Below are 144,179 nucleotides of genomic sequence, written 5' to 3' on the forward strand. Positions count from 1 at the left end.
CTGAACAGAGTCTATAGTTGATCCCATGACAATACACTCCAAGGGCGGAGAAACCCCATATCTCTTAGGCCAAGTGAATTCCTTTTTGAATGACCCCAATATTTACTGTGCCAGGGCAGGAGGGAAAAAAACAAAAAGCACAAAACATTATTTATTTTATATATTATTTTATTTTCATTTATTATTATTATTATTTTTATTTACCTATCTATTTTTGGTCAATTTCTCTGTTTGGGTATAATTATTGAAGTTGTCCCCAGTTATACTTATTCTTTCTCTTCCTTTCTGTTCTTTCTTTATATGCTATGCCATGTTTCTTATATCAAGATCATGGCGGGGTTTTTTTGTTTTTTTGTTTGTTTGTTTTGTTTTGTGTTTTTTTTTTTGTTTCTGTTTGTGTGTGTGTGTGTGTTTTTTTTTTTTTGGTGCTTGTCGTTATTGTTGGAGTACTCACTGGATTTTTTTTTTATTTAAACACCTTGATTACATACATGATTGTGTTTGGGTTTCAGTCATAAAAGGAACACCACCCATCACCAGTGCAACATTCCCATCACCCATGTCCCAAATCTCCCTCCTCCCCACCCAACCCCCGCCTGTACTCTAAACAGGCTCTACATTTCCCTCATACATTCTCAATATTAGGACAGTTCAAAATGTAGTTATTTCTCTAACTAAACTCATCACTCTTTGTGGTGAGCTTCCTGAGGTGAGCTGGAACTTCCAACTCTTTTCTCTTTTGTGTCTGAAATTTATTATTGCAAGAATGTCTTTCATTTTTCTTAAAACCCATAGATGAGTGAGACCATTCTGCGTTTTTCTCTCTCTCTCTCTGACTTATTTCACTCAGCATAATAGATTCTGTGTACATCCATGTATAGGAAAATTTCATGACTTCATCTCTCCTGACAGCTGCATAATATTCCATTGTGTATATGTACCACAGTTTCTTTAGCCATTCGTCTGTTGAAGGGCATCTTGGTTGTTTCCAGAGTCTTGCTATGGTAAATAGTGCTGCAATGAATATAGGTGTAAGGAAGGGATTCTTGTATTGTATTTTTGTGTTCTTAGGGTATATTCCTAGGAGTGGTATAGCTCACTGGATTTTTGACACTTCTTTTTGTACTGGTGGAATGTTTCACCTTTTTTCTCTCCTTCGTTTCTCAAACCGATGATGAGAGCCTCTAGAAGAATTCCGCTTATTTTCGGCATATTAGACTTTTACCTCAGTTTATTACTTTTCTCTCCTTCAAGCAAAACCACGTAACTTGAACTAGCTAGTCCTGCCCCCCCAGTTAGAGGGGGAAATAAGGGAGGCACCAGGACCAAACAGGTGCAAGACTACTAAGCAATAGGCTAGATACAGAGGAGACCACATATTCTAGCAACCCTGGGGGTGAGGGAAGAGGATATGGGAAGTAGGACAAAAACGGAGGTGTAGGGAGGACAATTTGGTGATGGGAATTCCCCCTGATTTTATGTAAATATGTACCTAAAATATTATTGTCAACAATATGTAAGCCACTATGATCAAAATAAAAATTATATTAAAAAATTTTGGCTGGGTAATTTGTCCAGTGGTCAAGGGCACATTCCACATGTTGGAGATCTAATTTCAATCCTGGCACTGCAAACAACATTTTATATGTATATGTGTTATATATACAGATATAATTGTTCTTCAGCACCTCATATGGTCTCCTGAGCACTGCTAGAGGTGCCTGGTGAATCCCCAGCACCACCAAATATAGCACTACATTCTGGGAACTGAATCCTCAGGCCTCCTCAACACCACTTTAGTGACTATTTTTATTTGTTTGTTTTGAGGGGCCACATTGATGGCATTCAGGAGTTACTTCTGGCTCTGAGCTTAGAAATCACTTCAAACTCAGGGGACCATATAGTATGCCAGGGATCAAACTTGAGTCAGTTTCCTGCAAGGCAAATGCCTTTCCCACTGTGCTATTGCTTAAGCCCCTATTTTGGAGACATTTTTCCCCAAAATGAAGTCAGTGAGATTTTGATCTGTGGAACTTTATTGATCAATATGAGATAAATATTATGGAAATACATTAGCTGATTAACCCTTCTTTTACTTTTTTATTTTTAACTTTCCATAAAAGTAATTTAGACTCCTTAAACTTAGTTGCAAGTCTTATTACTTATTGACAGTGATTTATGAAGCCATCCTCTTTGTCACTCTCTTCATCATGCTAAGAATAGAAGAAATACACAGGATTAGAAGAAACCTGCTCTCAAAGCACAGATATTTACCTAAGCTTCTTTGATGTTAAGACTGTAGATTCTTAAAACAAAAAGATTGTAGATTCTAGAAATTGCCTGCTCTCTTACTGGAAAATTATTTAATTGCCTTATAATGTGGTTTCCCCATGTTTAGCTCATGTTTAATTTGCATACGGTATTAAATTAAATGATAAATGTAACCAGCTTAGTGGGTTGCCCAGACCACTATGAATGTTTACTGAATGAGGTTGATTTCTCTGAAGTTTCTGGGTAATTTCTAAGGATTCTTTTTTTTGCAGGCTATAGAAAAAATAAGCAAATAATAACAATAATAAGCAAGCAATTAATAATAAGCAGGCTGATGGACAAAATGTGTCTCTAATCAAAGAGGTAAAACGAGGGCACCAGGAAGCAGAAGTGGCCATCAGGGCAGCTGAGTAGAGCTAGAGTCTTTTCAAACAAAGACAGGGAGCAGAAAATAAATATGAGCCTGAGAATCCCATTTCAGAGGCCCCAGAACTGCAAATAGCAGCTGCAGCTGCAGCCTCAGGGCTGGCCTTTACATGTCCACAATATGGAAGGACTCCTGGTGACACACTGATCTTTTCTGTCACACCCACAGAGTTAGAAATCTCACACAGGCGGACACAGGCTATGAGCCACTGTCATTCAAAGAGTGGATTCATTAATCACTCTGAGGCAGAGGAAGCAGACTTGGTGAATGTGGTTGTTCTAATCATGTTTTTATATATGTCATGAATGAATCTAAACCATGTACCTATATTTCTAGGTTAGACTGAGAACCCATTCTATCTGCAGAACACTTATCATGTACAGACACTACCAATGACATATTGGACTCATTTATTCTTCTCACACCTCTATGAGGCAGAGATGATTGATTTTTTCATATTAGAGCTTGAAAGAGTGCCAGAAAAAGATAAGGGAACTACAGAAGGTGAATTAATTAATCTCATGTGAAGAAAATCAATGTGCAGAACCAAAAGGTAAAACCAATGCTGACTCCAGCATCCCAGCTGTCTCTTTGCTGTGCTGATTTTAAATTACCATGATAATTTGTTAATAAATTGTTTCATGTGATGATTTCTTGTTATCCCAGATAGTTCTGTATGGGAGTGGGATGGGGTACCACACCTGTTCAGTTTGTATCTTTATACTTTCAACACATACTAGAAGGTGGGATACTTGTTGATAGGTCTACCAAGATGTCAAAAGATGAAATAAAAAAAAAGGACAAAGTAGTTAGATCCAATTGTCAGAATCTCAGGGCTATTATAAACAAAACAAAAACAAATCTTCCCTCTCAACCAAATATATTTATTTTTACTCAACTACAAAGTACTAAGTGCCTGTTGCATAATGAAAAAGATAATTAAGAGCCAGCGTGATGGTACATCTCTTGCCTTACTTGATCTGGGTATGGCTGATTTGGGTTTGATCTCCAGTATTTCATATGATACCCCACGCCCACCAGAAGTGATCCCTGAGCATAGAGCTTGGAGTAAGTTCTGAGCATTCCTGGGAGTGTCCCCAAAACAAAACAAAACCAATGAATGATTAAGATGGAATCTTTCCTCAAGAACATTGTAGTCCAGACACTGTAAACTAAATTCCCTTGCGGATCAGGATGTTGGCACAAATGACTGAAAAGGCCAAGAAAGGGGCCGTGTATTCTTAAAGCTCCAGCTTTAATGCTTCCACCTGGGGAAGTATTTATCAGAATTTCATATTTTCTATGATTTATTTATTTATTTATTAGGATTGCTCCACATCCAGCCAGTGTTCAGGGAATAATCTTGACTCTGTGCTTAGGAGTGATTGCTGGCAGTGCTCAGAGGACTATATGTGTTGCCAGGGAAGGAAATGGGGCTGGCCATATGCAAGGCAAGAACCATATTCTTTTTTTTTGAGCAGGTTCTGCAGTCAGGAATTACTCCTGGCAGGCTCCAGGGACAATATGAGATGCCAGGGATCAAACCTGAGTCGGCAGCGTGCAAGGCAAAATACCTTACCCATTGTCCTATTGCTCCAATCCCAGCAAGACCATATCCTTGTACTGTGTCTCCAGACCTATGTTTTTTTTGGGGGGGAGGGGAGGGCCACACCCAGTGATCTCAGGGGTTACTCTTAGCTATGCACTCTGAAATCATTCCTGGCTTTGGGACTCTGGACATTAAACCCAGATCCATCCTGGGTAAGCCATATGCAAGGCAAATGCCCTACCACTGCGCTATCCCTCCAGGCCCAGTCCTATGATTTCTTTTTTATAAAATAACCATTGGACCAAGCAAAAAATTCACCTGCAAAGTGGAGTCAACTCATAAGCTACCATGTTGAAGTCCCTGGTTTAAAAATCAAACACACAGGCTCCAGTATCACAGCTGAAGATGGTTGACATGCAGGTTTTGTGTGCGCTTGCACCTGAGTTTGAATCTTATACCATATGGCACCTTAACACCACCAGTGGAGGTTTGAGGGCCCCAGCTCATTGGGTGGCCTTGGTATCCCAGCACTGTAAAGCTAGAACAGTTTTACATTCTCATACCTTAATATTGATTCATTTGTCCTGTTTGGCTAAATATCAACAGAAATTACCTCTAGGCCTCATGAGAACTGCTTGGAATTTGTTTACAAATTGTTTCATATGATGATTTCTTGTTATCCCAGATAGCCCTGTATGGGAGAGGGGCTTCCTCAAAATAAATAAATAAATAAATAAATAAATAAATAAATAAAGGCACATACTTAAGGGCAGTTGGAATTAGAAAAAACTACAGTGGCTTTATAAGTGTGTGTATGGGCTAGGAGAATTTTAGTTACAGTAAAAAATTCTAAGGAATTATTTATGGCTCTGTGCTCAGGAGTTGCCCTTTGGAGAAGTTTGAAGGACCATATGATGTGTCTACGATCAAATTAGGTCAGGAACATTGCAAGGTAAGGTCCTTCCCCTTATACTGTCTCTCTGGTTGCAAACATAAATATAAAATATAGGGCCCGGAGAGATAGCACAGCGGTGTTTGCCTTGCAAGCAGCCGATCCAGGACCAAAGGTGGTTGGTTCAAATCCCGGTATCCCATATGGTCCCCCGTGCCAGCCAGGAGCTATTTCTGAGCAGACAGCCAGGAGTAACCCCTGAGCACTGCCGGGTGTGACCCAAAAACAAAAACAAAAACAAAACAAAACAAAACAAATCAAATATAAAGTATTCCGAGAGGTCAGAGATAATTTCCAGCTGAATCATTATAATATATAAGTATTACATATTCTATGTAAAATATAAATAAATAAAAGTATTTTGATGGTGACTAGCTTCATACATGCAAAACATGCTTTCAATCACTGAGCTATATCTCTGGCCCCACAATGAACATTAGAAGGTTTCATAGAGAAAGATTCTCTTCGATTGGCTTCTAATTTTGAAGCCATTATATTCAAAAGAAAAACTGTAGCAATGGCAGGAAATAGTAGGACCAAAGCCACGAGGCTGAGAAACAATGCATGCATCAAGGTCAGGATCTCAGAATTATACTCCATTTTTTGTTTTGTTTTGTTTTGGGGGCACTCTTGGTGGTGATCAGAGCTTTCTCCTGGTTTTGTGCTAAGGAATCATTCCTGGAGATGCTTAGGAAATGATATGTGTTGTCAGGAATTAAACCCGGATCTGTTGTGTGTAAGACAAGTGCCTAGCCTGCACTACTATATTTCTGACCTGTCCACTTTATTTTTTGTTTGATTTAGTTTTTTCTTACTGAGACATACTTTCCTTGTAATTTTCAGTAATCAGAATTAGATTTTTCCCCCCAAATGAAATAAAGAACAGATTTGCAGATTAGAGTCTGAAATGGTTAGAGACCATAACTGAGGAAATTTGAAGGCCAAGGGACTATCACTGCTTTCAGCCTAGTGTATGGTTTGTGGTAGGACATGAAGCTTAAAAGAACATCCAAGTCTTGGAATGGATCCAGCAGAGGCAACAGGACTAATTTGGGAGATGAAGGGTATGTCTTATGAGGAGAGGCTTAGAGGGCTTAACATACTTCTGCTTTAAAATAAGGCGGGTGAGCAGAGTTCTAATGATAGCCTGCAAGGCTTCCAGTATGAACTTGTACTTGCTGTGACATAAAATTCAAAGACATACTCACGAATGACAATAAAGCAGGTTCCTTTCTTTCTCATTCAAGAATGATGAGTTCAGGACCATTTTGTGCAATAAACAAATTTCTACAGGGATTAGATTCAATTTTATCACTATATATTCATAGAATTACTAAACTGAAAATAAATTATTCCTAATATAAATATATATTTATATATTTATTTATTTGTACATGCAGAGATCGCTTCAGGCTGGGCTCAGGTGACCATATAGGGTGATTAGGATCAAACTCAGGATGGCTAAGGGCAAAGCAAGCACCCTATCAGCAGATTTAACACTCCAGCCTTTGGAGTTTTGGTTTTACCTTTGTCGAAGAATTGAATCCCCAGCACTGCTCCATTTCACTAAGAGTGATTCCCAGTGCTGAAACAAGTGATGATCTCTGACACACAACTAAGTGTATGATCTCCAGATATCACACAATAACAGCTACAGTGAAAAGGAAGGAAGGAAGAATAAAATCATAGAAAATACCTCCCAATAATAAAGACATAAGGAAGTCTTTTTAGCCAATGAAAAATAGCATGATTGCTTGTCTCCTTGAGTAAATATTATTATATTTACCCTTAACAGAATTCTATTTTCATCAGTACAGATTCTTGCCATGAAAGTTTTAAAATATTTTATCTTATATTTATCTATCTTAAAAAGTTAAATTTAAAAAAATAGAAACTTGAAAAATATTTATGTATATGTGTGACCACAACATTTTAAGGGTTGAGAATTAATTTGGAATTAGAGTTATTGCTAGAAGAATTCATTGTATATAATTGATTAGAGTAAGAGAAAAGATATTACTAGCAGGGGCCAGAGAGATAGCACAGTGGTAGGGCGTTTGCCTTGCATGCATCCAACACAGGACAGACCCTGGTTCAATTCCCAGTATCCCATTTGGTCCCCTGAGACTCCCAGGAGCAATTTAGGAGTGCAGAGTCAGGGGTAACTTATGAGTGCAACCGGTGTAACCCCCCCCCAAAAAAAAGATATTACTAACAAATAATTACCAAAGGTGATGTTTTTGGAAATTCATCTGTTAGGAAGAAAATGCTTTTCTTTATATTAGTCATGGCTGAGTACTATTTACTGTCAAAAAGGGACAAGGAATGAGAAAGATCCTTGAAAGTGGAAAACCCTCCAATACCAATGCACCAGCCCAATCTTTTTTTAACTTATTTTTTACAGGATTTACTTATTTTTCTTTTCTCTTCTCTCTTATCTTTTGTTTCCCCTCTTTTCTCTCCTAATCCATATATCAGCCAATTACTTATCTTTTCTTAACTCAATTATTTCTTAAGAGCTCAGACCCAACCTATGAGGGTCAGGCCTTCAACAACAACCTAGGAATAGATTACTAATGTTTGTCTTTATGTGGGTATGAGTTTGTAGACAGTGGACTCCTCTCTCATTGCCAAAACTAAAATGTAAATAAACAATCCATGCCCTTTAGAGGGATCACATTAAATCTGTACAATGCTTTGGGAAGTATTGCCATTTTAATGTTGTTAATTCTGCCAATCCATGAGCAGGGTATGTGTTTCCATTTCCGTGTGTCCTCTCTTATTTCTTGAAGCAGGGTTTTATAGTTTTCTTTGTATAAGGTCCTTTCATGTCTTTAGTCAAGTTGACTCCAAGATATTTGAGTTTGTGTGGCACTAATGTTGAATGGGGTTATTTTCTTTCGTTTCTTTTCTTTTCTTTGTTTTGGTTTTGGGTCACAACCCGGCAGTGCTCAGGGTTTACTCCTGGCTCTATGCGGTCAGAAATCACTCCTGGCAGCTCATGGGGACCATATGGGATGCCGGGATTCAAACCAATAGACCTTCTGCATGAAAAGGCAAATGCCTTACCTCCATGCTATCTCTCCAGCCCCAAGGGATCGTTTTCTTAATGTCCATTTCTTCCCTACCATTATTGGTATATAAAAAGGCCATTGATTTGTGGTGTGTTAATTTTGGTAGCCTGCCACATTGCTATATTCATCTATTGTTTTTTAGAAGCTTTTTGGTAGAGTCTTTAGGGTTTTTCTAAGTAGAGTATCTAATGTCATCTGCAAACAAGTGAGAGCTTGACTTCTTTCTTTCCTATCTGGATTCCCTTGATATCCTTTTCTTGCCTATCGCTATATGCAAGTTACTTCCAGTGCTATGTTGAATAGGAGTGGTGAGAGAGGACAGTCTTGACTTGTGCCAGAATTTAGAGGAAAGGCTTTTAGTTTTTCTCCATTGAGAATAATATTTTCCATTGGCTTGTGGTAGATGGCCTTAACCATATTGAGAAAGGTTCCTTTCATTCCCATCTTGCTGAGAATTTTGATCAAGAATGCTTTCTCTGCATCTATTGATATGATCATGTGATTTTTATTTTTCCAGTTGTTGATGTTGTGTATTATATTGTGGTTCTTCTTCTCACCCTCCCAAATGTAAACTGTTGCAAGCTACTGTTTCAGATCCAGAAGGATCCCCAGCCCAAGGACACAACCTGATCCCTTATGGCTGCAAATCACTTCTCAAACTCAACAAAACCACAATATATGGTGAAAATGTGCCATGGATATGTGCAGTGTGCATAGGAATTTGTTCATAGTTTTTGTTTTGGGTGGGGGGGAATCACACCTGGCTGCACTCAGCGGTTACTCCTGGCTCTGCGCTCCAAATTTGCTCTTGGCAGGCTCAGGGGACTATATGGGATTTTGGGAATCAAACTAGGTTCCAACCAGTATTGGCTGAGTGAAAGGCAAATGCTTTATCTCTGTGCTATTGCTCCAGCCCCATATATATATATATATACATACATACACACACACATATATATGTGTGTGTATATATGTATATATTTGGGTTTTGGGTCACACCTGGTGATGCTCAGGGGTTACTCCTGGCTTTGCACTCAGAAGTCACTCCTGGCTGGGGGACCATATGGGACGCCAGGGGATTGAACCGTGGTTTGTCCTAGGCTAGCACTGGCAAGGCAGACACCTTACCTCTAGCGCCACCATGCCAGCCCCCCATATTTTTTTTAACTATAGTCCTGCCCTCCAAAGGTCTGAGAAACAGTGAACTGACCCCCTATTTAAAGAGTTTGAAGACACTGGTTTAAAGTATGCTTATTTAACATTAAAGTCTCCTTATTCTCTTTGAGAACAGGATCCTAGTACCACTTGTAATATTATATTTCCTAGTCTTTTGTAGACAGAGCCATGTAATCAAATCTTAGCTAGAGGTGCTCAGAGGTTATCCTTGCTCTGTGTTCAGAAATCAATCCTTGAGGGATTGATAGGCTTAATAGGGATTGAAAGGCTCGAGGGACCATATAGGATGCCTAAAATTGAACCTGGGACAGTCCCAGGTTGGCTAGGTGCAAGGCAAATGTCCTACTCACTGTGCTATTGCTCCACTCCATCCTGATTTCTTATGTCTTCAATATTATTTTGATTGCTTTATCTTTGGAGGAGGAATTGGGAAGTACTCACACCTGGTAGGGCTCAGGGGGTATTCTTGACAGTGCTGAGGAGTTATTTCTGTGCTGGGATGAGGAGAGGTCTTTTCTCCTCCTTTTTGACTTAGAGGGATCATATGATGCTGAAGATTGAATCCAGGCATCCTGCATGTAATGCATGTTCTTAACCCTTTGTTCTATCTCTTCTATCTCATGGTTTAGCTTTTATAAATCAAGTCTTTTATAACCAAACATTTCTCCTGTCATGAGACATTTTTTATTAGGTATTTTCTTTGTGGATTGCGATATTACCTGGCACATGTCTGGGTCTGGTTTCAAGTTCTAAATTCTTACATTTATTTCCTCTTTGGTACTCTCTGGATAGTACTCAGCAGCTTAATAATACTTTTTTTTTTCTTTTAAGATTTTAAATTGCAGGCCGGAGCGATGGCGCAGCAGTAGGGTGTTTGACTTGCTCATGACTGACCCAGGACAGACCGCAGTTTGATCCCCTGGTGTCCCCAAGCCAGGATCGATTTTTGAGTGCATAGCCAGGAGTAACCCCTAAGCGTCACCAGATATGGGCCAAAATTCTAAAAAAAAAAAAAAAAAAAATTTTAATTTGTATTAAAGAATTTTCTTTTTTTTATTTTATTTTATTGAAACCATTGTGATCTACAAAGTCCTTCACAGTTGAATTTTAGATAAACAGTGAGTCAAGGCCATTCCCATCACCAGTGTCAATCTCTCTCCACCAATGAACCCAGAGTGCACCCTATACCATCACCCTCTACACCTAAGGCTTGCCAGTATAACATTTAAGATTAGATTGCCCATTTAAGTTTAGATTTTTAACATTTAGGACTCTTGATTCTATTGTCATTGACTTTGTCTTGGATATTTAGTTCTATCCTTTTTTCTCCACCAATGCATTTGAAAAAATTGGCCCCTAAACCCCATCCTTTCTTTTTTTCTTTCTTCTTAGTTTTATAGAAAAATGCAGAAATATGTACTAAAACAAAGTATTCTATGTCACAAGGTTCTGGGAAAAAGGCAAAAGTCTCTATTAAAAAGATAAGGAAAAACATTTGGCCTAAAAACAGGGAGAACCGACCCATGAAACATCATGCCATAGACCAACAACAGGCTCTGGACATGCTAAGTTGTCTAACCCCAAAGTCTTTCTTTGTGGTCCGGGTAAAAGTTCTTCTTAATCACAGTTGTCACAGTCAGGTTTCTGTAATTAGGGATTCTAGTTTTTACACAGATCTATGTCAAAATCAGGGCATCACAGAGAATCTTCTGGTTTCATATTCATTAAGTGGCAGTGCAGGGAATCCTGCACTGAAAATAAATTATTGATGTTTCCAAGTCATCAGGATGTCATATGAATCTACTCTGGAGTAATTCAGTGCCAGGGCAGCATTAGGGCCTTCCCTGGTAGAAGTCCAATTCCTAGTGCTAGTGCAGGAAACCATGCCAGTTTCATAGATGGGATCTAAGGTTCAGGGGTAAATGGCCATTGTCCAATCATCTGAAGCCTAAGCCAAATCACTATGACAAATGTTCAGGGTAAAAGATTTCACTGCAATAAAACATTTATGAATTCCTATCCATATTAGATACGAATTTTTTATCTTTCATACATAAAATTTCTCTATTTTAATGTGCCTATGCAAAAAGGAAAAATGCCACATGGTGCATATTGGGGTAAAATTAACAACTTAATCCCTGTAACTTGATTCTAACATGAACTCAGAACCTAAGAGAAACATATGTACTAGAATTTTCTACTAAACAAAAAAAAATTAAATAAAGAGACAGGGAATACTACCTCTACATAAGGAAATAAACAATTAGAATTATACCTATTAACACTTTCATAGAATTTTGTTTTCTATTTCATTGACAATGAAGCATGTAATTGCTCTCATCCCTCTCTGCTTGCCTACTACATTGTAAATTTATATCTACATGTATTTTACATGTACATTTACATGTAAATTTGATTTACATTTACATTAATTTGCATTTACATCTGTAAATCCTGGTGACTGAGGCCTTGATTTGCTCATCTCTCTATTGATGGCAGATCAGCTTGAGTTTTGAGATGGGGCTAATAAAAATTTTGGTGTAAGGAATTTCACAGAATACCTTGTAAAACTGTGACTGAGAATGAGCAGCTTTCAGTAGTGGTGCTTTGGGATATTTAAAAAATCCATTTTGGGGGCCAGAGAGATAGCATGGAGGTAAGGCGTTTGCCTTGCGTGCAGAAGGACGGTGGTTCGAATTCGGCATCCCATATGTCCTCCGAGCCTGCCAGGAGCGATTTCTGAGGGTAGAACCAGGAGTAACCCCTGCGCTGCTGGGTGTGACCCAAAAAACAAAAACAAAAAAATCCATTTTGAAGTTTTGTTTTTAATTTCCTCTCCTGTCTCTTTTCCCTTCATTGTTGTTGTGATGACTGGAGGTCAGGCTGTAGTGCTTACAAGTTTTGTTTATGGTCATCTGTGAGAGTTTAGGGTAGGAGCAAGCCAAGTACCACACTTGGCTGTGGTATTCCCTTAGAAATGGTGCTTCTACATATGTCCCCCATATGAGCTTTCTGGAGATGGCACTCTTTGGAGCTTCAGTGCTCACTGGGGATGGTTCCCCTCTTATGGTACTTTCACAGAGCTGACTGATATGTGTAGAAAATTGCTTTTGGAACCAGAAATATCACAGAGAGTAGAGCTGCGCCACTTTCAGCACACACATGATACTAAAAATTGAACTCATAATTATATGCATGCAGGGCAGGCTCTCAGAGTCCTGGGCTATTCCTCTGTCCCCCCTTTCGATGTCCAGATGGCAAGATATGTGCTGTCTTTTTTAGAGGGAACATGCCTGGAAATGCTCAGGGGTTGCATTCAAGAAGTTTCTATTTTCTGGCTGATATTTATTCATTTAGCATTTAAAAGCAAAAAATAAGCCTTTAAAATTTTATTTTCTGAAGAGGGTGGTGGTTTAAGCCACACCCAGCTGTTCTCAGAGCTTACTCCTGGCTCTGAGCTCAGGAATCACTCCTGATAGTGCTCAGGGACTAAACCTAGTACAGTCATATGCCTTACCCATTGTAATCGCTCAAGACCCCCAAAGAAATTGTTTTTAAAGTCAAACAAAATGCCTTTAACACCAAAAGGCAGAAGCAAAGGTGCTCTTTGTAGATTTTTATTGTGGCTTGTTAACACATTTTGCTGATTTTCCCATAAATGGGGTGGCCTTCCCAACTGTGCTCTGCAGACTTGCAGAGATGGAACCAAGAGTTCTGAACATGCCAGGCAGGCACTCCAGCCCTTTGAGCCACCTCCTAAGGGCTGGTCATTGACCTTCCTAACTGACTATTCTTCCCTTCCCTCACCCCGCTGCCACATAGCTAAAGCATGATGCTATTAGTTCTAAGTTGAGTTTTCATCCTTATATGAAAAGTTTGCTTGGCTCAGAGTCTGATAGAGCTAAGTCTGACCAGCTGCACTCATAGCCACAAAGGAACTAAAATGAAACAGTGTGGCTGGTTGAGTACAAATCAGTCTCTTGAAAATTATCTTCAAAACACTCAAGTAGTCATTGTTTTATATTAGCTAATTTTAGTTTGGGTCTCTGAGGCACCTTGCCTGTGGGCCCCAACAGCAAAAAGTCCTTTTAAGTTTGAGTCACCAAAGTGGCAGCGTCTATTTTTTCCATCAGTTCCCTGAGAGTTTATAGATGACAATACCCTAACTCGTATATTCTACTAATATCTTCAGTTAGATTTGGGGGTCAATTTGCCATTGTGAAACAGAATGATGACTATTGGCCTTCTTGCCTATGTTCCACATTTACAAGTTATTTTTGAGGGGAGTTCAGGAGGTAGGGCATTTGCCCTGCCAGTGCAGGTTCTATCCCCAACACCCCATATAATCCTCAAAGCAAATCCAGGAGTAATTTCTGAGTGCAGGTCCAGGAGTAATCCCTGAGTGTGACTTTCAAAATAAAACTGTCAATTTATATATATTTATATAATTACAAAGTTGTTTATAACTGAGATTTAGGCATACAATGTTTCTGCACCAATTTCACCATCAGTATCTCATTTTTTCTGTGGTATATGGAATAACATCAAAAGAATGCAAGGAATGGGGATGGAGAGATAGCATGGAGGCAAGGCATTTGCCTTGCATGCAGAAGGACTGTGGTTCGAATCCAGGCATCCCATATGGTCCCCTGAGCCTTCCAGGAGCGAGTTCTGAGTGTGACCCCCCCCCCAAAAAAAAGAATAAAAGAATGCAAAGCTTTTTTTTTTCTTGATTTTTGTGTCACAACCAGCAGCATTCAGGGTATACTCCTGGCTCTATGCTCAGAATTTGCTCCTAGCAGACTCAAGAGACCAAATGGGATACCAGGCAACAAATCCAGGTCCGTTTTGGGTCAGCAGCGTGCAAGTCGAACACTACCTACCACTGTGCTATCTCTTCAGCCCTGAATGCAAGGCTTTAAAGGGAGGATACCTAGTTCACCCTTAATCCTAGAATACAGGAAGGAGAAGGAAGGAAATAAATTGAAGGAGGGAAGTAAGAAGCAAATGGGAAGTAACTGGGGCAAGGTTCAAGGGCCTCCAGCACATTGGTGATGTCAAAGTATGATATATTAATAGATCTAAACCAGAGAGTCAGAAATGGTTTGAAACTATATTGTTTATATATAAGCTACATAACAGTTTGAAACTATAACAACCAAACTTTAAAATGTACATATCAAGAAGGATGGGGTTGGGAAGGAGCCACACATTTTTATTTGAGCACCCAGAAGTGCTCAGGGTTTACTACAGATTGGACTCAGAGGTCATCCTAGAGGTCCTCAGGAGACCATATGGGGTGCTGGGGACTCAAAACAGCAGGGCAAGTGTCCCAGAGACAGATGGGTAAGGAAAGAAATGGGGGACATTGGTGGCAGAAAGTTGCACTGGTGAAGACTGAAACCCAACTATGAACATTTCTGTAACCATTGTGCTTAAATAAAAAAAAAGTGCCTTATCCAATATACAATCAGGCCCAACATAATTTTATGAGGGAAACACAGTAGTTTTTAATAAATTCATAAAGTTATACAGCATTACAGCTAATTAAAATGTTTTTATCATGCCTCAAAGAAGCTCCATATCTATATTACTCTCAAATACACACACACACACACACACACGCACACACACACAGACACACACACACACATCCTTCACATTCCATTCTACCATATCTAACCCCCAACCTAGCCATGAATCTATTTTCTGGTTCTATGTCTGGCCTGGACTTCTCCTAGCCCATTCCTTTCACTTCACATGACGAGCTCCAACATCATCCACACTGTAGTATGTCTTATTACTTCACTCTTTTTGTGGACTTTAGAATTATTTATTTGTTATTTTATTAGTTAAGTAAAGGGCCCCCTAAGTGGGAACTCAGCCCCTGGGACCAGCAATTCAATGCTAGGGCCCAAGGATTTTCAGATGACTGGGGCTGCCCTTTTGATGCTGGGGGTCTTTAGTGCTTCACTCAGTGATATTTGGAAGACCATGTGTAGTCAGGATTTGAATCAGTGTTAGCTGCATGTTAGGCATGCAGCTTGACCCATGTACTATTTCTCTGTACTCTGAAACTTACTTATTTTCTTATTACTTAGGGGTCACATTCAGCAGTGCTGAATGTCTAGTCCCTCCTTTGTCCACAGGATCCCAGTGGTACAGGCTTAAAATCTGGACCTTAAAAACTGTCAAATGAGTTTCTTATAAACTTTCTTTCTTTCTTCTTCCTTTTTTTGGGGCCACACCCAGTGACGCTCAGGGGTTACTCTGGCTATGCGCTCAGAAGTCGCTCCTGGCTCGGGGGACCATATGGGACGCCGGGGGATCAAACCACAGTCCATCATAGGCTAGCGCTGGCAAGGCAGGCACCTTACCTCTAGCGCCACTGCCCCTCTTATAAACTTTCTTAAGAGCTCTTTCTTTTGTTTCGTTTACTTTTGTTTTGTTTTGGGGCCACACCTTCCAGCGCTGAGGGGTTATTCCTGGCTCTGTGCTCAAAAGTCCTGACAGACTTAGGGGACCATAAAGGATGCCAGGAATTGAACTGGGTCTGTCGCGTGCAAGGCGACCTGCTGTGCTATCACTTTGGCCCCCCCAAACATTTTTGTTTTTGTTTTAATAAAGATAAAATCCAAGTATTCTTTCACAGAAGAACTGATAAAAATTAGAATTAAAAGCTCATCGGAGAATAAAAGGTCACCAAAAAACAAAGATTTTGTTCCTTTTTCATCTTAGTGTAAAAGACTCTGTAGAGACTGGCGCACATCACCAAAAGTAAGAACTATCAGTACTGGTGGGCATGAGGAGAGAAAGGAACTCTAATTCACTGCTGGTAGGCATGCCATCTAGTCCAGCCTTTCTGGAAAACAATATGAAGATTCCTCAAAACACTGAAAATTGAGCTTCCATATGATCCAGCTATACCACTCTTAGGGATATACCCTAGAAACAGAAAAATACAATTCAAAAATCCCTTCCTCACACCTATATTCATTGCAGCATTATTTATAATAGCCAGACTCTGGAAACAACCAAGATGCCTTTCAGCCAACAGATGAATGGCTAAAGAAACTGCGGTATATATACACAATGGAATATTATGCAGCTGTCAGGAGAGATGAAGTCATGAAATTTTCCAATACATAGAAGTACATGGAATCTATTATGCTGAGTTATTACATTATTAAATTATTGCTTAAAACAAAAGTCAAACACTTGGGGAAAAGAAAGCATTTTTGTATGTCACTAGTAAATTGTGTTCTTTAATAAGTTTTATTGTAGATAATTCTTCAGTGGATGGAGAGAGATAGACACAGAATAGTCTCACTCATCTATAGGTTTTAAGAAAAAATTAAGGACATTATTGCAATAATGCCGAGAGACAATAGAGAGACAATAGAGTTGAGGGCTGGAAAGACCAGCTCACAATATGAGGCTCACCACGAAGAGTGGTGAGTGCAGTTAGGGAAATAACTACACTAACAACTATCACGACAATCTTAATGAGTGAGAGAAGTAGAATGCTTATCTTGAATATAGGCAGGGGTTGGGAAGTAGGATGGGGGGCATTGGTGGTGGGAATGTTGTACTGGTGAAGCGGGTATTCTGTTTATGACTGAAACCCAACTGCAATCATGCTTGTAATCATGATGCTTAAATAAAGATTTTATAAAAAAAAAAGACTCTGTAGAAGTAGCATGCTATAAATTGTAATTTTATTTTTCCCATTGGGCAAACTGACCTCCTGCATGCACACTTGCTTCTGTCAGACATCAGGGTAAGAGGCACGAGGCTGTGGCTGAATTTAGAAAGTCAGAGGTGTTCTCATGTGGCTACATGAGATGGACAGGAGATTCCTTCCAGTAGGCGAGAGCGCGGAGTGCAGACAACAGATGCAAGAAAGGTCCTTTTAGCTGTCAAGTTCCAGCATCCCTGTGCGAAACAAGGGCGGTGCCAACATGATTAATGTTCCCAGGCTGAATAAAAGCCTGGGCCCTCACCCTGACTTTTTGTCACAACGACCAGAACCAGTTCTTGACTGCTTCTGTCAATTAGGACGCGAGAGGAGCAAACTGCAAAGTAGCCTTTTTCTTGTGGCCATGCCAGAACCCACTAAGAAAGAGGGTAAGATTTATCCATATTTCCTTTTGTACTTTTTCATAAGGTGTGTTTACTTTTCCTAGTTACTCACACATTTCTAATTTTTTAAATGATGATAAAATAACCACAGAACTATTGTGATTTATGGTAAAGATTCTTAAAAATAAAATGAGCAGAGAGAAAATATTGAAGGAATACTTGAAAAATACATGGTAATAATCATTGATAAAGAAATATTGACTAAGTTGAGGTTATTATAATTTTATCCTTCAATTGCAAGAGATGCTTAAAGTGAAGCTTAAGGATGTTAATTGCCTTTTATTAATTATAGATTTTATCTTCAAGCATATTTTTTGGTTCAATCACAAAGTTTTCATTATGCTTTACAATTTGGGGGAGGGGTATTGATAGGAGGAACTTGGAATGCTTAGTAAATATGCTTAATAAATTTGATCATAATTTCATAATCATTGAGGTTTATTTGGATGGAGAACATCTAGAAACACAGATGTGCACTTTTTCTTTTGCTACTAGCAATGATTTTGAAGCTTCAGAAGTTATTACATTATTAAATTATTGCTTAAAACAAAAAAGTCAAACACCTGGGGAAAAGAAAGCATTTTTGTATGCCACTAGTAAATTGTGTTCTTTAGTAAGTTTTATTGTAGATAATTCTTCAATGGTTTATTTAAATAATAAAATTTCAAATATTTATAAGAAGTTTAATAGTTTCTCCTTTCTGCAAAAGATATATTTAAAAACTACTCAATGATAACAAAGAAATTAGAATTGGAAATTTCTAAAAAATTAATAAAATTACACATTAGTAGCACAATTTTATTTAAAGGAAAAGTAAAAGGGCAGCATCTTTTAAATATATCTTTTTTAAAGGGAAACATCTTTTAAGAATATATATATACATATATATATATATTTTTTTTGGTTTTTGGTTTTTGGGCTACACCCGGTGGTGCCCAGGGGTTACTCCTGGCAGGCACGGGGAACCATATGGGACACCAGGATTCGAACCAACCACCTTAGGTCCTGAATTGGCTGCTTGCAAGGCAAACACCGCTGTGCTATCTCTCCGGGCCCCTTTTAAGTATATTTTATTATTCATATTATACTTCAGTAAATGCTTATTGATTCTTTATTTTTGTTTTCTGCAAATAAAAAATTTAAAAATGTTAAGGTTCATAAAAAACATTTAATTTTTTCAGCTAAAAATTTTTAATGGGTTTTAAGCATTTTTGGATAAACTTGAAAAGCACTAGAAGCTGAATGAAAATTGAAATGCTACCCAAATTTTCAAGTCTGAAATATATTTTCTTTATGTAATTAAGCAACCAGTGTTGACAGGCTGAGGTGATCAGTTTACAGGTTGGCTCTATTTTGTGGTGGCGGGCATTGATGGATGAAGTCTTCCACCAAAAATAACCACACCAAATGCATGCATTAATATGGGAACTTAATCCTGACTAGCAGGCATCAAGTCCACCCCCTGCTGAAGTGTCTTTTTTGTAATGCAAATGATTTACATGTGTATTAAGTGTCCTTTTTGTGTGATCTATCACTTGTCTAGCCTCTTTAAGGCTTATTAGGATGAAGTGCATTCTATGTTTCTTGATCTAGAGTAGAATATTGTTTTAATTATTCCACATTTAAAGACTGAATTTGCAAGTATTCTTTTAAAACTCAAGAACAGTGAAAAAACAAATTAAGATAAAAGGCTTGAGAGAAGAGAAAACTGATTACATTATTCTAATTATGAGATGTGATAGTTGTACTTCTCTGACAACACACTAATCCATTCTTTTAGAGACAAATTTTGAGACATCAGCACTTCCCTGATTTTTTAGTTTTTGAATAAATCCATATAATAATAGATAATCAAAGATCTCCTTTTGCAGAGAAAGCACTGTGGGTATTCTGTATATCAATCTAGCCAGAACAGGAATTTTGTAGTTATAAATTCTTTGGTTGCTTAAATTTGGAGGGAATAAAAGCTTTCGTAAGGAGTAAGGAATTTTTTTATATCCTTACCCTAGAACTGCTTTGTTTGGGGAGAGCATTCCTGGCAACTTTTAGGGGTCAGTCCTGGTGCCGCTTAGGGTATAATATGGGACACCATGGAATCAAACCCAGGTCAGCCACGTGCAAGGCAAACAATATACTCATGTGCTATCACTCTGGCCCTGCAGAACTGATTTTTAAAGGAATTTCACGTTCAAGACTATTAATATTATTAATTATTATTGTTGCCTGTAAAATAATTACACGTAATTACAATTTTCAGCAGAAGAGTAAGGCAGACTATTTTACTATTTATTCAGAAACTATTTCAGTCCTTCCATTAGCTAATTGATTGGGTGTTTTTTTGCTGGGGTGAGTTGGGTACCTCAGAAACACCAACTCAAGAACACATATCCCCAAGCAATCTTGGACTTAGTTCCAATTCTCTGCAGTTACACTCACGAAGTATGGATTCCTTTTGTGAATCTTCCACCTCTTCACCACCATGCTATTAGGTCATCCCCAGTTCAGACTCCTGCCAGAAAGGACAGAAGCACTTCTCTTTGCTCTGAATATTGATGGCAGACATGGGATGGTTTGGCTCTCTCAGGATCCAGCCAGGCAGCTCTTTCCAAAAGGCTGAGTTTTCAGCACCTGAAGGTGCAAAACGTGTCTTTGTCAACTGCCTTGCAACCTGCACTGGCCTAATTCCGGCAGCTTCATGTTGGGTCTTAGGAGAGTTGGGGTTTCTAAGGAGGCAGGAAAGATAAGTGTAATCCAAGAACCTGAAGGAGTCTGCCTAATGGAAGTAATTAGTCAACAGTTCTTATTTAGACCCTTAAAAATATTCTGGATGGCTCACTAACCTCTTTTGGAGATAGAAAGCATTCTTTTTAGGGAGGAACGACTCACAATGTCCCCTCTTCACCACCTTCTGTCATGCATTTCATTAGTGGAGAACTGTAATATTGGTATTGTTAATGCCATAGAAAAAGTCTGGCATATACTTTAGGCACAAATCGAGACCTAGAAAAACCCAGTTATTCTCAACTATTAGTGAGAGAGGATTTGAAGGAAAGATTAGCTTTGCAGGCATCTTCAGAATGCTTTGCAGATACATTTACTTACTTATCAGCTATTCGTGGATGTGGGATTTCAGAAATAGGTACCATATGCTCTGACTTCTAAAAATCTTTACATTCAATTTACTCCTGTTCCACTATATAAAATATTATATTTCACTAGAAATTTCTCTTGTTCTATGATTTTTAGCAACATGAAGTTAGAAACTTTCAATGGTCTTTCTTTGGTGGTAGAATCTCTAACAATTTTTTAAAATATGCTGAAAATGACTATTAAATCCATAAAAATAACTTCCCATTATTTTCATCTCTGTTGTATATGATAGGTTGTCTCTTTTACATACTTAGCCAATCTCTTTTGTTTGGGGTCACATCCGGCATTGCTCAGAGATTACTCCTGGCTCTGTGCTCAAAAATTACTCCTGGGGCGCTGGAGAGATAGCACAGCAGTAGGGCATTTGCCTTGCATGCGGCCAACCAGGGAGGTAACCGGTTCGATTTCTGGTATCCCATATGGTCCTCCAGCCTGCCAGGGGAGATTTTTGAGTGCAGAGCCAGGAATGGCCCCTGAGCACCGCTGAGTGTGGCCCCCCAATCAATCAATCAATAAATAAATAAAGTAAAAAAATCACTCCTGGGGGCCAGAGAGGTGGCGCAAGCTGTAAGGTGTCTGCCTTGCCCGAGCTAGCCAAGGAAGGACCGACTGTGGTTTGATCCTCAGGGTCCCATATGGTCCCCCAAGCCAGGAGCAATTTCTGAATTCATAGCCAGGAGTAATCCCTGAGCATCACCGGGTGTGGCCCAAAAAGCAAACAAACAAAATCACTCCTGGCAGGCTCAGGAGACCATGTAGGATTCCAGGGATTGAACCTGGATCACCACGTGCAAGGCATTGCTCCGGCCCCAACAATTATTTTAAGTAAGTATTTACTATAACAATTATCAATATAATAAATTTTACTTAAAATTTTTATATATACTTAACTATATTACAAAGCATACAAAAATTCTCTTCCAGGGCCACAGAGATAGCATAGAGGTAGGGCGGTTATCTTGCATGCAGACGGACGGTGGTTCGAATCCCGGCATCCTATATGGTCCCCCGAGCCTGCCAGGAGAGATTTCTGAGCATAGAGCCAGGAGTAACCTATGAGCGCTGCCGGGTGTGACCCAAAAACCAAAAACCCAAAACCCAAAAACCCAAAAACAAAAAACCTCTTCCAGGACCACTATAATAATAATAATTGAAAATAATTACTTTAGACAAGAATTGATTTCTAAAAGGAGATAAAGTGATAGGTGTGATGCCCCTCAGTAACAATATTACAAACCACAGTGTCTAAAAGGGGGAGGGAGAGAAATGAAGTAAGAGAGAGAGAGAGAGAATAAAACTGTCTGCCCCTTTAGGCAGGCGGGGGGGGGGGGGGTAGGGTAGGAGGGAAAGGGGATATTGGTAGTAGGAAATGTGCACTGGTAAAGTGTATCGTATTGCATGATTGAAACTCAATGATAAATTTCTTTGTAAAAAAAACTGTATTATGAATAACATTTAATTAATTTTTAAAAATTCTCTTCTAAAATACCTAATTAACTTTTTTTTTGTTTTCATTTTTGTTTTTGGGTCACACCTGGCAGCGCTCAGGGATTACTCCTGGCTCTGCAATTAGAAATCTTTCCTGGCAGGCTCAGAGGACCATATGGAATGCCGGGATTCAAACCAGCATCCTTCTACATGCAAGACAAATGCCTTACTTCCATGCTATCTCTCCAGCTCACCTAATTAACTTCTTAACAGGAATTTTTTTGGTGTTATTTTAGGCTGTATTATATATTTTTTTTACAAGAATGACAAAAAAATTCCCTTTCTACTTATGTATTATTAAAAAATCTTTATAAAGACCAGGAATGGCACAAATAGTAAAGCACATGCCTTGCATGTATAACACTCTGGGTTCCATTATCAGCACCACATAGCCCTTCAAGCAAGGCTGGGTCCAAGCACAGCAGCATGGAGCTCTTGGCCTTCTCTCTGAGCACTGCTGTGAATACCCATGTCCCCCATAAGAATTTTGTAGGAGTCTCTATATTCATCTACACTTCCACACCCAAAGATATGCTAACACAAAGGTTTATTTCTGGCCATTAATATATGAGAGCATGTTGATAATTACAGGTATCAAGGAGCCTAGCATTGTTACTGATTATTTTGTTATCTTTACAGTATCAATCTTTCTAGTTTATCTAGACTTGCTTCATAGGAAATTTTGAGAACATGGTAGGTAATGCATAAAAGTTTTTCCTTTACTTTTTTCTTGATTGATTGCTGGAGATCTCATTACATCTTAAAGTTGTACTAAGCCCCAAATCTTTCTGAATGCCGAAATGCATTCATTACCCCTGGCCTACTTCTCAGCATCTTTCCAGGCTTAGTCATCATCAGAAAAGGAGTTCTGGTGATGGGAAACCTCGCTCTCATATTTACTCCTTGACCTTCAGTTTCTACCTGCAAGAGCCTGTGCCCTGTCTGCAAGTTTCACATTAATTTGGATTGTAAAAAGTATTATCTCTTGTATAGGATATAGCTTTTACCTTCAATTGGACAGAGATCATTTTTAGAAAGAAATAGATGGAAAAAAATAGAAGAGGGAGGATGCATTTTATCAAGGGCAACTATTTCCTTCCTTACTTCTATCTAACTCTGCCTTTAGACCTTTATTAAAGACTTGGATAAGGAATAAAGACGTGCCCTGAATAAACACCAGAATCTTCGCTTCTTTTTTGCTTGGAAATCATTTCCCTGCCCTGGTAGAAATTCGTTTCTGAGAAGGAACAATCTGATGTTCAAAGACACATCAGGGAGGCTTGATACTTGGCAAAACCAGTCTTTTTCAGTAGCCGGCTTTTATGACTGTCCAGGCTGCACCTGTTAGAAGATAAATAAAGGACTGGCCAATTCTTTCCTCTCAAGCACCCTAAATATATCACTTTAAAAAACACTTGGGAGAAACACGTTGTATCCTTGCTTTTCATCCAGTATCTCTGCAGAAGTCTGCTCTGAGCCTTTCCAACAGCAGAGAAATTAGGGGCCAGGAGATTCCCACAATAAACTAAGAAGAACATCTCTAGCTAGTTTGAGGGTTCCAGGAAAAAGGCGAGGAGTCAAACTTAACAGTTCATAGCTTTCTCCCTGACTCACTCTCCTTTGGCTGTGAAACATGGCCTTGAAACACTTCATTACAGGATCTCTATGGGCACAATATTCACAGACCCCTTATTTATAGCCTTTTCAAAGTCCCTCTGAATCTCATGAGCCTTGGAATAAATGCACCCAGATTGCATTCACCTTTAGGGAAAGCTCAGGCACAAAATAAATAAGCAAATTGTCTTTTAAATAAAACATGCACAAGTTTGGGGAACTGTTTCCACAGAAAGAAACACCAAAAAGATTCTTATTTTTTCCAAATTCTAGAGTGTGGCAAAGCCTGCCATAAAAGAAAGCAATTAATGTCAGTTTTACAGCCCTAAAATAAGACATTTTTATGATTATTGATTATATGTCTTAGGATTTTTTTTTGTTGTTTTTTGGGCCACACCCGGTGCGCTCAGGGGTTACTCCTGGTTATCTGCTCAGAAATCGCTCCTGGCAGGCACGGGGGACAATATGGGACGCTGGGATTCGAACCAACCACCTTAGGTTCTGGGTCCGCTGCTTGCAAGGCAAACACCACTGTGCTATCTCTCCAGCCCCATGTCTTAGGATTTTAATTAAAAAATTATTTTAGACTCATCATGCTACCCAGAGAAGAATTTTTATTATTGTGAATAATTTCTATTTTGTCTTTATCTACTTATATGAAACCTATTTTAAGACATAGAAAATACTATTGGCAGTCACTGACATCTGTAGTAACTCTAGATCTTTCTCTAGACAGTCTGGTGGGGAGTATAATAAAGAAAAGGATTAAAAAAGAAGTGCTCTGGGGCTGGAGAGGTGGCGCTAGAGGTAAGGTGTCTGCCTTGAAGCGCTAGCCAAGGAAGGACCACGGTTCGATCCCCCGGCGTCCCATGTGGTCCCCCAAATCAGGGGCAATTTCTGAGCGCTTAGCCAGGAGTAACCCCTGAGCATCAAACGAGTGTGGCCGGGGAAAAAAAAGCTCTAACAATCATAAATAAGCAGAGAAAAACAAAAGTTCTTATATGTATCTGGGGAGAAGACTCTCTTTGTTCTCTGTCTTCAATCCATGTCAGTGCAGGGAGGGGAGAGATTGCTCCAATGTCTCAGTTCATTCAGAGTATGACACCTTGTAGAAACTAGTAGGTACCCAGAAAGAGAATTTCTGAATTATATCCTTGGTGGTCATCATGAAGTAGCTCCTATTTACACAAGAACAGTTTCCTAAATCTCCAAAGCATGTTCTTTCAGGAATGTGAAACTTTTGAACAATTTCAAGAACATTGGTGAATATTGATGAATATTACATGGATGAAAATAACCAAAAGAAAGAACAAGATTGGAATTTTGCCTGTCTACAAAAAAGTTATTGCCATTTAGCACATGGATCTGGGTGCTGAAGCAAAGTAGAGTGGTATTTAAAAACTAATAGAAGTCAGAAAGATTGTACAGGGGTTTGGAAGCTTGTCTTGAACACAGCTGACTCCAGTATGATCTTCAGCATTGCATGTAGTCCTCTGAGCACTACCTGGAGTAATCCCTGAGCACAGTGTTAGGAATAAGAGTTGGACACCATAGGTCTGTTCTAGCCCCTCCCCCAATGCACAAATAAACTAATACAGATGTGCCAGAGATGCAATAAACAGGTTAGGGTACATGCAAAACCATCTGTTAGCCAAACAGTGATAACCAGTTCAGGCATTTGTTCACTGTTTCATTAGGGGTTATGGCTTTTCTCACTTAGCAGAAAGTGTCACTAGCAGTCAAACCTATAACTATATGTGCCACCAAGGAGAGTAAGGCTTGCATTTGTGGGACATTCATATTTTTCTTCCCAAGGCCGCTTTTCCCCAGAAGTGTTTTGGCAAGTGGGATCTCGCATATTTCAGAGGTAACCACATAAGAAACATTTCATGACCACATAAGGATGGGTGGGTGACTGAAGAGTACTACTATGCTTACTGCTGTGGAATTTTATTTTTATGACCCCCACCTGGGATCAGGCTTGTCCTTCCTCTATTTTTAAAAAGTCACCCAGTGTGAGGCCCAGAAGTAGCTGGGGGCAAGCCCAATAAGGAATTCATCTGACACCCACAGAAGAGGAGAATGACTGGTAATGATTTGCTCATGAGAAGATGCCCAGGAAAGGCTTACTAAGAAATTAAAGTCATAGCGATAGCAAAGCAATAAGCTATTTGCCTTGCATGCAGCCGACCTGGAAATCACTCAGGTTCGATTACCGGCTTCCCATATGGACCCCTATGCCGTGAACCGCAGGAGCAATTTCTGAGCTGAGAGCCAGGAGTAACCCCTGAGCGCCACTTGGAGTGGCCCAAAAACAAACAAATAAATAAATAAAGATATAATTTATAAACAAGTCAGATGACTTTTGCAATAATTTGCCTCTGACTTCTAGAGCTTTTGGTTTGTATGTTTGTTTGTTTTTTTTGTTTGTTTTTTTTTGGGCCACACCCGTTTGACGCTCAGGGGTTACTCCTGGCTATGTGCTCAGAAATCGCCCCTGGCTTGGGGGGACCATATGGGACGCCGGGGGATCGAACCGCGGTCCTTCCTTGGCTAGCGCTTGCAAGGCAGACACCTTACCTCCAGCGCCACCTACCCGGCCCCGTTTGTTTGTTTTAATCTCTTCAATTGGATAAAGATTTTCCTGTATCACCTCTTCACTTATGCCACTTGAGCCTCCACTTAATTTCTCAATGGGTGCCCATAGGATATTGCAAAGGGGCTATAGGTAAAAAAAAAAAATACACATGTAAGGGGCCCCCTGCTTTGAGGCTGGGGATCCAACCAGTAGGATTGGGAAAAAGCTTGAGAAACTCTACTTTAGAACATGATAAGAGTGATGAGACAGACAAGTCATGAGCTTGTAGCCAATAATGTTGTTTTCATTCAAGTCTGTTTACAATGAGAAACTATTTCTTGCTATACAATAATTACCACATTTTAATTTTCTTCCCACGTGGAATGATGTGTTGGGTTGGAAACACACATGATTCTGAAAGCATAAAAACAAGTTAACTAAGGGGAGGGGAAAACCTGTGTGTTCAGAAAAATTCTATCTAGATGAAATAAAGGAGACTGAAAATTGACATAATAGATGCAAAATAAGACTTTGTTTCCACCTGAGAACATAGTCATTTGCAATCTTTCATTATGTGAATAAGTGCAGATTAAATAAAATTGTTTGTAAAACTGGATTCTCTGAATAGCTGAGTCTTTTTTTCACTTGAACCTTATTTTATCAAACAATTTTTATAAAATCATTCCTCAAATATAAAATATTAATCATACTTCCAAAAACAAGGTACCGTGGATATATTTGAACTCTGTATTATAGAAATCAGACATTGTACCATGTCCTGAGAGAACATATAATTTCTGTCTTTGATGGGTTTATGCTTACTTGTATTTTAAATTTATGTTCCATATTTTTTATTGCTTTCTGGTTTCATCCCTTGCTAAATGACTGCTGTCTTTTATTTCTCTTATTAATATATGAAGCTTCCCACCTCTCTTATCTTTGCTATTTTCTGAACTTCCTCATTTTTATCTGGCTGATTAGGACTTTATCAAAGGATGCCTAAGCCCCATATTAAAAAAAAAACAAACACTCATTCTCAGGCTCATGGAAATGCAGAGTAAACACATGTGAATTCCTCCTTATATGTAGCTCTCAGGCCTGTCACTCTGTCCAAGGACCCACCACTTTAGAATCTGGATTAAGAGGCTCTTTGGGAGTAAGGCACTCAAGTTCTATATGAGAGAGTTTTAGACAATTAATTCTGCTCTTTGGAGGCCTTATAAATTTGTTACTCAGAAGCTATTGTCTTGCTAAGTGAGGTGCTAGGTTGCCGGATTTTTTAGAGAGGCTGAGCTACAATATTGTTTTTGTCTCTATTATTGCACATGGTATCTTTCTAGTAAACTTATTACTTTCATTTTACTGCTTCAGTTTTATTAAGGCAACGGAAATCTCTTAAATCTGATATAAGTCTTGAGATAATTTAAAAACATACACAAATAATTTTTAAATGTGCATTGTATTATACAACAGTCCAATTTATTGGCTTTAGATCCACTTACACTTTTGTGGGGAGGGGAAGGAGACTGGGCAAAACCTACTGGTAGGAAGGGGCTACCCCTAGTTCAGTGTTGGGGAACCATGAGGTGCTAGGGATAGAAAAAAACCCAGGTGCACCTTCAAATGCTGCATTCTTTTGATTCTACTTCCTGTACCTTCCATTTGCACTCTTCATCATTATTTAAAAAACTGGAAAGAATGTGTTTATCTACATTATATTATCAAAATTTACTATATTAAGAATGAAAATAGGGGCCGGAGAGATAGCATGGAGGTAGGGCATTTGTCTTGCATGAAGGACCGTGGTTTGAACTCTGGCATCCCATATGGTCTCCTGAGTCATTGGGGACCATTGGAGGTGATCTGGGTAATTTTAGATAATCTGGATTTAGATGATCTCTGAACTGTTTGTTCTTATTTTAAAAAATGATTTTTTGTTTTAGGCCACACCTGGTAACCCTCAGAGGTTACTCCTGGCTCTGCACTCAAAAATCACTCTTGGAAGGCTCAGGGGAAAGCAGGGGATCAATCCTGGGTTGGTCCTGGTCCGTCCCAGGTCGGCCCTAGATTGGTCCCAGGTCAACCACATGCAAGGCTACCAGTTGCGCTATCACTCCATTTCCTTATTAAAATATATTTGAGCAGGGGCCGCAGAGATAGCATGGAGGTAAGGCATTTGCCTTTCATGCAGAAGGTCAGTGGTTCGAATCTCGGCATCCCATATGGTCCCCTGAGCCTGCAGAAGTGATTTCTGAGCACAGAGCCAGAAGTAACCCCTGAGTGCTGCCGGGTGTGACTCAAAAACCAAAAAAATAAAAGTAAATAAAATATATTTGAGGAGCCAGAGAGATAGTAGAGTGGTGTAAGGCACCTGTCTTACACACTACCGACATAAGTTCAACCTCCAATACTCCATTTAATCCCCTGAGCCTGCCAGGCGTAATCCCTGAGCACAGTTGGGTCTGGCTCAAACAAAAATAAAAGAATAAAAATAAATGTTTTTGAATCTGGGGTCAGAGAGATGATACAGTAGGTAGGGTATTCTACCAGCATGGATTCTTAAGTACAAAGCCAGAATTAAGCCCCGAGCACAGCCTAATGTGCTCAAAAAGAAAAAAAAAAAAAAAAAAAAGCAAATTAGAGCCAGAGTGGTCATGCAGCAGTAGGGCATTTGCCTTGCATTTGGCCCTCCCAGGACGGACCTAGGTTGGATCCCCAGTGTCCCATATGGTCCCCCAGGCCAGGGACGATTTCTGAGAGCATGGCCAGGAGTAACCTCCGAGTGTCACCAGGTGTGACCCCAAAAAGCAAAAAAAATTTTTTTAATCAGTTATTAAAACGTGTCTTAAAATGCAGGACTGGGGGTGTAGCACAGAGGCAGGCAGAATACTGTCTTGCTTGAATGAGGCATTAGGTTCAGTCCTTAGCACACACAAACAGATACAGAATCCAAATAGGTTTTCTGAGATGGAGAGTGAGTAAGGAGCTGAGAAATTTGCCTAGTTTGTGGCTGACCCTAGTTTGAAGCACCAACCATCATGTTAGCCTCCCACACCAAGACAGAGGTTACTCCTCAACACTGAGCCATTAATAGCCCGACATATCAGTTGTGGCCTAAACAAACACACAAAACGAACAGGCAAAAAAGTGTTCTGTGAAAAAACGTTTCTCTTTTCTCTATGCAGATTTATTCAATTCACTCCTCTTTTGCTGATGGCTCTCCCTATTTTTTTAATTAGGTTTTATTTTATAAAAATACCAGCAAGATAGAACAGGGGTTAAGACAGATGCTTTGCTTTCATCCGACTTCAGTTTGGCCCCTGGCACCTCGGAATCCCCTCAGAATTGTCAGGTGTGGCCCCCAAATCTCATCTTGTGCTCAGATTATTCCCAACACTGAAGGTCTGAGCTGCACTACATCCTCAGAATGTACCACATGTCAAACTGGTATCCTCAGAAGTGACCCCCCAATCTCTGTTCCCCAAATTGACTAAAAGAAAACCACACACAAAGGGTCAGAGTGATAGCACAATGGGAAGGGCCTTTTCCTGTGCATGCCGGAAATTTGGGATTGATCCTCGGCATCTCATGTGGTCCCCTGAGCCTGAGAGAAGTGATTCCTGAGTGCAGAGCCAGTAGTAACCCCCGAACACTGCCAGTGTTGACCAAAAACAAAAACAAAAACAAAAAAAGAAGAAAAGAAAACCACACACACCCAAATCTTAATCCTAGTATTGTTGTATATTCTTTTTGTCTTTTATGCTTGTGGCAATGATGATATGACACACGAATGTTTCCTATACCATCAGCAAGCTTGCTAGATTGCAGATGAGTGGAGCTATACAATGTTTTCCAGTAACTCAAGCAGTGCACTCTTTGAGCCAGAGAGCTCCAGTTTGTTTATATCATCTTGAGGTATAGAACTGTTTATACCTGAGGCAGGTTAATTTTGGGTAAAACAACATTTGATTCTTGTTAGTCATCCTGACAGAGAACCCGGATCATTGAACTCTGAATGCACCACTTCCGAGAGAGCCATGCCAGGACTGGAGACAGCAGGCTTCTCAGCCTCTGCTGCAGGGGCTATGCTTTGTTTGTTTGTTTTGTTTTTGGGTTACACCCGGTGACCCTCAAGGGTTATTCCTGGCTATGCACTCAGAAATCACTCCTGGTTTAGGGGATCATATGGGTTGCGGGGGGGGGGGATTGAAGTGCAGTCCTTCCTAGGTTAACGCTTACAAGGCGGACGCCCTACTGCTTGTGCCACTGCTCCAGCCCTTATGCTTTTTTAAAATTTGGTTTTCAGGGCACTCCCAGCAGTGCTCAGGGGCACTACTGGCTCTGTATTTAGCAATCCTTCCTGGCAGGCTCAGGGAACTATATGGGTTGCCAGGGCTTAAACCCACTCGGCAGCATGCAAGGCCTACCTACCTGCTGTGTTATAGGTCTGGCCCCAGGAGCTTTTTTTTTTTTTTTTTTTTTTTTTGGTTTTTGGGCCACACCCAGCGGTGCTCAGGGGTTACTCCTGGCTGTCTGCTCAGAAATAGCTCCTGGCAGGCACGGGGGACCATATGGGACACCGGGATTCGAACCAACCACCTTTGGTCCTGGATCAGCTGCTTGCAAGGCAAACGCTGCTGTGCTATCTCTCCAGGCCCAGGAGCTATGTTTTTAATAGCCTCGCCTGTGGCTCTGTGGTCATGAAATTAGCCTGCCCCAATGCTCACTGTGTCATATGTCATTCGTGGCATATCTGTGCTTCTTACAGTAGGTGGTCATAGGGAAAATCCACCAGAAATAGACCAGATTTTGGCAGCATTTCAGTGCTGCAAAAGGAAAGTGAATATCTGCAGACAAGATCAAAGAAGAGGAGCTCTTGCCCAAGGAGGAGGCAGGGGCCAGCCTTAGCTGCTGGTGCTGCTGCCAGCTTGTTCGGAATTTCCTGTGATTTATAGTCATATAAATATGCTCTGAGTGTGTTAATTTTTATTTTGCTGCTGTTCATTAAATTATTTTCATGGGTTAATTTATTTTAGGGTACCTTGTTTGTTTTATTTTTTAACTTTATTTTTGTTTTGTTTTTATTTCTTCATTAATTTTTTATTTTCCTTTTTAATTTTTTGGTTACTAGACCACACCTAGTGGTGCTCAGAACTTACTCTTGATTCTGTGCTTAAAGATTGCTTCTGGTTGGTGTTTAAGGGACTACATAGTGACTGAATAGGGCGTCAATTGCCTGCAAGGCAAACACCTTAGTCCTAGTACTATATCTCCAACCCTTTTTATGTTTAAAAATGCCTTTTCAGGAAAGCAACTTACATCTTCCTGCTTAATAGTGTATTTTCTTATTCACCTAGTAGACACTCCCCCTGGAATCTACCCTTGGCTTTTGAGGAAACAAAGCTGGCAGGTCCTCACCCCAATAAACACTCATTTGCACTACATCCCAAGATTCAGTAACTTCCTGACAGGCTCCAAGGGTGGAACAAGGCGACCATGGAACTGACTAGTTGACATAGTTGTTGGTAAAGTAAGACATCCACCCCAGAAAAAGGACAAGGAATGTATCTCTACTAGTCAAAGCTCTAGTCCTTATCATTCTCCTACCCTTGTTAAGAAGCAGAAGACAGAAAGAAAGCAATGAATATGATGGGTCCAGGCAAAAGCCTAGGAGTAACAGCCAGCAATAGGGTCACCCATGAGAGACATAGTGTTCCCTGCTGGTAATGTAGATGGAGAAAGCTGCCCTCCAAGTGCTGGGCAATCTTGTTGGCAGTGAGTAGAAAAGGCTTTGTGCCCTACGAACTGCCTGCCAGTCATCTCTATTTATGGGGCACCTGCTGGACATATTCTCCGGAGGAGGCAGGAGCTTTGTCCTCAGGAAGCTTATGATCTAAGAGAAGAAAGTTCCATTGAATGCAAACCAGTTTGGTGCCACAGTCACATTACAAATCAGAGGCTGACTCTCAAAAGAGAGCTAATGGAGAAAAATTATGGACATATCAGCATGGCAGCTGATTGCACTAGGGCCCTAAGGAAGGGGCAGGGATAGTCCATCCCCTCACCTCTCCCTGCAAAAGCTCTAGGGCTACACACACAGATCCACCCTACAATTGTCTCCTTGCAATGACCCAGCTTTACCACCTCTTTACTCATCTCTGCAGAGACTCCTAACTGCCAACAAACTCCAAGTGTGCTGGATTTGTGGCTGACATTTTTGGGGAACTTTGCAACAAGGTCAGGCTGCCTCCCCTCATGCCTCTGTACTTTCAGAAGTCACTGAAGCCATATTTGCAATACAGAGCCAATCACATAGACTCATAAAACTCTTGAAAGAGAGGTCCAACTAGCAGGAAAAATCTCATGGACATACTGCCCCCCATGAAACACTGCTGTGGCAAATGATCCCATTGCAAGATATGACAATTTTCACAAATTTTTTTTTAATAAAGTCTTTTGGTAACTATTTTTTTAAAAAATAACTCTAATGTTTTTATAACATTTAGTTGCATCAAACAATATTAAACAAATTATTCATATCTGCCAAGGGGTAGGTTGAGAAACTGATGACAACAGTGAAAGGAATGTTACACTGGTGATGGGATTGGAGTTGAAATATCAAATGCCAGAAATAAATGTATTATAAACAACTCTGTAAAGTACAATGTCTAAAATAAAGAAATTTAATTAAAAAATAAAAAAGAAAATAAATTAGAAAGGCTGGTACAAAGAATAAAGTGCTTTGAATTCATCATTGACTTCACTTCTGAAATTTTCTTATGAATTAGTGTTTGCATAGATTCTAAAAAAGTCTGACACATTTGATATATATACAAAGAGTGAGTTAGGAATTGAGTAGAAAAAATAAAAAATTAAAAATTAAATCAATTTAAAATTATTGCAAAATAGGGGCAGGAGAGATAGCACAGTGTTAGAGCATTTGCCTTGCATGTGGACCCAGAACTAACAGTGGCTCGAATTTTGGCATCCCATATGATCCCCTGAGCCTGCCAGGAGTGATATCTGAGCACACAGCCAGGTGTAACCCCTGAGCACTGCCGGTGTGCCCAAAAACCAAAAAAAAAAAAAAACCAACAACAAAACCAGAAAAATTATTAGTGAATAAAGTTTCCACTAGGATATAGTCCAGATTTCAGGAGAAAGGAATGAGAGCAGAGCAGAACAATTAGTTCCAAGAGTGAAAGACAAAGATTGCCAAAGAATGGTTGCAGTATTGCTAATAATTATCAAGCTCTTTCTTCGTGCTGTTCCTTTATATAGGACTAACACCCTAAGAAGTCATTTGTTATTCTTATTTCACAGTTGAGGAGATCAATACTGATGGAGGTAAGGAAATACCCAAGATCACACAATTAACAAGACTTAGAATTAGGATTCGAACTTTGGCCCGTCTGAGCCAATCACATTAGACAAATGGCAAGAGGACTCTTGAGAACAAAAATATCACTCATCTAAAAAGCAGAATGAGAAACCAGTTCTAGAACAGAAGTGTCACAAGGAGAGAGTCAATAAGATAAAGGAAGGGAAAGAATATGTCCATCAAGGATTTTAAATGCTAACCCAAAGAATGTAGACTTAATTAGCTAACAAACAAGTAACAAACTCTGTTAAGTAGAACAAACTAAAACTCAGTAGTGGACAAAGTATTCTCTATATTTGTGAGAAACAGAGACTGGTGGGTGGAGGAATTTGTCTATGGAAAATTCTGAGCCAGAAAGAGGTGATCAGGCTTTGGATGACAATGAACCCAAAAGATAGAGTGTCAAAGAAATTGGCTTTGTGCTCTGATATCTGTGGGCCATAATAACTCATCTAAAGCCAAGAAGGCAAGATTAGATTTCCATTTCTGTACCCAGAGCTCTGAAAATAAAATGCTTTGATGAAGGGGTTTGTCTTCTATTTGATACTGGCACTATAATCTTCCTATGTTGTGAAGAAAGTAAAGCATCTAACAAATCCTGTGCTTTGATTATCTCTTTGAACTCCATCACATGCTATCACATTATCTCTTGCCAAACAATATTTTGTGTTTGTTTTCTGTTAATAAAGGCCATTGTTGGAAGTACATTGGAAACTAATGGGGCTACATCCATTATACTAAAAGTTAGGGAGCATGTGGTGTGGGGCTCAGACTCAAAGTTTTGCACATACTAGGCATGTGCTCTAAACTTGGAGCCATAGCCATGACCTCTAGCTATGATGAGTCTTTTCCCTTGGTTATATAGTTTTTCTCTTTCATTAGAAAGTGTTAATAGGGGCCGGGTAGGTGGCGCTGGAGGTAAGGTGTCTGCCTTGCAAGCGCTAGCCAAGGAAGGACCGCGGTTCGATCCCCCGGCGTCCCATATGGTCCCCCCAAGCCAGGGGCGATTTCTGAGCACATAGCCAGGAGTAACCCCTGAGCGTCAAACGGGTGTGGCCCAAAAACCAAAAAAAAAAAAAAAAAAAAAGAAAGTGTTAATATATTACTTTATTAATTTATAATTGTAAATAATTTTATAGAATTTCAGATGATCTCTATATAGGTGTGATAGCTGTCACCAGATCAATAAAATATATGTATATATACATATATAAATATAAATATATAAATATATGTATATATATATATATTTGAGATCTCTCCCATATGTGGGATGAAAAAGAAACAGTGAGGTAAAAAACAAGAGTCAAAATGATCAAAACTGAGTATTTTGGGGCTGGACCGGTGGTACAGTGGTTGGGCATTTGCCTTGCACTCGGCTGACCTACGAGGAACAGCTGTTTGATCCCCAGGCGTTCCATATGATCCCCCAAGCCAGGAGCGATTTTTTTTATATTTTATTTAAACACCTCAATTGCAAACATGATTGTGGTTGGGTTTCTGTCATGTAAAGAACACCCCCCATCACCAGTGTATATTTTTTTAATGGGGGAACTCTCTAGATTGCTTAAGTTTGAGCCTTTCTTTCTTTTTTTTATATATATATATTTTATTTAAACACCTTGATTACATACATGATTGTGTTTGGGTTTTAGTCATGTAAAGAACACCACCCATCGGGCCCGGAGAGATAGCACACCAGTGTTTGCCTTGCAAGCAGCCGATCCAGGACCAAAGGTGGTTGGTTCGAATCCCGGTGTCCCATATGGTCCCCCGTGCCTGCCAGGAGCTATTTCTGAGCAGACAGCCAGGAGTAACCCCTGAGCAATGCCGGGTGTGGCCCAAAAACCAAAAAAAAAAAAAAAAAAGAACACCACCCATCACCAGTGCAACGATTTCTGAGTACATAGCCAGGAGTAACCCCTGAGCGTCACCGGGTATGGTCCAAAAAACAAAAAGAAAAGAATCAAACAAACAAACAAAAAAACCCTCAATATGTTGTCTATATAATTGAGCTTACAGGGCCCGAGAGATAGCACAGTGGTAGGGCATTTGCTTTGTATGTAGCCAGTCCAGGACAGACGGTGGTTTGAATCCCAGCATCCGATATGGTCCCCTGAGCCTGCCAGGAGCGATATCTGAGCTCAGAGCCAAGAGTAATCTCTGAGCGCCACTGGGCGTGACCCCCCCAAAAATAAAAAAATAAATAAAAAAAGAATTGAGCTTACCTGGGCTATGTGGTATGGGGAAGCTAGAGGGACTCAGTCTCTCTAGATATAAAATATGATTTAAAGTATCATATATCTTGATACTTCAATTAAAATGCTTTGAAAAAACAAAAACAAACAAAAATAGAAAATGTTAATATGCTTATTTATGAATGAAATAAAATTATTTTTGTTATTTTGGGACACACACACACACACACACACAAAGTATTTTGGGCCACACTAGGCAGCATTCAGGAATTACTTCTGGTAGGCATAGGGGACCATCTGGGATGCCCGAGAGCAAATCCAGGCCAGCCACATGTAAGGCAAACGCCATACCTGATGTGTTACCACTTCAGCCCAAGCAAATTTTTTTATTACAGCAAATCCAGCTTGAAAATTTAGCAATGGAAGAAGACATTGCTGTCTCCTTGCTTCTCTGCAGGGCTGCTTTCTGGCTACAGTGCTCTTTATTCCCTTTGCCATGTTCATTCCAGCCTGATTAGAGTATAAGGGCACTTGGTACACACATAATAATAACTTGGAGCATTGTTTGTGCAATATTATCCTCTTTTCTCAGAAAGAACTATTTGTGGGAGAGACACAAACTAGCAAAGATACACTCCCTGGAATCTCATACTGTATACAGTTCAATTTTTCCTCTGATTTTACTGAATAATTATTCAGAAGATAATCCATATTTGTTATTTATTATTTATTTATTTGTTTAATTTTGGTTTAGGAGAGGTACCTGACTCTGCTCAAAGGTTATTCCCGGCAGGCTTGGAGGACCATATGGGATGCTAAGAATCAAACCAGGGTTGGCTGTGCACAAGGCAAATGCCCTACCCTCTGAACTATTGTTCCAATCCCTAAAACAGAAACTGTTTGTTTATGTATTTATTAAATCATTGTGAGATACGGAGTTAAAAGTTGTTGATGGTTGAATTTCAGTCATACAATACCCTTCCCTTCGCCAGTGTTCATTAACACCAACAAGTTCCCCGGTTACCCTCTTGTCCCCTTATACTCAGCCTGCCTCTATGGCAGATACCTCTCTCCCTCTCCTCTCTCCCTCTCTTTTCTCTCTTTTCTCTCTCTCCTCTCCCCCTCTTTTCTCCTCTCTCTTCTCTTTTTTTCCTCTCTCCCCCTCTTTCCTCTCTTCTCTCTCTCCTGTCTCTCCTCTCTCTCTCCTGCCATTCTCTCCTCTCTCTCCTGCCTTTCTCTCCTCTCTTCTCTCTCTCCTGTCTCTCTCCTCTCTCTTCTCTCTCCTGTCTTTCTCTCCTCTCTCTTCTCTCTCTCTTCTCTCTCTCCTTTCTCTCTCCTCTCTCCCCTTTTAGGCACTGTGGTTTGCAATATTGTTACTAAAGAGGTATTATACATATCACTTTACTTTCTTTCAATTCTCAGTTCTTGTCCAGAGTGATAATTTCCAACTGTGATTGTTATGGGAGTCCTAGAAGATACTTTTTAATTGCTTCTTTATGCCCCAAACTAAGAACAACTGGTTCCCCTCTAGACATTAATTTTCAGTCCTAGGAATCCATGGCAATTTGGCAGGAGAAATTCTACTCACACTGGTCAGAGGCCTAGCCTTAGCTCCTTGGGCATCAGAAGTTTCTTTAACAGATTTCCCCACTAGATTGCCCTGTGATTCTGGATATTCAAAATCAGGCACGAAAGTTGAAAAGTCAGAACTTTGCTAGTTTTGGGTAAACATAGGTGACGATCTGCTCCAGACATAGGCATTTCCAAAAACCAAGGTGAGAGAAATTGATTTTGTGGCCCACTAAGCAGCATTAAGCCTCAGAATGAATGGAAATGCTTCAAAATGAGAGAACTTGGGTCCAATCAACTTGGGAAACTCTCCTGTGGAAAGAACCAAGTCAGAGATGTGTGGCCTAAGTTTCTGGGAAAAGGCAGGGTCCCTTTTTCTGACACTGCTGAATTCAACTTGCATGTGGACACAAGCATCTTGGACTCTAGAGGTACATATTGGCCACTCTCTGTGTCTTGTTTCATCTTCATAGCAACCCTCTGAATTCAATATGAGTGTCATTTGTGTGTATTTTTCCAGTGAAGGGAAGTAGGTCCGATGCTTTTAAATGCCCAATCCACTTTGGCACAGAGGTGGTAATTCAGTGGCAAGGAAACTTGGATTTCCACAAAGATAACTGTGCCCTTTTCTTTACTATGCTATTACCAGCTTCTGGAAACTTCTATATAAATTGTCAGTTCTAAACCTCACACCATACACAAAAAAGATAATTGATTCTTAGTGCCACCATTAATGCTTTTCTGGCTTCCTACCTATTGCCAGGAAACACAGGTTTTATGCCTTCCAGAGTAGTGTGTCACACACAGCAGGGGGCTCTAAAAAAGAACTTTCTTCAAGTGCTAAGGACACCTAACACTTCCATTATTCTTTTCATTTCTAGAAAATGAAGTGGCAACTCCAGCCCCATCCCCAGAAGGTGAGTGAAAATACTGCCTCACTTATCCAGGAGGCAAATGCAGAGCATCCAATCCAGCAAGATTTAGCCATCTTCAGTGCTGTGAGCACTCATGAAGAAGTTGGATGGTGGTAATTGTGATAGGTTTATAATAATGATAGCAATATGCTGTGGTTATGTAACCCTCTCAGGTTGATCTAACTTGGGTAGCATGTCTTTTGTTTTTGTGGTGGTTGTGGGCCACACCCAGCAGTTCTTAGGCTTTGTATTCAAGGATCACATCTGATAGTGCTCAAGGGACCATATGGGGTGCCAGGGATGGAACTCAGGTTGACCCACATGCAAGGCAAGCACACTAACCACTGTACTATGGCTCCAGTTCTATGGATAGCTTGCTGACAAAACCCTTCATGGTGTGCAAAAGTTGTTCTGCCTGTGTTTTCAAGTCATAAAGGCTGAACCTCTGAAGGACTGAAGGACTAGCAGCATTTTTTCTACACACTTTAGAGCAAACAAGACCTACATCTTCTGAGAGCAGGGATTAGACCTTTTACCCCCCACAGCACTTGACATTCTACAGCCCTTTCCCAACTTGAAGTAAGCCATCATAAATCACCATAGGACTCTGAAGCTCCACCTCAGAGCTTTTATTTTTGATCCACTGTAATCAACCAAATGGTAATAACAACAAATAGCGGAGAACCAAAAACAAGCATTAATGAGTCCCAGCAAACTCCTTAACAGGTAGAGTGAGGGTTTGATGATACAATCACCTACATTCACATATTCCTAAAATTTGAATAAAGACAAGCCTAAATGGAATAATCAATGTTCAACAAGGATATCAACAATCACTTTCTCTCCAGTCAAATGGCCCCTAACTTGGAGGCAACCAAAGTGGTGTGCAGTTTTCTATGATAAGACCAATATACTCTTTCTCATCACTCTTACTCCTTGCCCAAGATGAGGACTAGCATCCATTGAGGAGTCACTCATGGAATACAGAGTGGTCCATAAAATACTTGCTGATTGTTAGGTGCAAACGTACTGTACCAGGTATAGTAAGAAATTATAAAAATATAAATAGAAAACAGTTCTCTGTATTCAGTTTCTTATGGTCAAGTAGAAAATAAAACACCCCAGAGAACAATTACAAATCACTATGTTAAAACCTCAAAGTATTGTAAGAACCTCCCAAGGTGGTATGTTCAATGCAGACTACTCCAAAGTGAAATGCGCTGTGAAGCCTGGAGTTGTGGGGTGTACTGAGAATAGGACTTGACGAAGGCAGCAATGTCTAGCAATCCATTTTCTTGGACATGTTTAAAGCTCTTCTATCCTGAACATCATTTTTAGGAGAGCAATTTGAGAAATCTAAATGCTCTTTAGAGCATCTTTGACCTGCTAATGCCAGATTTGACTATAAAATTCTTAAGTAGTTGAGAAGAGTATTGCAAGGGTCGCAATGAGTTCAAATAAAGACAAGACTCATCTTTTGCTTCCTCCCAACCCAGTGTAAAAGTATGACCTTTTGCTTTGAATATTTTTTGTTTACTCCTTATGTGGGGAGGGGAAGCACACCCAGAATTGCTCAATAATTAATTCTGGATCTGAGCTCAGGAATCATTCCTAGCAGACTCCTATGGGGTCCCAGGGATTAAGCCTGGGTCTGCCATATATACAGTAAGACAAATGCCCTAGATATTGGACTATCACTCTGGTCTCTGACATGCAAACTTATAATTTATTTGTCCAACAGTAAGTACACTAAGAACCCACATGTCCTCACAAACATCATCTTTGCTTTCTGTTCTCCAGATTATCGTCAGTTTTCTGATTTTATCAATAGTATATAATCAATTATATTTCTCCCACTTTCTGTTTCATAATCACCACACAAAATTGACCTCCTATCGCTAAAACATATCTCCTTCAAATGCTGCTAAAATAGACCTTATTAATTAAGATTCAGGTCCCTTTTCATCAATCTATAAAAAGAGCTCATGTTTGGTGAGACATATTTGTCAGTTTCTACACTAATAAGATTATAAATCAAACGACTTTAGCCAGGCAAGCCTGAGGTCATTTCTCTGGGACTATGGTTCTTACTGCTGCTCTTATTCTGAATATTGATGAGTGCCCCAAAATATTTGCTTTGAAACTATCACACAATATAAATATTTTATAATATATATTAATATATAATATATATTATATACAGTATATAGTTTTATCTTAAAGTTTAAACTATTAGAAGCAATACACGGATCAAATTTTCCTTAAAAGTCAGTGCTTTGCTGGGGTCTAAATTAAAGTGTCATATTTTACTCTCAATACTACTGCAGTCTGGCTTAATATAGTCCCAGAATTATTAAACATATTTTCACAAAACCTGTACTGTGTATTTCAGTATTTAAAAATATACATTAAAGGGCGGAGTGATAGTGCAATGGTAGGGCATTTGCCTTTCATGCAGCTGATCCAAGACGAACCTCAGTTTGATCCCCGACGTCCCATATGGTCCCCCAAGCCAGGAGTGATTTCTGAGCACATAGCTAGGAGTAACCCCTCAGTGTCACTGGGTGTGGCCCCAAAACCAAAAATATATATATATTAGAAAAGTAAAATTGATTGTATATTTAGAAAAATAAATCATAATTATAAATTGCTGTAAGTAAAAGTTTAATGTCACGATTATTCTGTTTAAAAATAAATAATTTATACTTAGTGTAATAAATGAGGTTGTTCCATCATTTATGATCTATTCTGTTGTCATTAACTCTTATTTCCTTCCTTATGCACCCATCTTGTACTTCACACATAATAAGAAACTATCTTTAAAATACTTTTAAAAATATGCTTGTACTTTTCACACAGAACCAAATAAAGAGAAGGAGGCTGGAACAGAACCAGGAAAAGGTGAGTTGCACAGAGTGATGTCAGGTTGAATTCAGTAAAATCACAAGCAAAAAGACAACAACAATCATTGCCAAATAGAATTCCTCTACATTACCTTTAATCAGTGTGGTTAGGGGTTCTTTCTTTGCATTTTATCTGTACAATTAAAGCATCATAGTAAAAATGGTGCTTTTTTTGAATTTTTATTGTGGTCGAAGTGAATTACAATTCTTTGACAGTATTATTTGAGGAACATAGTGACAATGAGTGAGGGGCATTCCCACCACCAGAGTTGTCCTCCCTGTGTCCCTGTTCCCAGCATGCATCCCACATCTGCCTCCTTTTCTCCCGTAATGCTAGTGCTACTGTTCCCCCCTTGTACAGCTTGTTGTAGATTGGGTATCGATTCCGTTGTCGTTGACTTTGGATTTGGTATTCATGTCTGATCAGTTTTTTATTTCCACCAAATGAGCATTCAACTGTCTGGTCTTGGTAAAAATGGTGCTTTGATCAATTTTTATTTCCACATTTCTTAAAGAAAAATAGTAATGATAAAAATATTACAAGAATGTGTTAAGATGACAGAAAAGTAATGTAGGTAAATATATTTGTATCATCAGTTTTAAAAGTTCATTTGTGTAATGAATACTGTCGTTGAAATTTTGGAATAAGCAATTATTTCTAATTATAATGGGATATTTCTTTCTTATTTTTGGATAGGACTCACTCAAAAGCATATTAAATTTCTCTTTGTTATTACTATGACAAATTTCACTACCTAATTCCTATGATATTATTGTCTTCTATAAATTAGTAAAAAAATTTTTTTTGCTTTCTTTCAGTATTTTGGACTAGTGTTCTTCAGCAACTTGAATTTATACTTTTATAAATGAGCATATAATGTTAGTGCACTCATTTTGTCCTTGACCTTAATGAATGCTAATTCTCAACCGCAGTGGTCCTCAAACTTTGGCCCGCGGGCCACATATTGTATTTGTATCTGTTTTGTTTCTTCATTGCAAAATAAGATATATGCAGTGTGCATAAGAATTCGTTCATAAGTTTTGTTTTTACTATAGTCAGACCCTCCAATGGTCTGAGGGACAGTGAACTGGCCCCCTGTTTAAAAAGTTTGAGGACCCCTGCAAGGGTATTTGCTTAGGGAGTGCAGACAGTGCAAGCTCTTAGAATTTGAATTCATGTGTGGGTTCAAGGATGTTTGGACATCCTGGCTGAAGTTACTGTAACACTATTTTCCACAAGGCATATGGCATCTACCTCTGTTTCCAAATTTGGAAAGGTACTTGTACCAAGCTGCAAGTCTCAACCAACAGAGCAGGTGACGTAATCCCAGAGGACAAACTGTCAAAAGTTTAAACAAAACTGTGTGGTATCTTAATCTGAAAATATGAATGCTGAAATAAGAAAGTGCCTTTCTGTTAAGTTTAAATTAAGCAATCCACCAACTAGGCAACCAATCAATATTTTTTTTCTTTTTGGAGAATACATTAAAAACAAGATTATATGATTAAGATATCCTCAAATTAGTAATAATATTCTCTCAATCCAACATTTTCAGAAGTAAAGAAAATGGACAGTCCATCATACATATATATACATATATATATATATGAACTGCTATGTATATTTGTTCTACAAATATACACAAGAAACAAATCAGTTTAAGAGGGAAAATGACATCCTTAGCTAAATAAAGAAGGTGGGGGGAAAGTTACTTGTAAATATATAATACGCCTCAACTATTATCTACTTTCATTTAAGGCATGAAAATTTCCAGAAAATACTTCAGTCAAAAGAGAATGCAATAATCACTGTTGTGTGTGTATGTATATATATGTATGTATGTATGTATGTATGTATGTATATATATATATATACATATATATTACTGGTTGATAAAGAAATCTTGCAGGATTTTATTTTAAATGCAAGAGACCTTTCTCCAAAATTTGCTAAAATCTTTCCTGTCTTCCTCTCCCTCAGTTCTCAGTTCATTTGATAGATTTTTAACCTTTCAGCTTAAGTTTCACTCCTTCATAGAAGCCTTTACCCACTTTCCCACCCCCCACCAATCCGAGCTCGCGTTCATATCGCCTTCCTTTTCTTGATTTCTCTTGGACCAATGGCCTCGTTTGTTCAATCGCTGTTTTTCCACTTAATCTAATATTAGTAATTTACTCTTCTCCCAACAGGATGTAAGCTTTTTGATCTTCAGGCACTGCCATAACAGCTCTTTGGTCTCCTCATCTCCTTCCTTCTAGAGTCCTACAAATCTGCACACTGCAATCTCCTAAAAAGTGACCGTGGAAAAGATGAACAATTTAATTTCTGTATTTGTTTAACTGCCGCTCATGTAGTGGATAGTAATCACATGAGATATTTTGTTACATTTAATGCATTTGCAGGGCAAGAAATGAATAGCCCATGAATTTTCTTTGTCATTAAGGGTAAGAATAAAAGACCAGCTCTTTGCATTCCAAGGGATCATTCCCCTTACAGTAAAGTGACATTTTTTACTCTAATCTAAATTCACTAATTAGTAAAATTGGTTAGACCTGGGGCCAGAGAGGAAGTATAGAAGTCACATATCTTGCATGCAGCCAATACTGGCTCAATCCCTGGCATCACATGTCCACCACATATTGCTGGGTGTACCCATGGAGACCATTGAGCATACCTGGTCTCCTGAGCACTACTTGACTTCAGAGTTCTCACTTCCAAATAAAAAGAAAAAAAATATGGTGACACTGAGATGTAGTACCTTTTCAAATTTTAGTTGGTACATGAAGTGTATCACTCAGTAGCTATGAGTATCATTCTTAGCATTATTCATGGGAATGCTGCATTCATATTTTCCTCAGCTTGACCAAATTGTATTTTTAATAGTTTAGAAATGTTCTGTGTTTGTTGGTGTTGTTGCTTTGTAGTCATACAATGTTGCTTGGTTCATATATAAATCGCATAGATAGGGTTTATGGTTAACCTTGCTAGTTTATTCAGTAACTAAGTTTCTCTCTCTCCTTTCTCTCTCTCTTTCTCACTCTCTCTCTCGCTCTCTCTCTCTCTCAGAATCAATTTCCCAGAAAAATTTTATTACTGTTTGTTTGATTCTGGATTTGTTTATTTAGATATTCTGCTTTCTAGCACTGCCGACTTTATTCTGGAATCAAAACGATAGAGACAACAATACAAAATAATTTAAGGATGAGGTAATAGTCCAAATGGTAGAGTGTCTGTCTAGCGAGTGCAGAGCCCTGAGTTTGATTCCCTACAATGTGCTCCCATTACCCATCACCACTTAGTCATCCCTAAGCACACCAGGTGTGATCCTATGTTTTTGTTTTTTAAGAAATATGTTTGACTAAACAGTAATACCAAAATCAGATGTAAAATCTCCTATCTGGATGATCATATAAAGAGGCAATAATCTTATAAATTGCTAACTGATATGGTTGGCATTCTAGAAAATTTCAGTGGAGTGACAATATATCTTACTATATTTTTAGTGGCCCCTGATACCTGCCTTTTATTCTAACATGTGTTTATTTGACAAGTTCTTACTACATGGCAGGTATGAGAGAGGACACTGGGTCTGAACTTCTGGATTTGACTTTAGGGAACTTTCGAGGAGAAAGAAACCATTACCAGAGGATGGTATCAGTTTCAGAGAGCAATAGGAGTCACAGAGGGCCATGAGAAGAGGACAATGGAAGTGATCAAATGGAATCGTGTCCTATGCTGACTGATGTGGTCAAGGAAACTTAAGACAATGAAACTAACAATTATCTGAGAGTTTTGTTAGACTTGTACATATAAACACAAAACTTCATTGAATGCTCTTATTTGGCTTAAAATTGTTCTAGTTTCCATTTTATATCCTTTCTTGGATTTGCTTGAATTTAAAATTTTTATTTTCAAGTAGTTTTTACAAAAATTTTAAGTCGATATTATATATATTTTATTAAAATCTTGAAATAGGTTATAAGAAAAATGCTACTAAATATTGAATTTATGCGTGACAATATAGGAAATGCAAGTTATTTTATTTGGGGGTATGTAGCATTTCAATTATCTCTTTAATTGTCTCTGAAACACAGAAATTTCCTGAGATCTTAGGAATACCAATACTTCTTCAATGAACAATTTCATGGAATGTTAGTGGATAATCTAGGAGAAAAGGATTTAATAGTTCAGAAAATAACTGTCTTATCATTTATGTTCTCAAACCCCAGTGTTAGTGTACATTAGCACAACTTAAGATTCCTAAAATATTTTTAGTAAATGTTCACACACACACACACACGCTAAAATGAAATAAAAGTATGAACTTTACTTTAGTGCATTTTTCAACTTTTTGTATTTTTTTAATTCTAAAGAAATGTGTTTTAAGGTAACTGAGTATTATAATATTATATAAAATTTAGGTATATAACAATATAGATCAGTATCTAAATGCATTGCATTAAATTAACCACTAAAAATCCAAATTTATCCTTCACTATAAAATTGGCCCTTTTTCAATTAACCTATTCCTTTATATACTTTCACTGATGAAAAATTTGGAATTATAGTTTAAAAGAGAGCATTTTATTTAGTATATTATTTTAGTTCTTTGTGAATAGAATCATGGGATTGGCCCTTTCTCATATGATGATTTCACTAAGCATAATACTATATAGGTCTCTCCATATTGCAGCAAATGCAGGATTTTGTCTTTTTTTTTTTTTTCTTGGTTTTTGGGTCACACCCGGCGGTGCTCAGGGGTTACTCCTGGCTGTCTGCTCAGAAATAGCTCCTGGCAGGCACGGGGACCATATGGGACACCGGGATTCGAACCAACCACCTTTGGTCCTGGATAGGCTGCTTGCAAGGCAAACACCGCTGTACTATCTCTCCGGGCCCAGGATTTTGTCTTTTATAGTATTCCTTTATTTATATATATTATCACTTTTTTTAGTCAATCATCTGTCAAGGAAACTGATTTGTTTTTGTAGGTTAACTTTATTTAGCTACACATTTTCATTTTTCCTTCCAAAAATCATATAAAAATAACTGTGACAAATAAATCTCACATATTAGAAATAAAAGATGGAATAAAAAAATAAATAACAGATGATTTGACTGCAAATAACAATTGTATATTCTGTATTAGGACTCCTAGGAGAAAATAATAAATATTGTATATCCTGTAATTTTACAACACCGACAAGAGCAAGACACATTTGTGTGAGTCTGTTGTCCTACTTGTGGATAGAGTAAAACTCATTGATTTAAAAAAGCACTTGAAACTTAGCAAGCATTTAGAACAAGTTCATTTTATGCACTATCAGATAAAAGATTTGGTCTGAGGAAAGAATAAGTACAATACATTTTCATCAAGTTAAAAAAATACGTCGGGGCCAGAGCGATAGAACAGCGGGTAGGATGCTTGCCTTGCATGTGCTCGACCTGAGTTTGATTACCAGCATCCCACATGACCCCTTGAGCATGCCAGGAAGGCATCCTGAGCAAAGCTAGGAATAGCCCCTGAGCATCGCCGGGTGTAGTAAAAAAAAAAAAAAAGACACACACACAAAAAATATGTCACTATTATGGCATTGTTTTAGAACATGACCTAATAAGTTCTCTCATTTTACTTATTTTATTTTATTTTATTTTATTTACTTTTACCCCTGTTTCTTAGGTCATAGCCAGTGGTGCTAAGGGCTAATCCCTGCGGGTACCAGATCATGATAGAGAAGGAATATAGGTCTTCCACTTTCTTCCACTTTGGGCGAACTCACAGAAAGCAGTCACACATTTGGTTTGGGTGGGGAAAGGATTTGAGTTACATTCAGCAATTCTCAAGAATTATTCCTCAGGAGTGACTCCTGACACTGTTTGGGGTGCCAGAAATTCAAATAGGGTTACAACATGCAAGACATGTACCTTACCTCCTATATTACCTCTCTGACCTTATTTTCCATTGTAAGAGTCACTTTACTTCCATGTGTACCACCCAAATCACAAACCAATCCAGTCAGAGCAAAGGTGCAGGTAAATGAATCTCTCATCTCACCCCTATAGACTTAGCAGAACCTGTCAAGGGTAATAGCAAGCTATCTCAAACCACACATTTTTTTCAGCTCCTTTAATCACAGAAAGATATCTCTGAAAATTCTGTGTCCTTAAATATTAAATGACTCTTCTCTAAGGTTCAGAAGATATAATATTAATATATCTCTATATATTATATTAGCCATTTGATAAAGAGGCAATACAAACACATTCCTGGTTGACAGTTTGAGAAAAAAAATTGAGGCTGGTAAATAATGTTTTCAATTAAGTAAATTTTTTTAAGGTTATAAAATGTATCATTTTACCTCTCCTTGTTAGAAACATTTGTTTGTTTGTTTGTTTGTCTGTTTATTTTGGGGCCAGAAGTGCTCAAGGCTTACTCCTAACTCTGAGCTTAGCAATCATTCCTGGTGGGCTTAAGAGACTATATGTGATGCCAGGTATCAAACCCTGGCCAGCTTTATGGTAGGCAAGTACCCTACATATTGCACTATTACTCCGGCCCCTGATCAGGAACTTTTAAATCAATTTTCAATTAACTATTATGTGTATTGTTTTATGTATCTTAATTCATAGAGTCATATGTTTGTATTTTCAAACCCCCAATTATGCTAGTATTTTAAGTATAAATATTCTTTTTTGTTTTTGTTTTTGTTTTTGTTTGTTTTTGGGCCACACCCGGTGATGCTCAGAAGTTACTTCTGGCTATGCGTTCAGAAGTCGCTCCTGGCTTGGGGGACCATATGGGACGCCGGGGGATCGAACCACATTTGGTCCTAGGCTAGCGCTGGCAAGGCAAACACCTTACCTTTAGCGCCACCGCACCGGCCCCAAGTATAAATATTCTTATTACTTATACAATACTAGTCTTCATGCTTTAGAAAGAGAGAAATAGAGATTCAGATGATACTAAATGCCTAATTAAGCATCTAAAATGTAGACACTTTGAAATTCAGACATTTTTAAAGGAAATGTTGTATGCTACCACATATAAAATACTAAAAGATATATTTTGAATTTCATAAATGTACTTGGATAATATTTTTAATTAGATAGCATTGAATAATAGCAAAATAATCTTGGAGATCGTCCTGTAATTTTCACATAATAATCCTTGGTAAATATGCTAAATATGATATATTGATTTATATTAGTGTTGACAATTACCAAAAATAATCAAATAAATTAATCATGAAACTTTATCAAGAGCTCAGGGGAATTAATTTTCAAACAGTATAAAGAATGTTATGTTTTCCAACCTATGTCCAGATGAGTTTTTATGTGAACTAAAGTCGTTGACTTTAGTTACAAAACGAGAACTTGAAAAACACCTTCTTCATTGATTGTGAGGTTCCATATTTAGTGCTCATTTCTTTGCCGAGGTGCTCCCTTCATTTCATTCTTCCCATGCCCCCAACCCCTCTATTTATTTATTTTCCTTTTCTTTTCTGACACATTTAAGCTTAATCTTTCCAGAATCAATCTTTTAAGGTCCATTCATTTGTTGAAGGTGACTGTAGCTTCTGTTCTTTTACAGATTTCTCTTTTCTCTGGACACTCAGATGAACATCTTTTCTCTTTGACTTTTTATTCCAATTTCTTGTTTCAGATGAAGAAGAAGCCTCCCCGCCTAGTGCTGTGCCTCCAGGTTAGGATGATCCCATTCCCTCAACACTCAACACTGTTAGTAACCAACAGTGAAGTACAGGAAAGGCAGAACCTTCTGAAAAAAATAGCAGAACAGAACCACCAACAAAAAAATGTTAGCTTAGGACGTCTTTGTTTTCTGTAGAAAAACTTTGACAAAGAAGTCTTCTTCATGAAAGAAGCAAGATATTCAAGCAAGAAGTCTTGGGTATAAATTTAAAGGGCAAAAAATGTTTGTCTTTTATTTATAGCTATATTCTTTTTTTCCCCCTGTGCTTTAGATACTTGGGTTTAAATTTTTATCATTGCTTTCAAAATAGCATTACATACATTGTAGATATTCTCTTGAAGTTCTACTGATTTTTCTTTCTATTTTTGTTTTGTTTTGTTTTTTGGGCCACACCTAGTAGTGCTCAAGGAATACTCCTGGCTCTGTGCTTAGGAGCCATTCCTGGAGGTGCTCAGGGCATCATATGGGACCATATGGGATACCAGGAATTGAAGCCAGGCCTTCCACATGCAAGGCAAATGCCTTACCCTATGTGCAATTGCTCTGGCCCTCTCCTGGTTTTTCTATCCAAGCCAACTTCTAGTTTTTTCTTCCTATTATACAAAGGGACAAGGTTTGGGTGGTCCAACAAGGTTGAAATCAGCACTCTATTTTCACCCCCTTCCAAACCACGTTTTCCTTTCAGGTGTGGGTAGTCGGGCCCTGGAAAGAAAAGATTCAGGTGAGCATATATATGCCTGGAGCAAGTCATCCTGATCCCATCCCAATATAATCACTAATGACTTCATTTCTTGAAAACTGTTTTGGTTCTAATTGTTTTTATTCAGTTTGTAGCTTTTATAGCAGTTTCACTCTACTTTCTCTCATGTGAAAACTAATGTATTGAGAAATAATTAATTTTGCATGACACAAACATCCAGAAATGTAGCCACATGATCTACCACAGTTGTATTTTACAGTAACCCTTACTTTTAACATTTAGTAAATATATAGATATTAAGGTATTTTTAAAAAATATCTATTTCTGACATGAAAATGAAAGTTATATTATATTCATATTTTAAATAAAACATTACATACACTTGACAAAATACCTACTTAAATATCCAGGCAGTGGTTGCCACAGTTTGCTGATATGATTCATTTATTCATTCCATTCTTGTGATAAGGATCAATTCTGATCCTACTATATATCAGGTACTATCCTGTGTCAGGCATGGTAGAAATATCCAAAAGAATAACAATTGCCATTCTCAATTCCAAATGTAATAGCTACTCTTCACTGTAACTATTCGTATCACCAGTGCACACAATTTAACATTTTTTGTGTAACATAACAACCCAACAAAAACACCCATTTGAGTATTTTTAAAACTTGTGTGATTATGTGATGATGTTTCAGAACCTCTTTGTAAAAACAATGGTTTTCTATGGATAGAATTATTGAACATGCTTGATCCATGGAATTAAAATACATAAATGTTCGTTTTCTGTCTCTACAACATGAATAGTTAGTGAGTCGGTAGTCCATCTATTACCCGCATGTATTAAGTGACTGGAACATAATTCCTGGATTCAGTTTTCAGAGCCAGAGGGAAGATGAATGTCCTCTCTCCTACTTGCTTTCACTGGAGTGGACTACTGAATACACAAAAACAAGCTGTGAGAGTACAAATAAGAAAATTTAAAACACACTTCATTTTCAGTTGTCTTTCCTCTTAGGAGGATCCCCCACCCCTTTTGCTTTTCTGTTTTTAGTTTTCTTCTTTCAGGCTCTTTCCAGATTTCTGAAATGTGTACTAGCTTCATGATCTGTTACTCAGTTGTCATATTATGACCTCATCTATAATACCTAACAGAAGTATCTAATCACATTATATCAGAGGATCTGGGCATACCTAACCAGGTTTGATTCTTACAGGTGATCTAAGAACTCACTTGATTCTGCTTTTGAATAGATAGGGCTTTAGAGTCAGTCACTTGGGAAAATGCTGAGAATTCTGCTCAAATACACTTCCCACCATTATTTTTCTGTTGGAGCAGGAGAGATGGGGAAACAGGAACAATTAATTCAAACAGTGACAATCTACTGGAAATGGTTTTTCTATTTCTAGGAATTAGGTCATGTTCCTAATCCCTTGTGGAAGGAAGACAGATCCTCCTATGACTGGGATTCTCACTACTGATGGTTGTAAGGGAGATGGAGGAAAGGGATGCTGTCTTACTTATTTAGTTTTATTAAACAAAAGAAAACTTTAGTATTAGAATTGCAAACCAAATGTGTCTGCCTAACATGAAGCTCCGAAATGATCTTTTATTGCCTTTCTGATACTTAGAATGGTCTTTAGGTGAGTCACCAGCTACAGATGATCAAGACAAACAGAATGCCAATTCTCAGCTGTCCACCCTGTTTGTGGAAAAACCGCAAACTGGAACTGTGAAAGTTGGTAAGTCCTGAGCATTAAATCTTCTTCTTTGAAAATAGAGATAAAATTCACATAGCATAAAATTAGCCACTTTATTTTTTTTATTTTTATAAAATTTTTATTTAAGCACCATGATTACAAGCATGATTGTAGTTGGGTTTCAGTCATAAACAGAATACCCCCCTTCACCAGTGCAACACTCCCACCACCAATGCCCCTCCCCCAGAATTAGTCACTTTAAGCGATCAGTGGCTATTAATATATTCAAAGTAGTGTAAGGATTTCTATCTACATTTAGTTTGCCCAAACACAAAGACTGTCTATCACCCATTAAGCAGGTACTTTTTCTGCCTCCCCTCAGGCCCTAGAAACCAGTAATCTGCTTTGGACAAAGGATTTGCTTGTTCTGAATATTTTACACAGACAGGAAGACATATTATGTGACCTTTTATGTCTGGCTGTTTTACACGTAACATGATGTGTTCAAGATCCATCCATATTTTAGTATGAGTCAGTACTTCGTTTTATAACTGAATAATTTTTCATTATATCTATTTTATATACTTTTACTTTTTTTTTTTTTTTTTTTTTTGGTTTTTGGGCCACACCCGGTAACGCTCAGGGGTTACTCCTGGCTATGCGCTCAGAAGTCGCTCCTGGCTTGGGGGACCATATGGGACACCGGGGGATCGAACCGCGGTCCGTCCAAGGCTAGCGCAGGCAAGGCAGGCACCTTACCTCTTGCGCCACCGCCCGGCCCAATACTTTTACTTTTTAATGCATACTTTAATGCTCATTTATACCATCAATCTGGAAGGTTTCCCGAACCTTTGAGCCAGCACTTGGAGGCCCTAAAATAGATAGATAAATAAATAATTAAAATTAGAAGACATTCCATGATTTCCTCACCATTCCTTTGTTTCCCGCATGAATCTTTAAGATCAGAACAAGCTGGAATATCCTAAGGGCACAGGCAGCTATTCTGGGGCCACCAATCACCTCCCAGTCTGTGTGCTGGAGTCCTGTGCAAACTCTTTCTTGTCCAAAGCAGAACCAAGGACAAATGTGAAACCATATATGAAGCATTTGTGTTTGTTTGCTTCAGGTGGAAATATCACCTTTATAGCCAGAGTCCAGGCTGAAGATCTTCTTAGAAAACCCACCATCAAGTGGTTCAAGGGCAAATGGATGGACCTGGCCAGCAAAGCTGGAAAGCACCTGCAGCTGAAAGAAAGCTTTGAAAGGCAGACTCGGGTATGGCCCACATCTGGCATGAGTTCACAGCTCTCACTCATTTCTATGTGGGTGAAGGTCTTTGGTTCCTTTTTGAGAGATTTTAACACCTTCCCCCTCCCCGGAAATTTCTAGAACTACCAACCTTAGTATCTACTCTTTAATATGGTTGTCATGCTACTACCATAAGTTGTGGAGTTCAAGACCCCTTCTTATGTTAAACCCTGCTTGCACTGGAATACACAGATAGAGCTATGCCTTTAACCATTGCTAAGGAATTTGGAAATGACTAAACTGTGATGGCCTCTTTATTCAAAATGGTCCTGAAATATGCCAGGTGTATTTCATTACAGGTATATACATTTGAGATGCAGATCATCAAGGCCAAAGAGAATTATGCAGGGAACTATAGATGTGAGGTCACCTATAAGGATAAGTTTGACAGCTGCTCATTCGATCTTGAAGTGCATGGTAAGAGTTTTTGTTTCTGGATAAATATCTAGGGGTAATGAGAAGATGGTAGGGAAGATGATCCTTTAATACAATTAGAAATTTGACAATAAAAATTCTTTTAAGACTATGTTTCCGGTTGTAACAGGGTCAACAAACTAAATAACTATATTAAGTTACTGAGACAATAAAAATGGGATTTGGGAGATTATGTTGTTCAATATCTCTTGTTTGTGTAGTACCTACATTTCTTCAACCTCCATGTAAGGGTTGTTAATAATCTATCTGCTTTATATATTACAACTCAGGTATGGGGATAAGACAGTATGGTGTGGGAACATCAGAATATCTAGATGGAAAGGAGGATTGCTCCTATAAGTATTAATATTCTCTCTCTAGATTTTATTAATTTCCAAGAGTGAATTTAAAAAGAAAAATGCTAGAAGTGTGCACCTACATTGGAAAAATAGAAAATCTACTCCTATAAGTGCACAAAGTGAAAGTTCACTTGACAGCAAAATCAGAAACTTAAGCTGAAGCCTAAGTGTAATATAGCTATAAGACAGAGTATTTTTATTCCAAGCCATAGTCAAAGACAATAGAATTAGGAGACCCAAACTATCACAAACTAAACACAAAATGGGGGCTAAGTGGAAGGTATGAGATGCATGCTGGGAACTATGGTGGAGGGAGGTTAATGCTGGTGGAGGGATTGGCCCTAATACACTGTCACTATATGCCTTAAATACAACTGTGAAAGATTTGTAATTCATAATGGTCTCAAGAAAAAAGAGTGTATTTTAAACTGAACATATATATTACATATATATTTATATATACAGTGACATTATCTAGGTTAAGAAATAATACCACTAGTTTTATGATACTTATTTTAATATTGGAGTAATATCTTTAGCTATGGATCAACCCAAATTAACCTGGACCCCTTTGGAAGTTGGATAATCAGGAAAAAAATAAAAAATACAGGAACTATGTACTTCACAGCTTGAATGTTTGTGTGTGGGAGGTCCAGCATACATAATTTATGTAAAAAAAGGGGGGGGGGCGATTTGTGTTTAAGCATATTGGAAACAAAAGATAGAAATCAAGAGGATTTTAATTTTGCCTTGACTGCAATTTAATCTTTCTCAAAAGGTATGAGACTGTCATGGCAAAATTTGGAGGTTCCCATTCTGAGTCTTCAAATAAAGAATGGATATGCATGAGTTGAGTCATTGTCGAAATTTCTGGATTAAGCAGTATATCTCTGGTCTTATCATCATTTCTAAGAATCACCTGAAGGACTTTAGTTTAAAAAAAAAGACTGGATTTTCAGGTGTCCGTCCATGATCTTGTGAATCTTCTAAAAGCCATCAAAACAGATGTAAATTTTTTGTTTATTTGGGAAGGGTTACAACTAGCTGTGTTCAGGCTTACTCATGCTCTGCACTCAACTTAGGGATCACTCCTGGCAGGATTCAGGGATCATGTGGAGTGCCAGGGATCAAATTTGGGTGAGCTGTGGGCAAGTCAAACTCTCTACCCACTGTACTATCACTCTGGCCCTAAGAGCAGATTTTGTTTTGTTTTGATTTGGTTTGGAGCCACACCCAGAGTCTTTCAGGGGTTACTCCTGGCTCTGAGCTCAGAACTCACTCCTGGCAGGCTCCGGAGATTCTATAGGATTCCTGGGATCGAACCAAGGTCAGCCACATGCAAGACAAAAGCCATACCCTCTGTGCTCTTGCTCTGACCCCAAGAGCGGATATATTTTTTAAGTTATATATTTGAGTGATTATAAGGGTCAGGAAGGTTGAATGATGACTAGATAAGGTCACTTTTAAATTTATCTTAGGGAGAATGAGAAGGAAGCTCTCTCAGGGTGCGCAACCTCATCATTCAAGGAGATTTGCCATTCCACTTTCCATGAGATCCTTCCATTGGAACGATCACCACAGCCTTCTAATTTCAAAAGACTGCTTTTTAACTCAGTATTTGTTTCATTATTTTTCTTTCCTTGCAAAGAATCTACGGGAACTACTCCAAACATTGACATCAGATCTGCTTTCAAGAGAAGGTAACTCAGAAGGGGAATCTAGGTAGTTTTGGGATAATATTGAAGGGGAGGCTTTTGAAAAATCACCTTTCTTCCTTCCCAGTGCACATTTCTAAGGAGAACGATTCTTTGCTATTGTCACAAATATCATGTGTTCAATAGTTAATGTTCTAGAAAGACCATGGATTTCATGTTGAGTAAAATATACTTGGCTACTTATTTAAAATATTTTTGTTGTAAACAAACTCCCATTCCTGCAAGTTTCATACTGCTTTTAAAGGCATGCTTTCAATCATTTTTTCACTGAAATATTCCCATTATATGGTCAAAAATATATAGAGACACTCTTCATATAACATCTGTTAAATAATGTCAAAAGGTTCTTACTGCTTTTTACCTAAGGAACCACTTATGGAGCGTTTACATTAAGTTCTCAGAAAATCACAATAAAATAGCTACCTAATAAGGTAGCAGTATTTAAACGTTCAATGAGTTTGCTAGAATAAAGGATATTGTAGAAAGTAAATATGATAGCTATCTAATTTATTTAATAATTTAGAAGACTAAAAAATCAGGCAGTCAAGTAAAAATATATAGAAAAATTGTCTAATATGTGAGAAAGATAATCAGCTCTTCTGCCATTATTTTAGTCCCTGTATTTAGTTATTCTGTAATATGTATTTATTCATGAGAATTCATATTTTGCTCTTCCTAAAACTAAACCTCCATTGTTGTTTGGAATAAGGAAATTTTTATAAAACAGCAACTTAATATATTTGTAAAGGTCACACTTAGCACCTAAATTATTTTTAAATATATATTTATTGTTGCTGACCTCTGCATTGCTATTTTTTTCTTTTTAATATAATATCTTTATTTATACATCTTGATTACAAACATGATTGTGATTAGGTTTCAGTCATGTAAAGAACACCCCCTTCACCAGTGTAACATTCCCACCACCAATGTCCCAAATCTCCCTCCATCCCACCCTACCCCCACCTGTACTCTAGACAAGCTTTCCAGTTCCCTCATTCATTCACAAGGTTATGGTAGTTCTCAGTGTAGTTATTTCTATAACTGCACTACCACTCTTTGTGATGAGCTTCATGAAGTGAGCTGGAAGTTCCAGCCCTCCTCTCTTTGTCTCTGATGACTGTTGCAAAAATGTCTTTTATTTTTCTTAAAACCCATAGATGAGTGAGGCTATTCTGCATCTATCTCTCTCCCTCTGACTTTTTTTTTTTTGAGTTTCCAATTACTTCCACCTTCCATTTACCCCCTGTTCAACAAAGGCAAAGGTTTAAATGCCGCTTTTTCTTTTTATGATTTTAGCAAAACTTCATTTATTGTGGTTAAATACTATAGTAAAATAATCAGTAAGTAAATTATTCATACTCTTTCTGGACACAGTGATCCTTGATCTTCTATTCTTCTCACTTTATAATGATCTGTTGTCATGTCAATGTGCACACATACATCATCCAGAGAAGGTTCTAGGCCTTCTGCCTTGTCCTAGATCTTTTGTTTTTAGTAATATCATTATTTAGGCACCATTATTACAAACATGTTTGAGTTGGCTTTCAGTTATATAAAAGAACACCACCCCTTCACCAGTGCAACATTCCCACCATCGATGTCCCCTATTTCCCTCTTCCCCCTTAAATGCTGCTTTTATGATATTCAAGTATATCTTAAAAGAGGGAGACAAGGAGCTAGTAAATCTTGGACTCGCAATGTTTACTCCCAACAGTCTGCTTGAAATGCCTACTCAAAAAGATGCTTTGAAAATACAACATTTTATTTCAATTCTTATAACTTACATATTTTATGCACACTGTTTTTAAACCCACAGACTCTTTTCTTAGAAACCATAACTAACATTTGTAAAGAGCAGGAAACACAATCTTCATTAAAAATAAAACATGTAAGTAAGTGTGTAGTGCCATTTCAATGTCAGTTTCCTAGCTTTGACTTAGAGTTTATATAAAATCATGAAGGTGGCTGCATGCCTGATTTAAGATGCATTTCTTCATAGGAAAATACTTTTGAAAACTCAAAGTAAAGGCCTCATCAAGACACACAAAAATTTGATAGGTATTAATATTAACAAAAAGATTTTATATGGTAATTGTTTCCCTTTAAAACAGAATGGAATGCATCTTTTTTAAAAGTTCTGCAAACAGCTGTTTTGTGTTGTTAGTATCACATGATCTGATTCATCTATTGATGGATTTATCTATGATGTTACCTTTGAATATGAGCATTGTTCTTATATGTCTGACATTGGTACACATCATCCTTCAAGCCAATCTCTGTTGTCCATGTACAGAGATCAGCAAGTCCTTTGCTTTTTACACAGGTATGTTATAGACCACCCAACTAGGAAAAACAAAGCACTTTGTGTTGCTTGGCTGAAGTACATTTGTGTTACTTTATTTTCAACACAAAACTAAGCAGTTTTATATATGCAATCTACAAAAATGTCTCTTCTGAAACCATAGATTAACACAAGTTCATGTTTACTTTTCCACAAGTACATACTGAAAACACTTCAAATGTTACTTGTGTGAAAAGAGATAGTTTGCGTTGATTTAGTCCACAACTTGTGTGCTAGTAGAAAATTGCATATCTGTTAAATGTAGAGTGTTTTTGGGAAATGATTGTTTGTGTCTCAGCATTAAACCCAGATTTGCTTTTCTTTTGTTAATGACAGTGGAGAAGGTCAAGAGGATGCAGGAGAACTTGACTTTAGTGGTCTCCTGAAACGTAGGTGAGAATCCAAGCGTGAGGCTCTGTGACTGGAAATTTCGATACTCATTCAGAGAAGTCAGGCTTAAGTGGATGCTTTTCAAAGAATTTTTCACTTCCTAAAATGTTCAATGCTTATAGGAAATAATCAAATCAACTAAAAGAAAGACAGAGCAATAACTGTGTACTAATCTGTTAAACTCTTTAGCCAATGTATTCTAACTGTATTTTTAAGTGTTTCATAAGCATTTTTATATTTTTTAAATTTGGGATGAGGAGACTTGAAAACTGAGACAGAAGACTTAAATATCTAGAAATCTCTAATTAATTCTAATCATGAGTCCTGTTATGATGGAATAAATAAAGCTCCTTTGGCCTTTGATTTTTGACCACAGTATTGAAATACATTTCTAAAGATATATATGTGTATACATATATGTATAGAAGTATTAGAAGTAGAAATACTTTAATGTAGTATTTCTGATTTGTTGTATTCCATAAAAACCTGACACTTCATTTTAAGTTATTCTCATATTTTTATAAGTTATAAAGACAATGAAAATAGTTTATTATGACACAGTATTGTTAGTGTGTAAGCTAACAATTGTTAAACTAACAGTTATTGTTAGTTTAAGCTACTTAGTTTATTATAACACAGTAGTGATTATAAGATATATCCTTATTTAAGAGATGTTTCATATTTAATAAAATGAGGATTTGGGAAGTGGTAAAATATGGTAGTGAAGTGGAATAAATGTTAGCATAATTCACAATTTTTTAATTTTATTGTCTCACTAAAAATTGTAGAATTTTATTATACTTAGTATATAACCACCTTATATGGTTTGTTAATAAATCTGCATATATATAATCATATACTGTATGTGTTATATATAAAATATGCATATCTTAATACAAATACAGAAGAAAAAAATTTATCTTTGCTATAATTATGTTTACATAGGAAATTTGTAAATTTAAAAAATAAAAACACAATTCTAAATCAATCATCTAGAATCTTTACATCAGGTTTAATTATTTAGATTATGAGAAAATTAAGTCATAAACTGGCCTTATTTTAGACTCATTTGGAATGGCTGTAATTGAGAACCTAGAAATAAAAAAGTCATCCCTATCCCTAAATACTTTAGTTAGAAAAAAATATTAACAAATACAGTTTACTAATTACTAACAAATGGTAGTCCTCCATTAGACATTGATAGTATAAAATCTATCAGTAGTTTGTCAGTTAAATAAAGTCATCTAATTATGGTCAAAATGGCTAAAAAAATTCTCTAAAAATAATGAGCAGCAAATATGTCTTCGGTTCTCATTTTCTTTACCTCCTCTAATTATTATTTTGATTCACAATTAGATTGTGTTTTAATTATATTCACTATATAGTCTATGTTAATTCGCCAATATAACTTTAGAAATCCTGGCTTTTTTCTATTAATTTGTGAGTTGCATGTTTTTTCATTGGGGTAATGATGCATGTTTACTGTGACTCCAAGAGATTGTGGCAAAATCTCTTTCAAAATTAATATTTTGACCAACATCACTATATAACAAAATAGTTGCCTTGTTTGGACACAGTCAGATCATTTCCAATCGACAACAACAATCATATAACACTGTAAATGCTTTGACCTATTCTTAAAAATTACAATTATTTTGAACTTTCCTCCAATCAAGTTGTAGGAATTTTGATGTAGATAAAATTATTATGGATTTCATATAAGGCTATCCCAATACTTGGAAAGGAATCAGTGGTGCTTAGAATTTTTCCTCCTCACTTTAAGACAAGGCTTATGCAGAAACTGTGGTAAGTAATGTTCTAGATATGTTGAGATAGGAGTCCTTGACCTCAAATTCTAATAGAAACTGATAAATGCTTCTACTTAAAATTACATTATGAAGAGAAAGGGAACGAATAGGCAATAAGTCATTGCCATCCTTATTAATAAAACTTTTTATAACATTTTTGTTAAGATTAAGAATGTGGGAGAGTGAGGTTTATTCTGGTGTTATAATAAAAACCAGTAGAGAGACTTTTATGACTCTACCATCAAAATTGACTTGAGAAATCACATTCAAAGTGATTATCTTTATTATTGGCTTCTCTTCTATACTGTTCAACTCATCGATCTAAATATGGACTTAGTGTACTACTTGTTCCTCTGATTAGACCTGAAACTATGTCTGTGTGAAATTCTTCATAGTTGAAATAAAAAATTTATACCATCTAGTGTGGTGTAATTTTACCATTGGGGAGGACTATATTTAGGTCAGTATATGACAAAAATAGAGATTAATACAGCAAGTGAGGAAAGGCTCACAAATAATATATATGTATATACACAATACACATTTGAAGTACCATTTACCAAGCACTCCTATAGATTTAAAGAATGTGTCTGACACTTAAACAGTCCAAGTTAGTAGAGAGGGACTATTATTATTGGTATTTCAACTTCAGAATAACTTCGTAAATTTTTTGATATAGTTATATACATAGTTTACAATACAGTGAGATGAAGATAATAGCTGTGCCTTGAGTTTTGGAAAGGCATATTTTCCTAATGATGTTGGTCTTTCCCACCACCATTATTTAATGATGGAACAATAACCTCTCATTTCCTTTCATTTTCTTGATTTTCCTCCTCCTCCTTTTCCTTCTCCTCCTCCACTGAATTTCCTATTCCATTCCCCTTCACTGAGCAAAAAGTCTTAAAGGAAAATGGCAACTTGACATTCGGAAGTTACACATCTTACTAAACCAATACTCCTGAACTGTGTAATATTCATGTTCTCCATTTCTTCTCATTATTGTGATCCAGTGTTCCCTCAAAAACTTTTAACTAGATATAGTTAATGTAACAAGGCAGCCATATGTAACCCATAAATCTTAACACATAGCATAAATTCTGTTTTCATGCTGATGTATGTGTTGACTAATCTTCCTAAAAGTCAGACACAAAACAGCATTATACACAGTAAGTAGCCACTATAAAAGCTCCTAATTGATCCCATAAAAGCAGCCAACTAATCACAAAAACAGGACAATTTGCCAGTGGTTCATTTAAATTACATTTTGCATTTATGATAAGCATTTCAGAGTGTTTACTCTTGAGATTATATTTCAAAATAAAAGCAAACAAATATACTTTAAATTTTAATCAGTCTTGTATATTGTGTGTTCAAAATACTTTTTAGTCAGTTATAAAAATAATTGTTGTCACAACTTTGATATTACAACATAAATTTACTTTTTGTTGTTGTGGATCCCTAAAACATTTGATTTCCAGTTTAGATTTTGACATTTTATAATTTATACTCAATCTTCTTTCCAAAAACTCCAGATAGCACTTTAAAAGTTTTTAACTCATCTCTTTTTTTACCTGCCAGCTTAAAAGATAAAATTCTTTTAAAAAGAATTTGTAAAAGAAAAAAGAATTTGTAGGTGCAAGAGTAATAAGCATGCAGCTGACCTGAGTTTGATCCCCAGCATCCCAAATGGTCCCCCCAAGTCCACCAGAAGCGTTTTCTGAGCACAGAGTCAGGAGGAACACCTAAGTGCCACTGTGTGTGGCCCAAAAATAAATAAATAAATAAATAAATAAATAAATAAATAAAATTGTAAACACAAATTGTAAGAAAGACAAGAACAGGGGCCGCGGGCGCGGTGGCGCTAGCGCAAGCCTAGGACGGACCGCGGTTCAGTCCCCCGGCGTCCCATATGGTCCCCCAAGCCAGGAGCGACTTCTGAGCGCAGAGCCAGGAGTAGCCCCTGAGCGTCACCGGGTGTGGCCCAAAAACCAAAAAAGAAAAAAAGAAAAGAAAAGAAAGACAAGAATAAAAAACTTTATGGCAAATCCAAATGTTTTTTTAAAATGATTATATATTTATATATATAGTAAATGGTAAAATAAACAGTACTGTGGTAGGAAAATATTATTTGCAAAAATATTTATGCTGTCTCCACAATGAGCGAGATCTATACACCCATGAAGATCAAGAATCTTTTCCTTTTTTTTTTTTTTTTTTTTTTTTTTTGGGCCACACCCGTTTGACGCTCAGGGGTTACTCCTGGCTATGCGCTCAGAAATCGCCCCTGGCTTGGGGGGACCATATGGGACACCGGGGGATCGAACCGAGGTCCTTCCTTGGCTAGCGCTTGCAAGGCAGACACCTTACCTCCAGCGCCACCTACCCGGCCCCGAATCTTTTCCTTTTTAAGGGTCAACTTTTAAAATCTCTGAGTCCATTTTTAAATTTAAAATTTTAAATATTTCTGACTGGGGCACAGTGGTCGACCTGGGACAGACCCAGGTTTGAATCCCAGCATCCCCGATGGTCCCCTGAGCCTGCTAGGAGCGATTCCGGAGCACAGAGATAGGAGTAACCTCTGAGCGCCGCTGGAGGTGGCCCCAAATTCATAAATAAGTAAATAAATAAGTAAGTACTTTTCTGAGTTTATTTTTTCAAAAAAACGACTTGATCTTAAGTGCATTTTTCAAAATTAGGGGCGGGAATAAAATAAAAAAGAAATTCTTCAGCGTCTTCCTAGTTAATCTTTCCTCTAATGATGCCTATTTAACAAGGAAAACAGAAAATGTTGCTCTTAAGTGCACGACTCTGATGTGTAACTAGCTGCAAGTTCCCCCGAGAGTTCAAGCAACGTGTTAGGTAAACTTTCGTCCCGGCATGAGTTCTTGATTTTTAATGAATGCTGCTCCGAAAACCAATTGGTGCCAAGCTCAGGCAGTCCTTGCGCACTTTAGGATGTCTGCCACTCTTAAACTCGGTCCTGGTTCTCGCCGGCTAGGGAGGTGAAGCAGCAGGAGGAAGAACCCGAAATCGACGTGTGGGATCTGCTGAAGAATGCGAACCCCAACGAGTACGAGAAGATCGCCTTCCAGTACGGCATCACCGACCTGCGCGGCATGCTCAAGCGGCTCAAGCGCATGCGCAGGGTGGAGAAGAAGAGTGCAGGTGAGCGCGGCCCGCAGCTGGGCTCAGGGGCGGAGCGAGTGACCCGAACGCTGGGCGGCCAAGCTGTCAATCTTCCGCTGGGTGTGGGCTGGGACTAGACTTGTGTGCAGAAGTTAGGTCTTTGGATTGCTCACTGTAGCCTTCTGGAAAGGATTCTCCCCCAGCCCCTTAGGGTTATGAGGAGGGGAGAGGATGTCCTGCTGTCTTGCTGCTAGTTGCTAAAGGACACAAAGCTTGACATTGCCCTGTAGGGAATGCCACATTAAATAGTCTAAATTCTCTCTGACACTAGGAATTTCTCCTGCCTCCACACCTCCCTCAATCTTGATTCTTGCGTGAAAATGTCTGTTTTACTGTTATATCTTTTTCCCATTCGTTTGTTAGAGCTTAGAAAACGCTCCATTCCCAGTACTTTGTGAAACCTCTAATTCTGCTCTCGCGGATCTGAAGTACATACTATTTGTTGTCATTTAAAAAATCCCTTAAAAAAAAAACAACAATACTTTGAGAAGGCAAAACAAAACAAGCAGCTTACATCCATCATTAAGTCGCCCAAATTTCCTACACTGCTCATTGTCAACAGTTTCATTGTTAATGTTTAGATAGAATTGAAAAAGAACCGCATCAGCTCTTTCTAAAAATCTGCTCTTTATTTCAAACCTTTCTGTAAACTAAAAAACTACGGAAGTGTCAGTTGGTTGGCCAATTTACATAATCAGCCTTTTAATTCCCCATTCTTTAAGCTACTGAGTTTTTATTTTTGAAAGATGAGAAGGTAAATGACAAACATCCTGCTGAGGCGCAGAACCAACTAGCATCACTCCTCCTCTCATTTTCCTCTTTCTTATTCTTTCACTTAGCTCTGAATTTATTTTTGAAGGCCTGTAACCGACCATCTTTTTAAATAACTGTTTATTTTCTTAAATATGAGGTGAGTTTGTTTAAGCAATTGTATTCACGCGATGAAAATACAACCATGGCAACTTCTTGAGTCAGTTTACATTTATATGTATTTTCAGTCTGTTTAAGTGAGAATTATTGTCTTTAAACTTAAAAAAAATATGTGAAATTTTAAGAAAGAAATGCATCTATTTAGGAACTTTTGACACTAATAGAAAAAGTTTGTTATCCTAAATATTGTGAAATCTTGAGTCCCTACTATGCATTTATATGATGTTTTTAAAACTAGGCCACTCACGACCTGCACATTTCAACAATACAAAAACTTTGATAAGCCTACTATTTCAATTAACCAAATACATTTAAATCAATCTTAAGAACCAATGGATCATTTCATGAATTCTATTAATTTAAAAAAATCCCTAATATAATGCCAGTGATATTGTGGGTAATTGTCTAAGTAGAATAAACATGGTTTTCAAGTTCATCTTGCTTTGTATATATTATACTATATATTCTCTAAAGAAATAAAGCAGTCATTTAAAAAGTCTCTGTAATAATTATTTTCTTAAATATCTTCCCAAAGTACATAAATTCCATTTAAATTTTTAACTGTTTTATTTAATTAGCATAATTTAATTAATCCTAGCAAATGTGTTCTAATATATAACGGATAATTGGAAGTTTCTTAATTTTTCTCCTCTTATTACTCATTTGGTTTAGGTTCTTATACATATTTAAATTATTTGTATCTGTTATGTACTAACTACACTCATACATCTTCTCTCGAACAGCTTTTTCAAAAATTCTTGATCCTGCATATCAGATTGACAAAGGAGGCAAAGTTAGGTTTGTTGTGGAACTGGCAGATCCAAACTTGGAGGTGAAATGGTTTAAAAATGGTCAAGAAATCCGACCCAGTACAAAGTAAGTAGCTTTCACAAATAATCAGCATAAATATAAATAATAGTTTGATTTAACTATATGGGAATAAAAACATTTGTTCCTTGTAGTTTGGTAGGGCAAGAATAACATGTGATAAGAAAGCAAAAATTGAAGTCAACTTTTAGGTATTTTGGAACCATTGATTAATCTTGTATTGATTAATCTTTGATTAATCTTTATCCATTGATTAAAACTTGTGTTAAGTTGATACAAATGACTTTACGAATTTCCAAATTGTATCACTAATCTTCAAGTTTTTAAAAGCAAAAACTTTTTAAAATTTGATATACCAACTGGAATCATAGCTTACAATTAGGTCAGTTTTGTTTTTTAAAGGCATTTAAAATGATTGTGCTTTATTATTATTATTCCTTGATCTTTTCCAAAATGAAGGAGATCACTAAATCCTTGATGAGTGATAATATCCCTTTGTTGTGAAACCAATTTATAGGATTCTTTCTCAGCCTGAGAGATTTCTCAACTTCAATGGTTTATTTATTTATTTATTTATTTAAATTTTGAAGCACTTTGATTTACTAATCAATGATAGGATTTTATGCCTATTGTATTTAAACACCATGCCTTATACTTCCCTTCAACATTTTTTAGGTCCAATGTAATTTTTAAATTACCAGAAGCCACTGCACATTTATAAAAACTTTAATTTGAAAATATGTTACTTCTGCAATACAATGTTTCTTGATTTTTTTTACTCTGATAATGCCCACAGAGTGAGTTTGTGATAATATCTACATCTAGTTAAAAAGTATCTCATGAAGAAAATTAAATTTATAGAAGCATAATGCTATTTTATTTTTAATTACTTTATGTAAACATCACAGTTAATAAATGGCTAATAAAATTGTTGAAAAATACTTCAGAAAAAGAAAATTTGGGGAAATTGTTATGTCTTCGAATAGTCATTGAAGCTTACTAAGCATTTTATTGATATAGTTAAGAAATCTGTTGTTATTTCTGCTCATTGAGGTTAGTTGGCTTCTATTCTACTTTACTATTTAATTTGCTGTGCTCCAGCTCCCACAGGCTGTCAGTGCTGAGGAGGTGTCCCTGGGCAGGGACATAAACTCCAGTATTTGTAGAATTGGCCCTTTGAGCTGACATGACTGTGGCTTGGAATGTGGGTGTGGCTGCTGGGGCTTCCAGAAGTTCAGAAGTCTTTGGAGGAGGTGCCTGCTCCCATCCAAGAAGACCCCAGAGTTTTCAACCCCAAGAAAGGTGTACCTGGAGTTTTCATTGGTTTAGCGTTGCAGAGATGAGTCTTCAGGCAGTGAAGTCAGGATATTGGCATAGTAGCCATTGTGGATTCAGCTACCTAGGCTATGGCAGAGCAGGGATGTGTCAGCTCCTGAGTGGCTCTTCTGAGTGTATTCTAAGTTTTCAGTTGGAAGAGCAGTGTACCTGTGACTTTTTGCGGCTTGGTTTGCATCTCCTCTGAGACTAGTCATAAATCTATTGAACTGGGCTGATGAGTAGAAACATAATTTTCATTGATTATCTTATGTAAAAAATGTCTAGTAATCTTGTTCTTGAAGTCTTTTATTTGAAGGTGTTCCATATAGAAACCTTTTTCTTTAGTCTGTTAGCATACCTTATTATACCATAATCTATAATTATAATTCAAAATTTATAATCCATAATCAAAAATTACATTTTGTGGTTTTTACTTTTAGTTTTGTTTTCAAGCATAGACACTTTTTTTTCTTAGTGATAAAAGTTAAAGTATAAAACTTATTTTTGAGAATATTCCATTTGGTAGAATTATTCTCTGTATTAATTTTAATTAGCATTACTACTAAATAGGACTGAAGTGATAGCACAGTAGTAAGGTGTTTTTGCCTTACACATGGCCAACCCAGGACAGATCCAGGTTCAAACACTGGAATCCCATATGGTCCCCTGAGCCTGCCAGGAGTGATTTCTGAGCACAGAGCCAGGAGTAACCCCTGAGCACCACTGAGTGTGGCCCCCAAAACAACACAAAAATTACTATCTAAATTGCATAATCACTTCTGCATCCAACAAAATTTGGGCCAGATAAGGAGTGAAATCAATGAATAGATTGTCTCTCCCCCCTATAAAGTAGATGAATAAGTCATTGTTTTAAATATACAAAATTTAAAATATTCCTACCTCATCAATTTTTTCCAACAATTACCTAAACATTTAAGTAAAAATGTATAAGAACCTACTTATATTTGGGAAAAAAGACCCTATTATAAAAGAAAGTAACAGAAATTAAGTATGTAGAAATATGAACATGTATTACATCATGTAATTAAAATTAAACATTGGTTTCCAGTTTGAAGGTAAATTAACTAAATAAGATATGTTACATAAGTGGTGGATCAAAGTGATAAAGTTTGGTCCTGGTCAAGCATTAACAAACTGTAAGTAAAATGTCAGATGTCTGTGCAATAAAGAAAAGAATAAAATCTGGACCAGAGGGCCCGGAGAGATAGCACAGTGGCGTTTGCCTTGCAAGCAGCCGATCCAGGACCAAAGGTGGTTGGCTCGAATCCCGGTGTCCCATATGGTCCCCCGTGCCTGCCAGGAGCTATTTCTGAGCAGATAGCCAGGAGTAACCCCTGAGCACCGCCGGGTGTGGCCAAAAAAAAAAAAAAATCTGGATCAGAGGGATAGCACAGCAATAGCATGTTTGCCTCACATGCAGCCGATTCAGAATGAATCCTGGCATCCAATATGGTCCCCTGTGCCTGCCAGGAGTGATTTTTTTTTAAGTTTAAAAATATTTTTTTTCTGATTAAAAACACATTTTTTTCCATAATGGCTTACATGTCTTTCACAGTAGTATTTTAGGTACATATTAACATTGAGTCAGGGGAATACCCATCACCAACTATGTCCTCCCCCAATTCCAGTTCCCTTTCTACAATATACTCCACCATCACCCCCCGGGCTGCTAGAGTAGGTGGACCCATCTTTGTCTGGCTTACTATTAGTGATCACATATCTGTTTGGTCCTGGAACCCTCCCTTGTTTCCCCCTCTATTTAAGAGGCAGAGCTAGAAAAATTGAGGTATGTGGTTTTGTTTGAAGGCAAGAAAAGCAATAGAATGGGGTGCAAAATAACAGGGAAAAAAAAAAGAAGTCAAAAGTCAAATACGCTGAAAATGGGCTGAGTCCCTCTAGAGGCTTCCAACCTCAGTTTGAGAGAGGATGTGAAAAAGGTAATTGAAATACCACAACAATACAGAAAAAAATATTGAATTAAATAACCGGTGAGCACTACAGCAATAAAGGCAGGCACCACACAATAGTCTCGGTTCTGAAATCAAATCATGCTCAAGTGCAAAAAGAGAGAGAAAGACAAGACAAAATAAAATAAAATAATATTGGAGACATCAACCGTAATCTCCACACCAAAATAAAGACGTCAAAAAAATTGATCAATAGATAAATAAACATGTGGAAAAATTTTGTGCTTTTTTTTTCTCCTTTTCTTTATTCCCCTGCATAGGCACAGTAACTATTGGGAATATTGTAGAGGGAATTCCCTTGACCTAGGAGATACAGGGTTTCACCACCCCTGAAGTATACTGTCATGGGATTAACTCTAGACTCCTTGCATGATCATTTACTCTCCCCTTGCTGCTTTCGTGCCAGGAGTGATTTTTGAGTGCAGAACCAGGAGTAATCCTGAGTGCCGCATGGTGTGACCCCCCCCCAAAAAAAAAAAGAAAAAGAAAAGAGAAGAATAAAATCAAGTTCACAAATTCTGTTTATTCTGTTTCTGTCTGAAATAGGTATATATTTGAACATAAAGGAAACCAAAGAATCATGTTTATCAATAACTGTTCGCTGACTGATGATTCGGAGTACTATGTAACAGCAGGTGATGAGAAGTGTTCCACTGAGCTCTTTGTGAGAGGTAAGGGAATTCTTTTACTGCAGTCATTGGATGACTTTGCCCTTCTCTTGTGGGTAAGAGAACCAGTTAAAGAGTTAAGGCAGCTCTTGAACACCAGAGATAGGCACCACAAAAAAATGGTTTAGTCTGAATGTTAACTTAACTCTGCCTTAAAGTGCCCTACAAAGGCAGTTAGTGTAACTAATTCTAGCTAATCTTTAGGTTCTTTGAAACCTGGTAACACTGTTAGAAAGAAGGGGAAACTGATCAATGAATATAACTCATAGTTTAGACTCAAGCAGAGTTTTCAATCCAGTGGTTCTCAGAAATTATTCCTGGCTCTGTGCTCAGGGATTGAATTTGGGTTGGTACATGTAAGGCAAGTGCCTTACTCCCTGTACTATCTCTCCAGACCTTGCAATATAATCTTTGTAGTTATAATTTCTGATTGTGGGTGTTTTTGCTTGGACCACATTTGGAGATGCTCAGGGCTTAGTTCAGGCTCTGTACTCAGGATCAATACCAGTGGGCTCTTGGAACTATATAGGATATCAGGAATTAAGTCTAGGTCAGCCTGCCCTCTGTACTATTGCTCTGGTCTCAGTAATTATAATTTCTAAATTCAAAAAAGTCTCCTGGATAATCCTTTATTTACATACTCTGTGGACCACAAATAGATTTCTCTAGAAATCAGCATCATTAGCAAGTGGACACTGAGAGTGCTAAAGACCATCATTTGTTCAGATTATGAGATTGTCAACTAGAGGGAATCAATGAAGATAAATGTCCTTATTTTCTTTATAAGGCCCTTAGACTACAGATTCATAATTTTAGCGACCCTGACCTGGGGGGGGGGAGAGAGAGAGAGAGAGAGAGAGAGAGAGAGAGAGAGAGAGAGAGAGAGAGAGAGAGAGAGAGAGAGAGAGAGAGAGAGAGAGAGAGGAGAAAAACCAAGTATCTTTTATTTCCTCCTGGAGTCTGAGGCCTTGACACCACTGCCCAGGGGTTTCTGAGAGAGAGGGAGAGATAGGTGGAGATTCACTACCATAGGTAGCCAGAGAAGGCCTGGGTTCAAGAAAGAAAGGGGGATAAATACAAAACAGGCAGCATCTCTCTGATGTTTTATCTCTGACCCCCACAGACCAGCTGGCATTGCTCTGGTCACTATCCTGGCCCCCCCGCAACTGTCCAAGCTTTTTCCTTTTATCTCCCTCATGACAAAGGGGCATGTCCAAGGGCGCATCTGCATTCAACTGTCTTTACAGTGGGGATTATCCAAGGGGCATGCCCAAGTCCAGTTGTCATAAATCAACAATAAATTTAGTCAATCCCTCTAAACTAGAATCAAGGAATGTCCATGCAACAGTTTTTTTCCTTCACCAAAAATATCCATCACTTGGCATCTTGTTTACCCAAAGGATAGTTGACACTTCTTTTACTTGCCTCTGGAACAGTCACTTTTACACATGGAACAATCTACGAAAATTTAGAGCATGTGCCCAGAACTGCTAATATTTGTTTGACTACTCGAAGGCATCAAATGCCCCCTTGCTCACTGTCACTTATGTTAGCCACCTTTTTTTACAATAGATGATTTATACTTCTGTTGATCTTTCATCTGTGTACAAATACTGGGTTATTGAACAGGTTTTGAGCATTTCTTCATTCTTCTTATTCCTTTGTTTCATACTAGAGCCTCCAATTATGGTGACCAAACAGCTGGAAGATTTAAGTGCCTACTGTGGAGAGAGAGTGGAATTAGAATGTGAGGTATCTGAAGATGATGCCAATGTAAAATGGTAAGCAGCATTCCTGAGATCTGTGCAATTTTAAAGCTCATAGTTGTTCTCAACCTTTATAATTCTCACTATGCTATCCTGGAAACTTAGGTGACAAATACATATTTATGTTATTTTTTTACTTAATTCCTAAGCATTTATTGTTATTGGACACTGGAAAAATATTTTTGCCTAAAATCATATATGTATGGAGGGATTGAGTTATACACTGTGTTGCTCAGGGCTTACTCCTGGCTCTTTGCTGAGAAATCACTCCCTGGTGAGCCTAGGCAACCAGATGTAGTGATGGGGATAGAAGCCAGGTTAGCCTTTATAAGAAAAATACATGCTTTACTATCTCTCTGGCCCATACCCATTGTATTTTTAAAGGTCATTTTTTTTTTTGTAGAATCCAGGTTGTTTCTATTTTTTCCCAAGTCCCCTGTGGATAACATCAAACTAAAAAACTATAAGATATAAAACCTTATAATGAAACTGTCTTTGCTGAGAAGTACAATAAGTTACACATCAGGAATCTCATGTAATCCATGCATGAGTCTGGTAAAATAATTTAAAGCTAGCTTAAAATATTGCTTTTAAAAGGAGTAAGGTATTGTGAAAAATAAGTCAAAAAGTAAAGACAAATACTCAATGATCTCGTCTATATATGGAATATAGAGTATCAAAAACAAGGGAACAAGCAAAGCCAACAAAAACAAATGCTTATAGTCAGTCTGCAGTACCTGTGTTAGGGAAGAGGAATGAGACAAGGGTTGAAAAGTCCAGGGATCTGTAGTGGAGAATAATTGGCGTTAGGTTAATGGACACAATATAGTGACATACATTTGAAAAAAGTAAGAAATTATACCAATAAAACATACTTAGTTTACACACCAAACCCACATTATCTCAAGCAACACTATTATCAAGCAACACTGTTCTTACTAGAGTGCACCAATAGATAAGTCAGGCTTAACTTTTTCATATGATGGATCTTCAGTTGGAAGAAAGAAGTTACATTATTTTAACATAAATTTCAGACTGTGTTTATTAAACAATTAATTTAGTGATATCTAGTGATACTTTAATTCTACAAACAGTTAAGAATCTCTTTAAAACACTGGAATACAAAAAAGAAAAAGCAAAATATAACAGGACGGTCCAACTCCAATAGACTCTTCTATAAATCTGATTTTGTTGTTTCTTTTAACTCAGGTTCAAGAATGGTGAAGAAATTTTCCCTGGTCCACAATCAAGATACAAGGTTAGAGTGGAGGGCAAGAAACACTTTCTAGTCATAGAAGGAGCCACAAAGGCAGACACAGCCGAATATTCCGTAATGACAACAGGAGGGCAGTCATCTGCTAAACTCTCTGTTGATTGTAAGTAAAAATTCCTAGGATGACTTTAAGTTGACTTATCTGCTAGTTCCTTTTTAGGAAAGAAATCAATCTATTTTATTTCTATTTGTGACAATTTTTTAAACATTGAATTCCATGGCTACTGGTAGATATTTGAGAGAGTTGTATGTACATTTGTTGTGTGCACATTTGGCATCTAAGTCCTCTTCTTCACTCAGTTCATCCTTCCTGATACATTTTGGTTGGGTACAGTTTTTTGGATATATTTTATTTTTCTCCTGAATCAAATCATATATGATCAAGTTTGAAATGACTGTTACACTGCAATTTTCCTAACATATTTATTGCATGGGAACAGATTTTTTTTCAAAATCACTTTCCAAATAAGCAATACAGCAATCTATCTATCTTTATAAACTGACTTCTCCTAGCCTTTTAGGATATGATACTGAAAAACCACCTATTATTTCTGTAGTGAGACCTCTAAAGATACTGTCGCCTCTGACTGATCAGACTGTACATCTAGGAAAAGAAGTCTGCTTAAAGTGTGAAATCTCTGAAGCAATCCCAGGAAAATGGACTAAAAATGGCTTACCTGTTCAGGAGAGTGAACGCTTAAAGGTTGTTCACAAAGGCAGGTAAGCAAGCTAGATAATAGGTAAATAAGGATAGATAATATAGGAAGCAGTTCCCCTCTCTACTTTCTCTACCTGTTCAACTACTTATGTGGTAAACAATTATAGGAGGAAAATCTACTTCTGGTTATTTGCTTTCACACAGCAAGATTGTGTGTCTTTTCTGTTGTATATTCTAAGTGTGATAATGTACCTGCAGCTCCCACTGCAGTGATTTGACCAATTCTTTCCATCTCAGCATAAAGTGAGTGAAATGATACAGTTGAGAAAGTGATTGAAATGTACCAGGGCCAGAGAGATAGTAGAGTGGGCATATGACTGACAAAGGTTTAAACCCTGATATCCCATATGGTCTCCTAAGTCTGCCATGTTCTTGAATGCAGAGCCAGGAGTAACCCCTGACTACCACTAGATGTGGTCCAAAGATCAAAAAATATATTTTCTGTTTTTTTAATATCTTTATTTCAACACCTTAATTACAAATATGATTGTAATTGGGTTTCAGTTATTATTATCTGTTCTTAACCACACAACACTTTTATACAATCTTTTTACAATTTGGGGATTGGGACCTAATATCCTACATTCTTGCCAAAACATACGGCAAAGACTTTTAACTCTTAAAGACTTTTTGTATCTGTGGCATCTTAAAAGAACATGAATAAACTTCAGGAAGCTCCTTACATTCTCTAAAATTGAAAGCCAATTCTATATATACAAAAATGACTTTCTTCATGGAGAGGGTTTCAGAACCCCAAGAAAGTTAAAGGCTATGACTTATGGGTGTAGCTTATAAAATAAGGCCAATATAAGGAGCTATGTAGTAGATTGTATTTGGATCCCTGGCACTGTGTATGGTTTCCCCAAAACACCACTGGGAGTTACCCCCATGTACAGAGTGAGGAGTAGTCCCTGAGCACTGCAGTCCCCATATAAAAACAAAAAACTCATTAAATATTTTGAGTAAAAGGATGAGAAAGAGGGGAATCACTCTCAGCGGTGCTTCCATGAGTGCTTGGAAACCATGTGGTGCCAGAATCAAATCAAGGCTTCTACCATGCATTCAGCTCTATAAGTTAGCTCTCTGGCCCCAAGATTATTGAGTATTAAGGTATGGCATTAGGGAGATGCTTTATTTTAGCCTTTTAATGATATGAGGTTGCAAAGAGAAAACAGACTCTTGGATACATAGCATATAGATTGTATTTTCATAGAATTTTATATAAACCAAAATAAATCTTTACTATAGAACAATGAATAGGACCATGTGAGTTTCATATTCGTGTTCTCTATCTGTGCAACACTTACCCTCTGCTTCCAGTTTGCACTAAACAAATTAGAAAAGGCAAGGTGTGCTTATATCTTAGGGCTATAGATAATTAAAATCTTTGCAAAGAGTATTTGCAAATATTCTCTTCTTGTTTTCTTAGAATTCACAAGTTAGTGATAGCCAATGCACTCATGGAAGATGAAGGTGAATATGTATTTGCACCAGACGCTTACACTATTACTTTGTCTGCCAAAGTTCATGTTATTGGTGAGTTGCTCAAAGAAATCATTTCTGTTGTGTTCCTATCATTTGTTTTGCTTACCATGGTATTGTTACATCCTCAAAGTTGTTGTTTTAAGACCTTTCTCTTGGCTTTGCTCTCAGGGATTACTCTCAGTGGGATGGGAATCAAAGCCAGTAAAACTACATACAAGGCAAATGCCTTGCCTACTGCACTTTCTCTCCAGCCCCTCAAAACTGATATTTTTTTGAATAAATATATCAGCCTCATGGTCAGACATATGTGAAACCCTCGACCCCAATCCACTAGCATTAGAGAAAAACAAACATCAACACCAAAGGGAAAATGAATGGGTATTAATCACTAGCCATAACAACTTGATTTCAGGACTTGTGAAGTGGTTTTGCTGGCTGTCAGGCACCAACTTCACTTATCCCTCTTCGTTTTTACTTTTTTGGTTTTTGTTTTGGGGCTACACTCAGCAGGCCACACTCAGGACTTCTGAACTCCAGATTCTGAGCTCAGGGATCATACCTGGTGGGAGCCCTCTCTGATGTGCCAGGGATCAAACCCAGGTCAGCTACATGCAAGGCAAACACTCTACCTGCTGTACTCTCTTTCCACCCCATTTATTCCTCTTCTATTGGTTAATACTAACATAAGCGCTAGCTAAGCACTAGTTCCATATTTCTACAGCTACAACTGACTAATAACAAAGGCAATGTTTAATATTCCAGATCCTCCAAAGATCATTCTAGATGGTCTTGATGCTGACAATACAGTGACAGTAATTGCAGGAAGCAAGCTTCGCCTGGAGATACCCGTCACTGGAGAACCACCTCCTAAAGCCATCTGGAGCCGAGCAGATAAGGTTTGTCACACACACACACATAAATACATGTAGCCCTCCCCTCCCTGTCCACATACTCCCTGCCACCATTAGTCAGATGAAAGAAGACAAATAGGGGCCGGCGAGGTGGCGCTAGAGGTAAGGTGTCTGCCTTGCAAGCGCTAGCCAAGGAAAGGACCACGGTTCGATCCCCTGGCGTCCCATATGGTCCCCCCAAGTCAGGGGCAATTTCTGAGCGCGTAGCCAGGAGTAACCCCTGAGCATCTAACGGGTGTGGCCCGAAAAAAAAAAAAAGAAAGAAGACAAATAAATGAGATTTAATATAGATGCAATTGGGGCCGGCAAGGTGGCGCTAGAGATAAGGTGTCTGCCTTGCAAGCGCTAGCCAAGGAAGGACTGCGGTTCGATCCCCCGGCATCCCATATGGTCCCCCCGAGCCAGGGGCAATTTCTGAGCGCTTAGCCAGGAATAACCCCTGAGCATCAAACGGGTGTGGCCTGAAAAACCAAAAAAACAGACTCAATATAGATGCCATTCTTTTTTTGTTTGTTTGTTTGTTTTTGGGTCACACCCGGCAGCTCCGGGGTTACTCCTGGCTCCGTGCTCAGAAATCACTATTGGCAGGCTCAGGGGACCATATGGGTTGCCGGGATTCGAACCAATGACCTTCTGCATGAAAGGCAAATGCCTTACCTCCACGCTATCTCTCTGGCCCAGATGCGATTCTTTTGGGAGAGAAATATACTGATTTTCAGACAAATGTAATAACCAGTCATATATTTTTCATATATGACCACCTTTCTGATTAGTCTGATTACCTCTATGTCACCAGGTATAGACATAGATATGCTTGGTGACATAGGAGGCATGGTGACTATGTATATGTGTCTATGTATAGTAAATAAGAATCTGACTTTCCTGAAACATTTTTAGAGAGTGAAAGAAAAATAAATATTGAATTACTAAATAAATAAATAAATGAAATAAATCACTTTAGATCATAATAAGCACTATTGAGATTTGGGGAGGCACACCCTGCAGTGCTCAGGGGTTGGTTACTCCTGGCTCTGAGTTCAGAAATAGCTCCTGGCAGGCTCAGGGAACCATAGGGGATGCCCAGGATTGAACCTGGGTCTCTCGGGTTGGCCATGTGCAAGGCAAACGACCTACTGCTGTGCTATCTCTCCAGTCCCTGAGAATTTTTTTTTAAAATATCCAGCACCTCAGTGACTTAAATACCTTATAGCGTTTTCCTAAAATTGAGACCAAGCTTAAGGTCAAGAGTTCGGTCCTTAGTGCAGTCCTCTGTAACCAAAACTTTCCAGGCAGCTCTGCTATCTGATCCCCAGCACCAGCTGCAATTTCTGGCTGTACTACAGTCAGGTATAGATGAGCAACAGAACCAAAGGGGTTCAAATCACCCTCCCACATGAGCAACATTAAAAAGATGTACAAGTAGGTCCAGAAGTACCACGACTAGTGTGAATTCTTATGTTATAAATGAGGCTGATAAGTTACTGGTGATAGTTGCTGAATGTAGAAGTCACTGGTGAGGTTGGATCTCAGGCTAATAGAGCACTCACAAAGAAGCACCTATTAGACACTTCTGGAGAGTTCAATTGTATGTGGGAAATGGGCATTTATATTAGGGGAGAGTAAGGTGTGGACTCTGTATCAGCCAATCAGATAGGGTGTTAGAGGGGATTAAAACAGGGTGTGTGCTTCTGTGTTTAGGGAAGACAGGGTAAGGGGATTAGAAAAATAGGGTGTTTTCTCTTAATGTTAAAATAGGATCTGTCAACAAACAAACAAACAAACAAACAAACAAACAGGATGTGTGCTTAAGATGAATTGCTACACTAGTGAGCAAGGGAAACACCTTGGAAAACACCAGGATGTTTCTGACCATTTTAACTCAAGAAGGTGAACCTAGTAGGCACCACAAACTGAGGTGTGACACCTGATGCGTGAAATAGCTAAAAGTGTGAACCTCACAGTCAGTGGTGTGTCCAACTCCATGAAATTCACAATAGTTTAATGGAGGAAAGAGAGAAAGAAATAGCTTAAAATAAGAAACTAAAAACCTCAGAGTAATTGAATTACTAAGATCCTGGTGAATGACAACAGGGGGAACCTCAGGTCTCCTGAGCATGACTTGGAAATTCTGAACATAGACACACACACACACACACACACACACACACACACACACACACACACACACAAACTTCAGGAGGCTCAGACTAAGAGTTCCCATACTTATAGAGTTCCCACACTAAAGGAGTTCCCAACTTATTCTAATACCCAGGATCTCTACCATTTTCTCATAGAATAAAAACACCCTCATACTTTTAACACAGGAAGTAGAAAAAAAAAAAACATTTCAAAATGTTCCAGATCACACTATTCTTAATAAGTCCTATCCTCAGTTTCACCAGGACCTAAAATGCTGGTGTTTTACCTGAGTCTAACCAACATAGTGTGGGAAGAGTGCCCAACTCAGCCCACTTAAATCATTCTGTCACATCTAGGGAAAGTATTGAGAAGCAGGGTTATAGCTCATCGTCTAGATACATAGGCTTACCAAAAGGCCAATAACAGAACTATATGCCACTCCTCACTCTATCCCTACCAAACAGACACACTCACCCTTACTACTAATGGTTTATTCTTTGATGCAATTTCTTTTATCCATCAAATTATGTTCATGTTTTAGCAAAAAGTTACAGAGCATACTAAAAGGCAAAACACATTTTGAGAAGACTGAATAGGCCTTAGTATCAGAGTCTCATCTAACAGAATTGTTATAATTATCAGATCATAAGATGTTAAAAACTTATGAAGGGTCCAGCACCGTAGCATAGTGATAAGGCATTTGCCTTTCAGCAGCTGACCCAGGACAGATTAGGGTTTGATCCTCGGCATCCCATGGGGTCCCCCAAGCCAGGAGTGATTTCTTAGCGCAGAGCCAGGAGTTACCACTGAGCACAGCCAGGTGGTCCAAGAACCACACACACACACACACACACACACACACAAAACAAAACAAAACAAAACAAAACCAACAACAAAAACACCTTTTTGAAAAAGTAGATAATATACAATAAAACATAGATAATGTAAGCAAATAAATGGAAATTCTAAATAAAATTTAAATAAAGTCTTAGAAATAAAAAAACAACCACTAAAAAAGAGTCTGAAAGAGTATAATATAAACATTCACTGCTCATTGGCCCACTTCTACAGAGTCATGACAAATCGAGCCACTAAATATATGGGTACACTAATATTCTGACTGAAATCTCTGGGGCATCATCAGGAGAGGGGTGGGCTGAGTTTCCACCTTGCCAAGATCCTCTGGCAGCCATATGCACACTCCACAGCTGCTGCCATGCCAATAGCCCAACTTCACCTTCTTCATAGCTTATCTATGCAGAGATGCCCAAACATATAAAAATTCCCAGTACACAAGTTTTCAGGTTGAAAACTAGTCTAGGGTCTTCTTGGAGTGAGGGTGGGCAGCCTCTCCTCACTTCTCCCTACCTACACACACTCTCCACCTCCATTTTTATGCAAGTTCCAGACCCACATCCACATCCCATGGCTTTCTCCATATAAACTCATCAACCTAGTTCTACAGATTGTAGAGTCCCCAGAAAGCGCTGCCATTCTAAATTCCTCAATGCTGACACCCTGGTAGGAGCATACCAAATTATATGGGAAAGTAGTGTAAAAGCCAACTAAATTCAATATACAAAAACAGTAACAGAAGGCTCAACTAGTAACAAAAATATCAGTGAATCCTCAGAGAATGATTTTAATGAACACATTGTGAGATATAATAATTTTCATAAATTTTATTTTACTGAAGTATTTTTTGATAATTCATTAGCTATATAGCTGTAACAAGCAATATAAAATAAATTATTTTATGCCTTTTAAGGGAGCAGGCTGCAAGGGGGGAAAACTGGGGACAATAGTAAAGGGAAGTTCACACTGGTGGAATTGATGGTGAAACACTGAATGCCATAAATAACAGTATTATGAGCAGCATTATAAACCATGGTGTCTAAATAACTTATAAAATCTAAATAAATAAATGTAAAAATATTTTTAGAGAATATATGGTATAAACTCTAAAGAAAGCACTAAAATAACAAAACAGAGAATTACATCGTATGAGTTAACATAGGTATAAAATGAAAACAAAACAAAAAGAAGTTGGGTAAAGTCTCCCGTCTTTTTTTCCCCCCAAAGGTTGCTTTAGTTATTCTTGGGTGTTCATTGTTTCAATTGAATTTCAGGAGTATTTGATCCATTTCTTTAAAGAATGTCATGGGTATCTTTAGAGGAATTAAATTAAATCTGTATAATGCTTTGGGAAGTATAGCCATTTTAATGATGTTAATACTCCCAATCCATGAACAGGGTATATGTCTCCATTTCCTTGTGTCCTTTTATTTCTTGAAGCAATGTTTCATAGTTTTTTTTATATAGGTCCTTCAGTTCTTTAGTTGACTCCAAGGTAGTTGAATTTCTGTGGTGCTATTGTGAATAGCATTTTAATGTCAATTTTTCTCTATCTTTATTTGTGCATAAGAAGGCCATTAATTTTTGTACATTAATTTTGTAAAATGCCACTTTGCAGTCTATTGTTTCTAGGAGCTTTTTGGTGGAGTCTTTAGGATTTTCTAAGTATAGTATCATGTCATCTGCAAACAGTGAGAGCTTGACTTCTTCCTTTCCTATCTGGATGCCCTTGATATCTTTTTCTTTCCTTCTTTCTTTCCTTCTTTCTTTCTTTCTTTCTTTCCTTCCTTCCTTTCTTCCTTCCTTCATTCTTTCTTTCTTTCTTTCTTTCTTCTTTCTTTCTTTATTTATTTCTTTCTTTCTTTCTTTCTTTCTTTCTTTCTTTCTTCTTTCTTTCTTTCTTTCTTTCTTTCTTCTTCCTTCCTTCCTTTCTTTCTCATTCTTTCTTTCTTTCTTTTTCTTTCTTTCTTTCTTTCTTTCTTTCTCCTTTCTTTCTTTCTCCTTCTTTCCTTTCTTTCTTTCTCTCTCTTTCCCTTTCTTTCTTTCTTTCTCTCTTTCTCCTTTCTTTCTTTCTTTCTCTCTCTTTCTCTCTCTCTCTCTCTCTCTTTCTTTCTTTCTTTCTTTCTTTCTCTTCTTCCTTCCTTTCTTTCTCCTTCTTTTTTCTTTCTTTATCTCTCTTTCTTTCTTTTTCTTTCTTTCTCCTTCTTTCCTTTCTTTCTTTCTTTCTCTCTCTTTCCCTTTCCTTTCTTTCTTCTTTCTTTCTTTCTTTCTTTCTTTCTTTCCTTCCTTCCTTCCTCTCTCTTTCTTTCTCTCTCTCTCTTTCTTTCTCTCTCTCTTTCTTTCTCTCTCTCTTTCTTTCTTTCTTTCTTTTCTTTCTTTCTTTCTTTCTTTCTTTCTTTCTTTCTTTCTTTCTTTCTTTCTTTCTTTCTTTCTTTCTTCTTCATTAGGTACCTTATATTTTATCCCAATGTTTTGTTTCTTATTTCTTTATTGACTTCTTTGTTGTTTCTGGCTTGTATTTTGTCTTCAAGTTCATCCATGCAGCTCTTTATGTGTGTAATTCGGCTACTATGGCTTGTTAGCATACTTTTAGTTCTCTTAGTTCCATTTGTATAAATTCTCTCATCTTCTGATATAATTCTTCTTTGAGTTGGTCGAATTGTTCATCTATGAATTTCTTTATTTCTTTGGCTAAATAATTCCTTGAATTCCATTGCTAAGACATTAACTGCTGATTTTAGCTCCTCATCTATAGAGTTTGTGCACTTTGGAGGACTTGGAAATTTACTAACGTTTCTTCCTATGTCCCCAGCTGCTGGTGTCTTCTTTAGTTTCCCCATTATTCTTACATTTGGTGGGTTGGGGTGCTGGAGTTTCGAGGTATTTTAAAAAAAGTGGTTTATTTAATTGTGTAAGAGGTGGTTAAAGGTATATATGTTTTAGGGTTATTTATTCTAGGGAGGTGATGTTACCCAAGTATGATAGAAATGTTACAAGTTGGGTTGTTCTTCTGGTTTGTGGGCTGTATATTTTCTAAGGGAAAGAAATGTTGGGCTGGATCTACCTAGAACCATCTGCTATAAACTGAAGTGTCTGTGAGGGTGTGTTCAGCAGGTGTATGAGCAGCTTGTATACATGCAGTTCCCACAGATCTCTCCTGAACAGGAGCAGTAGAGGCTTCTGGCCAGCAATGACTGGAGACGCAGGAAAACATAACTTCTTTTTAATATCAAAGTTTGGAAAAAATGCCAATTCAATGGATTGAATGAATAAATAAATTGTAAAACATTAATACAGTTGAATACTATTCAGCAACAAAAAGTGAATCATTAATATCTGTAACAACATTAAGTATTCGTAAAATAATGCCCCCAAACCTAAACAAAACCAGATTTTTAAGTTATAAATATAAATTATATAATTATAAATTATATAAATTATAAATATAATTCCAAAACCTGACAAAGATATGGAAAGATTGCACACATTGCTAGTGAAAATACAAAAGATAATTATATATATATGTATATACATATATGTGCTCCCATACAACTAACTTTTCAAACTATTCCTGGCTACCTAAACAGGAGGAATGAAAACATGTTTACACAAAAATCTGTTACGTTTATAAGTGATTTTACTTATAATCATTAAAACCTGTAAACAATCCAAAAGTCCATTTATGCAAACATATAGTGTTTAGTTGTATAATGAAACTACTCATGGCCATGCAATGGAACATAACCCAGTGAAGCACACACAGTAGTAATGTATAGGTAATATATGCAACACCATTGGTGAACCTAAAGAATTATGCTAAGTGGCAAGAGACAGAGTCAAAAGGCAACATTCTGTTTAATTCCTTTTAAATGACAGTTTGAGGAAAGGAAAATTGGAAGAATAGATATCAGACTAGTGTTTGTCAGGGTGTGAGTATTGGCTTCCAAGAAACACAAGTCACTGTTGGAGGTTTAGGAAATAGTTTATAGTTTCATTGTGCTTCATAGTTGCACAATTATATAAATTTGAATATTTATAGAACTATATATCTACAAAATGTGAGTTTTATCCTAGGTCAATTATATCACAGAGCTAAAATTAAGTACAGAAAACTAAATAACTACTAAATTATATCCAAAATAATTTTTTTCAATTCTTGGAAAGTTATTACATATTTTTGAAAATATATAATATATATAATATAGAGTATTATTTTAGCACAGTAAAAGAAATCTAGAAGAAAGTATGCTAGATTCAACAGGGATCACAGGAGTTTGTACAGTTATTTTCTGGTCAAATTTTCTTTCCTGTGCTTTTAAAAATCCTCTGGATAATCACTGTCTTTTTTTTTAATATATAAAAAAATTTTTTTTTTTTTTTGGTTTTTTGGTCACATCCAGCAGCGCTCCTGGCTCTAGGCTCAGAAATTGCTCCTGGCAGGCTCAGGGAACCATATGGGATGCCAAGATTCGAACCACCATCCTCCTGCATGTAAGGCAAATGCCTTACCTCCATGCTATCTCTCCGACCCCTATATATAAAATTTTTATTTAATCTTTATACATAAAATATTTAATTACAAACATGATTATTGTTGGGGTTCAGTCATAAACAGAACACTAAAATAACATTAAATAAAATTAAATAAATTAAATAAATAAAATTAAAAAAAAAATAAACACTAAATAACATTAAAATAAGGCAAGCATTTTTCATAATCTTAAGATTAGAATGTGGCTAATATAGGAGCTAAACTAGATCAGATAGCCTAAATGTCTAGAGAACAAGTTTTCTATACAGGAGGCCCAGTTTCTTTTCTTTTTTTTGGGGGGGGAGGAATTTTGGTTTTTTTTTTTGTCACACCTGGAAGCACTCAGGGGTTACTCCTGGCTCTGCACTCAGAAGTTGCTCCTGGGAGGCGTAAGGGACCATACGGGATTCTGGGTCCATCCCGGCAAGCAGTGTACAAGGCAAATACCCTACCACTGTGCTATCACTCCAGCCCTAGGAGGCCCAGTTTCAAGCCTCACTATTGTAACTTCCTCAAAGTACAGCCAGGAGAGACCCCCATGCACCAAGTTGGTAGTATCCTCTAAGCACCATCTGATGTGGCCCCCAAACAAAATATTAAATAAAATATGACTAGTATAAGGGCATTTTATCCTAATATGAAATAGAATGATTATGAAAGTTATTTCATGTATTCTTACTGTTCCCACCATCTGTTATTACTTTTGAATCCTAATGCAAAATAAAATTCATTTAATCATTAGTAACAAATTTAAAAACAGTTTATAGATTACCTTGATATGATATGTTTTTCCTCTCTATAAATTGGCCCCACCTGGAAACAAAACATATAATACTTCTTTAATTTTCTAGTTTAAGATAAAAAGATTGGGGGAGAGAAGCAGAGGACAGGGAGAGAGGAAGAGATATAGAGGAGAAAATGGTGAGGGAAGAAAGAAATTAATATAAAGGCTCAACTTCACTCTGGAATTTAGATGTTCGTGTTTCATTCCTTTATTGAAGAAAGGAGGAAACTAATATTCAGCAACCTGAGTGAACAGTTACCATGCAGTCTTATTCAAGCCTTTTCAGTGTTTGTTTTAATTAAAGCTTAGGAATCAAACAGATTGTTAGTTTCTGATGTAAGTATACATGTTACTCACTTTATTCACTGTTTCTCTAGAATAACTTTTGCCCTTTATGTTCTCCAACATTCTCTATGGTGAGTTTATGTCCCTGGAGTCAAATCCCAATCTCCCACTGACTGGTTTAATATGTGTTATGTGTCAAATTGAAGTAATTGCTTGTATTTTAAGCTTTCGCACCACCCTTTCAAGTGCTATTATAAAGTATGGTGGAGTGGTTCCTATTACATAGATCAGGCCACATTTTTCTTCTTTTCCTCTTCAGGCTATTATGGAGGGTAGTGGACGAATGAGAGCAGAAACTTACCCTGACAGCAGCACTCTGGTTATTGATGTTGCTGAAAAGGAAGACTCTGGTGTTTACCACATAAATCTGAAAAATGAAGCTGGGGAAGCACACGCAAGCATCAGGATTAAAGTTGTGGGTAAGTTTTCTCACTTCCAGAATCAACTAGATCCAGAGTTGAATCTCAGAGCTGCTGTGTGTAAGCTCTTGGTTCTCTCAGTTTTGGGGGGGCTCCAAACACAAGGTTTAAGGCATTTGTTGGGTGTGGCCCCTGACAACAATAATAGTTTTTTCATCACTTTTAAGTTAAAAACTCTAGTGTTGACGATTATATTTGGATCTGATCACTGGGTGCTGAAAGGGGATAAAGTGGTAAAGTGAAAGGGGGTAAAGTGCATGGTACCCCTACATTAACAATAGCAAACCACAGTGGCAAGAAGGGAAAAGTGAATGAGAAAGACAGAAGAGAGAGAGAGAGAGAGAGAGAGAGAGAGAGAGAGAGAGAGAGAGAGAGAGAGAAGTAAAATGCCAATCCCAGAGGCAGGTGGGGGGTGAGGTGGATGGGAGGAAAACTGGGGACATTGGTGGCAGGAAAAGTGCTCTGGTGAAGAGTGGTGTACATTCTATGATAGAAACTCAATCATGAACAATATTGTAACCACAATGTTTAAATAAAATAATTATTTAAAAAATATTTTTTTAAAAAAGAACTCTATGAGGCTGAAGAGATAGCACAGCAGTAGGGCATTTGCCTTGCATGTGGTCAACCCAGTACAGACTTGAGCTTGATTCCCGGCATCCCATATGGTTCCCCGAGCCTTCGAGGAGTGATTTCTTAGTGAGAGACAGGTGTAACCCCTGAGTGCCTCCAGGTGTTGCCCAAAACCAAAAAATAAAATAAAAAAGAACTCTAGTCTTGGGTTTCCTGGGGCATTTTAGTAGACATGAAAAAGGACTCAAATATGACACTGCTTCTGTAATTATCATCACAAAAATGCTTGCCAACTAGCATTTACCTTTGTGCATGTTATTGCTTTTATTTTATCTTGTTTCATGATTGTTGTTTTTCTCCTACAGACATCCCTGACCCTCCAGTGGCTCCAAATGTGTCTGACGTGGGAGATGATTGGTGCATTATGAATTGGGAGCCTCCTGCTTATGATGGGGGATCCCCAGTCTTAGGTAACATGAGAACATGGTGGGAGTCTCCAATCTTAATTAACACCTGTGGTTCCATTCCCAAATTTGGATTCTCTTATATACTTTAAATGCAGAGCATATACATTTAAACATATACATTTAGAAGGGAATCTGTTGACTTTCTGTATCCATTCACATTGAAATATATCTGAAAGGAGCCAGAGTGATAGCATAGCTATCATAGGTAGGGCATTTATTTGCCTTGCATGTGGCTGACTTGGGTTCAATTTCTCAGCATTCTATATGGCCCCTTGAGCTTGATTTCTGAATGCAGAGCCAGGAGTAGCCAGTGTGGGACCCCTTACCCCCCAAAATGTATCTGAAGATGCTTTATAAGTAATTGAGATTTCAATTGTTTCAATGAGTATCAATGATTTTCTTGTCTTTTTAATTTGACTTTTATTTTCACCATCTATTTTTTAAATAATACAGCTTTAACTAAATATCTATTTAAAGCCAACATATGAGTTTTATTATTTTCTATAAGCTGCATTTGGTGTAATCATGAATTTTAGATTATGATAAGGAAATTTCCTTTATTTTTCTTCACTTACTAATAATGAAACTCACAATTTGGTCTTTTCCCTTTTATTCTTTTAATTACTGCTACTCAAAGTCAAAACAATGTTTTGAGTTTTTTTTTTTTTTGTTGTTGTTGTTGTTGTTATTCTGGGGTTGCACCTGGCAGTGACCAGGATGTACTCTGTTCCCACAGCCAGGGCTTACTCCTGGAAGTGCTGGAGGAATGGGGTTGGGGAGTATGTATATTGCCTGGAGTTAAACCCAGGTCAACTGCTTGCAGGGCAAATGCCCTACACATTCTGAACCCCAATTTTTTTTTGAGCCATATCAGTAGTATTTGGCAGTTTTGGCTCAGGCTGACAGTGCTGGGGGTGAACAGGGCATCTCTGGTGCCATTTCCTGGTCTCTCAGAGCCAAATTTATTGTTCATCTCTAGCCACTGAGTAAATCACTTTAGCCTGTTTATCTAAGAGCAAATTTCTTTTTTCCATTCCTAGTACAATTTTCTTTACTCCCTCCAATGTGGTCATTTGTTCAATTTGTTTTGGAGCCATGCCTGGTGGCTTAATCTGGGCTTACTCCTGGCTCTACATTCAGGAACCATTCCTGGTGGACTTCAGGGGACCATATGTGATGCTGGGGATCAAACCTATGTCAAGACAAGAACCCTACCTGCTATGCTATGATTTTGACCTTAATACTACCCTTATTTATTATTTCATTTTTGTTTTGGGCCACACCTGGTAAGTAACCCCTTCAAGGGTTACTTTGGTCTCTGCACTCTAGAATTTTCCGAGCAGTGTTCAGAGGACCATATAGGATGCTGGGGATCAAACATGGGCCAACATTGTGCAAAATAAGCACCTTAACCACTGTACTATCTCTTGGACCCCAATCCTGCCATTTTTTAAATTACTTTATTTAAACACCATGGCTATAAGATTGTTCATAATACATTTGTTGTTTTTTCCACAGTTAAAGTCATACAATATACAATACCCTTTACCAGTGCACATTTCCCACCACTGATGTCTCTAATTTCCCTCCCATCCTCCTTTATGCCTTCTCCCCTGCCCATCTCTGGAACATACATTTTTTCTTTTCTCTCCTCTCCTCTACTCCCCTACTCTCTCCTCTCCTCTTCTCCCTCTTCTTCCTCCCTCTCCCCCCATCAGAATGTCTGGACTAATTTTAACTAAATTGAATGATCCAGAGGAAATAAACATAGTTTTAGAATCTCACAGCCATTCAAGACTTAATGGAACAAATAGTAAAAAACACCAACAGACATATTCAAGAATGGAAATTGAAACTAAACAAAAACAAAAGTGCAGTTCCAGATGGTTTTACAAGTGGTTTCTTAAAGGTTTAGAGTCAAAGGAGCACTGTAAAAACAGTGTTAGAGTGGCAATTATTGTTTGCATAGGCCCACCAAAGTATGGGGGACATGGAAAGGAAACACATTGGCCTAAATACAAGGAGATCTTACCCGTAAAGTTTCCTGACATAAGTCCAATTCTAGGCTCCAGGCAAACTAGTTTGTCCAATCCAGGTCATTGTCTGTAGTGCCAATACAGTTTTATTTTTCACACAGTCTCTGTTGTTGGTATCATGTTTCTGTATTGGAGATCCTAGAATCTGTATATCCTACATTGAAGTCAGGATGGTGCGTAACGTCATCTAACTTCAACTCACAATTAAAGGACAATGCAGAAAGCCCTGCCCAGTATGCAGGTCGTTGTTGTTGTTGTTTAAATCTAATCATGCCATTTTTATCTATATATTATGGTGTTGATGTTTTTCATTTTCAATGATCTCTTCAAAAATAAATTTTTAAAAAGTATTAAGAAAGACGAATATGAAGGATTAAGAAAGTATTAAGAAAGACAAGTATGAGGATTAGTCATTTGACTTACACCTGGCTCAGACAAGTTTGATACCTGGTTCTATCTATGATTCCCCAAAAACTACACAGAGTGATCCCTGACCACAGAGCCAGTAGTAATGAGCATTTACAAGTATAGCCAAAAAGAACCGACATGGGTGAGGGAGACATGCCTTACACCTAGCCTGGGTTCAATCCCTAAAACCACATTACTTCCCTAACATTGCTGAGTGTGACACTGGAGCCCAATAGCATTGATGAATGTAATCCTAAAGGTCCCCAAACTCTATAAGGATCACCCCGGTAATCCCTAGCAATGCAAGACCTGACCAGCACTACATGCTCTGGTGTCAGCATTGAACTTCTGGCCTAGATATTCCTGCAAGTGGCCCACAGGTCCCTGGATTTCTATTTGGGAGTTGCAGAATAAAATCAAACTAGTCTACTTGACTACCTCAAATTAGATGCTTACAGGGGAACTGTTAGAAACTTAAGATCTATGACAAAGTTTAATTTTGAAAACTAAGAGGAAAACTCACTTTCCTTTTTACATCACTTGAAGGTTATTTTATTGAAAGAAAAAAGAAACAGAGTTCCAGATGGATGCGGCTAAATTTTGATCTCTGCAAAGAAACAACTTTTGAACCCAAGAAGATGATTGAGGGTGTGGCCTATGAAGTGCGTGTCTTTGCAGTCAATGCCATTGGCATCTCCAAACCCAGCATGCCTTCCAAGCCATTTGTGCCTATAGGTGAGTCTAAAGAGGTGTGATTGGGGCAGGAGATGTGCTAAGAGGTGAAACACATGCTTGCAAATGGGCTTTGTTCCTTAGCCTCTCTCATGGGCCCTTAGCATGACCAAGTGTGATTCGCAAAAACAACAGAAGAGCGAGAGCTCTATCTTGTAGTGGAATTCCTTTCCCTAGGACAACTTCTTCCTTCTATCTCTGCCTGTAACAGAACTGATGTATTTCTAGTGTGGCAGGAGAGCAAGAGATTTGAGGTTCTTAGGGACAATTTTCTCTATGGAATGAATTAACTACTTCAGTAAGAGTTGAAGCTATTCATAAATAGGATCCATAATTCATGACTATGATTCCAGTAAAAGTAGTGGGGCTCTGGTTGTGTCTTCCCACAGAAAATCTTTATCTGAGCCTATTAACATACAGATACATGGCAGTCCATTCTCCATCAGTCTTCTACACATATAGCCCAACACTTATGGCTAAACACTATAACCATCAGTTGTGTCCCAAAAACAAAAAATAATCTTTTTGTTTATGGGCCTTATCCAAAGATACCCCTGACTCTGTGCCCAGGGGGATCACTCTTGGTGGGGTTTAGGGAACCATATATGGTGCCAGATATTGAACCCAGATTGGGTTCAATTTTCAAGCAATTAGATTCACTTGCAAGGCAAGCACCCAATCCACTATATTATCTCACGATCCCCCCAAAAAAACATAATTTTACATTATAAAATCAGATAGCAGAGTTCAGAAGGAGTAAAGTTTCTATGGTGCATGCCTAGCATGTGCCCATTCAGTTTCAATTTCTAGCACCACATCGTCCCCCAAGTTCTCTGGTGTATCCCTGAGGCTCCTGAGTACCACCATGGAAGACTTTGGTATCCCTAGTACCACAGGGCCAGAGCAATATTACATCCTTGGGCACTTGCATTGAGTCACTGGCCTGATCACAAGCATCCTGAGCACCACTAATTATTTTAAGCATAAAGGTTTTTAATTAGCAAATTTTAATGATTATGTTTTATAGTACAATTTAAAGTTGAGGAAAGTGATGCCTCATATCATTTTTCTCCTAAAAGTTATTTCGCTATTCTTGGGCATGAATTTCAAGAGTGTTTGATCTATTTCTTTGAAGAATGTCATGGATATCCTTAGAGAGATTGCATTAAATCTGCACAATGCTTTGGGGAGGATTAAAACAGAGTGGTACTGGAATAAAGACAGACCCTCAGATCAATGGAATAGACTTGAGTATTCAGAGAATGACCTCCAGACATACAATTAATTAATCCTTCATAAAGGGGCAATAAATGTAAAATGGAGCAAGGAAAGCCTCCTCAACAAGTGGCACTGGGAAAATTGGTCAACTGCATGTAAAAATTGACCTCAGATATCCATCTAATACACAAAGGTCAAATCAAAATGGATTAAAGACCTTGATATCAGACCTGAAACTATAAAGTCTATAAAAAAAAAACCATAGGCAAAACAGTCCATGACATTGAGACTAAAGGCATCTTCAAGGAGAAAACACCACTGTCCAAATAAGTGGAAGCGGAGATAAACAAATAGGCTTACATCAAACTGAGAAGCTTCTGCACTTCAAAGCAACTAGGGTAAAAAGGTCACCCACATAATGGGAAAAACTATTTTCCTAATACCCATCAGATAAGAGGCTAATATCTAAGTTATACATGGTTCTGACAGAACTTAACAAGAATAAACATCTAACCCCATTAAAAAAATTTTGGAGAAGAAATGAATAGACATTTCCTCAAAGAAGAAATACATATGGGAAAAAGGTACATGAAAAATGCTCCATGTCACTAATCATCAGGCTGATGCAAATCAAATCCACAATGAGATGCCATCTCATGCCACAGAGACTGGCACACAACAGAAAGAACAAGAACAAACACTGCTGGCATGGATGTGGGATAAAAGAATTCTCATTCACTTGTAGTGGGAATGTTGTCTAGTCCAGCCTTTCTGGAAAACAATATAAATATTCCTGAAAAAATCTGGACATTAAGCTCTCACATGATCCAGCAATACCTCTACTATGGATATATTCTAGGACCACAAATATACAATACAATAATACCCTCTGCATCCCTATGCTCATAGCAGCACTATTTACAATAGCCAAAATCTGAAAACAACCCAGATGCCCAACAACAGATGAGTGGCTAAAGAAACTGTGGGGCCGGAGAGATAGCATTGAGGTAAGGCATTTGCCTTTCATGCAGAAGGTCATCAGTTCGAATCTCGGCGTCCCATATGGTCCCCCGTGCCTCCAGGAGCAATTTCTGAGCATGGAGCCAGGAATAACCCCTGAGCACTGCCAGGTGTGACCCAAAAACCACAAAAAAAAAAAAAAGAAAGAAAGAAAAGAAACTGTGGTATATCTACACAATAGAATACTATGTAGCTGTTAGAAAAAAACGAAGTCACATAGTTTTCCCATACATGGATATATATGAGACTATTACGCTAAGTGAAATAAGTCAGATGGAGAGAGATAAACACAAAATAGTCTCATTCGGGATTTAAGAAAAATAAAAGACAGTATAATAAACAGAGACTATAGAGATGAGAGCCAGAAAGACCAGCTCATGATATGAAGTTTACCACAAAGAGTGGTAAGTTCAGTTAGAGAAAAAACTACACTGACTACTACCATGACAATAAGAGAGAGAAATATAGTATCTGTCTCAAAGACAAGCAGGGAATGGGGAAGGAGAAAAATGGGGGACATTGGTGGTGGGAAAGTTGCACTGATGAAGGGGAGTGTGCATTTTATGGCTGAAGCCCAACTATGAACATGTTTGTAACCCTGGTGCTTAAAGAAATTATTATTAAAGAAAAATAAACATATTCAGATGAATTTTAAAAATTAACAAGTTCTGAAAATTAATGCTAGATTATTAGCTCCTGTGCTGTGACTTTTCCTAACATGCTTGGGGTTCCCTGTCTCCCATACCATCCTCTTGAATTGGAGGCAAAGTTAGCAGCAACTTCCCATGATCCCAGTTTTTCACCTTTCAGTTAGAAGCTCAAGAAATCTTCATTAAAGTTCACAATGGCCTGGGAATTCTGGGCATATATCTATTTGTACCCAATTTATTTGTCTCACAGTTCCCTTGGTATAACTCTGTGATGGCTCATTTTTCTTTCTCTGTCTCTTTTACCTTTGAAGCTGTGACCAGTCCTCCCACTCTTCTAGCTGTCGACTCTGTCACTGATTCAACTGTCACCATGAAGTGGCGGCCTCCAGACCAGATTGGTGCAGCAGGTTTAGATGGCTATGTGCTAGAGTATTGCTTTGAAGGAAGTAAGTATCACTCCTAAGTAGCATGAATACCATCATCAATAGGTGAGAGATGCCCCTTTCCTTTTGTTTCTCTTTCTTGGAAACTCCGTCTTCATACTGAAAATGAGAGTAAGCTACCACTCTTCTCTCTACGAAGGGTAGAAATGTAGACCTTTTCTGGTACTTATGGTTAACAAGGTGACATCTCAACCATATCGTGGCTAAGATGCCAGATCAAAAAACATAACTGACATAGAAAGGTGTTTTCACACCATTTCTGAGACTTCTACTTTAATTGGTGGAAGTAGAAGGTACCCAAGCGAAATAAATATCTACTTAGGATGAGATGAGTTGAAACTTCTAAACCCCATATGGAGCACAAGTTAGGTACCCAAAGAACTATTTATTTATTGGTAGTAATGATAATAATACATTGGACAATCTGGCTTTTTTACCTTAACTTTGTTGAAAAAGAATCAATTACATATAATTTTTAGTGTTTAAAAGAGGCAGTTTATATCCCAGTGTGGGTGTAGGAAATAAAATGTACAGCTAGAAATAGCTTGTCTCAGTGTAGAGTATATAAAAATATAATCACTTAAATTTAGGGGAAGAGAAACAAACAAAAATCCACTGATAAACAAAATACCCACAAAAATATATATAGGTCAGGGAATACCTAAAAGCACAATTGACATTTCCAGAAAGCCTCTGGAATATTTTTTTCATTTCCTGTCCATCATGTTTTAAAAAATGGATGAGTAGAACAGTGCCAGCCTTGAACTTTATGACAGATGGTGGTGGGCAAGCCATTCTACCTGGTGCTTATTCTTGTCTCTACACATCATAAGCCATTTCTTAACCACAAGGAACATGCTGTGGAGCCCAGCCTTTAATACTCATCTTACATAGTGTAAAAGGAAGTGAGACTATGAGCACATTCATGACATCAGGGATGTAAACAAGAATTCACTACCCCAAGAAATGGTCCTTTCTGGAAAAGAAACTTCTGATAAAGAGAAACTGTTGTGGGCCCTGAGAGATAGCACAGCGGTGTTTGCCTTGCAAGCAGCCAATCCAGGACCAAAGGTGGTTGGTTCAAATCCCGGTGTCCCATGTGGTCCCCGTGCCTGCCAGGAGCTATTTCTGAGCAGACAGCCAGGAGTAACCCCTGAGCATCACTGGGTGTGGTCCAAAAACCAAAAGAGAGAGAGAGAGAGAGAGAGAGAGAGAGAGAGAGAGAGAGAGAGAGAGAGAGAGAGAGAGAGAGAGAGAGAGAGAGAGAGAGAGAGAGAGAGAGAGAGAGAGAGAGAGAGAGAGAGAGAAACTGTTGAAAGAATGCCCAGACCCAGAGAGTGGAGCACTGGTAGAAAAGATCATGGTTGTTTGGGAGGGATGAAGAGGAGGGAACTATCGCTTGCTGGGAACATGCAATTCAATATCCAAAAGCCCACCTCACAAAGCCCAACTTGCGTCCTCAAGAGCTCTGAATGCCACAGGCCTTAACCAGAAGGACATTTATAGGAAATCACCCAGATTTGGGGGAGGCAGTAATACTCAGGCAACAGGTAAATTCTTAAGCTCTTTAGTATATGGTTTATTCCAGTGGCTTTCAATATTGATATAGAAGTATTTTTCTGATAAATAACGTTTAGTTTTGCCTTGATGGTCTGTGAGATCTTTTCATTTCACATGGTCTCCATGTATCAAAAAAAAAAAAAAAAGCCACGGGTTTAATTCATCCCATTTCCCCTTCCACCTTCAATCATGCCATGAACACACATATCTTTCCCAGCCAGCACATTTCCCCAATCTTAGACCTGATGTGGCTGCTGAGCATGGATCTTTTACTGTATAAAATAGAGCAAATTCTTTACTCTTTTCTTTCTGATAGGTTTAAAAAGTAAGAAGATACAGCAAAATGATACATGGCTGTTATTTTGATGTTACCACCTTAGATAAAATACAATGAAGTGTATTTTACATCATTTTTGTGTGTGGTCTGTGTTGATATATATGTATATGTGCATATACATATGTATAAGTACACAGCATCATGTGGACATTTCACCACATAACGTTTGGGACTTAGCTTTTCTATGGAAGTTCATTCATAACTTCTCTTTCTTCTTGCAATCTTTCCTCACTTTATGTGGCTACCCTACTCTTCATTCTCTTTTAATGGCTGTTGTCCTCCAGACTAATTTTCTGTAGTATTTAATGCATTTATATATATCAAGTTTTATTCTGTAAGAGAATTCTTCCTTTCATAAGATTGTGTGTTGGTTTTGACTCTGTCCCCCACCCTCTCTCACATGCCTGCACTATTTTGTTCTATTTTTATTTCCTTAACTCAAGTCTCTTATCTTTTTTCTAAATAAAATGTTTGGTTTTGGTACTGGGGGCCACACCTGGTGATACAAAGAAAATACTCCTGGCTCTGTGCTCAGGAATCATTCTTTACAGGGTTTAGGAGGTTCCAGGGATTGATCCTGGGTCAGCCACATGCCAAGCAAGCACCTTAGCCACTGTATTACCTCTCCAGCTCTTCTTTTCATTCTTAAGATTCTACTGTTTACTTTCACATTCCTTCCCTATCTACTGGATGCTATTTTCTTCCTCTCTGTTTTCTTCCATCAAAACAGTTCATATGGAAAAGGAAAAATTACTTGTATTCTCCTTTGATCTTATCTTGTCTTGCTTCCTTTTGAAATTCTCTCCCACTGTCCTGTTTTCACTGTCTAATCATTGTCTCTTGACTTTTTAAAAGTTGTGTAGTAACTCCCAGTGAATCATTTATTTTAGGTTAGATAATGTAGGTTTTTCTCAAAGTTCTGAGTAATTTTTATTAAACACATCACCAGAATATTCTGGCTTTGTGATACCCTTCAGAAGGAACTGAAAGAAATAAAAGAGAGGAGAAAGTTCCAACAGGGATCTCAGTGTAGTCCCCAGTCTCCTGCTCTTCTCATATCTGGAAAGTCAGCAGCCCAAGTCAGTGAGGCTTCCTCTCACTCTGTGAGCCTTCTTACTACCCATGGGGAATAGAGGGACCCAGCAACCACCGTTTGTCTTCAAGCTTATGAACATGTTATCATGGTACCTGGGGCTGCCTTTGGAATTGTTGCAGCAGTTTCTGTTTCCAACAATAACTGAAGACTGGTAAGATAGGGCAGGCATTAATACTGAGGGCCCTTCTCCTAGACCTGCGGTGGCGAACCTATGGCATGCATGCCAGCTGTGGCACACGAAGGCCTTGCAGCTGGCATGTGGGAAGGTCTGCAATTAATAAATTTATAAAATTTATAAAGAGTTTTTAGATACTAAAATCTTGTTATTAAGGTTTAATTGACGTGTTGGCACTTTGAGGAAATTTTTTGGTCCTGTGCAGCAGTTTGGGCACTCGGGCTCAAAAAGGTTAACCATCACTGTCCTAGACTCTATTGTGTGAGACCCAGAATGGAAGCACCTTATGCCCAGGGACTGCCAGGCTCCCACAGGCTGAAGTGGTAGAGATAGGATGGATAGATTTTCATGGAGAGTTGTTCCCTTGTGGAGGCCAGGACTGTCTCCCCCTTTTCTGTTAGGAAAATTCTTTGTTCTTCTCTCCCTCAGTTACCACAGCTGGAGATACTCCAATCTCCTCTCTCTTCCTCTTCTCTGTGGCAGGCAACTCAGGACCCCAACCTCAGTCTGAACATAGAAGGCTGGGCCTCTCCTATGGAATCCACTTCTCCCCCATTCCCTCTAACATGTTTGGTTCTTCCCATCACTACTCTGAAGACAAATATCTTTGTATATTTTGCATACTTTACTAACAGAGAATGCTGACTACTGATATGATCTTCTCCTAGTGTGAATGTGGGTGTTTTTAATTAATTTTAATGACGGATTCTCAAAGGTACATCAGCAAATGAGTCTAATGAAAATGGGGAGGCTGCATATGATCTTCCAGGTAAAGTATTTGATGAATGCTTTCAAGATATTTTACTCTCTGATAACATTTCTGGGAATATTACACACACACACACACACACACACACACACACACACACAGCAGTGGAGTGGGAGGCTGGCTGGGAGTGACTACTGTGGGATTCAAGCTGTCTTCATTTCCCTGTGGGCCAAGGTGGACAGATAATTAGAAGCTGGAATATTTGTAAGCCTGTTTTTAAATTTATTTATACTGTAAACCAAGTTACCAATGGCTTTATAACATCAGTGTAGACTGAGGCAAAAGAATGGTGTTCCTTAGGAAGTTCTATGTGGCTCATACACTGAGTTACCCCCCTCACCCTGTCCACCTTAAAGAGACACTTCTTTTCATAAAAGGATCTAATTTCTTATGCTCCTGCTTACGTTATGATAGCAATAAATTATCCAAGGTAAAATAGAGATAGCCAAGATAAAACATATGATTAAATGAATGTGACATTTCTCTTAGGTAACGTTTTCCTATTTTTCAGAGTACTAGTGTATATTGATGATAAAAATCTCATGGACATTCATTAGTATAAGATTAGTATTAGTTTAAGACTAATGAATTGGAGTCAAAGTGCTGCAATCTTAGGTCAGTATTAGTTTTAATAAGTAATATTACTAGTAGTGTCATTATACTTAGTATCCTGAATAAGAGGCTTGTCCTGCATCCCATTAACAGCCTTTCAGGGGCCATAGAGAGAGCATGGAGGTAGGATGTTTGCCCTGCACGCAGAAGGATGGTGGTTCAAGTCCCAGCATCCTATATGGTCCCCTGAGCTTGCCAGGAGTGATTTCTGAGTGTAGAGCCAGGAGTAACCCCTGAGCCCTACTGGGTGTGATCCCCCACAAAAAAACCCAGCCTTTCTCACATTAGCCTTTCTCAGCTATTTTTTATGCAAATATGAAAAGTTGTCTGAATTCTGATCAAAATCATATTTTCTCGAAACGAGTATTTTAGGCATAAAAGACCAATTGGAACTCTGCTGAAACAAGTAGGATGATTTCTTTCAATAACCAACTTCTCTTTTGTTCTTTTACGGATTGCAGCTGAAGATTGGAAAGTGGCCAACACAGACCTGATCGACAAGACCAAGTTCACAATCACAGGTCTGCCGACAGATGCTAAGATCTTCGTGCGTGTGAAGGCTGTGAATGCTGCCGGAGAGAGTGAGCCCAAGTACTACTCTCAGCCCATTTTGGTGAAGGAAATCATTGGTAAGTAGCAAAGTCTTCAAATCTTGATCTCTAATTCACATATATTACCTTTTTTAAGCTCCACATCTTATTTCATTGTGGCACCTTAACACTTTATGACTGCCTTCCAGGGCTGAGAACAAGGTTTAGAACAAGGTTGGGTAAATGAACAAGGCTGGGATGTAGATGAATGGTAGGTAGTAGAGCACTTGATGTCCATGTGAGAGGCTTGGGCTTGGATTCCCAGCACTGCAAAAGCAAAGCTCTTTTCAGCAGTATGGAAAGTCAGCTTGGGAGTTAGAACTTATTGGGTTAAGGCTAAGAAGCCACATTGGTTCCAGAAAGCAGTGCTGGCTGAGTTGCTTTTTGATACGGGACAGGGAGAACAGATGCAACCAAGCACACAAACCTGCGGCAGCAGCTCAGCCTCAGCATTCTGCAAGGTCAAAGCCATTTCCATTGTGATGTATATACATTAATTACTCTGTTCAATATTGGACATCAGTGTATCAGAATGATAGAACAGCAGAAAGAATGTTTACATGGCCAAACCAGGTTTAATCCCTGGTACCACATATGGTCCCTGGAGTAAACTATGAATGATCCCTAGGCATAGAGCCACCAGGAGTAAATTCTGATGACCACCAGGTGTGGCCAAAAACCAAATGTGTGTATGTCTGTGTGTGTCTATGTGTGTGTGTGTGTGTGTGTGTCTGTGTCTGTGTCTGTGTGTCTGTGTCTGTATCTGTGTCTATGTGTCTGTGTCTGTGTCTGTGTAGGGTATCTGTATTGATGGCACCACAGAGACAATGAGTCTGATTGCTGGTTCCTTGGTACAGACCAAGCCAGTGCCCACAGATGGTTTCTTTTCATGTCTTCCTCAGTGCTTTGCACTCACAGTTCATATAAAAGGTGAATGTGGTTGGAGAAGAGCTCTAAAGGCTAGAGTGCATACTATGCATGAAGGAGCCTTTGATCATGGATCTGCATGGCTCCCTAAGTATTGCCAAGATGGGTCCCCAGGGTATAGCAGAGAGTAGCTCTTGAGAATCATTTGGTATGGTTCCCAAACAGTATGCTAAAATAAATAAAATAAAACAAAAAACTCCTCATGCATGGGTTAAAGGTATATTCAATAAATGCATAAGAAACCAATGGACTTTAGAGAAACTATATGAAAAATGGTTTTAAGTGGTTTTAGATTCTATACTGCAGCTAACCTTTAAGAGCATATTTTAGTGTAAAACCAAAACAGACTATCCACAATTTTATATAAGCTTATATGTTTATTTATATAATGTATACATTTATAACAAGTTTATTAAGATGTTTTTCCTATTTTGGGAAGCAAGATTTTATTTTTTTAACCAAAATAATTGATTCTATTAAATAAATTCAACATGGACCAGAGAGATAGTAGAGTTTAGATGTTTTCCTTATATTCCACCAAACCTGGTTTGATTCCTGGCACCCTGGAATACTGCAGAGGTCACTTCTGAGCACAGAGCATGAATAGGTATGCCTCTCAAAAGATGAATAGTCAGTTTTTATATGTAATGAGGATGCATGTAGATATTTTATGGGATGTTTAAATGTCTATCAGAGAACATAGTTGGGTTAGAACCCTTGGAAAATAAATGCTAGACTCAAAGAAAAAAATTTGTGTTTTTTTCTATAAAGTTTGTTCTAGTATATAACAACAATAAAAGATTGAAGTAAACTTAAAGTGATAAAGGACACAATTTCTGGGCAAACTATTTAAACATTTCTACTTGTAGACACATTCAGAATAACTTACCATATGGCATCTATTAGTGGCACATCCAAGATTTTATTGCAAAGATGCAAACATGAGAGTATCTCAGTGAGGAGATGCCATATGCTAATTTCAGGCTTTTTCCAGTCTCCCATATACTGATTATACAATTATACTATTCTACTTTCACCCAGAACCTCCAAAGATTCGCATCCCAAGGCACCTGAAACAAACTTATATTCGCAGAGTTGGAGAAGCTGTCAATCTGGTGATACCTTTCCAGGTAATTATTCAGGGGTCATTCGTTTTCTCTTTTTTGCCTGTTGGAATGAATATTTTTGACATAGTATATTTTAAGTAATTTTATAATGTTTTTAAGTAGTTTTTAATAGGAATGGTGATTTTTTTTTAGTAATTTTTTTTTTAGTAATTGCTGTGTGATTGCTGTAGAATTGACCACACTATTGGCTTTTGCTTTTAGTTGGCTTTTGGAAATTTAGTTACAGGCTGCAATTTTAAGCTAAGAAAGACTAAGCCCAAAGAGACAGCTAATTTCTGGAACCAGGCTGTAAACCATAAGGACATTTCAATGTTAGGACATTTTGCATTTCATTCTAAAGATACTTTGGAGGGATGGGAGGAGGAAGGTGGAACCAAACTGACATTTCAACATGGGGACACCTTGGCTCCGCAGATGGCAGGTGGCCCTTGAAGATTAGGGAGGAATAACTGCACACAGTCACTAAAAAAGAGAATAACACATAGATGGCAAATAGGTATAGAATAAGGGTAAAATCTAGTTTAATGCTATTCTCACCTCCATCACTGGCTTGCTTGAAGTATAATATAATAAACAAGGCTCCCTTCCCCTAATTGCTCCGGTCACTATGCTGTCAAGGGAACGGGTTCTCTACCATGTAGATTAGGAGACCACCTGAAGGGTTCAACCCATATCTCTGCATACCATCAGTCTAGGAGCTTGGGGTAGATTATGCCATAAAGGGGCTGAACAGACAGAAAATTGCACCTTTTCTGTGAAAAATTATTGGATGGTTTAAACTGTATGAACTTATGAAATGCTTTGAAACCTGTGTGTTCATTATCATATGAATTCCCTTAAATGTTTGTGAATTTGGATGCTTGGGGGTCTCACTGCAAACCAAATTCCTGGCTTGTGGTGACACCCCAGAGCTCTGGAATAAATCCTGCTTTGCTTCTGCATTCTCTGAAGGTATGTTTCATGGCCTTTATTAAGGCATTGGGCTTTTCCTGGACCCTGGGCTTCCCAGACCCTGGGCTTCCCCCCTTGGGCCCTGGGCTATGCTCGGGCCTCCCCAGGCCCTAGGCTTTCTTGGTCCCTTTAAACATGCCCAAGGGTGGTGAAGAAAGAGAGAGAGGCCCCACTCACACAGATTATCATTATTCAGAGGGAAAATAGGAAAATATTGGAAAAGATTTAGAAGTGGGTAATAGTCTTTTATTTTAGAATAAAAAACTATCATAGGTTTTCCCTAGTTAGACAGGTAAATTGAGACTCTTTAATATAATTTTTACTTTTTACTTTAATTACTTTATTTAAACACTTGGTCATAAAGTTGTTCATAATACAGTTGGGTTTTTTGTTTTCACCATTACAAAGTCATTCATGATTGAGTTTCAGTCATACAATGTACACTACCCTTCACCAATGCACATTTCCTGGTGGGAATGTCCCAATGTCCCCAGTTTCCCTCTTGCCAGGCTCTGGTCTGGGTCAGATCTCTCTCTCCCTCTCTCTCTCTTTCTCTCTCTCTTTCTCTCTCTTTCTCTCTCTCTTTCTCTCTCTCTTTCTCTCTCTCTCTCTCTCTCTCTCTCTCTCTTCTCTCTCTCTCGGGCAGACATTTTCTCTCTCTCTCTTTCTCTCTCTTAACCTTTCAGACACTGTGGTTTGATATTGTTATTGAAGGGTTATCTTGCATACCACTTTATCTTCTTTCAGAACCCAAATAAATCTAGTTTTGCCTGAAGCTTGGGGATTTGAGTGGGACAGAGAGGAAATAGAGGGAAGAGACCCAAATCAGAAATTCTTGAAGAGTCTTTCAGGTCGTGCAAAACTGCCAAACTGCTCTTCATTTGAAGTAAAGTTCTCAGTTTAAATGGCAAGTAAACCAGTTTTACAATTGTCCAAGACCAGAAAGGATCTTCCTACAATTTAGCCCTGAACCAAATTAAATTCCAATAAAGGTTATAACAATTTAAGATCTTAGTACAATAACTGAGACTTATAAAAACTATTAAATTGTTGTTCCAACAAAATATTCTGTTTTTCACAAAATTATCCAGACTTCATTTACTGTAACCAATTTTGGATTTATATTCATCCATGCTCATGCACACTCACACAGATAAGTAAGTACACCACCATGTCCTTATTCATCTGCCTCCTTTTAATATCTTTTGGGGGAAGGAAGGGGAGTTTTCCTTACTTCAACTTGAAAAGAAGAAAACTGACATTCAGAGAATTAAGTGACTTGCCCAAAATCATACAGAAAAAAAAAAAAAAAGTGGTAGTGCTGAAAGCAGGATCTTTGTCCACCAACCCAGTGTTCATTTCCATCTTCCTGTAAGCAGAAAACTCAGTTTATTCTCCAGCAAGTAGTAGCATGTTGTATCCCTAAAGAACTGGAGCCTAGAACTTTGCTTGCATTCCTCCACTTTGAACTCACCCAAATCATAGGAAATGTAGTTTATTTTTGTTATTATTATTGTTGTTATTATTATTTGTTTAGTTTGGGGCCATACCTGGCAGTGCTCATGAGTTACTCCTGTCCCTTTGCTCAGGAATCACTCCTGGTGGGCTTGGGGAACATTCTAGAATGCTGGGTCATTGAACCTAGGTCAGCTGCATGCAAGGCAGTGCCTTACCCACTGTACTATGTCTTTGGCCCCTTAGGAAAGAGTTTTATATGCTACTATCACATCCCTTATAACCTTTCAACAAGTCCTATTAGGGGCCTATAGGAAGGTGGTGTCCCACTCCCACCCTAAATCATGAACATTTAGATGATATGAATAAAACAAATAGATCACCTATAGAATTTGTGGCCCTCTGAAATTCAGAACCCAAATTTAGCAATAAACTAAAGCTTGAGTCTTGTAAACTGGAGAAGTAGTACAGGACACAAGGAGCTTTCCTTGCAGGCAGCAGACCCTACTTTGATCCCCTTTATCATATATGGTCTCTGCCAGGAGTGACCCCTAAGTGAGAGCCAGAAATAAACCCTGAGCACTACAATTTATTTTTTGTCCTTGTGCTCCATCATGAATAAAAGCACAGTACATTGTGTTTTTTTGATTGGGATGGTGATATTGAAGTACCAATCTCTAGAATGTTAATGGACTGTGGCTGGTAATAGTAATAAGTGGTGTTTGCAGAAATCTGTACTCTGGGACTCAGGGGAGGCTACTCATTAACTATGATCTTAATTAACTTGATTAGAATAAAATTGTCAGGTGCCAGAGCAATAGCACAGTGGGCAGGATATTTGTCTTACATGCAGCCAAGCCTGGGTTCAATCCCTGACATCCTATATGGTGCCTCAAACCTGCCAAGAGTAATTTCTGAGCATAGAGCCAGAACCCCTGAGCACTGCTGGGTATGCCCTAAAAAAAAAACAAAGTTGACAATACAAAAAGGTAAAATTAAATTAGAAATCAAAAATAAAATACAAAGATTCCAACACTTTCTAAGAACTTATATATTTATAATAACTCCATGAAACAGATATTATTTTTGTTATCATTTTGTAAATTGGGAAACTGAGGTATAGGGAGTTAAAAGTCACTAGCCCAAGGTCACACAGGTATTAAGGGAAGTCAGATAAGACCCATCCTTAGGGCCATGAGCTATTTCTGAGTGAAGAGCCTGGAGTAACTTCCAAGGGCTGCCAGGTGTGGCCCCAAAAATAAAAACAAACAAACAAAAAAAACTGAGATAAGATTTGCCTTGCATGGCAGCCCTGGAAGGTCTGAGGGATTGGATTCCCAGGATCCCATATGGTCCTCTGAATCTGTCAGGAGTGATTTCTGAGCACATGAGAGCAGAGCCAGGAGTAACCTCCAAGTGCTGTCGGTGTGTGGCCCAAAAACAATGAACAAACAAACAAACAAACAAACAAAAACCTGAGATAAGAAATTCCCAGCACTGCATGTGGTCCTTGAGTCTGGCCAGGAAGATCCCTAAATAGAGCCAGAAAAGAGACCTGGGGAGATGTGGGGTGGATCCTAAAATTAAGGTGGTGAGGCTTGGGAAAATCTTAATTCTCCTTTATATTTTGTCTTTCTTTCTAGGGAAAACCAAGACCAGAATTAACTTGGAAAAAGGATGGTGAAGATATTGATAAGAATCAGATAAACATTCGCAACTCTGAGACAGACACAATCATCTTTATCAGAAAAGCAGAGAGGAGCCACTCTGGGAAATATGATTTGCAAGTCAAAGTGGATAAATATGTGGAAAGTGCTTCCATTGAAATTCAGATTGTTGGTAGGTTGGGAGGAAGGGTTCTGCCATAGTATGGCAACTAATGTTTCTTTGGGTTAGAACAAGAATTAGGAGGACCTGGGATGTGGCTCAGTGGTAGAACACTTGCCTGGCATTAGTGACGCCATGAATTCAGCTCACAGCTCAGCAGTAATAAGAATTGTAATAATTGGGCCTGAGTGATAGCACAGCAGTAGGGCGTTTGCCTTGCACACAGCTGACCCAGGACGGACCTCGGTTCTATCCCGGGCATCCAATATGGTCCCCCAAGCCAGAAACAATATCTGAGCACATAGCTAGGAGTAACCCCTGAGAGTCACTGGGTGTGCCCCCCCAAAACAAACAAACAAAAAGAGGAGGAGACTTTGGATGCTGCTCTGTACCTTGGATGTGGCCTGACCTCTTTCTAACAGAAATCACTGTGGGCAGTGTCTGCAAGAATACTACCCCTGTAAACCAGGAAAGAACATTTCAAACCCTCTTCTGATAAGAAGGTACTGTAAGAGAGGGAAAATTACTTTTCAGTGATGTATGAATTCATCCTTTAGACCGTCCAGGTCCACCCCAAGTTGTGAAGATTGATGATGTGTGGGGAGAGAATGTTGCTCTCTCATGGACCCCACCCAAGGATGATGGAAATGCTGCCATCACAGGCTACACCATCCAGAAGGCTGACAAGAAGAGTATGGTAAGGTTGGACTCTTCCTTGGCAGCACACAATCTCCTGGGATATAGTTAAGGGATTGTGGCACAGTGGAAAGAGGAAGAACTTGAATGTTTGAACTTGAATCTCATAATGTTACTTAATATAATACCCCTGAGCATCAAAAAAAAAAAAAAAGAAAGAAAGAAGGAAAGAAAAAAAACAAAAACAAAAAAAGGGTTTCTAAAGACATAAAACCAAGTGATAAAATAATACAATGAATGCTGAAATTATTATGTACATAAAGTACTTAGAAGTAGAGGAAGGTATAATCCCAATTGTCTAGTGTTCTAAAAAAATACCTAAGACACATGTATAATAAAAACCTAAGGCAAGTTCCAAGAAAAAATCTTTTCCAATATATGCTTTTTGTCTATTTCCTCTATTAGTGTTAGTTAATGTAGTATTCCAATATAGATTTCTACTGGTTGCATAGTGAACTTCAAAACCACTATATTTGCTATAAAGGGGGAAATTATAAATTAATATAACTTTTCTTCTTTATACATTCAGTTATTATTTAGTCATTGTTTAGTAGTTACAAATATTCCAACAACATTTTTGTGTGTGGGAGTGGGTGTATGCATAGAACCCACTATGTCTCAGGTGCTGTGATAAGTTCTAGGGTTTTGAACTTTACTGTGTAACCAGTAGAAATCTGTATTGAAGTGCTATTTTAGTGCCACTAATGGAAGAATATACTTATTTCCTGTAACTGAAAAGAAATGTATATCTTTGCCATCAGCATGTTCATCCTAGTGGGGGAAGTAGGAAATAAACAAGCAAAATATAGTAAACACATGATATAGCTTAAAATAGTGACTTACCCAGGTTAAGGTGACAGAGTTTACAAATGATAGGACAAATATCTGAACAAAAACTTAATAGCATTCAAACTAATAGTAGGTGAATTTATTTATGGGCAATGTTCATTTTTCTCTAGTGATTTAGCATCATCTCATCCTCTGATTAGATACATTGACACTATAGCCCTATATATTTTTATTTTCAAGAATAAATAGCTAAGTCAAGGTTGATTACAAACATTGTACAGTTATGAAGAAATGATGAAAGTAGTAGTTGACATCTAGATGTACGTATATGCCTTATGTAAAAATAAAGATTAAATATAGTCAAGTAGAAATCCATGATAAAGTTATACATTGCTAGTAATCAGTGTGAAAAATGAGCACAAGTTTTCTTTCAATTAAATTAAAGCATCTCCAATAGCTAGAATAATTGTCTGTTTTTAGGTATTTTTTTTTCTAAACTGAATTATTTTGAATTATTTTTTCTTTCAGGAATGGTTCACTGTCATTGAGCATTATCACCGAACCAATGCCACCATTACTGAGTTGGTCATTGGAAATGAATATTACTTCCGGGTCTTTGCTGAAAATATGTGTGGCCTCAGTGAGGATGCAACAAGAACTAAAGAGAGTGCTGTGATTGCCAAGGATGGTGAGTTGATAGAAGTCTGGATTAAGTGGAATGGACTGAAGGAATAAGAGACAGAGCAAAAGAAGAACTAAAAGTTAATAAACACATTTGGGGTGGGGGGTTTGGGTTACTTCTGGCTCTATGCTCAGAAATCGCTCCTGGCAGGCTCAAGGGACCATATGGGATGCCGGGATTCAAACCATCGTCCCTCTACGTGCAAGGCAAATACCTTACTTCCATGCTATCTCTCCGGCCCCAATAAACACACTTTTTAAATGATGGTAGAAGTATCCAATTTTAATTTTACAAGTAAAAGCTTTTAAGGAAAATCATATTATTGTTGCATTAAAAAGTATAAACATGGGGCTAAAGAAATAGTACTGGATTTAAGGTGTTGCCTCGCTCTCAGCTTAACTCAGTTAGATCCCAGGTTTAATAATGACACCCAGGAGATGCAGAACAAGCCCCCAAGCACTGCTGGATGTGACCTCAATCCTTCCTCCACCTCCCAATACAAACATTTTTTAATTCCAACAACTAGGCAGTATGTTTATAAATGAATAAAATCACAGTGGAAAAAAAAAGTGTATATTTATTTCTTTTATTCCTGTGCACCTTCAGTGGAACACTACATAGAATCCATTCTGGGAGCCAGAAGGGGAACTGAATTCTAGCTCATCTTTTCACTTCCTCATAATCCATAAACCACTCTTCCTGAAAACTTTGTTATATTCATTAGGAAACAAAGCTTATCCAGTGCTCAGACATCACATACTAGTATTTGTTTCAATGTTAAATGACCAGTCTGACTTTTGACCCCAGGAGCGCTTACATTTGTGTTCTTTAGAATGAATGTAATGGGGGTGGTTCCCTCATGGTTTCACATGTTCTAAACTCTGGGCAATTTTAATTATGAAACTGCAGATAATCTATGTTCTGGCCAATTTGCCTAATTCCAGTGCTTATTTTTCAGGTAAAGTTTACAAAAATCCAGTGTATGAAGACTTCAATTTCACAGAGGCACCCATGTTTACTCAGCCTCTGGTGAACACCTATGCCATAGCTGGTTACAATGCTACTCTGAACTGCAGCGTGAGAGGAAACCCTAAGGTACTGCTTGGGACTTTAAGTCACTTCAGCTTAATCTCCTAAACTTCCTCTTCTATATTTAATATCTTAATAATAGGGCTTAGAAAAATAGGAGGTAACACACTTGCCTGGCACACAGTGGACCTTAGTCCCTGACACCATATGTGGTTCGCCTGAAAACTACCAGGAGTAATTCTTGAACACAGAGCTGAGAGTAATCCTTGAGTACCACAGGGTCTGACAGAATTTTGTTACTGAGTGTTCTATCCCTGGGAGCATGGAGAGAAAAGTAATCAAGAACTTGGAAAAATTGTCTAGACTTTCATACATATACCATGAGTCGAAGCAGAGACATCAAAGATTGGCCATGTAGCAAAAGGCGCTGAATCACATGAACTGATGAGAAGTTGGTCCATTCAATTGGGAGTAACCAGGAGACTGCCTAGATGTTGGAGTCAAGTAATTGGATATTATTTCCTGAGCCAGCCTCGAATAGCCCCTGAGCATCCGCAGAAATGGCTGCACTCCTCCCCACCCCACTCCCTTAAACAGTTCTCAAACTGTGCCACAGCACTATCCCCACATTAGTCTGGATCTTCCCTATCTACCTCTCAGTCTCCCTACAAACCCTATTGAGCCAGATGTCTTCCTAGCCCCATCTTTTTAGCTGGGCATTACTTCTCCAATCTGAGGCCAAAGCACCCTTTTCTCACTTCTTTCAGAAGCACTGAATGAAAGCCAACATCTTTCTCCAGCTCAGCACCCAGCACACACAAACCCAGCACACACAGACCCAGCACACACACACAGACCCAGCACACACACACAGACCCAGCACACACACACACACACACACACACACACACACCTCTTGCTTTCCTATGACGACAACCTTGTCTTCTTTCTTACTCAAAGGCCTCAAACCCTTTCCTTTTTTCAATTAGATTGTGCCTTCTGTCTGTATCATAGTGACCATTGTACCCTCCCCCTTCAACTTACCTGTCTTCAGAGACATCACACCCTTCTTGACTGCCAGTTGTGGAAACCACAACCCCATCTTCCTGTGAGGATTGCCTTGGATAAATCAGTTGTTTCTGTAGGCCAACCTCACCTCTTGGCCCAGGTTCCCAAAGGCCAGTCTCCTTCCTTTCAACCAATTTTCTGAAAAATATCCACAATATACAGGATATAATCAGAGACTTGTACATCACATTTAAATATAAATAGGTCTCAGGGCTATGTGTGTTCTTGCTATAGGCACTGAGTTTGATTCTCAGGACTACATGAAAGCCCCCTCCCCAGAGCACTGCCAGGTAAACCCCTGGGGGTTTCCAGCACTTTGAGGCCAAAAAGCATAGGCAGAATATCTCTCACAGTGACCTTACAATCTTTTTGGTACTGCTGGAGCAACACTCAATGCAGTGCAATAAAAAGTCAATAAATGTAATTAAGTCTGTAATGAGATTGCTCCTGAGGTCCTCTGAACCAATCTAATCCACTTCTGAACAGTTCCTTTGAGGCTGTCTATAGAGGTAGCTTAAAGGGCTGAGTGCAGGCTTTACAAGCGGGAGGTGCTAATTTCATCCCTGGCACCGCATGGTCCCCTGAGTACATACAGGAGTGACCATTGAGCCCCACCAGGAACACCTTGCCTCATATCCTCCCCAAAACACAAAGAATCAGAACTGCTCATGTGTTTTCTTGACAAGCACTAAACTGAATTTAATTTGAAAGAAATAGTGCCCAAGTATATGTGAATTATTCATTGATGCACTTTCTAAACCAGGCTTTGGATTCAATTGTGACCTTTGATGATTTGCTGACATGCTAACACCAGAGATATTGTTGCCTTTAACTCATTCCTAATTTTAGCCCAAAATAACTTGGATGAAAAACAAAGTGGCTATCGTGGATGACCCAAGATACAGGATGTTCAGCAACCAAGGTGTCTGTACTCTGGAGATTCGCAAGCCCAGCCCCTATGACGGAGGCACTTACTGCTGCAAAGCAGTCAATGAACTTGGAACAGTGGAGATTGAGTGCAAGTTGGAGGTGAAAGGTATGTCAACCAAGAACTGTGCATATAGACTGAAGAAAAAGAGGATTGTTCCATCACTGTCCTTCTTGGGGGATTATTTGCCAAATATCCTAGGGTGGCAGAGGAGAGGGATAATATTTTTTTACATTCTGCATTCATTCTAAATTATTTATTGAAAAGTATTTGATTATTTAAGTTGATTATTAAATTGTGGGTTTATTTTGTTTTGTCTTGGGGGGTTGTTTGGTTGGGTTTGGTTTTGGTTTTGGGGCCACACCTGGTGGTGCTCAGTGGTTACTCCTGGCTCTACTCCTGGTGGACTCAGGAGACCATATGGGGTGCTGGGGATCAAAACCAGTCTGCCGTGTACAAGGCAAGTATGCACACTGTGCTATCACTCCTGCCCCAACTCTGATCATTCTTGATAACTTAAGGGAAATTAATATCAATGGAATGCCAGTATGTTATGTACATGTATACATGAATTCAGTTAAGGGGCTATGGCTAGGTTAGAGCAAAACTCATCGAATGAAACTTCAGTAAAGGAATTTGCACTATATTTTTTGTAAGTTGATTACTATTGTGTGAAATTTCAAACACATAGAAGGGTAAGTTTTCTATTTTAATGTTTAATATTGGAAATCTAGAGTATAGCATACTCATGGTATATTGACAGTAATTTTTAAGATATAATCACAGAATATCCATGTAGAGGTACTCATTTCATTGGACTCATTTTCATAAGCATTAATAAAACACATAGGATATTACATAAATATATCTGCATAATCTATGTAATTTTATATTTATTGAACATAGTTTTTGTGCAAGTCTTTTTCTTGACAAATAAAAACTACTTCAGGATACCATAAAAGCCCCTCAGGTTGTCAGAGTCAACATCACAGGAAAATAAGTGAATGGATCTGATTACCTTTTGGTCTGATCTTTACTGTGGAATATACCATTCTCTTTAATTAAAGTCTTTTTTCTTCTCTCACAATAATGAAAAAAGTTATAATTTATAAGTCAGAAGATAACATTCTTAATATCTGGTTTAGAAAAAACATAGTAAGTGTTTAGGTATTAATATTTAAGTCTGAATCTAGTAAATATAGTAGTAAAACTTATTGAAAATCATATTTTTCACTTAAATAAAAAACAAACAGCATTCTTAACTAGTACAGTACATATCTCCCATGTCTGAGCCAGTGGGTTCGTGGCCTGTCACTAGAAACAAACTTAAACAAGAGCACAGTTAGTATTCATTCTGTTATGATTTCTCTTATTCTCCAGTAATATAGCAGTTGAAAAATTGAGAACTATGGGCTGGAGAGATAGTATGGAGTTAAGGCATTTGCCTTGCGTGCAAAACGTTAGTGGTTCAAATCCCAGCATCTTATATGGTCCCCTGAGCCTGCCAGGAGCGATTTCTGAGCCTGGAGCCAGGAGTGACCCCTGAGCACTGCTGGGTGTGACCCAAAAACAAAAAAGAAAAGAAAAAGAAAAATTGAGAACTAGACAAGTTTTCTCATATATAAAACAAAATATTAAAGTATTATCATTATTATTGGGCATACTATCATTCTTAAAAAAGTTTATTTTATTATTTAACTTTTATTTAAAGCAATACTATTAATGATCGTGTTTCTAGCATGTAGCATTATAGCGCCACATCCTCCACCAGGGCCTATTTCCATCCACCATTATCTCAGTCTCCCCCTTTCCTACCCCTTCCCCACCAATAAGCTCAGTTATATAGATCAGTCCTCATTTTCTGTTGCCTTTTGCCTTTGGTTTTTCTCTTACTATGTTTCTTAAGCATTGTTATTTTAGATGTTGATTAGTTTTAAATACAGGTGAAGGTCATAGTTGCCAACATACGGTTTCAAAAGTTATTCCAAGTTATTGTTGGTCTTATGTTTCAATGTCCCAAAACAACAAAGGGAAAAACACTACCAGGTCTGCCTGTTTTGGAAATAGCTGAATGCTTTTAAAGATATAAAGAATTACGTATCCCGGGGCCAGAGAGATAGCGTGGAGGCAAGGCATTTGCGTTTCATGCAGAAGGTCATTGGTTCGAATTCCGGCATCCCATATGATCCCCCGAGCCTGCCAGGAGTGATTTCTGAGTGTGGTGCCAGGAGTAACCCCTGAGCACTATCCTAAATGATTCACCATTTTGGATCTTCTATGAAAGCAGTAATGTTATACATATTGATGATCTATTAATAGTACAATAAATATAGTTTAAAAAGGTACAATAAATATCATAAATGTGTAATAAATTCATAATGATTTGGTTTAATACTATAAATTATTTTAGTATAAATGCGTAACAAGGTTATCAATTGCAATATATTAGTAAAAGTTTTTGACCCTTCAAAGTAAAGTCAAGATTGTTTATCATCAGATTGTTATTCTACAATACGTGTCTTGAATCATGTTAAGCTATGAAAATAAATAAAGGTAAGCTTGTCAAATGAGAAAAAAATAAATACTGGTATAAATATTCTAATTCTACAGTGATATATCAAGGAGTAAATACCCCTGGACAACCAGTCTCCCTGGAGGGGCAGCAACAGGTTTTAAAAGTTCATATTCCACTGAAAATTTCTATTTTTCTGTTCCATTCCTCTTACATGAAATTGCATTTTGCATGTAAAGCTTGACTGTCTCATTTGCTTTTAATTGAATTCTTAGCAACTCATGGCATAGAGAGCTTATGCCATGAACAAGGAAGGCCAAATTATTCAAGGATATTAAGTTATATAGAAGTGAAGTTTTGACAGAAAACCAAGTCCTCACAAATAATATGGTCCCCCAAGCCTGCCAGGAGCAATTACTGAGAGTAGAGCCAGAAGTAACCCCTGAACGCTGCTGGGTGTACCCAAAAACCAAAAAAAAAAAAATCCTTGAGCACAGAGCCAAGAATAAACCCTAAGTGCCACTGGCTGTGACCCAGAAAAACCCCTAGCCCCAAAAGCCAGAAGACCACATTTGAAGATGGCCTCATTTTAGATAGTATAGTCAAAATAGCAATCAATATCATTTTTAAATATATGCTAATGTAGAAATAAATGTTCCTTTTAAAGATTTTTAGTGTAGTTTCTTGTATTTATGTAGAAAATCAGAAAATTGAATATTTTAAAATTGCAAAATTATTTTAAAAATATTCTAGGCATATTTTGATGAGGAATGTACAAAAATAAAAATTGATCTAAGACATTATTTTAGAGATTTGTTCACATCTCAACCTTAGCACAACCTCAGTGCTCTCTCTCACTTTCTCTCTCTCCTCTCTCTCTCTCTCTCTCTCTCTCTCTCTCTCTCTCTCTCTCTCTTTCTCTCTCTCTCTCCCCCCCCTTCCCTCCCTCCCTATTCCCAACCTTTAAGATTCAGCCACACTCAAATTGAAATGTGTACTCTGGCCTCTTTCCTCTACAGATAAACTTGTATTCTCTTTGAATCTCTCTCTTCTCTCTCTCTCTTCCTGACTCACTTCTCTCTTCCTCCTACTTTCTCTCATTCCCTCATATTTCTCTAAACAAAACTATTTTACTCCCCTCAAAATAAAGTTAAGTTTTAAAAACATCTCTTTTTTAATTTAATTCATCAGTAGAATATCTGCAAACCATTTCCTTGTAGGATATTTGAATATTTTCTTAAGATCAAAATTATTTCAGATACTTGTGAACTAAGAGGAATGAAATTCAAGCAGTTTCTAAAGAGATGAAGTGATGAAATAGGCCATTTGTACATGGGTGGTTTGCATTTGAAATAATGAAATAAGAAGCTATTTGGCATTGGATCAGCCACCCCATGTAAATTCAATATTAATCTATATCTAATTTTACAATATTTGCATTTCCAGAGACAATGTCAGATTTCAAAAAGGGAAAGAATTAGGACTTTTAAAGTTTTGTAGATTATACCTTCTAACCTTACTTTTTTAAAGTATTTTATTTAGTCACATATAATCAGTTCAGTATACAATATTATGAAATGTACTAGTCTGATATTTATATCAACTTGATAATTTTGCCTTTTAGAATTTCAACATATATATGCAAACTAATGCTTTGTTTATTGTCTCTGTTTTTCTTTTGTTGAAAAACAATATATATATGTTGTAGGGTTGTTTTTAATCTAATGCTTTGAAAGCTCTCACAATAAGTATTCATTCACTGTACAATCCAATTGTATTTGCCACCTATTAAGGCAAAGTAGTTGTGCATATTAATAAATGTTTTACATATTAATGTTCTTTTGAAGTGATTGGATCTCTGCCCTTCACTCCATGTGCTTTTATTTTCTTATATCTTCACATGACTAAGGATTAATGAAATCATCTCATCATAATCATAATCATAATTTCATCCAACAAATACTCAACTTTGATTTTAGCCCTTTCTTAATGATTATAACCTCTTTTTCTTTCTCTTTTCCTTAGTCGTAGCACAATAAGGATGTTTGAATGTGTATTACCCTCTAAGGTAAGCTTTCATATGGTCTTGGCATATGAAGCTTATGACTAGCATAAACCATACCAAGCCTATCGTGTATGGCATGATTTTCATTATGCAATCCAAATGAAAATAGACCATATAAAAATCTCTAACTCTATAGTTTTGATTTGTATTCCAGTACCTTGAAATTAACAGTTAACATTTATTCATCACAACGAACTTCTGGTGACATGAAGCCAATTGTTGAATGGTGTGGAGCATGAATCTAAAGCATTTAATGTAGATGAAAGTGAATGATACCAAGCATTCTGAACTCTTTGCATCAAGGAATGGACATGTACATAGTGGCATCATTTTCTACCAATCTGTGATTTGATCTTTTGTTTTTTTTTAAAGAGGAGAATGACTTACTCAAATGTGCATTAAAGAAGTTTTAAGTATGTTCAGATGGCATGCTGCTTTGGTCTGAGTATGAATTTATTAGCAAGTAGTAAAGCATTTTTCTAAAGGGCCATGCATTTTCATGGCTTCACCAGTTCTTTCATGAAAGTGACTTTTAAAAGCAATTATAATTTTAAAATAAACCTACCAGGTAAGTCTGAATTTTTAATTGGTGTCTCTCTCACCTTCAGAAGGTATTGGATGGGTTTTACAATTTTTAACAAAATATTTCTAGTTCTTGCACTTGGACAATACTCTTTCCTTTCTTCTCCAATGTGCTCCAATTGGAATTCTATGCTAAATCTAAAAAAATAATTGTAACAGGCTGTGCCTCATATTATAGTATGCATTTATTCTGTCATTCAATCTAGAGAGGAATTTAAGCTAAAATTGAATAATAATAGGGACAGGAGGGAGGGGAAGTGCCTTGCATCTGCCTGGAACTTGCTTTTCCTTCCAGATGCCAAGTGCTTTAAATTCTAAATGTACTAAACCCGGGAGAAGAATTCCAAGCAGGAACTTGAATGGATCTTTGTTACTAACTTGAATGTAATTAGTCCCATTTCCTGGCAGCTGCAGGAAGGACTGTTTTGGTGGGTTTTATGTCTCTTGCCTTGACTTTGTCCTCCCTTTTCTGTCCTCTCCAGGTGGTCTTTCCTTCTGCAGGCTCCTCTTGCAAGGCGTTCCTCCTAACATAATTGATTCCTATTTGCGAGACTTGCAATCAAGCAATCCTGAGGAATACTAAGAAATATTCCATGCCCCCTCTCTCCTCCACTGCTTTGAAATCGGGTTGCAATGAGAAAGTCTTTTCTGTTTTTTCGCTAGGCACACAATTGTGGTTGTTTTCTTTCTTCTGAAAGTTGAGAAAAAAAAAACTTAAAAAGTTTGTGGAGATTGCTTCATTAAAAATTGCCAACAAAATCTCACTGAAATCAGCATTTTGGTCATTATTATCTGTGCTTGGTCACGGAACCTTACCAAAAAGCAGACAAGGAATACGTAAAAGTCCTTTTAGTATAAAGGAAGGGGCTGTAAGTAGATGCTTTGAGTTCCCTGGACAAAAGGGTATAGTAAATGATGATAGACTTCTGGAAACTTTTGTCTTCCAGCTCAGACTTTTCCAAGCAGAGCAGTTGTTCATTTACACCGGATCTGAGCCCCTGATCCTGTGAATACACTAGAAGGCATTCAGACTCTTCTCTCAACCAAAGAAAATTCAACGCAACAAATAGCACAAGCAATGAGAAAATGACATACTATTTGCTTCTGTTTTGGGGTTAGGTGCTAGACAGACCTGCTGGCCAAGACCAGCAGTGCTGAGGAACAATCACAGACTCCCCAATCATGAAGAAAGTAGGGTTTGCTGAGGATATCCATGGATACCTATGTGAATGTTTTCTAAGTTCAAAAGTGAAGAAGCAGCTGTACAGGGTTATCATCTTTCTTTTTTTGTTTTGTTTTGTTTTGTTTTGTTTTGTTTGGGGGGGTCACACCCAATAATGCTCAAGGGTTACTTACTTTTATTTCTGCACTCAGAAATCGCTCCTGGCTGGTTCTAGAGACCATATGGGATGCCAGAGATTGAACTTTGGTACATCCTGGGTCAGCCACATACAAGGCAAACACCCTACCACTGTGCTATCTCTCCGACTCCATCATCTTTCAATCACATCCTTCATGCAGCCTGATGCTAGAGAGAGAATTTCTGTTGAAGAAGTGGAATAGAGGTGAAAGTTACCACAGTCTTATTCTTTTCATCCTAGCTTCCTTCTTTTCCTGGGTTTGGAGCGCAGTAGTTTATCACCTATTGTTGGAACAAGAGTTTGTTGTTTGTTTTGGAGTCATTTCCAATAGTGTTCAGGGATTATCTCTGGCTTTATGTTCAAGAATTCACTGCTGGAAAATCAGGGGGACCCTATATAATGCCAAGGATCAAATGTGGATAGGCTACATGCAAGACATGTGTCTTATCTACTGTATTATTTCTCTGGTCCTAAAATAAGAATTTTAAAAATTACCTCATTGAATCCCCAAGGAGCATTGCAGTCAAGTGCTCCAGTCACCTTGGGCATCATAGAAGCAGCAACAGAGAGAAGGGGGTAAAGGGAGTACCTCCTCTGCTTTCTTTCCAGATCAGAGATTTTGATGGTAACCATACCCCAGAGTGCTCTCAGGCACAGATAGGGAAGAAAGAGATGATTCAGGTAGTTGTGTTATGTTTTGAAAAATCAAAGAAAAATGCACTTTCAAGACTAGGGTAGTCTTTCTGTCTTTAAGAATAATGACTATCATCTTGTATTTTCAGTATCTCTGAAATACTGTGTACAATCCCTATGTAGACATCCAATTTAATTTATAAACTATATTTAGACATTGGCTAATATTTCTTAATTAATTGTTGAGAGGGCCATACCAAAGTAGTACTCAAGGATCCAGGCAGTGATAGGGGGGTCAAATTCAGGGCCTCATTTATTCCAGTCTTCCAGCTCTTCGACAAATCTGCCTTATATGTTATATATACATTTGATACATTTACAGATCTCCAGTGATAAGTTAACAATGTGATCCACATCCCTGACTCTAATTGGCTGTATTTTACATAAAATAAGTCTGGCTCATCGGTAAAAATACATCTATTACAAAAAGAAACTAACAAATATTTTCATCATCCGCATTAATACAGAAGGAAGGGAAACTGTCACTTGCTACTAGAAATACTGGATCAAGGTTCTCCACCAGTTCTTTTTAATCATTTTTATTTTGACCAAAGTGGATTACAAATCATTCACAGTAATATTTTAAGTGCATAGTGACATTGAATCAGGGGCATTCCAACCACCAATGCTGTCATCTCTCCAACCCTGTTCCCAGCATGCACCCCATATCCCCCTCCTTTGTCCCCTGGGCTGCTAGTATAAGTGGTTCCCTCTGAGTCTAGCTTGTTGTAGATTGGGTATCGATTCTATTGTCGTTGGCTTTGAATTTGGTGTTTAAGTCTGATCATTTTTATATCTATTCAATGTTCATATGACTGTTTGGTTTTGGTACCCTCCATTTGTTGCATATAAGGCCTTTGAATGGGGCTGGATGGTGGTGGATAGTGATGGAGGGATGAGAGGTCTTTCTCCTCCAGCCCAGGACCACATGTCTCCAACTCCCTCTCCAGCCATGGGATCCGCTGCTTCAGGATAGTGGCAGGGAGAAAACTCATAGGCAGTCAGGGTTCCGCAAATATCAGCTTTATTTAGCCCTGGCCAACATGTGTGGCCTATCAAAACCTCTTATGATGGATCCCTATTCAGCCCTACATTGTACCTTGACTTTTAGCCATCTATCCTCCAAAATCTTCTCAATCTCCTCCTGCCTTTCAGGCCAAGCCTTTTGTTACCTACCAAAGACCCCTCCCAGAAATGGGCAGGTCTTACTCTAAGGTAAAGTTATGTAGAAGATGGAGGTAGGGTGTCATCCATTATTTCCCCCTTAATTTCTTAGACGGAATAAAAAGGTTCAAGTTATGTGGTTCTGTTTGAAGGAAGGAAAAAAGGGGGGGCAAAACTCAGGCAAAAAATGGGAGGAGTCCTTCTAGAGGCCATAAATATCAATTTAAGAGAAGAAAGGGAGGTGCTGGAGAGATAGCATGGAGGTAAGGCATTTGCCTTGCATGCAGAAGTCGGTGGTTCGAATCCCGGCATCACATATGGTCGCCCGAGCCTGCCAGGAGTGATTTCTGAGTGTAGAAGCAGGAGTAACCCCTGAGCGCTGCCAAGTTTGACCGGAAAGAGAGAGTGAGCGCTGCCAAGTTTGACCGGAAAGAGAGAGAGAGAGAGAGAGAGAGAGAGAGAGAGAGAGAGAGAGAGAAAGAGAGAGAGAGAGAGAGAGAAGAAAGGGAAAAAGGAAGAAAAACATAAAATACAAAAAACATCAAACAAAAAATCCGAAAAGCACCACAGCAATAAAAACAATAACCAAAGAATAATCACAGCCCTGAAATAAAAACGAAACAGAGCACAAAAACATAAAACAAAACAAAAAAACAACAACAATAACAACTAAAAATTAATTTGTGCATCTTTTTTTTGCATAGGCACTGTAAATATTGGGGGATTAGAAAGGGTATTCCTCAGGTTGGAGAGATAGCATGGAGGTAGGGCATTTGCCTTGCATGCAGAAGGATGGTGGTTCAAATTTTGGCCTCCCATATGGTCCCCCGAGCCTGCCAGGAGCAATTTCTGTGCATAGAGCCAGGAGCGCTGTCAGGTGTGACCCAAAAACCAAAAAAAATAAAGGGAATTCCCTTGGCCTAGAAATAAAGGGTTTCTCTGTCCTTGAATATACTGTCATGGGCATAACTCCAGACTCCGTACCTGTTCTTTTACTCTCCCCTAGGTCCTTTTGTGGTGTCTGAAACCTTTCTGCTCAGTCATGGATGATAAGGTCAGGCCTCTGTAACTAGAGATCTTGGTATTTGCACAGGTCATAGGGTGGAGCCTAGGCTGGAGTCTTTTTTTACAGTTCTATAAGTTCTGTTCCATCACTGTTGTTTTAATCAGTTCTGTAGTTGGTGGTCTTGGTTTTTGCACCAATCCTAGGACGAAGCCTAGGATGGAGTCTTTCATTATGTTTCCAGAAATTCTGCTTGATTGCAGTTGTCTCCGTCATACCTCTGGAATTAGAGATCTTGGTTATTGTACAGATCGTAGGCCAAAGCCTAGAGTAGGGTCGTTTTTATTGGCCCCAGGATAAGGTCTGCCCAGTCATGGTTGTCACAGTCAGTCTTCTGTAATTAGTGATCTTGGCTTTTGCACAGATCAAAGGATTTCATCTTATCATTAGGTGATGAAGTAAGACAACCTGCTCTTAGATCAAGTTGTTGCCATTTCCTCATTGTCAGGATGTCATATCAAAACTGGTGAATGTTGGTGTCAGAGCAGTATTAAGAAATTCCCAGAGGGAGTTTGGTACCTGGAGCTGTTGCGGAAAACTGTGTTTGTTCTATGTCTGAGATCTAGGGTTCAGGGTTGAATGGTGGCTATCTAAACACATGAAGTCTACGATGGGACCACATGACATAAGTTCAAGGTGAGAGGTGTCCCTGTATTGTAAAATGTATGAGTTCTTATCCCTAGTAGATAAGAACTTATTTCTACATGTAAAATTTCCTTTTTTTATATGCCTTTGCAAGAAGAAATGGTACTATATTATATTGCTGGTGCATTTGTGGGTGAGAGTGTCAGGCACCATCATCTCTGTACCCTGTTTTTTTTTTTTTTAAATGTGGAACGCTTCACAAATTTTTGTGTCATCCTTGCACAGGGGCCATGCTAATCTTCTCTGTATCATTCCAATTTTAGTATATGTGCTGCCGAAGCGAATACTGTACGCTGGTTTTGGCCTGAGCTTTTATCCCAGACAAGACTTTTTCTTGTAGGTTTTTGTACCAAGCAGAACCAAAACAGGTGAAGTGAAGGAAGAGAAGAAAATAAAAACAAGACAAAAAATATATATACACATATATATTTATATATGCACTCACATATATATAAAGGAAAATATAAATGAGTTTAAAAAAGTAATTAAGGGAACGTGATGATGCAGGAGACTACCTTACATTTGGAGATAAACAGGTTAGGAGGTAGTATTATAGAAGTCTTAAACATATAAAGGAAATATAGGCTTCCCACTGTCTTTTGGGATATTCTTGTGGGGAGTGAAATCCAGGGCACATTTTCATCATACACCCTGGTCTTGAGTTTGAGAAATGCTTTGTGGCAGAAAGGGTTCAGGTAGAGTTCTTGCACTGAGTGTCTTTCTGGAGCTGAGTCCGGTATCAAGCAACAGTCCACATTTGGGGGGTGGGGTGAGAAGGAGGGTCACAGAGATTGCGTCAGCAGGAGTGTTGGTTGTAGTTTCTTGCCAGGGGACAAGATGTGGGGCTGAGTTCATCAGTCTTTTTTAAATGAGATACTAAAATGTTATATTCAGGTTAGCAAATGAGTTCATGAATTCTGATATATTTTTGAATGATGCTGTGATAGATTCAATGAGAATCCTAGTGAGATGAATTAGCCCCATCATACTTTCAAGCAACTTATAAAGCACTGAATCCAGTCCAAAGGGGGAGACACCAGCAGGGGATAGGCTGGGGTAGGAGAGGTTGGTACAGGTAATGTGTTTGCTGTTGCTCATGTTTGTGTCACCTTGTGACTTTATCCTTCTAAATTAAATAAGTAGGATGGTACACTTGTCTGGTACATGGAATTGATTACTGTTACCCATACAGTCCCAGTCAGAAGTGATCCCAGAGCACAAAGCCAACAGTAATCCCTAAGCACTACTAGGTGTGGACTAAAACCAAAAATAAATTAATTTAAAAGGTAAAGTAAGCAGCACTCTGAATTCTTTATGAACTAAGGAGAACTAATCACTCCCAGTCTTAGTCAATAAGAATATTTCAGAAATCTAGAGAATGAAGATTCACTGCTCTTCAGTCTGTCCTGGGGGCTCCAACTGTTAGGGTCCGGGGCAATGTGCCCCCCCCCGTCCTTTCGGCGCCTTGAGGGTCCCAAAGAGACACAGACCATGCACAAGCAACAGGTGAGATTTTATTCTGGCCAGTCAGGGTCGTCTGCTGAGACAGATCTCAGAGCAGAGACCCCGAGGCTCTTTTCTGCAGAGTTTATATAGGAATTTTCAAGCAAGAACAGCACTTTTCCTTATCAGTCATAGACGCACTATGAACAAAGGCTTACATTAAAAAACATCATAACTTTGAGAGACACATTCAATGAACAAAGAGATGACCATTAAAACTTATCAATCCTAGTGTTACATATTGCAGGTGTCAGCTTATCACAGTGGGCCAGGACCCTGGCCTAGTTAGTTGTAGAGAAGAAAGGGGATCATTAAAACTCAAGGTTCAAATGTAGCTAATGGTTAGAGTTCTTGGCACAGAGTGGCACATACGTCAACCTTAGAAGCATGGGAGTTGGACTTTCTGGCGCCAAGAGCCCCCTCTAGCTGATACTGCTCAAATCACTCTAGGCTTATAATAATTAGTAATAGTAAATGAGTACTTATCAATTAACTTAACTTATTGATATATCCTATAAAGCTTAAAACTTACTTAAAGTGGTAGTTATAAACTAACAGTGAGCATAAATGGGTATTGATCTCACATGCCCAAGACTGGTCTTATCTTCCAGGCTTGCTGTCCTTGGGAGCTGTGAAAGCAGAACTTGCTTATCTTAGTTCAAGCTAGCTGTCTGAAACCTCTTCCTAACTGTCTGAGGCCTCTTTGTTTCTGTAGCTCCCACTCTTCTGGCAGATTTCTGTTAGCAGGCTAGAATTCTAAAATGGAGCAGTCCTTTGAAAAAGAGAAGTTAAAAAAATATATATCCTAAAAACATTTAAGAAATCTTTCCTCATCACAACAATACCCATGGTTCAGCCTCCTATGATTCACTCAGGGGTGGACTACTCTAAAGCTTATAAATAGGCCTAAATACTCCACTCTAAGAGTAGAGATTTTACCAGCTAATTTGAAAGATGCTCTTTGTGGGCACACTGGGTGATTCTCCATTAAGTACAAGACTTGGAAAGGTGGGGCCTCTGGACTCGTGTGAGCTCCCCTCTAGCCTTCTGAAATCTCATTATACCCTGGACAGGGGTCACTGGGTTCAGCAAAAGGTCCTAGGGGAACACTTACCTCACTCCTCTTCCTTATAGCTTGTCCACAACCTACTTTTAGGATCTCTGTGAACCTAGATTCAAGCCCCAATGAAGAGCCATGACATCAGAATCTGCACCCTAAGGCCCAAGCATAGCTTTGAGGCCACCAGCTTGCCAGGTGGCTAGGAGGAGTTGAGGGCTAGGTGGCTAGGAAGAGTACATGAGGACAAGGCAGCTGCCTGAATGGACCCTGAGACCCTTCATGGGTTGGAAAAGGGAGATCCAGACAGCCAGTGAACCACCCCATCCTACCAAATCACCTCTGAAGACTACGAAGCCTAAATCTGGTATTTGTGATCATTATGAGGGTGACTTGGTAATGGCAGGAGGTTCCAATACGTTCAACAATCTGTAAACTTTCTGTGTAACTTCTAAGTATTCATGTCTACTAGGTTCAGCCAGTTCTTATCCCTTTCTGTGCCTTTGCCTGTGTCCCCTTCTCTTGCCAGCATCATTCTTTTTTCTCTATCAAAATTTCTTGTTGCACTGGTGAAGGGGGGGGGGGGTGTTCTGTTTATGACTGAAACCCAACTACAATCATGGTGCTTAAATAAAGATTTTATTAAAAGTAAAAGTGGGGGCTGGAGAGATAGCGTGGAGGTAAGGCATTTGCCCTGCATGCAGAAGGTCAGTGTTTCAAATCCCAGTATCCCATGTGGTCCCCTGAGTCTTCCAGGAGCAATTTCTGAACATAGAGCCAGGAGTAACCCATAAGCACTGCCAGGTGTGACCCAAAAACCAAAAAAAAAAAAAAATTTCTCCTTACCTCCTTCTCCCACACTCCAGGTCTGACTCTCTGACGGCTTTACTTTTTTTCTTTATTTAAATATCTTGATTACAAATATGATTGTGATTAGGTTTCAGTCATGTAAAGAACAACCCTCTTCACCAGTGCAACATTCCCACCACCAATGTCCCAAATCTACCTCCATCCCATCCCACCCCCACCTATACTCTAGACAAGCTTTCCGGTTCCCTCACTCATTCACATGGTTATGGTAGTTCTCAATGTAGTTATTTCTATAACTGCACTCACCACACTTTGTGGTGAGCTTCATGAAGTGAGCTGGAAGTTCCAGCCCTCCTCTCATTGTCTCTAAGGATTGTTGCAAAAATGACTTTTATTTTTCTTAAAACCCATAGATGAGTGAGACTATTCTGCGTCTCTCTCTCTCTCCCTCTGACTTATTTCACTCAGCATGATAGACTCCATGTACATCCATGTATAGGAAAATTTCATGACTTCATCTCTCCTGACGGCTGCATAATATTCCATTGTGTATATGTACCACAGTTTCTTTAGCCATTCGTCTGTTGAAGGGCATCTTGGCTGTTCAGAGCCTGACTATTGCGAATGGTGCTGCAATAAATATAGGTATGAGGAAGGGGTTTTTGTAATGTATTCTTGTGTTCTTAGGGTATATCCCTAGGAGTGGAATAGCTGGGTCAAATGGGAGCTCAATTTCCAGTTTTTGGAGGAATCTCCATATCACTTTCCATAGAGGTTGGACTAGACAGCATTCCCACCAGCAGTGGATAAGAGTTTCTTTCTCTCCACATCCCCGCCAGCACTGATTGTTCTCGTTCTTTGTGATGTGTGTCAATCTCTGTGGTGTGAGATGGTATCTCATCATTGTTTTGATTTGCATCTCCCTGATGATCAGTGATGAGGAGAATTTTTTCATGTGCCTTTTGGCCATTGTATTTCTTTTTTATCAAAGTGTCTGTTCATTTCTTCTCCCCATTTTTGATGGGATTAGATGATTTTTTCCTTGTAAAGTTCTGTCAGTGCCCTGTATATTTTGGATATTAGCCCCTTATCTGATGGGTATTGGGTGAATAGTTTCTCCCACACGGTGGTGGCTCTTGTATCCTGGGCACTATTTCTTTTGAGGTGCAGAAGCTTCTCAGCTTAAAGTATTCCCATCTGTTTATCTCTGCTTCCACTTGTTTGGAGAGTGCAGTTTCCTCCTTGAAGATGCCTTTAGTCTCAATGTCATGGAGTGTCTTACCTATGTGTTTTTCTTTATACCTTATAGTATCAGGTCTGATATCTAGGTCTTTAATCCATTTGAATTTTACCTTCATACATGATGTTAACTGGGGGCCCATGTTTGCTTTTTTGCAAGTGGCTAACCAGTTCTGCCAGCACCACTTGTTGAAGAGGTTTACCCTGCTCCACTTAAGATTTCATGCTCCTGGGGCCGGGCGGTGGCGCAAGAGGTAAGGTGCCTGCCTTGCCTGCGCTAGCCTTGGACGGACCACAGTTCGATCCCCCAGCGTCCCATATGGTCCCCCAAGCCAGGAGCAACTTCTGAGCACATAGCCAGGAGTAACCCCTGAGCGTTACCGGGTGTGGCCCAAAAACCAAAAAAAAAAAAAAAAAGAAAGAAAGATTTCATGCTCCTTTGTCAAAAATTAGGTGATTGTATGTCTGGGGAGCATTGTCTGAGAACTCAAGTCTATTCCACTAATCTGAGGGTCTGTCTTTATTCCAATACCATGTTGTTTTGATAACTATTGCTTTGTAGTACAGTTTAAAGTTGGGGAAAGTAATGCCTCCCATTTTCCTTTTCCCTAGGACTGCTTTAGCTATTCAAGGGTGTTTATTGTTCCATATGAACTTCTTAAGTGTTTGATCCACTTCTTTGAAGAATGTCATGGGTATCTTTAGAGGAATCGCATTAAGTCTGTACAATGCTTTGGGGAGTATTGCCATTTTGATGATGTTAATCCTGCAAATCCATGCACAGGGTATGTGTTTCCATTTCAGTGTGTCCTCTCTTATTTCTTGGGGAAGGGCTTTATAGTTTTCTTTGTATAGGTCCTTCACGTCTTTGGTCAAGTTGACCCCCAAGATATTTGAGTTTGTGTGGCACTAATGTGAATGGGATTGCCTTCTTGATGTCCATTTCTTCCCTATCATTATTGGTGTATAAAAAGGCCATTGATTTCTGTGTGTTAATTTTGTAGCCTGCCACCTTGAGTCTATTGTTTCTAGAAGCTTTTTGGTAGAGTCTTTAGGGTTTTCTAAGTAGAGTATCACATCATCTGCAAACAGTGAGAGCTTGACTTCTTCCTTTCCTATCTGGATTCCCTTGATATCTTTTTCTTGCCTGATCGCTATAGCAAGCACTTCCAGTACTATGTTGAAGAGGAGTGGTGAGAGCGAACAGCCTTGTCTTGTACCAGAATTTAGAGGAAAGGCTTTTAGTTTTTCTTCATTGAGAATAATAGTTGCCATTGGCTTGTGGTAGATGGCTTTAACTAGATTGAGAAAGGTTCCTTTCATTCCCATCTTGCTGAGAGTTTTGATCAAGAATGGGTGTTGGACCTTATCAAATGCTTTCTCTGCATCTATTGATATGATCATGTAATTTTTATTTTTCTTGTTGTTGATGTTGTGTATAATTTTGATAGATTTATGGATGTTAAACCATTCTTGCATTCCTGGGATAAAACTTACTTGGTCGTAGTGTATGATCTTCTTGATGATGGATTGAATCCTATTTGCCAGGATTTTGTTGAAGATCTTTGCATCTGCATTCATCAGGGATATTGGTCTGTAATTTTCTTTTTTTGGCAGCATCTCTTTCTGGCTTTGGTATCAAGACAATGTTTGCTTCATAAAAGCTGTTTAGGAGTGTTCCCATTTTTTTCAATTTCATGGAAGAGCCTGGCTAGGATTGGTAGTAGCTCCTCTTGAAAGGTTTGAAAGAATTCATTAGGAAATCCATCTGGGCCTGGGCTTTTCTTTTTAGGCAGACATTTGATTACAGTTGCAAGTTCCTCAATAGTGATGGGGGTGTTTAGATATGCTACATCCTCCTTACTTAAATGTGGAAGGTTATAAGTGTCCAAGATTTTATCCATTTCTTCTAGGTTCTCATGTTTAGTAGCATAAAGTTTCTCAAATTAGTCTCTGATTACCCTTTGGATCTCTGCAATATCTGTTGTGATCTCCCCCTTTTCATTTCTAATGGGATATCAGGTTTCTCTCTCTCTTTGTGAGTTTTGCCAATGGTCTATCAATCTTGTTTATTTTTTCAAAGAACCATCTTCTGCTTTCGTTGATCTTTCAGATTGCTTTTTGGGTTTCCACTTCGTTGATTTCTGTTCTCAGCTTTGTTATTTCCTTCTGTCTCCCTATTTTTGGGTCTTTTTGTTGAGCACTTTCTAATTCTATGAGCTGCGTCATTAAGCTATTCAGGTAGGCCCCTTCTTCCTTCCTAATGTGTGCCTGCAAAGCTCTCAGGACCACTTCTGCTGTGTCCCATAGATTCTGGCAGTTTGTGTCTTCATTATCATTTGTTTCCAGGAAAGTTTTTATTTCCTCTTTGATTTCATCTCGGACCCACTGGTTGTTCAGTAGTAGGCTGTTAAATATCCAATTGTTAAAGTTTTTCTTCCGTGTGCCTTTGTAGTTCACATCTAATTTCAGAGCCTTGTGGTCAGCAAAGGTAGCCTGCAAGATTTCTATCCTCTTGCTTTTATGAAGGTAAGTTTTATGTGTCAGCATGTAGAATGACCCATGTATATTGGAGAAGAATGTGTATCCAGGTTTTTTGGGGTGGAGTGTCCTATATATATCTTTTTTTATTAAATATATTTTTTATTTAAGTAACATGATCATATCTGGGTTACAGTCATAACCAGAAAACCCCCTTCACCAGTGCAACATTACCCCTCCCCCCTTCCCATCCCCTACCTGTATTCGAGACAGGCATTCTACTACAGTAATTTGTTTTTAAGTTCAGTAAATTGTATTTTTTTTCCTTAAAGGATAAGAGTGAAAAAAATATAGTAAAGGTGTGATAGTGGCTATTGCCAAATTTTGCATAGGTCCAGAAAAATGGAGAAAATGGAAAAAAAGTCCTTGACCTGATTACAAAAAGGCCTCACCCCAGAAGTTTCAATAAACAGTTTCAATAAGTTTCAGTAAGACAGACTCTGGGTTCCAGGCATACCAGTCTATCCAACTCCAGTCATTCTCAAGGTCCCGGTGAAACTTTTGCACACTTTAGCTATAGTTGGTATCAGACTTTCATATTTAAAGACTCTGGATTCTGTGCATTTCTTTCGTCAAAGTCAGGCTGATGTGGAGCATCCTCTAGTTTCAGCATATCATTAAATGCAGAGCAATCTGCCCTGCATGCAGACTGTTGCTGTCGCCTGGGTGTTGGGAGTACTCTTTGGAGTAAGTCAATGCCAAAGCAGTGGTAGGTCTTCTCTGGTAGAGGCTTGGATCTTGGGAGTGTTAAAGACAACTGTGGTTGTTTCCATAGCTCAGGTGTGTGTGGGCGATGCCCATTCTTCTGAGACCTGAGCCAAATCATTATGCCAATGTTCAGGGTAAAAGGCCTAATTACATTACCAAATTTGTGTTCTCATCTCTATTAGATAAAAACTTGTTTACACATGTAGTATTTTCCCATTTTAATGTGCCTATGCAAAAGGGAAGCAATGCCACAAGATATTGTTGGTGCATCTGGGGGCCAACAAATGAAGTCTAACATTTCCCGTAACTTGGTATAAACGTGAAATTTATACAGAGTTACTCTTCTACCAGTATTGCTTATAAAACAGATCTCACAGGGGGAAAATCAAACAATCAAATAACTAATCTAGTGGGCAAAATTGTCACTATATGAGGATATTTGAAAAGAGTTATAGATGTAAGGGAATACATCTGAGATATACAAAAGAGATGCATGTGACTCTTTTATGTTTTAAAAAGAAAAAAAAGAAACAAGGGTATTTGAAGACAACAGGTGATAGTTGAGTTTGAGACATGTTTTGCAGCATTACAGAACCCTATATTGTCCTTGAACTAGGGGTTATGCTGAAGCTGATTCCGGTATCATGCAATAGTCCATAGTTTGATGGGGGCATGAGGGGCCACCAAGCATGGGTCAACAGGCGTATTGGTTGTAGTTGCTTGTATAGGCATGAGCTGAGGACCGAGAGGGTGTCATTCAATGAGAAGCTGGATGGTGGAGTTGGAGCAGGAGGTCAGTCTTGGTGTCTACCCAATCAGGAACTGAGGATAAGGAGGGTTGAATAAGGGGAAGATAATGGTTCAGGGTTTGGGTATGAGGAGGTAGGAGAGACAAAGGGGTCAGGGGAGAGGCAATACATAAAAGACTAGACAATAAAGGTCAATTTGAGTGTTTTATCAGAATCTTGGGCATCCTGATTCTATTCCTAGGAACAGTCTAGTATCAGGGACGTTTTTGAATAATGCTTAAACAGTACATTTGTGCTCCCGCGGTTTTGAAAAATAATATTAGTAGCAATCAAAACAGGGGGTCGAATATACATAAGGGAGGGGTTTCCATCCTCCACCTGCCCCCCAGGGCTGGCCATGAAGACCCGCCTGGCGTGGGAGGGGGGGTCCCAGTCTCCTGGACCAAGTGTTCAGCCCAGGAGATCTGTGGCCCGCTGTCAGACCAGCGACCCTAACATACCAGAAAAACAGAGGAACACATGCTTTCCTGGCATGTGCGCTCTGCTGGGTCAACTGCGAGCTCCCTCTCCAGTTTGAAAATTGAATTGGAGGGGTTTCCCTCCTCTACCTGCCCCGCAGGGCCCGAGTTGCCAGGGCCAGCCATGAAGACCTGCCTGGTATGGGGGGGTCCCAGTCTCGTGGACCAAGTGTTCAGCCCTGGAGATCTGTGGCCCGCTGTCCGACCAGCGACCCTAACATACCAGAAAAACAGAAGAATGGCTTTCCTGGCATTGAGTGTCCTATATATATCTACTAGTCCTCTTTCTTCTATTACTCTTTTCAGGGCTAGTATGCTTTTGTTGGGTTTCAGTCTGGTTGCCCTATCAAGTGTTGACAGGGCCGTGTTGAGGTTTCTCATAATTATTGTGTTATTACTGATGTCTTCTTTCAGATTTGTCAGTAATTGTATTAGATACTTTGCTGGTCTCTCATTCAGTGCATATATTTTAATAGTCTGATTTCTTCCAGTTGCACATATCCCTTGATTAGTACATAGTGTCCATCTTTGTCCCTTACAACTTTTCTGAGTATAAAGTTGATGTCATCAGATATAATATGTCCACCCCAGCTTTTTTTTTGTTTTGTTTTTGGGCCACACCCAGTGTTGCTCAGGGGTTACTCCTGGCCGCCTGCTCAGAAATAGCTCTTGGCAGGCACGGGGGACCATATGGGACACCGGGATTCAAACCAACCACCTTTGGTCCTGGGTCAGCTGTTTGCAAGGCAAATGCCGCTGTGCTATCTCTCCGGCCCCACCCCAGCTTTTTTAAGGGTGTTGTTTGATTGGATGATTTTCCTCCAGCCTTTGATTTTGAGTCTATGTTTGTTCTGACTATTCAAATTTGTTTCTTGTAGGCAGCAGAAGGTTGGATTCATCTTTTCGACCCATTTTGCCACTCTGTGTCTTTTAGTTGGTGAATTTAGTCCATTGACATTGAGGGAGATGATTGTCATAGGATTTAATATCATCTTTGTAGATAAGTTTGCTGTGTTTTTTGGTCTCTCTTTTCTTAAAGTAGACATTTCAGTTTTCCCTTTAGGGCTGGATTTTCATCTGTGATGTTTCTGAGCTGTTGTTTATCCATGGAACTATGTATCTTTCCTTCAAACCTGAGCGTGAGTCAGGCTGGGTGCAGTATTCTCAGTGAGGCACCCATTTTATTCAGTCTTGTTGCAATATCCCACCACTGTCTCTGGCCTTGAGAGTTTCTTGTGACATGTCTGCTGTAAGTCTTAGGGATGCTCCTTTGAATTTAATTTCCATTTTTTGATCTTGCTGCTTTCAGTATTCTATCTCTATCTGTGGGATTTGTCATTGTAATGAGGATGTGTCTTGGGGTGTTTTTCTTTGGGTCTCTTTTAGCTGGTACTCTTCGGGCATGCAGAATTTGATTGCATGTAGTCTTTAACTCTGTGAGTATGTCTTTGATGATATCTTTGACAGTTGATTCTTCCTGGAGATCTCCTACTTGGGCCTCTGGGACTCCAATGATTCTTATGTTGTTTCTGTTGAGTTTATCAGACTACTATTTTCATCTGTTCACATTCCTTGAGTACTTTTTCCATTGCCTGATCGTTTGTCTTAAGGTTCTTTTCCAATTTCTTCTGCTGTGTTGAGTTTTTCTGCATCTCATCTTCCAGCACGCCGATTCTGTCCTCAGCTGCTGTTATCCTGCTGGCGAGGCCATCCACTGAGGTTTTCAGTTGAGCTACCGTGTTTTTCAGATCTGTTATTTCAGTTTGGAGTTTTCTGATTTCTGTCTTTGTGTTCTGTTCAGATCAATCTATGCGTTCTTTGAGTTCTACAAACATCTTCCTTATTTCTATTCTAAACTCCTTAATCAGATGGTTGGAATTTTTTAGGTCACCCGCGCTATCGTCTTCATTCTCTGTGCATGGTGTTTGCCTGCGAGGTTTCCCCATTGACATGCTTGTAATTTGATTTCTTTCTGCGTGTTGTGGTGGAGTTCATTGGTTAGAAAGAGTGAGCAGCCGCAAAGCGAAGCGGAGCGGCCATGTTTTTCTGGAGCCTCTGGGAGAGCTATTTTTCTGGACCTTTTTCAGCCCACTCCTAAGAGGTTCAGGAGACAGGACAGTAGAAAAACACTCACAGGCAACACTTACAGTTTCTCACAGTTGGGAACCACTGGGTGGGTGTACATATTCATAGCCTGACGTCACAAACAGGGGACTTTCCTTTCTGCAGAATACTGCAGATAGCTGGTTTTCATGGTTGGACACAGTTCCTTGGCTCTGATGCCTTTTATAAAGTCAGTTTCACCAAACAGAGTTCTTGAAGGAGCTGGAGAGATAGCATAGAGGTAGGGTATTTGCCTTGTATGCAGAAGGATGGTGGTTCAAATCCCGGCATCCCATATGGTCCCCCAAGCTTGGAAGGAGCGATTTCTGAGCATAGAGCCAGGAGTAATCCCAGAGCGTTGCCAGGTGTGACCCCAAAACCAAAAAAAAAAAAAAGAGTTCTTAGAAATATGTTAGATCTCTTTTTCCTATAAATAGGAAATTAAAAATCAGTGGTAATACAATTAATTTTATTAATTCACCCTCTAAAACAAGTTATTTCAGGGCAATGAGATGGCATTTTCTTTTCTTGCATGTTAAAACCCCAATACCACATATGATCCCTCAAGCATCACCAGGGTTATCTCTTAGCATAGACCCAGGTATGGCCCATAAACCAAAAATAAATAAATAAATAAATAAATTATTTTAAAAAAATCAATGGGGTAGTTTCTGAATGGGACTATGTGTGCTGTCCTTATTTTAGTGAGGCTTATTCCAAAGGCTCAGAAGCAATCACCTATGACTATTTATGCAACCCTTTGTAGCTCAACATGGACAACTTATAATGGATTTGAGAAACCATCTCTGAGCTCATAGAATGCCAGTTCTCCTGCTCAAGATGGCCTTTAGCACCCTCCCATGTCACCCATGATTCCCCCCACCTTCTGCATCCTCAAGTGCTCTGGTTTCAGTAATATTTGGCTCAGCTGAACTGTTTTTCACTCTAGAATAAAGAAGCAGAGACATACCATCAGGACAGCAGCAAGCAGTGCCACATGCCTAGTGTGGTCACTCAGAGTATAGATGGGGCACTTGCTTACTGGAACATTTTTTTATTCTTCCTATGGAGAACCCTTTTGGGGCTGGAGAGATAGTATAGGAGTATAGTATAGGTTGACTTGCATGCAGTTAACCTTGGTTCCATTCCCAGCCCCACATCCCATGACCCCCTAAATACCATCAGGAGTGATAACTGAGGACTAAATACCCTAGATGTAGAATAGACCCTAAATACCATCTAATCTGGCCCCTCAAACTTTAATTACCTAATTATTAATTTTTAATTAAGAACACATACAGTCATCACATAGAAGAATCCTTCCTCTACTCTATCTTCTTACTCTCAGAGCTCAAGGAAACATCTTGAAGACATTCCACATTCATTGAAAATCCTTGGCTTAAAATAATAAAGTTGATAAAAAAAAATAATAGTTTAAAGGAACCTAGAGAATTACTGGAGTTTTTACTAATGCAGTGGCAGTAACAGGAAACAGGATTTTTGACGGAGGTAAATATCTCTCTTGTATGAGTGGAACCAGGGATAGTTGGAAAAGATATTCATTTCAAAGAAACCATGTCTGATTTGAAGTCATGTGGTTTGGAAAATTCCATGCCCAAGAGAGCCAAAGCATGGAGCCTCTGCAAGTTGGGTAGAGTGCTGCTAGGCTGGCCACCATGAACTGTGTCCTAATGTCCACTAGGGGTCATTGTCAATTCAGTTGCTCCATGTGGAAAAGGTGCCAGTGGGACTTCAGAGAGGACACTACACGGTGGGAGGTCCTGGCTGAGCTGGGTTACTTTTGTGCACTTCTGAACAGCTCACACATTGGGCTCAGTAAAATGGGCGAATGGAGAAGTGAGAGAAGCTACACCCTGAGTCTTTCTTTGCCTGTAAGTCCACAGAGGAAAAAGCAAGACTGAATCCAAATCAGTCTTTGGTAGCTCTGTTCTCTGAGGAAGAGTGAGGAGCCAGTTGGAAGGGTATAACATCAAAGAGGAAAGACATAAGGACTAAGACATCCAGAGAGAGAAAAGGGCAGCCAAGAGCAGTGAGACAGAAAGGAAACCAGAAACAACCTTACCAGGTCAGCAACTAAAGAAAGGAGAGAAACTAACAGAGATAAGGTCTCTGTTAGGGTCTGCACTATATATAGCATAGCAGGTAGGGTGCTTGCTTGCATAGGGCTGACCCTGGTGCAATCCCTGGCGCTACCATACTTCCTGAGCACTACTACTTCCTGAGCCTGCCAGGAGTGATCCCTGAGTGCAGTGTCAGGAGTAACTTCAGAACACAGCTGGATTTAGAAAAAAAAAAAAAAGTAAGAGTAGTTGCTCACTCTCTGGGCATGATCTGTTTCTGCTCCTCAAATCTGTCCCCTCTGACACCTTTAGTGAGATGGGAGGGCAAAGCCACTGCTGCCACCCTTAGTGTACGTTCACATGCTGTGTTCATTTCCGTGAGCTATGAAGTTGTTTTCATAGAAATAATGGTTTTGTTTGTTTGTTTCTGGGTTAGCAGCCATATTTAGTGATGCTCAGGGCTTACTCCTGCACTCAGGGATCACCCCTGGTGGGCTTAGAAGACATATATGATGCTGAGGATTGAATCCTGGTTGGCCACTTGCAAGGCAAGCACCTTACTCACTGTAATATATCTCTGGCCCCTCAAAACAATTTTTTGCCCAGAAAAATTTTTCTCCCAGATCCAAAGAAGATGGTGAAGGAGTTAGTGATATCCTACCCTGGGAAGAATGACCTGAATCTCATCAAGAATCAGCACCTTGCCCAAGGACTAGAATCCCATTACATTGGAGGACTGGAGAGATACTGCAGAAGTTGGGGTGTTTACCTTGCATATAGCAGACTCCAGTTTAATCTCTGGCACTGATGGTGCCTAAACATTGCCTGGAGTGACCCTAAATACAGAATTTGGAATAGATCCTAACACTACCTAGTGTAGTCCCCAAACTGAAAAACAAACAAAAGTCGGTTACACTGGAGATATTAGTATGTAAGATAACTAAATGCCAATATAAATATAAAATTTTAAATGTAGGGGTTGGGAGATAGTATAAAAGTTAGTGTTCCTAACTGGCAGATCCAATTCTGGCACCACATGGTGCCCTGAATATCACTAGATGCAGTTTCTGAGGACCCTAAGCACCACTGGTTGTGGTCCTGGAGGCTCCCAGCATCAGTGGTGTGGCCCAGGTATTCCCAGTTATTACTAGTTGAAGCAGCATCGCTTCCTTAGACTCTTGTATTGAAATATCTGTTCACTTGGCTGAGAAACCTTGATGGAGTCCCCAGCCCATCTGAGTACCTTTTAGGAGCACCCCACCCAAAAAATTTAATGAAAATCAAAACTTTATAACAAGATAAAAATATAAAGTAGAAGATCTTAAACATCTATTTGCCTATCTCTATTTTTGTTCTGTGTTTCAAGAATTAAGTGATTCAATTATGTCTTCACAATCCTTTAATGTTAATTTTTTCTCGTTTCTACCTCTTCCTGGTCCATCAAGGACTCCCAAGGCCTATCCTAGGTCAAAGCTTTTAAGACTAACTGCCCCAAACTACTTCTCACCAGGGTGATTGTCAGGAATGAAGTCCCTGCTCCACATCCATTCACCAACACCATTAACTCAGTCTCTGCAAGTTTCTTATGTTCCCAAGTGACCATGGAGGCACCGGTGGAAGAAGTGTCCCACCCTCTCACTAGATATTTATTTGGGTCCTATTTTCCTCAACTACTCGAAGAAAAGAAAAGAATCTCCCTCTAAGACATTTCTAATAACCACGACAGCTAGCAGGATACTATGGCTTCTGAAAAGCCCTAACCCTTATGAGACGTTTTGGGCATGCCAGGGTGCTGGAAAAAGAGATTCTGAGAGAAGGGATTTCTTTCCAATTCTCTTCAAATCATCAGATGAAAAAATTTTTAAAGGGTGTGAAGTCAAAAAAGCATATAAATAAGAAAGTGGATAAAGGATACAAAAAAGGGCCTCTGGGACCAGAGTGATAGCACAGCAGTAAGGTATTTGCCTTGCAAGCTCCTGACCCGGGTTTGATCCCTTGCATCCCATATGGTCCCCCAGTCTGCCAGGAGTGATTTCTGAGTGTAAAGCCAGGAGTAACCCCTAAGCACAGCTGGATGTAGCACAAAAACCAAAATAAATAAATAAAGCATATTTTTTAGAAAACAGCATCATACTAAAAAACTGTGAGAGAAATCAGTTTCTTGAAAGTTGAATTTCACAACTTCAGATGAGAAGCGTAAGTACAACATCTCAGGGATTCTATTGTGAAATTTTGTTTTCCCATCTTGTCCCAGAAATGATTTCTAAAAAGTAGAGCAAAGGTTTACATCATTCTATTTTAGAACACTGCATGTCTGTTCATGTGACTTTTGTTTGTTTGTTTGGGGTCCACACCCAGCAGTGTTCAGGAGCTATACCATATTCAATTCAATGATGGGGGGGGGGCTCACTTCCAACAGTGCTTAAGATACCTACTAATGTCCTTTTATAAACCATTGTGCCATAATATTTGTACAAAGGTACCAAGAGTACTCAAAGCACAAAAATTATTAAAAACATCAGAAGTAAATGAAAAAAGCAAATATTTATATCCTGGAATATATAGTTTTATGAAATATTATTAAATTTTATTTAGTTATAGATTCTGAATAAAAACTTTATGGATGCTTATTTTTCTAGAGACAGGTAAGATGTTACCTTTGGGGCCCAGAGAGATAGTACAATGGCGTTTGCCTTGCAAGCAGCCTATCCAGGACCAAAGGTGGTTGGTTCGAATCCCGGTGTTCCATATGGTCCCCCGTGCCTGCCAGGAGCTATTTCTGAGCAGACAGCCAGGAGTAACCCCTGAGCACCACTGGGTGTGGCCCAAAAACCAAAAAAAAAAAAAAAAAAAAAAAAAAAAAAAGATGTTACCACTGGGGGAAGTTGGATGAAGAGGGCAAAGAAGGTCCACAAAATCTTGCCAGGTCAAAGGGAAAAGGACAAATACAGGATGATCTCACTCACCGGTAGTATAGAGACAAATAGGAAATAGACAGTATCAAGGATGACCAACCCTTTTTGGTCTAGAGTACAGAACTGAGACTATCAGGTAAAGAGATAGTTCGTGGGGTAAGGGGGGAATGATGAGGTGGACTACAAATAACAAAAAGACATTAGTGAAGAATCTTGGGCAGTTAGATGGTGGTGAGGTGAGTTAACTATATACCAGATGTAAACAGTATAGTTTGTTACCTAAACTACCAAAAAAACCCCCACTCACTTAAGATAGTAAGTACAATAGGCAGTGGGTAGGGTGATTGCCTTGCATGAGATTGACCTGGGTTCCATCCCTGGCATTCCATCTCTAGCATCTCATTCTTCTTGAGCATCATCATGACAAATTTCTGAGTGCAAAGCCCGGATTACTGAGCACAATATTGGATGTGCTCTCATCCCATTTGTTAAATTAAAAAAAAAAAAACTCCAAGTACTGTTTGTGCAACATTCTGTGAGTTGATACTTATTTCAAAATAAAAGTTTAGAAGCCTGTCTGTCCTAGGCAGAGAGCAGAAAGGAGTACAAGACAGGAAGTGGTCCTGGTTCTCTAAGCTGGTTGGGAAGCAAAGCATATGTACATGGAAGAACAAAGATGTGCTTGATTCTCAGGACAAAGTGCTCCAGTTGTGCTGAGAGAAGATAGGTCAGATGGAAAGAGCCTGACAGGTCACTTGATGAATAGATAATTTAATCTGGCCCCTGAGAAACAGGCAATGTTCTAGGGGTGACACTGGAGTCAAAGAATTCTTACCAGACCAGAGAGAAAACAAAGTTGACTAAGAGTATTTAGAAATAGCTAATGGACCTGGGGATCTGGAGCCTGGACTTTTGGCAGAGGCTTGTATTGAAAGATGGGAAATGGGGAGGGGGGGCATTGGTATAGGGAAGGTCACACTGATTGTGGGATTCATGTTGGAACTCTGAATGCCTGAAACAACTGTATTATGAACAATGTTGCAAATTGTGGTATTTAAAATTAAAAAAAATAGAATTCTTTGTGCCAGAATGGCACAGAATCTATATGATATGTACCTGAACTGTTCAATGATGACAAAAATTCCTACCTATATAATATAAATGATTTAGGGGCAAAACTACTGCAGAGAGGACAGGGTATTTGCCTTGCATGCGGCCAACCAGGTTCAATCCTTGGCATCCTATAAGGTTCCCTGACACTGCTAGGAGTAATTTCTGAGTGCAGAGCCAGGAGTAATGCCTGAGTGCCACAAGGTGTGGCCCCCAAACCAAAATAAAAAAGTAATACAAATTATTTATTAGGTGTAATTTGAAATTTGTTAATTTAACATAGATTACTTATTATGTGGCATTAACAATGGCTAAGAATATGTAACCTGTGTTCTCCATTATCCTGGCTGTATAGTCAGTTCTGGGCAAGTTATTAAACCTTATTATGCCCCAATTTTCAAAATAAGGATAATTCTACACCATAATATTTTGGTGAGAATTAAACAGTTTCTGGTATGCAATGAGACCTCAATACTTGTAACCTACCATATCCATCCACAAGGGAAGATTATATGCATCAATCAATATTGTCATAAACCATGATAATCAAAGGAATCCTTGATCCATGAGTTACTGTGATAGAAGAACTCCTGATTTTTTTTTTTTATATTGTAGAAGCCTTATTATGGCTTAATGAATTTCAAAAATTATGTCGCCAAAAGAGAGAGAAAATTAACCTCAGAGCATGGAGGGATATTAAGTGCTTAATATCTTAAACTTTTACTACTTTTAGAAATGAAACACATATTATATACAAACATGAGAATAAATAATAATGAAGTGAATACCGTTTTCTACCACTTAGTTTAAAAGGTTTGATTGAAGATGGAGGAGAAGTGGAGAACCAGGTTCAATCCTTGGAACCATATGGTCATCCTAGCACTTTAAGGAATAATCCCAGAGAACCCTAGTTAAGGCCCCCAAAATAAAAAGAAAACAAAGCACAAAAAATGTATGAGGTTGATACAGTAGATCAATTTTCCCATACCCATTCTCTACTGTTGAACAACAGAAAGTTTTCGTTGGAGAAATAATTAATCTCTCTACTGTACCAGCCCCACTCCAACCCACAATGCAGGTAGACAAAGCCAAGTGACCAATCGCTGGGCAATGTATTAAAGAAAGATGAAAACTACAATTCCAGACTGTGCCCTTTTCTTTCTCGTCCTTTCAACTGATCAGAGGTTGTGGCCACTTGTTTTTTTATTACAAAGTGAAGGGCAGCATCCCAGGGTTGGCAGACCAATAAGGGGGGAAGAAATCTATATCCCTAACTCATTGGAGATGCCAGCCATATTAGCCCTGGTCACCTAGTTAGATATTTAGTGAGGGGAAGGGGGGGGGTTTCTATTTTATTTAGGTTGCTATATTTTGGCATCCAAATGGAATTCATTACCAATACGTTAGGACCATCTATTCCATTTCCCTTACACCCCCATCAGAAACAACTTCTCCACAGAACTTCATGTATTTGTCCTTTGTAATAGCTTTGCCACATCATATTCCTAAATGCCACGTCTTGCATATTTTAAAATATATATAAGTGGAATTGTTTTGTGTGCATTTTTCTGTTATCTGCTACCCCCTCTTCCCATATTAAGCTAGTGTGATTCACTTACGTTAAAAAATGTGTAGAGCTCCTATTTGCATGTGGGAGTTCAGGATTTGATGCTGAAACTTCAAAATCCTCAAGTACGTCTGGGAATGACCCCTGAACTCTGCAACAGGATTAGGTTCAGTTTTACCAGTGTGATCTCAAAAAATCTGAAACAGAAATAAGTGTAAGTACAGGTCATTTATTTTTCACTACTCTATTAAACTTGGCAATTAAAAAATTAAATTATGAGAAAATGCATTTTATCTCTCCATTCAGTTTTGCCAGACATTTTGGTTATTTACACCTTTTGATTATCATACAGATATGCCATGAATACTCTTTCTTGTGCCTGTCTCCTGAGATATATGTGTAAACATTTCCCCAAGGATTTGTTTCTGGATCAGGATTCCGACGTTTCAGAATACATGAACCTTCCACTTGATCAGATTGCAACATTATTTTTTCCAAACACTTGTACACATTTGCTCTCCTTTGCTACTTTTTGCATTTAGGGGCCATGCCATTAAGTCTTAGCCATTGGGACCTACGTACAAGAGTTACTTAGAGGTTTTTTGTTTGTTTTGAGTCATACCTGGCAGTATTCAGTGCTTACTCTTGGCTCTACTCTCAGGGATCACTCCTAATGGTGCTTTAGAGGACCATAAGGTCATGGAAGATGGAACCCGTGTTGGCCATGTACAAGGCAAGCACCCTATCCACTGCACTATTTCGCCAGACCCGTTTAAAAAAAAACTTTTGTAAAAGTATCCAACTTCGCTGGCTCTGCTGAGTTGTAGTCCCCCCTTTCCTTTGTATTTCCTGTTTGTTGCTGCTTGAAAAGCAAATAAAATAGCTGCATCTCCAACAGCCATTCAGAACCGAGAGATGAATTTGCAAGTGCAAATCAGAGTGTGGGGGAAAGTCAGACAGCCGGAGCATTTGTTGCCTTATAGAAGCCATCGAGTTCAGAATGTCTGCCCCTAGGTTGAGGGACGCTTTTATCAGTCTCTACACAAAGTCGCATTATTTTTAGTGTTAACCTAAAAACCACTATTTAGTGCCTGAATCTTGAAGCGCCTCTGAAAGGAGCTTGTGTATGAGAATGAAGTGGGACTTGTGAGAGGGACAGAGGAGGGGCAGAGGCGCCTGGCGACCCAGCACGTGCAGAAAACGACGACAACCACCGGTCCCCATCTTTCTTCTCTGCCCCTCTCTCTCTCTCTCTCTCTCTCTCTCTCTCTCTCTCTCTCTCTCTCTCTCTCTCTCTCTCTCTCTCTCTCTCTCTCTCTGTCTCTGTCTCTCTGTCTCTGTCACACACACACACACACACACACACACACACACACACACACACACACACACACACACACACACACACCACCATCCCCGCGGGCTGTCCACACGGGCCCCTTGGGCGGGGGGCGACCAGACCAGACCCAGACTCGCCCTCGGCTGGCGGCAGGTGCGCGCGCGGCCGCGGCGGGCGGCGGGCGGCGGGGGCGGAGCGGCGCGCCCGGGCGGCCCGACGCGACCGCGACCTCGACCTCGACCCGGGCCGAGCGGCCGCGCCGGCGAAGCCCGTGTCCGCGAGCCCCGCCCCGGCGCGCGGGTCGGCCATGGCGGCGGGCGCGGGGGCCCGAGCGGGGCCGCGCGGCCTCAAGGCGTGGTGGGAGCCGCTGAGCCCCGGGCAGCTGCGGCGCCTGCGGGAGCACCGCTACTGCGCGCAGGGCGTGTCGCTGCTCGAGCCGCCGCTGCAGCGCTACTGGACCTGGCTGCTCGGCTGGGTGCCGCTCTCGCTCGCCCCCAACGCCATCACGCTGCTGGGCCTGCTCGCCAACCTGCTCGCCACGCTCGTGCTCGTCGCCCACTGCCCCACGGCCACCGAGGAGGTAGGGCCGGGGCGCCCCGGGAAAGCGCGGCCACCCCGCGCGCACACGCACGCGCACACGCACACGCTCGGCCGCCGCCGCCCCGCGCGGCCCATTCCGGCCCCGCTGCTGTCCCCGCGGTACACGCAGCGCAGCGCGGACGCCCCTACCCCAAGGTCGCCGGGGCGCACTTCTGCCACCCCCGGGTCCTTGTCCGCTGGCGGCTGCGGCCACGCGTCAAGGTCATCTTGACAGAGTTGCTTCCTCTCCCCTCTTGGATGGTTCTCCTGGTAAAAGCAGGATTTGCAGAGAGGAGAATCATTTACTATTATCATACAAGTCTGCGGCTTTGGTTAGCAGGGTGGTCTCTGGTCAGCATAGGAAGAGGAATGTTCGCTTTGTTTGGGCCTGTGCGCCTTAGAAAGTGAAGCAGAGGGGGGCCTCCCTGCTCAGGACAGAGCCTCAGAACGCACATCACGGTCTACTCTTCCCTATCCCCGCTATGCCCCATGTGTGCAACATTGCTGTTTTCTCTTTGCCCTCCAAGGAATAAGATTCCCAGTAAACTCCTACTTGTGGAGAACTAAGCTGAGTGAAGTTGATTAGGGAGTTGGTGCAATGAAAAATAGTGTTTGTCCTCCGTGAATCTATAGAGGGGAAATATATTTGACTGCAGGCCTTCTCTGTGGACAGTTGCTACGTGGAAGTGATTTGTAAAGGAGCGCCTCTTTGGGCTTTTTCCTCAGTCAAAGCAGTCCTCACAAAGGTGAAAATTCCAAACGATTCTGAATGTGAACTCAAAAAAAGCTGGCATTTGTGGATTTCAAGCATGAAGTGTCTGGTTTTTTATTCAAGGGATCTATTGAAAGGAATCAGTCGCTTGGAAAAATCTCAGTCTAGATTTTAAAAGACTTCTCTTAAAAAAAAAATCCCAGGGTAGGAGTCAGAGCGATATTACCGCAGGTAGGGTGTTTGTCTTGTCACTGACCCGGGTTTGATCCCCAGCATCTCAGATGGCACCTCCAGCCCACCAGGAATGATTCCTGAACACAGAGCCAGGAAGTAACCCCTGAGCACTGCTGGGTGTGTATTCCCAGGATACCAGTTTGACATAGTCCCAGCAACAAAATGAAAATGCTGACCCCCCTACCACCATATCTCCTAACATGATTAAAGGATATGGCAGCATAAATTCAGTTGAATGATCAACCCAGATCATCCCGAGATTTTTCTCATCACCAGAAAAGTTGCACAGATAAGTTGTTTTAAAGGAGGTGGATGTAATCACACATTCATCCTTTCAACCAGCCCTTGAACTCCAAGTGGTGCCAAGATAAACAAACCATCATCATAGCATAAATCAAGACTATGCTCCCTCTAATGCAGATACACGTAACAGTGGTATGACCATCACTATAGTGGAAGCAGAGAGCTTCCATCTTCATGGACGATGGAGCCCTGGCTGTCATCATACAAGAAATAGTCATGATGGGAAGTGGTGGTCTTCACCTTAGAGTTGTCACAAGAATAGTTTGATAGAAATTGTTCCAGATCCTTTTGGTTTTGTTGAAGTGTTTATAAGGAGAAAGTTGAAAAGTTGCTACTTTCCTGATAATTATTTAAAAACCTGTAGCTAAAGTAAAAATTACAAGAGGGGCCGGAGAGATAGCATGGAGGTAAGGCTTTTGCCTTACATGCAGAAGGATGGCAGTTCGAATCCCGAGATCCCATATGGTCCCCGAGCCTGCCAGGAATGATTTCTGAGCATAGAGCCAGGAGTAACCCCTGAGCGCTGCCAGGTGTAACCCAAAAACAAAAACAACAACAACAACAAAAAATTACAAGAACTATGATGCCAGTTTTGCTACATTTGATACCCTTTACCTCAGAGTTTTATGATGAGAAAAGTTATTTATGCAAAAGAAAGTTCCACAGTTTTTAGTCATTTTTGACAGTTGAGGAAGGGATATATACTTATGGATTGATTTATTATTCTAAAGAAAATATGTTAGCTACCTGTTACTTTTTGTATTACAAGTTGTTCATAGTTTAAAATGGCTCAGTATTCTGGTAGGTTGTTATGGAGTTCACTTAATCACACTGAAACCATCTTTAGGCAAGAAAGCAAGGATTTTTAATTATTTAATGTCTAGATGACAACAAATAGGCAATCACCTGAAATTAGTGTCCAAATCGGTGTTATAGAGAAATTATAGGGAAAGATCTTGGCAACAAACATATCACACATGGGGACATTATCAGAAAGCAGTCAATCAAGAAACTTCATTTTTTGCTTTTCTCCTCTTTGTCCCCCATGAAAAGCAAAAAATGGAGTTTCTTGATTGACTGCTTTCTGATAATACATGGAGGTATATTGAGGTGGAATGGAAGAACAACATGGGACTGAGAAGGCCTGGGAGTCTTGTTGCTGGGAATTTTTGTATGGATACATTCTGTTTTAGGTTCTACATAGACATTTATTAATGCACTAGTTGCTTCTGTGGCCCTGTTCCCTTTTCTACTTAGGTAACAAGTTAGTCTGGGTCCTGGTTTTTGTTTGTTTGTTTGTTTGTTTGTTTGTTTTTAAAGCCACACCAGCGTGCTCAGGGGTTACTCCTGGTTTTGCATTCAGAATCACACCTGTGGACTCAAGGGACCATTTGGGATGCTGGTGATCAAATTTGGATCAACTGTGTAAGGCAGGTGCCCTCCTTGCTGTACTATCTCTCAGATCTTCTGTCCTGAATCATAATCACGATTTATGGCCCATTCATTTCTACCCAATCTCTAGAGAATGGGTCACTCAGAGGTCCTGCCTCTTAGTTACTTGCTTAGCAATCAACCTGTTTATGCTCTTAATTTTTCCACTGCATTCACAAAGTGGTGATTTAGATCAACAATGCATTAGTTACAGTACTGCAAACCATAGTGCTAAAAGGGAAAAAGAAAGAGAGTGAAAGAATAGGGGGAGGTTGGTTTATGAAGCTCTTCTCACTCCAACTTTAAACGTTGATTGATTGATTGGTTTTTGGGCCACACCCAGCGGTGCTCAGGGGTTACTTCTCGCTCTGCACTCAGAAATTGGATGCCAGAATCAAACTGGGTCCCTCCTAGGTTGGCTGCATGCAAGGCAATCGCCCTATTGTTGTGCTATCTCTCAGGCCTCTCACTCCAACTTTAAAATATTTAGCATTTTCAAAGTGCCCAGGACATGCTTACCATGCTATATTATATTATGGAAATTGTATGGGTCACATATTTTTTAGACTTTTAAAATAATTTTGTCTTAAACATTTTGTTTTAAAATTTTTAAATGTTGTGAGATCTGTTTACAGAATTTCCCAGAGTGGGGCCCAGAATGAGACAATAACTCGTGTGAGAAGTGAAATCTGAAAGTGGGGAAGTGGGGTCTGATATGACTCCACTTCACCATCTTATGTGTTTTTGGTTTTTTTTTTTTTTTTTTTTTTGGGTCACACCTGGCAGCGCTCAGAGGTTACTCCTGGCTCTAGGCTCAGAAATTGCTTCTGGCAGGCTCAGGGGACCATATGGGATGCCAGGATTCGAACCACCGTCCTTCTGCATGAAAGGCAAACGCCATACCTCCATGCTATCTCTCCAGCCTCCACCATCTTATGTTTTCTGTTATGTAAAATAGAAAAATAACACCTATGACCTCATTTCACTAGGATTCATTGAGGAGTAAATGCAGTTGAATGTAGAGAATTATAGTTTGTTCATACATTAAAGATTATTATGGGGCCAGAGAGATAGAAAAACGGTAGGGCGTTTGCCTTGATGCTGCCAATCCAGGATGAACAGTGCTTCAAATCCCGCATCCCATATGGTCCCCTAGCCTGCCAGGAGTAACTCCTGAGTGCCGCCAGGTATGGCCCAGAAACAAACAAACAAAAGATTATTACTTTAAAATAATTGCTGTTGGAACAGGAGAGATAGTACTGCGGGCAATGTGCTTGCCTTGCATGTGGCTAATCCTCACTTGATCCTTGGCACCTCATATAGTCCGTGAATACTATGCAGTTTGACCCCTGAGTGCAGAGCCAAAAATAAATCTTGAGCATTACCAGTTTGACTTAAAATAAAGTAAAAAGGGAGCCTGAGTGATAGCACAGCAGAAGGGCCTTTGCCTTGCATGTGCCTGACCCAGGACAGACCTGGGTTCGATACCTGGTGTCCCATATGGTCCCTTTAAGCCAGGAGTGATTTCTGTATAGCCAGGAGTAACCCCTGAGCATCACTGGGTGTGGCCCCAAAACAAACAGTCATTTTTTTAAATGTACTAAAAACACATTACAATTTATTTTAGGTATTTGTTGTATTTTTTCCTGGAGGGGAGGTACATACAGCAGGGAATACTCCTGCAAACAGTGCTCAGTAGCCACTCCCAGTGGTGTTTGAGGAACCAGGTGGTACTGGGGATCAAATACTGGCATCTCACATGCAAAAAAAAAATGTGCTCCTACCATTTATACATCTTGGTGACTAATTTAGATTTTATATCTGTTTTGTTTTGATTTTCTTTCTTTTTTGCCCTGCCCCTGTTTTGATTTTTATTTTAGGACCACACCCAGCAGTATTTGGGAGTTACTTCCAGCTCAGTGTTCATCATACCATAACAGTGTTGTGCGTACTGGGTGATACTAGACATCAAATATGGGTCTCCTATATATTGTACATGAGCGCCAACCTTTTTTGCCATCTCCCTAGCTCAAATTAGTTTTTATTAGACTTGGATTTGTCCACCAGCTTTTGGGCATTCTATCACTTGACAGTTAAATTGTGAGTTTTTCAATATTATTAATATGAGATCCATTTTGTTGAGCACTTAAGAAGAGCAAAACATAAGTGCAATAAATGCAAGAGGTTTTAGTCAGGGCTAATAAAGAGAGGCCTGTTGGGAAATGTAAAATTATGATCAATTTGTTGTTAAATATGATTGATTTAAGCTTAGTCACAAATTTTGTAAAGGTGTGGTTAGGTTCTGAGGCAATTAAAATCAAAAGAGAAGGTTTAAGGGTTGGAGAGATAGCACAGCAGGTGCAAGGCACTTGCACTTGAGTGGTTCTTGAGCACAGAGCGAGGAGTAAGCCCAGAGCATCTCTGGATGTGGCCCACAAGCAAA

The 144,179-nt window shown here is 38.9% G+C and overlaps 2 protein-coding genes and 1 non-coding gene across 3 annotated transcripts in view; 2 read left to right on the forward strand and 1 right to left on the reverse strand.

Annotated features, from left to right (window-relative positions):
* Positions 1-17,410: 17,410 nt before the first annotated feature.
* Positions 17,411-112,715, forward strand: MYBPC1 (myosin binding protein C1). Its single transcript, XM_049782943.1, has 32 exons — positions 17,411-17,576; positions 38,451-38,486; positions 41,343-41,384; positions 49,051-49,089; positions 49,784-49,819; positions 51,435-51,545; positions 52,630-52,778; positions 53,111-53,228; positions 55,233-55,284; positions 57,980-58,036; positions 62,843-63,009; positions 64,704-64,836; positions 68,640-68,764; positions 70,437-70,542; positions 71,737-71,903; positions 72,358-72,520; positions 73,948-74,054; positions 74,766-74,899; positions 83,828-83,987; positions 84,926-85,030; positions 88,018-88,206; positions 91,403-91,537; positions 95,418-95,471; positions 96,545-96,712; positions 98,642-98,730; positions 102,777-102,972; positions 103,518-103,657; positions 104,974-105,133; positions 106,086-106,222; positions 108,074-108,260; positions 110,763-110,821; positions 112,690-112,715. The coding sequence occupies exons 1-32, from the start codon at positions 17,411-17,413 to the stop codon at positions 112,693-112,695; spliced, it is 3,693 nt and encodes a 1,230-aa protein (XP_049638900.1). The 3' UTR covers positions 112,696-112,715.
* A 5,702-nt stretch (positions 112,716-118,417) lies between these two features.
* On the reverse strand, positions 118,418-118,524 carry LOC126023541 (U6 spliceosomal RNA). The gene has a single exon (XR_007500656.1). It is a non-coding gene; the product is annotated as a U6 spliceosomal RNA (small nuclear RNA).
* A 20,260-nt stretch (positions 118,525-138,784) lies between these two features.
* The window catches only part of CHPT1 (choline phosphotransferase 1), a 30,286-nt gene continuing 24,891 nt past the window's right edge, over positions 138,785-144,179 (forward strand). The window contains exon 1 of the mRNA XM_049782835.1: positions 138,785-139,057. Coding sequence (XP_049638792.1) covers positions 138,785-139,057 — 273 coding nt within the window. The remainder of the gene's footprint in view (positions 139,058-144,179) is intronic.

Source organism: Suncus etruscus, chromosome 11 (assembly GCF_024139225.1).
Source record: "Suncus etruscus isolate mSunEtr1 chromosome 11, mSunEtr1.pri.cur, whole genome shotgun sequence".
In the NCBI taxonomy this organism is placed as follows: Eukaryota; Metazoa; Chordata; class Mammalia; order Eulipotyphla; family Soricidae; genus Suncus; species Suncus etruscus.

Bases quoted from the DNA above. Each gene is read 5' to 3' on its own strand.
- MYBPC1 (XM_049782943.1), top strand. From the start codon at position 17,411: ATGATTAATGTTCCCAGGCTGAATAAAAGCCTGGGCCCTCACCCTGAC. The intron at 17,577-38,450 runs GTAAGATTTATC...TTTCATTTCTAG, and splicing joins AGAACCCACTAAGAAAGAGG to AAAATGAAGTGGCAACTCCA. The intron at 49,820-51,434 runs GTGAGCATATAT...TCTGATACTTAG, and splicing joins CCTGGAAAGAAAAGATTCAG to AATGGTCTTTAGGTGAGTCA.